Here is a 125177-nt window from a genome sequence, read left to right on the forward strand (position 1 = left end):
CTTACGAGATAAGGAATTATAATGTCAATGTTGTTTTTCTGTATATCCTTGTACTCAGCATAATATGGTGATGTTCTCAAACTGAGTACAAGTGTTTGCTGCACCAAGCATATTACTCATGGCCGCTTTATTTACACTGGATTATTGTAATTTAAGTTGGCTGCCATTATAGTTTGATGTTCAGCAGCTTGCAAACTTGTTTAGCCAATAGAAACGAAGAAGTTTGGAGTCAAAGAGGAGATTCTGGTTTCCAATATGTATGCAGTAGAGTGATTTGGTGTAGGGGTGTCAATCTGATTACTTCAATATCTGTTACCTGAATAGCTCAAAAAGAAATAGAGTCTGTTTCAGTCTTATCTTGTAGACTGTTATAAAACCAAATGAAATCATGTCTGTACACTGTCTTGAGCTTTTTGGTGGAAAATACATTATAACCAGTGTGTCTTCTTGTTATACATAATAACTTGTTGCTGGTAACGAGCTCAAAATTACTTTACATGGAATGTGATCTGGAAATTAATGTCAGTCTCCTTTGCACTTATTTTTGGAAGTGGCAAGTTTTCTAAAATAAGAAATGGAAATTTCCAGGGGCAAGTGTAGAAGATTATAATAAAGTTTTCCTTTATTTTAAAATTCTTCCCCAAAGTAAAGAAACAAAACCAACTCTGTGTGTTGGGGGAGGGGGTATAATTCTCATGAATAAACTGGATCCATTGATTTCAGGAACTATTCAATCCCTATATGATTGGGGAAGGGGAGGGTTACTGCTCTTCTCTTTGTGTGGTTTCTATTTCTGAACTACTTACTATGCTATATTCTTATCATACACATTGATACATACCCTGAGGTTCTTTCTACATTTGCAAAATGGACTGAGGAGCAAGCCACTACTGAAGATGATCTGAGTGACAGTAATGTGACAAAGGTGTTACAACTTTGTGACCATATCAGATCTTGGCACAGTGGGAATAGGCAGAGGCCAGTTCTGGGCCTCTGGCTCAGTCACTGGGATCCAAGGTCATCTGCGGCCATGGAGGCAATGTCATGAGCAGAAGCCTAATCGCCACGACTGATCAGGCAAGGCAGGCACGGGTAGCCCGACCAGAGCTCTTTGAGAGGCCACAGTCCAGGTGTGAGGCTGGGGTGGGAAATGGAAGAGTGACCAAGGACCTGGCATAGAGAGGCCTGTGTGGATTTAGCAGAACCTTCTGTGGCCATTTTAACTGACTTTTATGCCTACAGACTCAGGCAGAGGCTTTCACTGTGAGGCAACTCACAAGCACCTGATGAACTCTGGCCAGATATTTTGGGCAAACAAAAGCAATCGTACAGATTCGTATAGGAATTGTTCACTTTTTATGGCTGTATAAAGCCTGGGACCAGAACTTTGTTCAATAGAAATAAGATATTCCTTCCAGGATTTTCTGAATTTGTGTCTCAATCAATTTCATTAAAACAGAGCAAAGTCACTCAACAGGACAGATATGAGAAGTAACTGATATGAATGGAAAATCACCCAGAGTGCTGTCTGATGGATGTTGATAACACCAATCCAAGGTAGGCCAAAGGTCTGTGTGTCCAGGCGAGGTGAGGTCAGGTGCTCAACACAAGGTCAGAGGAGTGCAGGGCTTAGGGGAGCCTGGCCAGCCGGAAGGATCATTACTGTCCATTTCACAATTCGACCTTGGATCTAAAGGGTCTGGTGTGCATGGCCCTGAAGAAGTTTGCATCTCCTCTGCTTTTGGCCAAAGGTGGACTCCCTCATTTGAATCCTGAGATTGGAAAGAAAAATAAAAGACCTTAACAGTGCAGTTCAAAATATTTCACCTTGTAGAATAAATGAATTTGATTGAACCATGTGAAATTGTCATCTGTGACCTTAACAAATTCATATTGCTCAAACTAATATTCCTGTTAAGTGTTGTTTAATCATATTGGCATTGTTGATTTATTTATTGCATCAATGAAAGAAACAGAAACTAGTAAATGTAAACACATCAGTTAGAGGATGTTTCTGACTCAAGGGATTTATTAGTAGAATGACCTTAGAAGTTGTCATTTCAAGTCAGACAAAGCCGTATAAAGAATCCAAAATTCAATCGAAAATAATATTAAGTATTTTAAAGTGCTGTATGGTCCTAAAACAAAAGAATGAGAGAATCCATCAAGTTCCAACATCTTTAAAATGGCATTTCTTGTGATCCCATCAAGTTCAAGGTGTAGAGTTAGAAGGAGAACGACACTTATTTGTCTTCAGGATTTACCAACTTGAGTGAGAGCTGCGGGCTCCTAGTAGTTGACAGAAGAACAGTTCATGTGCTTAACTTGAATCCAGGGGAGGGGCAGGTGATCACTCCCCTCTTGAATTTAAGGTACCCTTGACAAAACATCCGTAAATAGGTTAAGCACCCCCCCTTGGAGTCCCAAGAGAATCCAAGCAGCTTCCCACCTAAATCTCTATAGTAGATATCATCAGTTGCAACAAAACTGGCCACTAGCAGCCTGAGGCCCTTCTGCGTATAATGACCAGATGAGGGCTACGTTTCAGAGGACTCTGGAGCTCAGCAGGAGGTTTCCATTCTCTTTCAGCTACTGTCTTCCAACACCTGGAGGGCACTTGCTGTCATCATCAGTGACCACTTCTCTTCTGGGTCTTTTCTATGCAAAAGGCCAACAATGGACCCTCACCAACATAGCCATACTGGCCAGGAGACAAGGCTACAAAGATGATTCTGGAAAAAGTCTGCCTTGGCCCCAACGAACTGAACCCTGTGAAATTCTCTCGACCATCCTCAAAGACACAAGCATTTCACTGTGAGCTGGCCCTATGTCACTTCCAGAGACACTTGGATAACAAGCCACAACCACATCCGATTTACCATTCAAACTACATGAGGCTAGTATCCCATAATATTCAAAAAACCAAACAATCTGGTCTTTGGTATAAATAGACTTATTTATTAGTCTTCAGCTGGGGAGGTAAACCCACCCACGTGCCACCATTAAGGGGCTGACAAACTCAATTAAAAATGTAATATATACTTAGAACATTTCTCAGTAATCTGTGAGGTCCATACCAAATGGATCTAGAATGTCCTGCACTTCAGATATTGACATTGAAATAGATGAAAAATAACTTTGTTAAGGATTTTTTCATTGTTCCCATAAGAAAAAAAAAGATGAGGGGATTCGTGCAAATTTTGGAGGCAATTTAAGACCTCAGAAAAGTCCTAGAGGACCTTCCACAGCCTTGTGGCAGCTTCAGACTAAGAGGTAAATGATTTAACCAAGACCACAACCAAGTTTTGAAGAACTGGATAAGGAGGCAGAAGACACAATCTCAGGGCTATTAGCATGAACCAGAAAATCACCAGGCTAATACCAATTGTAGGGTGCACAAGTTTTGCTTGCAGCTGTAGTTTGCTGTTCCCTGAGTAGAAGATCCTTCTTCCTTCTTCTCATCTTGACCATTTCCCTCAAGTGTCTCTTACAGTGATGATGAATAATCATAATCCTTGGAAAGGTATGGTCACAGCTTCATGACTATACAGATTTAAGTGTGGATTCGTACACCCAGGAGCAGGTTGACAAGGGAGACTAGCCCCTCCATCATCAAAATAACTTGATAACACATATCATATATTCTAAATGTTTAAAACATAGCTAACAAAAATATTCCTGATTTTTCACTCCCTCAAGGTCATAGTCCTTTTGTTCTTCAATAAATACTGTGACTCCCTTTCTTTTAAAATGGATACCTGAATCTCTCTTCAGATATATACCACACTTTGTTTATTACCCTTGCTTTCAAAATGTATGCTTGGATCTGGTTTCAAAACATGGGCTATGGGACTTCCCTGGTGGCGCAGTGGTTGAGAATCCGCCTGCCAATGCAGGGGACACTGGTTTGAGCCCTGGTCCGGGAAGATCCCACATACTACAGAGCTACTGAGCCTGCATGCCACAACTACTGAAGCCCGCGCGCCTAGAGCCTGAGTTCTGCAACAAGAGAAGCCACCACAATGAGAAGCCTGCGCACCGCAGTGAAGAGAAGCCCCCGCTCGGAGCAACTAGAGAAAGCCCGCGTGCAGCAACGAAGACCCAGCAACGAAGACCCAATGCAGCCAAAAATAAATAAATAAATAAATTTATTTTTAAAAAACCAAAAGCACGGGCTAGAGTTTATATTATATGTTTGGTAACTTGTGAGTACAAAGACCTAACTAACTTCCCTTGTGGACTGCAGAACAGTTTCCAGAAAGGTGGTAAGGAGGGAGGCTTAGGTTATAGTCAAAACAGAACATTTTTAAAAACAATGTGTGAAGAATTCAGATGAGGTCGTAACCTGACTCCTAGCTGGTGGATGCTCCTTCATTTCTTCTTGCATGCAGATTTTTTTAGGCAAAAGCCTTTTTTTAAAAAAAAATTCACTAGTAGAGGGAGCATTTGCTAACATAGATCTTTAAAAGACTTTAAAAGGTTATTTAATGTGTTCATAAATTTGAAGCATGAAAGTGTGAACAAAAGTGTCATGGAGACCTGATTCCAGGTACTGTTATATTTTCACCTCTTATGTTAACAATAGCCATCTGTGTTGTATTCATATTACAAATTGGAAGAAAGTTGGTATCAGACAGGCTGAAACAGTTTTTAAATAGCAAGAATGAGGGCAAAGGGCAAAGCCACTTAATGAATCAAGTTATGTTTTACAGCACTCATTCACTCATGCACTCAGCATTCATAGATTGCCTTCTGTGGGCCAGACCCCATGCCCAGCACCATAGTTATAAAGCTTAGTAGGGTGAGACAAAGAATAAAAGTACTAAATGACAAGCAGAACAGTGGAAAGATTGACAAGTTATAAGAGTAGGGCAGAGAAACGAGTGCTTAATTCTACTTGGGAGAAATCTCTCAGAGAAGATCTCTGGGTACTTGAACTGATTTGAAAGAATGAGAATTTTTTTCCATTGGGTTTTAGAGGGAAGGAAGGAAGAGATTCTAGGAGAGACAAGCACATGTTCAAGTGCATGATTCAGCATGGCACGTGTATGAAATTTCAACTATTTAATATTATTGGAGCAAAGTATGCAAAGGACAGAGCAGCAGTAGATAAGGCTGAATTTTAGTTAATATCCAATCTTAAGTCACTACTGTTCTCTGTCTCCTCTTTATTCTTTTTCCCAATTCAACAACTAGTTTCCTTTATTACCTTTCCATTTTCTCTGCAATTCCCTAAAAAAGGGAGTCAAGGCAAATGTTTTTAAGGGTCATTGAATTAAATTCCAGATATGCAAGGAAAGCGTTGCCACCTGCTAGACTCAGAAACCACCTCCTTGTGCGTCTGTGTGCCGTGCCATCAAATATTCCAGTAGGATTGCTAAGGTGATGGCAGTCTTCTTCGGGGAAGCAGTCAGAGTCCCTATCCCAGCTTCTCCCTCTGTGAGCTCTGTGCCCTGAGTAAATTACTGTAGCTGAACCCCAGTTTCCTCTTCTGTGAGATCTGGGCAGCTTCACAGGGTTGCTGTCTTAAATACCATGCAAAGCCCTCAGACAGAGCCGGGCATGGAGCAAGCACTCTGAAAGGTGGCTGTAGCATTGGGGTGGGGATTCATGCCCACACAGGCTTCAGAGCCCAAGCCCCACTCTGCAATCTTTTTAAGCAGCAAAGCAACACTGCTGCTCCCATGGGAGAGAAGGGAGAAAGCTGAACGTGGTCCCTCCCTTGTTGTACGGCAGGGTGTATTCATTTCCTGTGGCCTCTGTAACAAAACCCCACAAACTGAGTGGCATAAAACAACAGAAATTTATTCTCTCGCCATTCTGGAAGCTAGAAGTCTGAAATCGAGGTATTGTCAGGTTGGCTCCTACTAGAGGCTCTGAGAGAGAATCTGTTTCATGCTTCTCTCCTACCTTCTGGTGGCGGCTGACGTCCCTTGGTTTGTAGGTGCATCAATCCAATCTCTGTCTCCATCTTCACATGGCGTTCTCCCCTGTGTGTGCCTGTATCTCTGTTTTCTCTTCTTTTAAGGACACCAGTCATTGGATTAGGGCTCACCCCAATCCAGTATAAACTCAGTCTTTTTCCAAATAAGGTCACATTCACAGGTGCTGGGGATTAGGACTCCAATGTATCTTTTGGGGGACACCATTCAAACCATAATATAGGGTGGAAAAGAAACAACATTGTTTCTGTTTAGTGTTCCACTTCCTTCAGTGCCCTGGAATACCTTGTACCCTTTGTCCTGGCAAAGGGACAGCAGGGAAGAGAGAGCTTTTCCCACAGAAAACCTAAAATCATTCAATCTACACCAAGCAACACTTGGACCAGTCCATGGGAAAGCAGAGCAGTGCCTGGCAGGATTTTGGATGAGAGCTTATTTCTCTTTCTCGTTGATAGTTTCAGAGAGGAGGACCTAGGGTTGTCCACTGACCATTTCTACGTCTTCTTCCCTTGAGCCTCTGTCTTGACTGACAGCATGAAAATAAAAGAGCATGTTGAAATCCCTCCTGAGCTGAAGGATAGTGCAATGGACCCATAGAAGATTGTCCCTGTGAAATATGCTATCTCCTTCCAACTCCGCCCCATTCAGGTAGGAAGAGGTTCAAAATGTTCATCATATGGTATCTTTATTAAAACCTGCTCAACTATCTGAGTTAACACTCTAGCTTTAGATCAGAATGGATGAGACTTTTTGGTTATGCTTGTCAACACCCAAAGGTTGGTACAGGCATATCTTGTTTTATTGTACTTCACAGATACTGTGTTATATATATATATTTTTTTTTACGAAGTGAAGTTTTGTGTTAACCCCACATCCAGCAAGTCAATTGGCACCTTTTTTCCAACAGCATTTGCTCACTTCATGTCTCTGGGTCACATTTTAGTAATTCTCGAAATATTTCAAAATTTTTCATTACCATTATATTTTTTATGGTGATTGGTGATCTGTGATGTTTAATGTTACCATTGCAAAAAGATTACAACTCACTGAAGGCTTAGATGATGGTTAGCATTTTGTAGCAATAAAGTATTTTTGAATTAAGGTATGTACATTTTTTTAGACATAATGCTATTGCACACTTAACAGACTACAGTATAGTATAAACGTAACTTCTATATGCACTGGGAAACCAAAAACATTCATGTGACTTGCTTTATTGCAATATTCGCTTTATTGCAGTGGTCTGGAACCGAACCTGAAGTATCTCCGAGGCACGCCTGTAATACATTACCACACCTCAATTATTTTATTTTCTTCTTGGTCTGTTAAACTTTTCTATGTCTGTCATGAGAAATAACATTTGGAAAGAAGGACATACAGGGCATTAAAAATATCAAATTATTTGCATGCATGATTAAAACTTTTAAAAAATCATTTAAGATAAGAGAATTGCTTTGAAAAAAAGGTTTCAATCCTGAACTGTGAGTGCATTTCAAGATTTTGGGATGAAGACCAGGTGCCTGTAGCAGCTGTCTGAATTTTGTCATGATCAGCAATGACCCAAAATCCTGTAGTAGTAACCCTTGCTGATGTGTCTTAAAATATATGACAGTTAAGGGGACTCCTCCCCAAATTCATCTTGGGCACTATTTTAATTATTGTTAAATTGATTTTACCTTACAGATAATCAAAAAAAGTAGACCATGGAGTCTGCATTATTGGCTTATTGAATATAATTGTTCAGCCTTTCTTTGTAGTTATAAAAGAAGAATGAAAGGCATACAGCACAGAATTCTTTGGAAGCAGCAGTGCACTTCTATTTCCCATATGTATCTTATTGGGTCCTTTTAAATTGTTCAGAATCCTCAAGAGGGGCCACGTCCACATCAAATCACTTTGACCAAACGAAGGTGTAATTAATACTAATCTTTCAGCCCAGTTTGACAACAGTATCTGATCTAAAGTACAAGTGTGAAGTCAGCCTACAAAGGATTAAAGCTGCTACATGGTACAGCGGCAGGTCAATCTTGCTTCAAAGATGAGACAAAGTCCAACAAAAGACCAACAGGTGTTTAAAGCCTGGTAAGTTAAAGGTGTTACAGTAAATATAGTATTGAAAAAGTCATAGCCAAAGCTTTGGTTGAGACTTGTTAATTATGACAATAAGAGGAAAGAGCTGAGTTTTGATGTTGCTGTACTGTCTTAGTCTGTTCAGGGTGCTATAAGAAAAATACCATAGACTAGGTGGCTTATAAACTCAGAAATTTATTTCTCCCACTTCTGGAGGGTGGGAAGTCCAAGACCAAGTTGCTGGCAGATTCAGTGTCTGGTGAGGAGGGCCCACATCCTGATTCACGGGCATCTTTTCACTGTATCCTCACGTGGCAGAAGGCACAGGGATATCTCTGGGGTCTCTTTTATAGACATTAATCCCATTCATGAGGGTTCCAGCCTCATGACCTAAACAACTCCCAAAGGCCCCACCTCCTAATACCAACACATTGGGGGTTAATATTTCAAAATATGAATTTTGAGGGCACACAAACATTCAGCCCATAACATGTCCCAGGCATATTCCAAGAATTCCCTTAACTTAGTTTTTTCTAATGCTCAGAGATCTTTAAGATGACATCAATATGGCTGACACATAAAAGTAGTTACCTATGTGGGTTAGATCAAGCAAGGGCATTTTTATATCAGGAAATATACAAAGTATAACAAACATATGAATATATATAATATAACAAAATATATGAAAATATAACAATTTAAGCTTTCCTTAGATCATTAGATATATTGCTATGAGTTATGCCAAAATGAAATGTCCAAAGGAAGAAAATCAAATCCGTGTTTTATTAGTTATACTGGAAACCATGCTGTTGTTGTGTTTTTGTATAATAAAATTTACCCAAAAAATGGAAGCATGACTTTGATATGAAAAAATAATACAACATCTAAAAGCACAGACTATCTTGCTTTTTAAAAATGTCATTCTAAACTAGGATCCTGGAACTGTCGTCTTAAAACTGAACTGCTTCCTCTTTTAGTCTAACGTAGTACTGAAATGTACGGTTTTATCCTAAAGTAGAACTGACTAAAATGTAGCATGTAGAAAAAGTATAAAGATTTTTAAAATAAGCATGTAAAATCTAGGCACTGAGAAGTTTCTGAGTTAGATATTTTGTTATGGTTAGATAAACAGTAGCTAATGAGAGGAAAACATTCCAAGGTGAGTTTTAGATGATATCTTAGTTCCTCACTGGCTTTAAGCAAACTTGTGATGTATAAGGACAAATTTTTTCCATTCATTTTTTCACCATGAAAATATTTTCCATTGTAGTTCAGGGAAGGGTGGAAGAATATCTTTTTTTGGCAGGCGTAAAATGCCAAATAGTATTGGCAGTCAAAACTTGTTGTGGTACAAGTATACAGATCACACAGACATACTGTGTGGTTCCTTCTATTTTTATTTTCTGTATTGTTAATGGAAAATAACCGACTAGATGGTCATCTCTCTGGCCTCTACCCCCGCAGATGCTCTGCCAGATGTCTGAGAAACACATGGTAAATTTGTTACCTAGAGGATGGCATCTTTCTGATGTTCAGTATTTCCCTTTGCTTGTGGCCCTGGGTCTCTGAATCTGATGACATTGCAATCCTATTTCAACCAGCAGTTGCTGGGAATGTCCCAACTAGAGGTTTTGTGAATTGCCATACCAGATGGTGCATGTCTCAGTCTTCCACAACAAGGACTGAGTTTATCGCTGGCAAATTGAAAACAGTGATTGATGCCATAATCACTGACAAGGAGCTTTCCTCCTTATTCCAGCCACTGTTTATTCTAGCATCTGTAAACGTAAACTTCCTTAAGTAGATTGGTTATGGGTGGCAGCAGCAAAGAGAGAAGAACTTTGTTGAAACCTTTGGATCCTGGTAAGGAAATCCAATGAGAGAAAACTCTTATTGTGGCCTGAAAGTTGATTAGTGCTCACTCCTCCTGAAGAAGTGAAACTCTTCATTCCAATTTCTGTCTTACTGCTGCCCCTATAGGAACATCAAGTAAATGAAGTATTGGATTATAGCAATTATTTATTGGAAAGGTACCAGCCTGGGCTAATATGGGTAGGAGGAGGAATGGGATTGATCCTAACCTGAAACCAGAGGTTTGTTCTGAAATACACTGTGCCTGTGTAATTAAAGACTCATTTTCTCGTTTTGAAGGTAGAGCCAGGAATAGGTTTACCTTCTGCTAAGCTGCTAAGGTTGTGCTCAGAGAGTGGGCTTGTACTCACTGGATACAAGGGAAACACAAGAAAATGTGAATGCCACCGGCCATTAGATCCCTAGCAAGAAGAGGACAAGAGATTCTCTTTCTCTCTACTCTGTAGGGGGCCCTGAGCATGCAAGGGGGTGGGAGAGGGCAATATCCTCAGAGTCTGCAGGCACATCTCAGGCAACACGCAGCACACCTGCAACAGGTCTTGGCAGTGGCTCAGACTGGGTGACTGCTGTGTCACATCAGTCTGCCCCAGAGTGAGGGGACCACCATTTTCTCTCTCTTTATGGAGTCATCTGTCATGGAGAATCCCCAGGCACAAGCAATTAACCAGTCTTTAAGAATCTATTGCAATATACCACTGATATTCTTTAGGTTTTAATATAGCAGTTGCAACTAAATTTAAGCTGCCATCCTAAATTCAAGTTGCCTGGGCCAGCTGTATGTGTTAGGGTCACCAGCTTCAGCTAACTCAGGAAAGTCGGCCAGCCAAAGGAAGGAAGTCTGTTACAAAGCGGTTATTTGTTTGAGAAAAATACAGGCCACCCCCAAAGTCCCAGGATTCTTCTGCCAAAAATGCAGCATTTACATCAAAGTCATCTGAGTTTCAGTAGACATTTGGAGAGTACCAGTTTCCATGGCAAGTCCAAGGAAGATATAGTTTCCCCAACTGTTGATCTTTGAGTACAACCTAAAAATGGCATCACATAGGAAAGCCTGACACACTTCAGTTTGAGGCATAAGATCACTTTCTGATTAAAGCTGTATTAATTCAGAACCTCCTATGCTATTGTATACATAGTAGATAATTAATGCCTGAATTCCTTTTCATGGAGACTGAAGGAAGCAGTAGAATATCCTGGAGAAAATTCTAGGAGTGGAAGCCAAGTGTTCTTCTGCTGGCCCCAAAATTTGTTGTGTGATCTTAGGCAAATGACTTTAAATCTCTGGACCTAGCCTCCCAGTCTGCACAGTGCAAAATTTTGTCTGGGTCTCTTAAGATCAGACTCAGCGCTAAAACTCTAGCAACGTCTAGCTGTGCTATAGCCTAGAAAAACTGTTCAGCATTCATTTTCAAGTCTTATATCTAGAAATATACTTTCCAAGTTTCCTTGACTTGTTCAATTAATATTCGCATAGAACTTCCACAATAATATTTCAGAGATAGTTACTCTATGCAAAAATGCAGAACTCCTTAAGTGTTTCATCACGTTACATTTTTGTGTGTTTTTTGTTTGTTTGTTTGTTTATTTATGGCTGTGTTGGGTCTTCGTTTCTGTGCGAGGGCTTTCTCCAGTTGCGGCAAGCGGGGGCCACTCTTCATCGCGGTGCGCGGGCCTCTCACCATCGCGGCCCCTTTTGTTGCGGAGCACAGGCTCCAGACGCGCAGGCTCAGTAATTGTGGCCCACGGGCCTAGTTGCTCCGCGGCATGTGGGATCTTCCCAGACCAGGGCTCGAACCCGTGTCCCCTGCATTGGCAGGCAGATTCTCAACCACTGCACCACCAGGGAAGCCCTGCATTGTGTTTTTTACAAGACTGTTTCTTCTTCTTTTTACTCTTGAACATTAAAATATTGTTAATGATTATTAACACAACTGTGGATCAGGATTGAGTTTGCCTGCGTGAGAAAGGGTTAATGTTACCCTTCTAGAGTGTTTTACTCTCTCCTGTCATAAATTTTGGATTTTCTGACAAGATAGGAGTAAGTAAACATTTTTAACCAGTTGTGGGAAGTTAAAACACACACACACACACAAACACACACACACACATATGTATGTATGCACATAGGCATATAGGTCTATGTATATATGAAAACCATGCTAATTTTCATCAGATGTTAAAAGCTAATTACCAGGCTTCACTTACATAGTGCTCTAGAAATATCTATCAGGCAAAACATATAATATTTATAAAAAAGAGCTTTATTGGGCAAAGGTCCTAAACCACAAGATATCATATTCACATCAAGATTATAAGCCCATTTAAACTTCTACCTGTCTTAAATTTCTACCTGTTTCATTTCAGATCCCAGTAAACCAGCCTTACTTTCACTGGTCTTTACAACTTGGAAAATGATTTGGCTTAAGTTTCTTAGGAGATTCTGTCCTAAGAAATCTCTCCACGGTCTCACCATTACTGTGAAAGTCTCACATTTAAGAAGGCTGCTGTAAGCAAGTCTAGGTTTGGAGAACTAGAGATTCTCTTCCCCCAACCTTACACAACTCCAGATGGTTTTTTTTTTTTTTTTTTTTTGCTAGTTTCTGCTTTATAACAAAGTGAATCAGTTATACATATACATATGTTCCCATATCTCTTCCCTCTTGCGTCTCCCTCCCTCCCACCCTCCCTATCCCACCCCTCTAGGTGGTCACAAACCACCTAGCTGATCTCCCTGTGCTATGCAGCTGCTTCCCACTAGCTATCTATTTTACGTTTGGTAGTGTATATATGTCCATGCCACTCTCTCACTTTGTCACAGCTTACCCTTCCCCCTCCCCATATCCTCAAGTCCATGCTCTAGTAGGTCTGTGTCTTTATTCCCGTCTTACCCCTAGGTTCTTCATGACCTTTTTTTTTTTTTTTCTTAGATTCCATATATATATGTTAGCATACGGTATTTGTTTTTCTCTTTCTGACTTACTTCACTCTGTATGACAGACTCTAGGTCCATCCACCTCACTACAAATAACTCAATTTTGTTTCTTTTTATGGCTGAGTAATATTCCATTGTATATATGTGCCACATCTTCTTTATCCATTCATCTGTTGATGGACACTTAGGTTGCTTCCATGTCCTGGCTATTGTAAATAGAGCTGCAATGAACATTTTGGTACATGACTCTTTTTGAATTATGGTTTTCTCAGGGTATATGCCCAGTAGTGGGATTGCTGGGTCGTATGGTAGTTCTATTTGTAGTTTTTTAAGGAACCTCCATACTGTTCTCCATAGTGGCTGTATCAATTTACATTCCCACCAACAGTGCAAGAGAGTTCCCTTTTCTCCACACCCTCTCCAGCATTTATTGTTTCTAGATTTTTTGATGATGGACATTCTGACTGGTGTGAGATGATATCTCATTGTAGTTTTGATTTGCATTTCTCTAATGATTAATGATGTTGAGCATTCTTTCATGTGTTTGTTGGCAATCTGTATATCTTCTTTGGAGAAATGTCTATTTAGGTCTTCTGCCCATTTTTGGAATGGGTTGTTTGTTTTTTTGTTATTGAGCTGCATGAGCTGCTTGTAAATTTTGGAGATTAATCCTTTGTCAGTTGCTTCATTTGCAAATATTTTCTCCCATTCCAGACGGTTTTTAAGGGTGTGTGTGTGTGTGTGTGTGCACACGCACACGCGCTTGTGTGTTTGTGTGTGCACACACGTTTCCCCCTCTCCTTTTAGCTTGAGCAAACAAAAGCAATATATGCCAACTATTTATTTACAACTCCAACATACCTAAATAAGAGTCAATAAAAAATCTTTTAACCTGTTTTATCACAGTAGCTGTAATAACCAGTCTTCAAGTTGTATTCAGCATCTGTCACAAATTATCTCAAATAGGAGTTGAATTTTACTTACATGCCCATAAAATAGAACGATTTTATTAAATATTTATAGTAGTATCATTTATGCACTGTACAAATATTTATGTAGCTCTTCATCTGTGCTAGGTACTTTGCTAAGCACTGAGTACTCAAAAAGCAAAAATGCAAGAAAATAAAGATATTATACTAAAGGCTATCACAAGACACCCTCTTATAGACACTCGCTTCATCTAGAGCTTGCTTCTTCTCACTTCCTTCAGAAACAAATCGTAAAATGCATAGAATCCAAGCAACACACAAGGTTCTTACCATGTCTTCTTTCCATGCCAGGCTACTTTAAAAATATGCAAACTGTGTTGATGAGTATAAATAAGCTCACAATCTATTCAGTGGGATTCCAATGTGCAAAACAAGAAACTTTATTTTCTTTAATGGATCTTATCTTGCTCTTGAGCTCAAAAGTGCTCCGTTTTTGGTCCATTAAAAAGTGACAGATTATTGTAACATACTGTGCAGAAAGAGTAAATGTGGCAGGCCTGAGACTGCTGTCTTTAGAAAGGCCAGCTTGCAAGGTTGGCCCTTGGCTGGCGTCTGGGAATTTGGATTTGGGAAGGGTTCTCACCAGTCCCAGAACTGATAAGAATGATTCATGGTTCCTGGGCTGTCTATGCAAACAACGTGGTTTATGCTGCACACCTGCTTTGCTTTGGGGAGTCTGAGATTTTGGCACCTGCCAGGCAGAGGGTGCTTGTGTGTGTGACCAACTTGCAATACAAACCCTGGGCCCCGAGTCTCTAATGAAATTTCCTGGTAGACAGCATTGTGTATGTCCTGTCACAACTCACTGCTGGTTGAATTAAGGGTGTCCTATGTGACTCCACTGGGAGAAGACCCTGGGAAGCTTGTGTCTGGTTTCGCTGGACTTCATCCCCTGTGCCTTTTCTCCTGCTGAATGTGGCCTTTCTCTGTAAGCAGCCTTAGTTGTGAGCACGACTCTGTGATGACTACTGCCAGTCCTTCTAGAAAATCACCAGACCTGGGAGTGGCCTTGGGGGCCCCCGACACACACATAATTATTACCTCCTATGTGCCAAGCACTTTTCTAGCACCTGAGGATATAGCAGTGAGCAAAACAAAATACCTGCTCCAGGGAGCTTACATTCTATTTGGAGGGGGTAGAGAGAAGACAGGGAGAGGAGGAAGGCGTCAAGCAATAAACTATAAACAAGCAAATTATGGACTGTGCCTGATGGTAAGAGGTGCTATGCCAAACAAGAAAGCAGGAAAGAAGGTATGGAATGTAGTCATGAAAGGCTCTGAGTTAAGAGTGGAAGGAGGTAAGGAAGTGGGTCGTGGAAATACCCAGGGACAGAGCTTTCTAAGCAGAGGGAACAACTGGTGCAGAGGCCCTGAGGCACAAGCCTGTTCAATTCAGGAATAGCAAGGGGGCCAGTGTGGCTGCAGGGTAATGAGCAACCAGCAGGAGGGGTAGGAGGTGGGCTGGAGAATGAGGGGGACCAGACCACGTGGGCCATTACCAGTTTTCTGGCTTTTATTCTGAGTGAGACAAGAAGCCATTGGAGGGTTATGAGAAGAGGAGTGATTTGATTTTAAAGCATCACTGTGGCTATTTATGGAGGACACACTGTAGAGCGGCAAAAGCAGAAGTAGGGACATGAGTGTAATAGCCCAGGATTTGTGGATGGATTAGATGTAGGGTGTGTGTAAAAGAGAGGAGCCAAAGATTCTAGGGCTTTTCTCCTGAGCAGTTGGTGAGGTTGTCATTTATTGAGGTGGGGATACTGAGGAAGGAGCAGATTTGGCAGATGTGGAAGTAGGTTGGAATCAGAAATTTTGTTTTTGGGTGTGTTAAGTTTGAGATGCCTAATAGTCTAGCAAAGATGTACAATTATTTCCATTTTGTAGATGAGGAAACTGAAGCATAGAGAGCTTAAGTGACTTGCTCAAGGTCACACTTGCAATCATCAAAATTAAAGTGACTCTCCCATAGTGCAAGAATAAACACATTTTAATAATAAATACATAAACATTATTTAAATAATAGTATTATAATAAATACAATAAAAAACAAATATCATTGTCATTAATATGCTGCAGTTTATCAGTGTACGGTTGGTGGCTAAGTGATCTACCAAAGCCCAATTTTCCCCAGATAATTGTCCATTGGGAACAGAAATTCCAGGATTGTGCATTGCCATTTGATACTGGTTTCCAGCCTAGGATCAATGAATGATAGTTTGGGGATTGTTGAAATGTTTCTTCAACATTATTGTCATAATGATTTAACATTTTGATTTGCGTGCAGTTTACTTTTAGAACTTTTTAACTTTAATATGGCAAAGAAAACACAGAAATAATCTTACTATGCATTCCAATGCAGTCACTGCACAGATTATTTTAAGATAAGTAATAAATTGAATTATTCATTTAAAGGAGAGATGGCAATATCACTGAGATAAATATATAATCACTATTTGAATAAGTGGTATGCAATTGTTGTAATTAAAATTCAATACCTTTTATATGTCAAGTTCATGTTTGTAAATGTCTTACCTTGCTATATCTGGAGGCTGCATTGATAGTTTTATTTTTTTTTAATTAGAGATAATTACATTAACCTGATATACATTCCCTTAACCAAGGGATCAAGGGCAGCGATAAATCATGTTGATATTTTCTACCCCGACAGGGTGCAACGGGAATGGCACTTACAACTCTGCATCAAACTCAAATTGAGGGACATTCTACAAAATACCCAAGCTGTACTTTTCAAAACTGTCAAGGTTCTGAAAAATGAAGGACGTTTGAAAAACTGTCACAGATCAGGGGAGACTAAGGATACATGACAACTAAATGTAATGTGGTATCTTGAAGAGGATCCTGGAAGAGAAAAAGAGCATTAGTCGAAAAACTGGTGAAATCCAAAAAATGTCTATAGTTTTATTTAATGGTATTGTACCGATGTCAGTTCTTAGTTTTGACAAATGTATCACAGCAAGATATTAACATTAGGGGAAACTAAGTGAAGGGTGTATGGAAACCCCCAGGGTCTATCTTTGCAAATTATTCTAAAATAAAAAGTTTGTTTTAAAAATGACTCCCTTAATATATATCTACTCATAAGTTTGCTAAAATATAACTTGCTTTGAGAGCTGAACATTTATTAACTCAAAAACATTTCCATACCCCTACTATTTGTCAAATAGTTCAGAAAGGACTGGTTTAGCCTGCTGAATACATTATTAAGCAATGAGAACTCAGGTTATATTAGCCCAGATGACAACCCATTTTCTACTTTCAAGAGTAGAGGAGGAAAAGTTTTGAAAGCTTTGGTTGGAAGTGGAGGAAACCAGATAATGAAGCCACAGACATAAAATAACAATCTGTGCGGATTCTATTCAAACTAGGAGTTTTGAAGAATTTTAACTATTAATAAGTTGGATTGATGACCTGGAAAATAACTTCTGATTGAGGGGGAAAGGCCATGCTATTAGATTCTTTTTCATGAAGATAGAGGAAAGTAGATTTTTTTAACCACATATGAAGATCAAAAAGATAAAATGTTTTGCTCCCTCACACCTGTATAATTTTATATTGTATGTCAGCTCACCCTTTAGAAAACCGTATAATGTACAGTAAGTCATAACCAGGAAGGTAGAGACTAAAAAAGGAATGCCGTTCTTTTACTGAAACAAAAGGACAAAATAGGAGAAGAAAATTCCAGGATCAGCACAATTTTAAAGAATTCTATAATTTTAAAGCTCTGCATTTAATCTTAAGATCAGTATTGCTAGTTCAAAGAAACCATTTGGAATAAACTGTTTTGCTAATAGGTCCTTTTGTTTGTTTGTTTATAAGTTAAAAGTCTAGCTAAGCCAAATAATAATGAAACTACCAGCATAACAGTTTAGTGATTTTTTTAGTAGTGAAACAAAAGGCCACATAGAAATAACCCTGACTTAGAACTATAGTCCACACTTGATCATCTACACTTACCTAGATTATGCTACAGTCGCTACAGATGATCTAGAAGTGCTTTTCTGCCGTTCAACTATCATACCACCTACTTGGATTATATTGGTAAGCCATGACTATGCTGAATGAATTGTGGTCACCACAGAGGACAGTGTTGATAGATCTGCTTTCCAAGAGCCCAAGGCAAAAGGCTATTTAGGACAATGCGCCCAGTTCAATAAAATGATGAATCAAGTTCAACAACAACAAAATGTAGCCCAAGTTAAATATTTTCTCACATATTCAATAAAAAATGAAAGAAAATCATATAAATTGGAAACCAGTAGAATTAAACTCAAAATGAAATATAACTGGTAATTAGAATTTTGATAATGAAGTTTCAGAATATATACTCAACAGAAGTGATTTTTAATCATTTACCAAGTAAGTTCCACTAAGGAAGAACATATAAGAGGCAGGTTCTTTTTAGGTAGCAGCAGGAAATTCTGAAAATGATTTTGACGTAATCTAATCAACCACCTTCTTTTCCAAATGAGGAAACCTATGGAGTTGTAATAATGGCCAATAATTATTGTAGGCTTATTGAGTGCCAAGGACCCTGCATAATTTCATTTAGTCCTCACCAAAATCAAACAGGCGAGTAAACTCGTCAGAGATTATGAAACTTAGGCTAAGCAAGATGAGTAATTTACACATGATCTCATAGAAAGTGGCAGACTTACAACGGAAGGATCTTACAGTCAAGGAATAGGAAACATTGGAGGTTGGTAACAAATGACTTACTGTTTAACTTAGCTCCTAAGCTTTTAGAGAAAGCATCGCTTTATTTCTCTCTGGAAGTATCTCAGACATTGTCATATTAAAATATATACTTGGTGTGTGTATATATATATATGTAAAGACATCCTTCCGTATGAAAATCTCTTTAGTATGATACAACTTGTTCCTCCAGTTAAATTGGTTCCTTCCTTTATATCTGAAACTACATGTTGGTGTTACTGGAAGAACTGTCAAAAGGTTCTGCCTTAATATTTGTCCTGGGGCAATGAGATGATATTATTATAATTAACAAGATTCAAAGGACTTTCAGGTAATTAGAATGTATGGTATTTTAGAAAATAAGAAACATGGGCTTAGTAGAATTTAAAGACTACCAGAACCACTACTTTTCCAGTAACCTACTTGTCCAAGTATAAATACCTGCTAAATATTATTTGGGGAAATAACCTGAATAGTTAATTAGTATCTTGAATTGACAGAGTGGGTAGAATAATATTAATATTTATCCTTTGAAGTGTAACTAATGGAGTTTCAGTCTATTCATAGTGGAACTCCATATCAATGTTCTATTTCTTTGGTTAGTTTAAAATACCTCATTAATATTTCGAGTAATGCTAAGGAACTACAACAAGACTATTTTTAGTACTATTTTTTTAGATAGCAAAAGCAATGGCGACTCATTTAAATTTCTAAAATAAAGAAAATTAGGTGGTTTTTAAAAAAATTTCTTTTTATAAATTCCTGTTAACCAAAATAATCACAGCCAACATTTTTATGTATTTCCTTCCAGGTTAGTTCATTCATAGATTTGGTGTGTATTTTACATTCTATTAATAGTTATATTACCCCACTGGTTCTTAAACTTTAATCAACAGTGAAGTAAGGAGAGAGGGGTGATCCTAAAGGCGCTGCTACCCTGGCAGATTCTGTCCGCTCTCTGTTCTTCTCTTCTATTATTTTTGCTGGGTATGGGGGATGCTGAGCCCCCAGGGGCTGGTCACCCTCAGAGACCTACAGGAGAATCTTCCCCTGGGGTGGAATATGCAGACAGAGGCTGAGAGTACCCTGAAGGTGAGCACCTAAGGGTTAGACAGGGCTGAGGTATCTGATAAACCAACCACACAGGACTTGCCTGCTATGTGCCACTTGACACTTGCATACTTTTCCTGCTCCTTAGGTGGATGTGACACTCATTTTCCATTGCCACAACAAAGGGAAGGAGAGCTGACAAGAGGAGCACCAGCAGGAGAGCTGCGAGGCAGTGAAGCAATATCATCAAGTGACCAGAGTCTCGTTATTAGGGAAGGTAGGAAGGTTACTATAACTGGTAAGGTCAAGGGAACTGAATAGTCCCAGCGATGAGGGAGGGACTGGTGAACAGTGAACCCTTTTCATAGTTTGATTTCTTTTGATGAAAGCATCCAGTGAGGGCTTTGTAGCTTTGAAAAACCTGCAAATAAATGAAGGTTAGTCCAGTGAGGAATGGCCAAGCCCTCACAAAGCTGACTGTCAACCCGTCTAATTGGAATTTGATCGCAGCAATTAAGGGCAAGTGTCTTAGCCTTCTCTCCTTATGACCTCCAAATAAGATTTCAAGTTTGAAAGCCCCATCTATGACGACAATTGATTTCGGAAACTGCAAAAGTGTGTGAGGGACATTAAGGAGAAGGTCTGGCCTTTAATAAACCCTTTACATTTCTTTGGAATAGGTGTGTTACATTGTGTTATCTTTGCTTTTACTTTTAAAATGATTATTCTCAACCTGAGGCATATTCTACAAGATCTATACTCTTCAAAATATCAATGTCATAAAAGACAAAGAAAGACTGATGAAATGTTCCAGATCAAAGATGGATAAAGTGTGACAATTGAATGCAAAGCATAACCCAGAGTTTTTCTTTTGCTATAAAAGACACTAATGGAACAATTGGTGAGATATGAATAAGGTCTGGATATTAGATAATAGTATCACATCAAAGTTAATTTCCTGATTATGATAATTGCATGTGATTCTGTAAGATAATATCCTAATTTGGGGATATGTGGATATTCATGTCAATTAATACTTATCCTTGAAGTATTTAGGGTTAAAGGTAGCATCATGTCTGCAATTTACTCTCCAACAGTTCAGGAAAAGATTACATACATAAAGAGAAAGAAGGATAAAGCTAGAGTGATCAATATTTGAGGATTCTGGTGTAAAACTGCATGGAAATTCTCTGTACTATTCTCTCCTGTAAGTTGAATATTATGTCAAGTAAAAAAAATTTAAATAATAAAAGATGGCTTTTAGACCTTAAAAAATGTTTAACATGGTCTTATTAATATTATATAAATATTGCAAGGCACCACTGTAAATACTTAGGATAATTTTAATTATTGATAATGTGTTTTCCTTTTCATGACATATACTAAAATTAATGGCCAAACATGATTTTACATTTATAGTAAGGAATGATCTAACTGGTCTTACTATATATCACCAGAAGCAGCAAATCCCGCCAGTCATCCACCAGCAAGAATTGTCCCCTAGGAGAGCTGATTTACACAGCAGGACATCAAATGGATAATAAAGGCACAGAACACAGGTGAGCGATTTAAAGGAATACTACCATTTTGCACTGTACATTTGAATATCACTTTTTCTTTTCTAAGTATTTTTGCCCATATTATCTCATTTTATACCCTGCATTCATGTACCATCTAAGACTTGCTGTTTTTAAAGCAGGCATTTTCACAGCTAGATGAGGTTTTTTAAAAATCATATATTTGAAGCTGGTTAGAAACAACTACAATCTGAGAAAGACCTGTTAATGACTGGAGCTAGAAAAGGAAGGGGAGGATTTCATTATTCTCAAAGCACCTGGAAAATGTGAATGTTGCTTATTCTTAATCTATCACAATGCTGAAATCCAACACCTGCCTTGGGCTGTTTGTCTATGATAAATCAAAATAGGTTTTAGTCATGAGAAGAACAATGATATCAAACCAAATAGAATCTTGTTTCCATGAGTATATATTTGCCCTACTCTATTAAAATGAAGCTAATTAGAACTTTGTATTACAAGTTTTTCCATCTAAATTCAACCCCAAGATAAAGAGATTTGCTGTCTGAACATTGTTTTCCTTGCATTTACCACTGGTGGCCAGATTCTGAGAAATGGATGAAAAAAAAAAATGTTTAGGGTTGATGGAAAAGAAAAAAATAATAATGAATTTTAACTTTCAGTATTTTAAAGGAAAGGCAGGTTCAAATGTAAGGATTTTTAACAGAGATAATTTGTCAATTATTTACACATATAATTCTCTTGGACTTTATCTTCAAATATGAAGAAAATAAAATGCAGTCATTTTTAACAATGGATATAATTCAGATTCTGCTGTCACTCCTCTGCCTAATTTCCTCCTTACCTTCAAGCTCATACCCTGCCCCCAACTCCAAAGCTTTTCACTGGGGATTTCCTCTTCTGGGAAGGCTTTCCCCACAGATATTCATTCACAGGACTCCATCTATCCATGCCCTGCATCCTTTGGGTCTTGCTTCTGTAACTTTCTCCATGAGCCTTCTATGGCCAATTTATCCAAAACTGCAAATCATACCCCACCCCAACTCCCCATACTTCCTATCCCCCTTCCCTCAGTCATTTTTTGCTTAGCATTTACAGTTTACTTGCTTATCTTGTTTATGGTCTATTTACCTTCCTGGAATGTAAGATTCATGAGGGAATTTTTGTTATTTATTCCATCCCTAGTGTCTAACACTTTTTTAGCATATCTTTCATCTGTTGAATAAATGAATGAGTGAATGCTAAAGACCAAATAAATAATAGCAATAATAGCTTATCAATGAATAATAACAACAATAATAATAATAGCAGCGAGCGAATTTATGAACTGTGTACTGCCAAAGCTATCAGTTATAAGCATTTTGTTTGCTGGTTTGTGTCCTTACTTTTTTTTAATTTTTAAATTACTTTTAGTGTGGATAAATAAAAGAATATGTTCAAATTTCACAGTAGTAAGCAAATTCCACAGCAGACCCTCAGCTCAGTAAACACTCATGTCTCCTGTAAGCATGTGCTAGAAAGAGTTTTACTTTGGCTAACAAGTTACTATGTTGCTCAGTGAAAATGTGAACCAAACCTCAGTTGATGAGCTATTGATAATTCCTTCCTCAGGTCAATATGAATAGATATATATTTCAACTTATTCATTATATAGAAAATGTATTAAGATGGGAAATGTGTGTGGGAGTACATGGAATTGGTGCATTCCTAAATGCTGTGGACTAAATTGTGTCCCTCTCCACCCCCAATTCGTACGTTGAAGCCCTAACCCTCAATATGATGGTATTTAGAGGTGGGACCTTTGGAGGCAATTAGGATTAAATGAGGTCATGAGGGTGGGGCCCTCCTGATGGAATTAGTGCCCTTATGAAAAGAGACACCAGAGAGCTTGCTTCTTCACTCTCTCTTTCCACCATGTGAGGATACGGGGAGAAGGCAGCTGTCTAAAAGCCAGGAAGAGAGCCCTCACCAGAAACTCACCATGCTGGCACCTTGATCTTGGGCTTTCCAGCCTCCAGAACTGCAAAAGAAGACATTTCTATTGCTTAAGCCACCCAATTTATGGTATTTTGTTACAGCAGCCTGAGCTAACTAAAACACTGAACAAAATTAAAAACTAGATCCTCCAAGGTGGAAAATAAGAAGTAAACATTCCATATATGTAGGCAGGTGGACTTCTCACCTTTCTCTAGAATTACTCCTTGTAATTAATATTATTGCCTCCATACTGCCCCAAGAGTGGTTCTGTATAATTTGAAACTCAGATGCAAGGGAGAGCCTGAGGTCATTCCCACCATATTCTGTACAAAGCTAAGACAGGGCTGGGCTGTTTGGACAAGTTTTACAGGTGATTAAGGGATAACCAAGGGCAATTACATAAAAACTAAGGTCAGCACAAGACCTGGTTTGCTCTCTGGGCTTCACAGTGCCCATCTAGGCCTAACTCTTGGTGGGCACCAGATTCACACCAACCACTGGGGCACACGTGCTCAGACTCTTCTTCTCCTGGAAGTCTGGGCCTTAGGAAGGGCAGCATCTTTTGTTTGAGCCAACCTGAGAAATTCCCACAACCCCCACCTAATGACTGCTGTGTCCCTGGGCTCTGGTAGCTAAAGTGGCTCTGATGGAGGGCTAGGGTCTGAGGTTCAGATCCATCAAAGCACATAGGGAGAGACAAGGTTGCTTTCCCTCATCCATGGATGCAGATGGCTTCTTGTCCAACCTCTCCCAGGAAGTCTGAACCAGGGGAGAGAAGAGGGAGGAAAAAGCAATGGACAGAAGATGCTGGGTACTTATAGCTACTGAGAGATTGCCAGGGAGAAAGCAAACCTTTGTTTTCAAGTCATTTTCAAATCATCACAATCTCTAAAAGCACAGCAAGGACAAAATACTGAATAACTGAAGCAGGGGTAAGATTTGCATATCAAGTGCTATAATGTATGCAGATGTCAGGCACAGTAAGTAAGCTGGGGAGAGGTGGTGTGATTGAAGCTTAGTGAGAAGTTGCTTCACCCCGGAGCACTCAGTTTTCATTATCTTGTTTAATAAGAGCTTGTGGTTCTTCCAAAGTATGTAACTGATTTCATGTCCTTTTGCTATTTCTATAGCATTTCTAACAGTTGTCGTTTTATCCCTGGAAAGTTGGTACTACCTCATGAGCCACTGATTTTGGGAATGGCCACCCCCACTAAGTTCTGTGTCACAGCCCCCCACACAATATATCATGCTGACCCCTTTTTTACAGAAAGGTATGCTCAGACATGGTGTGAGAGGCAGGGAAGGGGGGTGTCATTACAGAGCAACTGGTTAGAACACCTACCAATTAGGACAGGTTTGTGAGTTTGAGCCTCGGGCACACTGGGTCTGTCCTCTGTTCCATGGATCCCAGCTGCATCCCTAGCATCTATCTACCCAACCTCATTCAAGATCAGAATGATTGTACACCTTGTTGTGGGTGGAATAGCATTTGCATATCACCAGACCTGAGAAGCAACTGCCTGAGCATTGATCATCTCCGTAAATAGAAGACAGGTATTACAGTATTACACAAAATATTTTTGTTGTTACACAAAACCTGCCAAATTGGAAATTATTTCCCAGATCTGAGCATCTCTCAACTAAATGATACATGCCAAAGAAGTAAACATGTCATAAAGTGTGACATAACAGGGCATACTAGGAGTAAGAAGGAAAACAAAGAGAAAATGGTAATATTTCAGAAAACTAAAAAAAAAAGAAGAAAGCTGAGAAACAGTAATAGTTGGAATTTTTTCATGGAGGTTGTTCTTTCTGTTTATAATTGTTTATAATTTTCCTAATATTCCTAACACTATGTTTAGATTTGGAACTCCCACAGCGAGTGTCTCTTGCTCTCTTGATATTTCTCCAGAAGTTCATATGCAGTATTTGATTATATCACAATCAAAATTTAGAGCACATTGCATGCGAAGTACAAAAGTAAAACATCAATACTAACTGGAAATGCCTGATAAAATACACGTACTTTGTTTTTCCCTTGTACTTTTCAATCTTTTCTAAGTAGATTACCATAACTCTCACAACTAGGAAAAAAACCATTTAAACTGCCTGCTATTTAAGACAATGCCATTTAATATGTTCCAGAGTTTGTAACACGGGCATTGCCTATTCTCTCTCCATTCCTTCTTTGACTCTTCAGACAGCCAGTTTTGGAAATGAGATGCTCTGCTTTGATGGTAGGCCAACATCAAATTAAACTACTCCTGAATTTCACAAGTCTAACATTTCAAATGAGAGATTTCAGCTCACTCCACGCAGTTTAACACACTTGTGCCCGATGAAGCATTGCTGATAGAATAATTAGCTTGAACAATGTGTGAAAGCCCAGGGACAGTTTTTTAGGCAGTCGCTAACTGTTCTTCCCTCTATGCTCTTACAAATGAACGTTCAAGAGGTAAAGAGGGAGAAGGGCCTTTCCTTTGACCCAGCACAGGATTTCTGCAGTGGCGTGTGCCGTGTTTAGAGAGGAATGCACATGGAGAGGTATGCAGCCAGCCAGATCAGACTTCGTTTGCAGCCAGATGACCATCACATCTTATCCTACAAATATTATCTGGTGCTCAGTCTTGAGCCCTCATATATGAGAGAGAAAAAGTGTGGAGTCTGGGTGTATTTGAACAGCCACTTAAGCTATGGTTTCTATTTTTAAAATCTACCTTCATGCAACTGATCCTTTTACTTTGCTGGTTAATTTTAATGCTATCTTTAAAAGGTGATAGCTAATCGAGAGCATAAGATAGCAGACACAAGTAACATGTAGCACCTCTGTGGCTAATCCGGAGCTGCCAGTCACAGCTCATTCCAATATAGTTACCACCCCCAGGCCTGGGTGTGCAGGCTTATTTTGGAGTTAGACCCAGCTGAGGCTTGAAACTGGCTCCAGGCGTTTCCTAGCATTACCAGACGGTGGGATCCTCTAGGAAGCAATTCTACTGTGGGCTTTCTATTCCTGAACCAGGTCTTTGAACATAATCTGCTTTCTCACCCAGTAACCAGCATACTCAGCCTTCTCATTCCTAACTAACCTGTCTCTCCATCTCTCTACTCAAGGAAGAAATTAGGAAAGAAAGAGAAAGACAAGGAAGAGAGAGGTAGATTAGGGTCTCCCATTTCCTGTATATGCTAAGAGAAGCCAGTACTCCTTTTCTTCTTGGTCATCATGATTTCTATCCCCTTCCCAAGTGCCGTTTTTCCTATTTTTAGCATTGTTTTGTTTTAAGAAATCCTTCTCCACTTCAGTCTTATCTGGTGATTCAATTTCAAAAACAACTGGAATCTTTACCAACCATCCCATAGCCAAAGCATAATCTGGGTTTGTATTAAGAAATATCCCTGGTAAAATCCCAAATATTTGGTGTTTGGTTGTTTTGTTTTTGGTTTTTGATTTTTGTTCTTGGCCAATCAATATGTCTCCCTTTCCATTCATTTTCATGCCTAGTCCCTGCTGATTCTGTGAGCTCCCCAAATTTGTGCACTAAATTCCCTTTTGCTTAAATTAGCCAACTTTTGGTTAGTCGGCGTTGGTTTAACCAGCTTAGTGGCTCAATAAACAAAAATGTTACCCAATACACTTGGCCTCCGTCTTGCCTCTCACCTCTTCTCCCGGATCAAAAATTTCTAGAGATTAAGCATAGATTAGATAACAATTATCCAAATGTTATCTCCCAGATAAATTTCCTGGATCAGTAAACTGAAATTAAGTGAATGAGGAACAAGAGCTGATACAAGACGGGACTATTTTCAGCAGCGCAATATCGTGAGGTGTATTCTTAAAAGACACAAAGAAAGATGTGAGTGCGCATGCCCGTCTGCAACACCGGTGGTCAGGACTTGCTTTCGTTTTAACCAGAGTCGGCTTTAGTGAAAGACTATTAGAGGATCCTAACCAGTAGTCTTCTGCTCTGATATCCTTCTTACTTCTTAAGAAATGAAGGCCACCAGGACAGAGATAATTGGAACTTCGGGAAAGGGATAAGGACAGAAGTCATAGGCAGGCAGTGACAGAGCTGACGTTATAGGTTTCCTTATATATATCGTGTACCGGGTCATTCAAGTGCTTTTATGACCATTATCTCTGCTGCTCTTCACAGCAATGCTGGGGAACGGCGGGGCAGAGATTGTGGTCTCCATCTGACTGCTGAAACACTGAGCTGCAGAGAGATGAAGTCAGTTTTCAACGGTCCAAAGCTGAAACCCACATCTCTGGCTTCTCCTATAAAGAAACCAGAGGTAGGCTGAGTAACGCGTTGACTAAGAGAAACAAGTGGTAAATGAGGGAAGACTTGTAGACCTTCAATTATTAATACCTTCTATTGAGATTCCGAGATAAGTCCGTTACTCTGAGGGTGGGGATAACACCTGGTTGCCTGAGAGAAGGGACTGGCATTGGAGCAGGTGCTCCATTAATGTTTAATGACAAATGAGCTAAGATGTGAGATAGCATGGACAACCTGAGAGAGGGCCTTAGTACCCGTACGGTGTTTTGATTAAGCACAACGGGTAAATAGAAGCCTTTGGAGAAGTTTCACAGAGAAAGCACTATATCAAGCTCCCTGGCTTATTGAACGACAGCAAAAACTTTTATACTCATATTTTGTTTTCTCAATGACGAGGTCTAAAATAAAGAACAAAAATTCCGCCTTCCTACAGCCCACTGAGGCAAACCCCAGGGAAATCATCATTTTCTTTTCAGGCTTCGGGGTTGCTCCCTTTGCTATCTGCTTTCACCACGACGACCACCACCTCGCCCCCCAAACGCGCTATTGGAGCGACCCAAGGCTTCTGAAGAACAGCGGTAGCTTGGAGGCGTTTAATCACTATAAATTCAAGCCCGACAGAAAGGCGACCCCACGTGGGAGCCCCGGGCGGTCGCTGGCTCGGAGCAGCGTCTCCCAGCGAGCAGAGGTAGCAAGCACGTCCGAGGCCCCCCTCCTTGCGCAGCGCTCAGCTCCCGCAAGCTACCACCTCCCCGGCGGCCGGGGGAACTCAGCCGGCTTTGGGAGGTCGGGCGGCGGCCGAGCGGCCGCTGCTATTGGCTGGTCGGGCGGCGGCGGAGGGGCGGGGCCTCCGTGATTGGCGGGGGCCCCAGCCGAAGGGGGCGGGGCCGCTATATCAGAGAAGTCCCCGCTGCGGCGCAGGCAGTCGGGTTGCTGGAGTGCGGCGCCGCCGCGGGAGCCGGAGAGCCAGCTGGCGGGCGGGCTGGAGAGGGGGTGGCGGGGAGGGCGAGGCGGCTGCGGGGCGCAGGGCGCAGGGCAGTGGTCTGCAGGGCTTCAGCCTCCCGAGGGCCAGCCTCGCCGAGCCCGGAGCTGGGTCTGAACCCCGCGCACACCAAAGACGAGGCGGCTGTGGCGGCAGCGGCGGCCCAAGCCATGCTGTGCTATGTGACGAGGCCGGACGCGGTGCTGATGGAGGTGGAGGTGGAGGCGAAAGCCAACGGCGAGGACTGCCTCAACCAGGTGAGGACCAGGGGCCAGGCGCGGAGTCCAGGCCGGTTCCCCGAGGCCGAGGGGCCTCGCTGTGGCGCCGGGACGCGCCGCTTGCCGGGGGCCGGCGGCGCGGCGGCGGCGGCGGGGTTAGTGCGCCCCAGGCGCCCGGCCTGCGCCCCCTCCTCCACGAGGCCGTGGGGCGCGCGGCCCCTTCGTGGCGCGCCGGGGGCGCGTGGTGGGGTGGGGGTGGAGGGCGCGGGGGACGCGCGGCGGGCCTGCCCCCCTGCCCCCCAGCCCGGGACTTTCCCGGAAGAAGGCGGCCCAGCACACCTGCCTCAGGTGTGTGAATGATGCCTCCTGTCGGGTCCCCGCGGGGCCTGGCAGCGCCACCTGCGTCCCGGGATGAGGTGGCTGGAGGCGGTCGCAGGTCCCTCGGGTTGCTCGGCAGACAAGCAGTGCCCTTATCTCTTGATGCTTCTCAAATGGAGAAGCATTTCCTATGCACCTCCTTGCATCTCCCGATTCGCGGGGGACGAGAGGACGGTAGGTTTGGGTCGTGGACTCCTCGGTTGTCTTTAAGCACGCGTTTCCTTAGGAGTGAGGAGGAACGGTTCCAAACAGTGCATAGTGGTGTGACAGAAAATTTGATCTCAAGTGAAACGCTGTGCCCTCCAACCCCCTCGACCTGAGATGTCTGGAAAACCTCCTGCAAAGCTTAGCTGACACTTGTGGCGTGTTTCCTCAGTGTGTTTGCTTTTTTGGAGTCCAGATGGTTAAAATTGTCCAGATAATAAGCTGCCAAATCAGCTGTGCAGATTGTGCTAGTGGAGGGAATTCAGTGATTGGAATAAGAAGGAAAATACCCCGTGGATTCCCGTCCTCAGCCTTTCTGGAAGGCTACATTTTGAGAACTCCTTTTGTGCCTCTATACTACATCTAGTGGTTTCGCATCACTGGAGCCTTAGAACTCTGTTGTTTTAGCTGACAACAGGAATTGTAACACCGTTGTTGAGCTTTGTTTTTAAAAAAAAAAAAAAAAAAAAAAAAGGCAGGAATCTTAGACTCAGATGGAGTGTGTGGGTTTGCTTTGACCACATGGACCACTTGCTCATCCACGCTGCATTCATTTTTGTTTTAGGTGTGCAGGCGATTGGGAATTATAGAAGTTGATTATTTTGGACTGCAGTTTACGGGTAGCAAAGGTGAAAATTTATGGCTAAATCTGAGAAATCGGATCTCCCAGCAGATGGATGGGCTAGCCCCTTACCGGCTTAAACTGAGAGTCAAGTTCTTCGTGGAGCCTCATCTCATCTTACAGGAGCAGACTAGGTAAAGTGACGCTAAAATAAACCAATGTCAAATAGACCTTTGACTCCATTTAGGAAGGGCCACTGTACCTTCCCAGAGATGTTCACAGGCAAGTTTGTTTTGATACAGAGTGAGTTGGTTATAACTTAGAAGTTTTCCATAGCACAGTTCTTTTGTTGAGGTGAAAAGAGAGCTGCATAGTTGGCCTGGGGTACATTTTCCAACTCTTCTGGTGTTTTTCTTATTTTTATAGACAATGGGAGAGCAAGGTTGAATTCTTACAAACACTTGAGATCAGTGCCACAACGCAAAAAAATTAAAAAATAATTTAAAAAAGAAAGAAAGAAAGAAAAAAAGACCTAACTGACTTCCTGATAGCGGCATCTACTGCCCGATAGTAACCTCTGTCTCAGCAGTGTTACTACAGGTCATTGCAGTCTGCTCTAACAGAAAGCAGGAAACAGTTCCTCTTGGGTTACTTAAACTTGGTCAACTTCTTCAGCCTAGTGTCAAGTTACAGTGTGTAGCAAAGAGCTCTGTCCGAATTTTAAAAGTTTTTCAGTTTCTTGAAAACTTAGTCAGAAAACTCTTTTAAGGCCAGCAGTAATCCATCGCTACCCCACAGATAGGTTATACATGATTGTTGAGTTCAGATTGTTAAATTTCTCTCTTCTAGAAAACCACCAGTAGTGGTAGACAATTGGAGCATGTGGTTTCCTTTTTCAAACAGAGGATGGATTCTCCCCTGGACTGGCTGTAATACTTTTCTCAAGGATGAGCCAGGCTAGGAAACTGGTGTTTAATATTTACTGCTGAAATGCAGGAGACCTAAATCTTAGAGTGGCATGTAAAAAAAAAAAAAGAAAAAGGAAAATGACTACTTTTAAACACGGTAAACTTTGGATCTTAGTTCTAATGTTTTTCATAATCCTTTGGATTGGAAATTTGCCATGCACATAAAAAATGTGAGTGTGAGAATTATGAGAAATGATGAGTGAGCCATATCCTTTAAGAGTTTTTTAACATGTCATTTTTTTGGTTGTTTACCAAAGGACGTATAGACACATATTTTGAAATACTATTTATTTGAATTTGAAATCTCTCCTTTGCCTTTTTATGGGGCTTTAAATGGTGAGAGAAGTGTTCAATTGTGTATCTGAGGGAAGCTAGTATATTGAATTCTTAGTGCTTCTGAAAATGTGTTGCAAAGTATTCAAGTGATTCCATGTTTAAGGATGTTTTAGCTGTCTATATGAATCAGGATAGGTTGGGTTTTTTATTTTTTTATTTTTTTTAACTTAAAGCGGATTTGTGAATGCTTCCACTTTGCACTTCAGTGTGATAACTTGCAGTTGAGTAAAAGAAAATAGTACATATATATATAAAACACAACATGTTGGAATTTTCATTGTGTAGCTTTATCATTATTTTGCAATTATTTCAGGGCCTCCAGATTCAAATCTGTTTTGATGACACGGATTTATTTTTTAAATCTGCAGAAGTTTGGAGGACCAAATACATCATTTAAACAATGATTAGGGGACTCCTCTGGCGGTCCAGTGGTTAAGACTTCGCCTTCCAATGCAGGGGGTGTGGGTTTGATCCCTGGTCGGGGAGCTAAGATCCCACATGCCTCGCGGCCAAAAAACCAAAACATAAAACAGAAGCAATATTGTAAAAACTTCAATAAAGACTTTTAAAAAATGGTCCATATCAAAAAAATCTTTAAAAAAAACCAATGGCTGCAGTCATAATATAATATGTACATCTGTATTATAAATGCTTACAGATTTTACAATTTGCTACTAGTCTTTACCTGTGCTTTCTTGTAATAGAGTTAATAACTATTATCAACTCCATTCTATTCATGCAAGAAATAGAGACATTTTATGAATTAGAATTGGAATCAAATTTCCTACTTTATTGACTCAATTGACTTTGACTCGAGAGTACTCAAAGATTGCACATACCTAGTTAGACTAGGTAATTTTAATTGATTTTCATTCCTTTTGAAATCATACTGAAAAATTCATGTGATTTTGACTTTTAAAATATTGGTGTATTTTACTTGTTTTTGTGCGGTTGTCTGAAATAAATACAGAATTTTAAGAAAATGCCACCTAAAGTTTATATAGCATTCTGCTTTAATAACTAGATAAAGTGAGTTGTAATTAGCATTGTACCTTTTCATTAGGATCAGTAGTTGTGCTGATCCTAATTAGCATTGTGTTTATGTGCATGATACTACAGAACAGAAATACTTATTTTCCCTAATATTATCAAGATAAAGCTGGTTGATAAACATTTTTGATATTTAATCATTTGTTATAAAATATTTATAGAAAATGCCATGAAAATAAAATAGATCTGTTTACATAATGAGTAAGCTCAGCTTTGCCAGTCCAGTTATGAGAGGTGATATTTTACCATCTCTTGGTCAAGTCATGAGGTCAAGTCATAAGTCATTTCCATTTAATATACAGAAAGTGTCTGGACAGTTTATTAAATGGTGCTGAAATATCCTAGCCAAGTTGTCTCTGTGGACAATTAAAGCTCACAGTAGAGCTGGCCTGACTGGGGGCAGTTAATATATTAGTTTGCATCAGATTAGGGAAGCTGCTGTGAGAATGACAGGCAGGAAGGCCCGTCTGTAAGAGGAGAGTTCTAGGGGCAAGGCAGAAGCCCCTGCGTTCTAGGTCCAGCTCAGCAGTCTACCACCAGCATGTACAGCCTTCCAAGACTTGAGCCCAACGGAAAACCCTGAAAGAGATTCTTTAAAATCCCTTCTAGCAGTAGATTTTTTTTTTCTTGGCTTCTGCTTCCTCCTCTCCATATTATTTTCCTAATGCTTTTTCTAAATACATTTCTCTGAAGAGAGAAAAAATATATCCAATGTCTGCTTAGATTGGTAGGTAGAGTTAGTCTGACCTCTGATGTGGCCTAATTTTAGATTTGATTCTTTACCTGGATTATTATGTTTGCTCTGGAATGGGGGATTCTGGAAAGTAACCAGAGAGTTTTGTTTAGACTCAGCTGGCACCTTTCAGAGATTGGCAACAGCAGGTGTTTTCAGCAGATGTTTGCCATGCTATGGATTAAAACGAAAAGTGAAATTAATGTATTCCGGAAGTAGATCTGAAATCATAATCGTCTTTGAAATTATTACCTTTCAAAGGCTTTCGGTTATTCACAGCAATTCAGACCAGATTTTGTCAACATTTTCAAAACCAGAGATTAGAGAATTATATGCTTCATCTTCAGGGATGGTAATTATACCATCCATTCCCAATAAAATCTTTCTGTTTCTCCTGACTGCCACATTTTAGCAGAGCTCTGTGTTCTTTGCTAGAGGCACCCTGCTTGGTTAAGACTCACCAACACCTGAATCCTCAATCCCAGAAACCAATCCCAATACAGGGGCTCCGTGAGTGCTGAACTACATGTTCACGGAAATGCTATAATCCTGAACGTTGCATCTCATTAGGATCTTAAAAGTTGCGAGCAGTGATGCGTTTGACTTCAGACCCCAGTTCACTCACCAGTTCACTCATCACTCCCCGGGGAAGGCTTCTCCAGGCGTGCTCAGGAGACTAAACTCTCCCAAGACATCGTGTAGCTTTCCTTTATAGCATTTAATGAGTGTGTAACACTCCATTTACTTATGTGACAATTTGCTTATTGTCAGCCGCTCTAATAATCTGAATTCCATTAAGCAAGGAGCTGATCAACCTTGTATACCCAGAATCTAGCAAGTGCTTGGTGTGTAAATATTTGTTGAATCAATGAATTAAGAACTTGGAAATAAAAAAAAAATGGGGTTAACTGATACTGTGATAATATAAATTTTCTTATAGGTATTGAAATGTTTGCCAGCTTGCTTCTATAACCTGAAAAGTTTGAGAATGTCTAAAAGAAATCTCACCACTAAACAATGTTTTGTAGTGATTTTTCTCAGTTAAGAATTTGCTCAGTGCTTGGCATTCTTTTGTTTGCTTGCTTCCTTCCTTCGCCCCCTCTACCTCATTCCAAGCCGTTTGTTCATTGTGGTTGTTAGTTCTTATCTCGAGTGAACTACCACGCTCCTGGACCTTTTATGAAGTTCAGATAGTTTTCAAGCCGCAGGCTCACTTTATCTAATTTCAACCAATTTGTAGGTCCTGGCTACTTATTAAACTCAATTTTTCCCTGTCTCTCAACAAATATTACTTAGACAAGTGAAAATCGAAGGAAGATGGCATCACTGAAACCCACAAAGCAAATGCCACATGCAAACTATAGGCAGGTGGAGGTGACAATCTCAAATCAGTACACAGCTGAATCACATTGACCCTAGCCAGTGCCTGTAATCACATTCAAAGTCTTATAAAACATCACGCAATGAGAAGCCCACGCATCGCAGTGAAGAGTAGCCCCCTCTCACCGCAACTAGAGAAAAGCCGGTGCGCAGCAACGAAGACCCAACGCAGCCAAAAATAAAATAAATAAATTTAAAACAAAAAACATTGTCACGATGGTGCAGGTTGGTTACAGAATTTACCTTTGTGTGATTCAGGATGGATAAATTCCATAGGATGCATTGCAGGAGTATTATGTTCTTCATATCAACTACATGCCTAAGAGTGGGATGACACATTCTCTTTTTTTTTTTTTTTTTTGGTATGCCCAAATACAACATAGGCCCCAGGAAAGTAAAAAATGGTAAAGACAGACGTGTATATTATTTCCAAAGAAAGTATTAATTACATTTCTGAATTCTTATTTATCTTTTAAGTTTTTTTTCTGTTCAGAGTACGGGATGTTTGTGGTGTTATATATGGTTACTTTAGCCACAGACCGCCCACCTGGGCCCCTTCAGTCTCTTTTTGAATTTCTGATACTTATATATGTGTATGAAATATCAGAGAACATTGAGAAATTGATTTTTATGTAACCAAAATGAACTGTGCATTTTGAATGTCATTATAAGTAAAATTTAAATATTTAGATGGCACAAAGGGCAGATTCAGGGTGACCAGTGGGGTCAGGTTCCGGGTTTATTTATTCTCTGAGTCGTGTACCCCTAAAGCCTGATCCCAGACCTCTTCTGGACCTGATAGCCCTCCACACTAATCTAAATTGTTGAGAAAGAGATTGTAGTTAATGCTCTTAAACTACAAGATTGCCCGGACTGTTGTTTGCCTAGGGACAGCTATCTACTGCGAGTAATCATATTTTTTAGAAGTCCAGATTTTATGCTTCCAAGTGTTTTTCTGCTGTGAGTTGTAACCACTTTTGAAATTAGGAATTTCCCTCACCTGTACCCTCCTTATCTTTTAACTGCTTTGGAGCCTGAGGAGAAAGCAAATTTATCAGTGATTCCCATTTTGCATTTTGGGCTTTGAGAAGGATTTCCTTTCACCTGAGTAGAGACCTGACTTGGTAATTATTGGCTGTGACAGGTTTCTCAATTGTAAGCCTTCCATGAAGTGCGGTAGATGTGATGGTTCATTTTAGGTGTGGCTCTTCATTTGAATTCTGAACCTTGACCCTAGGGATTTTCACTGGTGTTATTTTCTCAACCTCTTACTATGAAAAATTTCAAATGTACGGATAAGTTGAAAATTTTTACAGTGAACACCCAATACCTAGATTCTACTATTAACAGTTTAATATACTTGCTTTATCACATATTTATCCATTCATTGATCCCTCTCTCCATCCATCAGTCTATTTTTTGATGCTTTTCAAAATAAGTTGTGTGTGAGTACACATCCCCCTAAATACTTCAGTATGTGTTATCATTAACTAGAACTCAGTTTTTGCCTACAGTTCTTTTTTTTTCTTTTGATACAGAATTTATATATGATGAAATGCCTAAATCCTAATATACCACTTAATGAGTTTTGGCAAATGGATGTACCTGTTTAAACAAAACCCTTAATAAGTATTACCATCACTCCAGAAAGTTCTGTCATGCCGCTCTGCAGTCGTTCCCGCCCCCCCCTTCCCTACCGCCACCCCACAACCAGGTTGTATGTTTTTCCAGCATAGTTTAGTGATGCCTGTTCTACTTCATGTCAGTGGAATGGCACAGTATGTACTCTTTTGTGTCTGGCTCCTTTTGTTCATCATAAATTTTTCGAGACCCATCATCTTGTTGTATACATCAGCGGCTTGTTCCTGTTTATTGCTGGATAGTATTCCACTGTAGGAACGTACTGCTGTTTGTTTATGCATGCTCCTATTGATGAACACCTGTTTTCCAGCTATCGTGAATAAAGCTGCTATGAACATTCAAGCACAAGTCTTTTTTGTAGACATGTGTTTTCATTTCTCTTGAGTAAATAAGAATGGAAGAGCTGGGTCATGGAGGTAATTGTTTAGCTTATAAGTAACTGCCAGACCTTTTCCCGAAGCAATTGTACCATTCTGTACTCCTGTTGACAATGTACAGGGGACCAGTTCGTCCACATCCCTGCCAGGTTTCAGGTGGGTTTATAGTGGTAGCACATTGTGGTTTTAGTTTGTGGCTTTACATCTCTGTTGATTAATAACACTTTTCATGTGCTTATTGGCCTTTTGTACACCTTTTGCGAAGTATCTTTTCAAGTCACTGGCCCTTTTTTATTGAGCAGTTGTCTTTATTTTTGAGCTGCACAAATTCTTTATATATACGAGTCCTTTGTCAGATATATGTTTTATAAGTGTATTTTTTTTTCCTGTGGTTTGCCTGTGTTTTTGATGCCTTTTGATGAGTAGAAGTTTTTAACCTTGGTGAAGTCTCATTTATCCACTTTTTTCTTTTACGGTTTTTGCTGACTGCATCCTGAGGAACCTACCTCCAAGTCATGAAGATACTCTCCTATGTTTTGTTCTAAAAGGTTTACAGTTTTAGCTTTTATATTTAGGCCTGTGATCTATCTTGAACTGATTTTTGTTTCACTGGAATTTAAGATACAAAACAAACCTATAGCAATTCTGTTGTGACTTGATAATTTTTAAATATAACTTGGCAGTTAGAGCTTGTGGTTTAATGACTCATTGGACTGAGGCGGGCATACGGGTGATCTCAGTGGGTGTCTCGCTCTGTGAGGGAAAAACCAGCCGTTACAACGGAGGGCCAAGTTCAGTCAGTCTCTTGGAGAGAAATTCACTTCAGTTACTACGACTGGAGACTTTTTAAAAATAGCTACTTAGCCATTTTCGAGATGTTTTAGGTTAGTTACTTAATTTTGAGTTTAATAGTAAATGTGGAGATAGTTGTTTTTATATTTGTGTCATGAAAAGCTCTTCAAAATCATGTAACTGGGAAGATAACTGGAGGGCAGTCATTGAGAGTAACTGCGGTGAGCGGATCGACAACTCCCGATCGGGTCGCAGAGAGTTGTGCTTTGATTATTAGATGATTTCTTTTTTTTTTTTTTAAAGATAATGCCTATGCACTCTTTTTTTTTTTTATTTTTTTATGGCTGTGTTGGGTCTTCGTTTCTGTGCGAGGGCTTTCTCTAGTTGTGGCAAGTGAGGGCCACTCTTCATCGCGGTGCGCGGGCCTCTCACTATCGCGGCCTCTCTTGTTGCGGAGCACAGGCTCCAGACGCGCAGGCTCAGTAATTGTGGCTCACGGGCCTACTTGCTCCGTGGCATGTGGGATCTTCCCAGACCAGGGCTCGAACCCGTGTCCCCTGCATTAGCAGGCAGATTCTCAACCACTGCGCCACCAGGGAAGCCCCTAGATGATTTCTTTATGAGACAAGACAGGGTTTAGAGGAGAGGGCTCTGATTACAGTTCTCAGAAGATAAATGACCTGACTTTATTCCATAAAGCTATGGAAAGGAATTCATTTTAAACATAGAGGAAATCTGAAGTACATACTCTGAAACAAAAATATGTTAAGGATATGTGACTCTTTTTTTAAATTAAAATATGACATATCCTTATATTTATCCCCCCGCCCTTTTTTTTTAAGTCTTCCCTAATGCTGCAGCAAGTGTGAATTCATTAAATGCAAAGACAGGAGTTAGCTAGAATGTTTCACTTTGGGGTTCCAAACCCCATCCATATATTGAAAGTATCCGTTTTCTTAGTAACTGGGTAAAGCTTGAAGAATCATGAATTTCAAGGTGCAACCAAAAAATGTTTAGAAAATGAGCTTATGTCTGTTAGGACATATTCATAGACATTTGCTTAAGACAGAGAAATCATTTTTTCCAAAGGCTTTCTTTCTGTTTATGATTCTAGCTTGTAGCCTAAATTGAATTCGATAAGCCAACCACTTTTTTTTTTTTAAATCTGTATTTTAATCGCTACTCTTTTTTTTGTTGTTGTTAATTAATTAATTTATTTATTATTTATTTTTGGCTGTGTTGGGTCTTCGTTTCTGTGCGAGAGCTTTCTCTAGTTGCGGCGAGCGGGGGCCACTCTTCATCGCGGTGCGCGGGCCTCTCACTATCGCGGCCTCTCGTTGCAGAGCACAGGCTCCAGACGCGCAGGCTCAGTAATTGTGGCTCATGGGCCTACTTGCTCCGTGGCATGTGGGATCTTCCCAGACCAGGGCTCGAGCCCGTGTCCCCTGCATTGGCAGGCGGATTCTCAACCACTGCGCCACCAGGGAAGCCCCAAGCCGACCACTTTTGATCTTTACTTAAAAAAAAAAAAAATTCACTGCAGGCCTGAGTTCTTTGACCACATCTGCTTATTTTGATATTATTGGTAACTTTTAACCACTTTACAAAAAGGGAGGTGGGGGGGGGAGCAATCCATGAGCCAGACAGTTCCAGGCCAGATGGTTGGAGAGAAAATAACAGGAAAAAATACTTGACTGAAAACCACCCCTAATTATTGAGCCATCACTGGATTCCTTGTGGAAGTGTTTCTGCATGCCCTGCCATTCTCCCTCTTCGAAAGAGCACATGAAATAGGGTCTGCTGATGGCCTGCCGCCGCTGTGACCTTTGCTGTCACTGCTGCATGTGCTCTTCTCCTGGAGAGCATAACCTTATCACCCAAGAGCCAGTTTGTAGCCAGAGTTATTTTGATAGGATACATTCCTTCACACCAAGAGGCTGTACCTTCCATCGAAACAGGAGCCATCAGATATATTCACCCTGGGACCCCGGCATAGGGCTTGGCACAGTGGCCATGTGTGGCAAATTTGTTGACTTGAAATGAAAAGGTTGCTTTATAGCCATGAAACGGTAAAATGCAGGAAGGGCCCTACCAGAAAGTTTCTGTAAATGATAAGGAGGAGGAGTTTTGTACTTACAGGGTATCGACCGCAATGCAGCCTAGAATGTGGAGTATGTTGAAAAGGCTATTGTCCCCCAGCTCCTTTTTAAAAATTCTGACTCACACACCGAGAAAGGATCACATTACTCTCAGGCTGCTGACCACCTGTTAATATTTTGTTACTGCTTCTTCTTTGCCTTTGATTTTGGCAGCTGTCTGTCCAGAAGTCGTGGTGGATAGTTTGGAAAAGGAAATTGGATCAATTTTGAAACTCTTCTTTTGCAGGCTAAACTAGTCTCTAACTTAATACTTAGGAAATAAGTTAAAAGACACTTTCATATAAGCAGTAATTAAATTGAGAAGACTTAGTTTGGGTGAAAACCTTAAAATCTTTCAGCACATACTTTCTTCTTTAATGGAAGTATATATTTAGGTTTTTGGGTGATACCCTTAAAATCTTTCAGCACATGCTTTCTTCTTTAATGGAAGTATATATTTAGGTTTTTGTTCCCTACTAACATGTCCACTGATGAATGCAGAGACAGAGGTACATTAACCAAGATGACGTTTACCGAACAGTCCTCTAAAAAGCCTTCTGAGGGCTGAAGCAGTGTTGTAACATCAAGATTTTAAGGGAGGGCTAGACCTCAGTCCTCAGATAGTTATTTTAAAACAAGTTATTTTTGTAGTTATTTCTTTGCCCCAGTAAGGACCCCCTTCTCAGTTTAGCAGTATGTCAGAAATACTTTAAAGACAAGCAGATGTTTGGGTTAATAAAAACCATGCTTATCTTCTTCCAGTGCTGTTATGCATTCTTACTGTGATTTCTTCATAGGGGGCTTTGAATAAAGAAAAAACTGCAGTGTTTGGCAGAGTCTGATAATTTTAAACATTTCTTTATCATTATAGAAGGCACAAAACGTTGAATTTAAACATTTCTTAAAGGAGGATTAATGGCTCTTGTCAGCCTGAAGTTTTGAGACTCTCAACAGAGCCCCTCCTTTTATTTCTACCCTCAAGTTCCCTTGCCTCCTTTTTTTGCATTGTTCACGTTATCCCTTCTACCTGGATGTCAGACACAAGGTTAGCATATAAATAAAAGCATCTCGAGGACTGGAATAAGGGTATCCAGCTGAAGGGGGGAGCTGAATTTAGGAACCCTGTTCAGAGCTTTACAATGATGATCATAATTCATTTGTTAACAGAAGGAATAGCATGGCATTTCAGCATGATTGAGAGGCTGTATTGAGTCATCAAAGGAAGGTTATACATTTGCCAGAGACAAATTTCATAATCCAGGCCAGTCTGCCTATGACAGTTTAGATACTCTGTTTGGAATCTTAGGCAACGCGGATTGGCAGGCAACGATATCTGAAGTTTTCCAGGACTTCTAATTCTCACATACCTTTTGGTAAATGTAGAATACAGTGTTGTATACAATTAGGACAGGCTCATATGGAATGAAACTAGGATGGGGATATAAGCTAGTTGCAGACAGCGTGTAGTTTTATGTACATTTATAGAACTCTCTGATGTTAGAGGCACTTATGAAGTCAGCTTAGGCGCAGCTAAATGTACTAGAAGTTAGAACCTGTCAAATATTATAATAGAGGAAGAAATAGTTTGCATGTGATATAGACAAAAGGGTATCCAAATGAGGGGACAGGAGGAGTGGCCTTCAGGACAGAGGGAACAGCAACACCGAGACGTGGGGACGTGAATGTGCTTGGTTTTTCCAGAAGGAGGAATTGTCCCTTTCCTGGGGCATGGTGGCTGGAGGGAATGACAGGAGATGTAGCTGGAAATCTGGGGCTAGATGTGGAGAACCCTGGGCTCATGCTGACATGTGCTTCCTTGGCAAACAAGGGGGATCCCTTGAAGGATTCTGAGCAGAGAAATGGCAAGTTTATATCAGAAGCAAGCAGCTTGGAAGATGGATTCACGGAGTCTAGAAGAGAGATCAGCTTAGAGGATATTGTAAATTCTCTTGACAGTTGAGAGCTGCAAGTAGGATAGAGGAGGTAAAAATGGGAAAAACGGAACTGGATTTAAAGAGTTTTCAGAGACAGAAGGAAGATGAAGAGTCAAAAGTGAGTCTGTGGTAAAAATAACAAATCAGTCTCTGGTTTCCAATGGGAGAAAAAGTGGGTTTGGGGAGGAAGTTTGGCTTTGAAGAAGGTGAAATTGGGATACTGAAGACCATCCAGTGGAGAAGTCTGTTAGCACTTGGATATTTGAATATGATCCTTAGGAGAGCAGTTGGGGTTAAAACTAGAGATTTGAGGGTCATTTGAATAAAGGTGAGGATTTTAAGATAACAATTACACATCAAGATAAAGTTTTTCTGATTAAGATAATTTCTTTTAAATAGTATAATGCAGAAACATGTATATAATTATTTTGTAACTTGAATGTTACTGAACTTGTCATAGTTAGACTTGTTTTGTTCGGGTTAGACCTTTTGTTTCAGAGAAACTTAATCCTTAGACTTATTTTGCCTTACTACTCATGATAAAAAAAAGGTCTGTAACAGTAAGCGTTTTTAAGGCAGCTTTCTTCCTTGCTCTCTTTTCCTTACTTAAATGGGATTATGAAATTGCTAAGCAGTTGGGTCCGATACCAAGTTAGTCCCCCAGCATAACCTCACTCTCACATTGCTTTGCAGGCATATCTTTTTCTTGCATATCAAGGAGGCCCTCCTGGCAGGCCACCTCCAGTGTTCACCAGAGCAAGCGGTGGAACTCAGTGCCCTCCTGGCGCAGACCAAGTTTGGGGACTACAGCCAGAACACGGCCAAGTACAGCTCTGAGGGGCTGTGTGCCAAGGAGCTCTCCAGTGCCGCCTTGAGCAGGTGAGGCTGCAGTGCGGGCTCGTGTTTACCGTCCCACGTCTAGCAAATTTATAAGAGTTTCCAGAAGGAAGTCAAACTATGATAGATAACAGTTAACTTGTGAGGTTGAGACTAGACCATTGCCCAATATAACCCACTATTTTCAAAAGATTCTTAGCCTTTTCTTTGAGAAACTTATAAACACAAAATATAATCCACACAAATAAATGCCCTTATACAAAATACTATGTAACAGGAATTGTAAAATCTCTGACCTTTTAAGAATGCATATCTCTTAAAAAGTCTGTCATGTTTATCGGCATTTTCTTCGTCCCAGCAGGGATTAAACCAAGAGACCTAACAAAGATGTCTCAATTATCTCTTCCTGGGTAACAGGGTTGCCCCTCTAAACTTAGTGGCTTAAAACAACAAAATCATCTCACAGTTCTCTGGGTCAGGAATCTGGCCGTGGCCCGGTTGGGTTCTCTGGCTCCAGACCTCTCAGGAGGCTGCAGTCAAGCTGCTGGTGGGGTTCAGTCTCATCTGAAGGCTCAGCTGAGGGAGGGATCTGCTTCCAGTTTGGCTCAGATGGCTTGTTGGCTGGCCTGTGCCTTCACCACGGCGGCCTCTTCGGGGGGCTGTTTGATATCGTGGTGACTGTCTTCCCCAAGGATGAGCAATTGAGTCAGAGCAAGAACAAACACCCAAGATGGATTCAAAGTCTCTTTATAACTTAATCTCAGAAGTGAGTGACAGCACATCACTTTGGCCGTATTCTGTTCATTAGAAGCAAGTCATTACTCCAGTGTGCACTCAAGTGAAGGAAGTTACATGAGAGCATGGATACCAGGAGGTGGGGACCTTTAAGGACGGTATTGGAGGCTGTCCGCCCCAATAGATAAAATAGATCCTGCATTTTTCAGTTGCAAATGACCTAATCAATCCCATTTAATGCTATATTATAATGAAACTTAGAAAGCAAATCTAGACAAATGCATGAGACATTGCTATGTATAAATTTCTTACGTATTTTTGTTTGTTTGTTTGTTTTAATTTTATTATTTATTTATTTAATTTTTGGCTGTGTTGGGTCTCCGTTTCTGTGCGAGGGCTTTCTCTAGTTGAGGCAAGCGGGGGCCACTCTTCATCACGGTGCGTGGGCCTCTCACTATCACGGCCTCTCTTGTTGCAGAGCACAGGCTCCAGATGCGCAGGCTCAGTAGTTGTGGCTCACGGGCCTACTTGCTCCGCGGCATGTGGGATCTTCCCAGACCAGGGCTCGAACCCGTGTCCGCTGCATTGGCAGGCAGACCCTCAACCACTGTGCCACCAGGGAAGCCCCTCTTATGTATGTTTTTAGAGATTTTCCATAGTTCTTTTCATTCATCCCCTTCTGGCATCCCCAGTAGTTTTTTTTCCTAATTATTTAATAGTTGAGATCTTGAACAGTGTCTTAAAAGTATTTTACAATAAGTTTGCTAAATAAATGAAACATCAATAGTATATAGCTTTGAGTTTTTGTGATTCGTAGATGACAGTGTCAGTATAATTCACTAGTGAAAATGATACCGATTTATCTCTGAAGACTGCATCAGTTAATCTCTCTGTATGCTTCTCTGCCCTTTTGGTGTCTTGCAGCATTGTGGCAAAGCATAAGGAGTTGGAGGGGACCAGCCAGGCTTCGGCTGAATACCAAGTTTTGCAGATTGTGTCGGCAATGGAAAACTACGGCACAGAATGGCATTCTGTGAGGGACAGCGAAGGGCAGAAACTCCTCATTGGGGTTGGACCTGAAGGAATCTCAATTTGTAAAGATGACTTCAGCCCAATTAATAGGTAACCCAAGTCTTAAATTTTTGTTTAGACCTAAGTGTGTACGTACTTTTGTAGCTCTGATGGTAAAAATAGGAAATGGAGAGGGATTTACTATACAGTCATCCTTTAGGAACAATGTGTTTCATTTTGGGTAGGTACATTCATTTTATTCAGGCCTTGATAACCATTCCAGTATTTTTTTAAAATTTAGGCTCAAGTGTACTGATGTGACCGAGTTAATATTTTTCAAATGTCATCCACAGCTATAAAAATCTCATTTCACCTACACCTACACACACACACACACACACACACACACACACCCTCCAAAACGTGCTCCAGTGCGCCTCTCCACTTACCCCCAACTGCTTTTCAAAGAGCGTTTCTACCTAGGGAGCAGAGTGCTTATCTGATGGTCCCAGGCAGAGCGTCCAGCTTTATGGCTGGGCCCTGAGCACATGGGAACCCTGCAGGAGCACACACACGGTGACCCATCTCCCCTGGGCTTGCTCACTTTTCTCTTCCCACCTTTCAGGATCGCTTACCCTGTCGTGCAGATGGCTACCCAGTCAGGGAAGAACGTGTACCTCACCGTCACCAAGGAGTCTGGGAACAGCATCGTGCTCCTGTTCAAGATGATCAGCACCAGGGCAGCCAGCGGGCTCTACCGAGCCATCACCGAGACGCATGCTTTTTACAGGCACGTACCCCTGTGCACCCCGTAACCCCAGCGTCTGCCACAGTGCTGAGGTTTCCAGGTGACAGCAAGGCTCCTGTGGGTCCTGGTATCACTGTGTCAGTGAACCTTGTACAGAGCTTAAGAAATCGGCTGTTTTCGAACCCTTCATTTCTGCCGTAGCAGTGGGGTCCTTCTCAACATCATCCTGCTTTTCCCTCAGGGTGTGTGTGTGTGTGTGTGTGTGTGTGTGTGTGTGAGTGAGTGAGAGTGTGAGCTGCATGGATTCGCTCTACTGCTTATCTCTTAGCCTGTTTCCTCATAGCTCCCCCTCCCCCAGGTGACTGAGCGGTGGGGCCTGTTCAGCCGCTGCTTTTGCCCTCTTCCCGCAGGATGACCCAAGTCGTCTTTCCTTCCTGGGAGAGCTGCTACCCTGAATCCTCAGTGTGTAGTGAGGATGTCTCGATAACTGTATTGATAGCCTTATTTCCAAGGGTGCTTTAAAGTAGGCTTGCGATTTGACTCAAGTATTTGGAAAGTTTATTAAAAGCTAAGAAGTTTAATTGGCAGGCAACCAACCCTTTTTTTATGTTAGAGTAGACACACTCATTGTGGAGCAGAATGGAAAATTTGTAGAAATTTTTAACAGAAAGCCAAGACTACAAAGAAAAATGTCCTTTTTCTTGCCATAAGCTGCTTTGGACTGTAGTTCTGTCCCTGGAGGTGGAGGTGCCCTCTGGTTTACAGCTGCCTGATCAGGAGTCCTTCCTTTGGAGACACTTGAGAAGCACAGAGGTAGAATCATTGAAATACCTAACACCTGTGAAACTGGAAGAATTCATTTTCAAGCACACAAACAAGAATGTTTAATGTCTGCTCCCATGAGCATCCTTCTTCACAGCAGTGTTTAAGGTCTGGCTCGTGGGGATGCCCAGGCCTGTCCGTACTGAGGTGGGTGTTCCATCTCTGTCCGTAGGTGCGACACGGTGACCAGTGCCGTCATGATGCAGTACAGCCGAGACCTGAAGGGCCACTTGGCTTCTCTGTTTCTGAACGAAAACATCAACCTGGGCAAGAAGTATGTCTTCGATATTAAAAGAACCTCCAAGGAGGCGTATGACCACGCCAGGAGGGCTCTGTACAACGCGGGTGTGGTGGATCTCGTGCCGAGAAGCGACCCCAGCCCCCCAAACTCTCCCCTGAAGTCCTCGGAGAGCAGCATGAGCTGCGGCAGCTGCGAGGGCCTTGGCTGCCAGCAGACCCGGGCCCTCCAGGAGAAGCTGCGCAAGCTCAAGGAGGCCATGCTGTGCGTGCTGTGCTGCGAGGGTGAGATCAACTCAGCCTTCTGCCCCTGCGGCCACACTGTGTGCTGCGAGGGCTGCGCCACCCAGCTCCAGGTGAGGCTCTTCCCAGCTCCAGGTGAGGGGGCGTTTCCAGCTCCAGGTGAGGGGCCTCCTGGCTCCAGGTGAGGGTCCTTCCGCCTCCAGATGAGGGGATGTTTCCAGCTCCAGGTGAGGGGGCGTTTCTAGCTCCAGGTGAGGGTCCTCCCGGCTCCAGGTGAGGGTCCTCCCGGCTCCAGGTGAGGGTCCTCCTGGCTCCAGGTGAGGGTCCTTCCGCCTCCAGATGAGGGGATGTTTCCAGCTCCAGGTGAGGGGGCATTTCCAGCTCCAGGTGAGGGTCCTCCTGGCTCCAGGTGAGGGGGCATTTCCAGTTCCAGGTGAGGGTCCTCCTGGCTCCAGGTGAGGGGGCGTTTCCAGTTCCAGGTGAGGAGCCTCCCGGCTCCAGGTGAGGGTCCTCCCGGTTCAAGGTGAGGGTCCCCCCGGCTCCAGGTGAGGGGGCGTTTCCAGTTCCAGGTGAGGGTCCTCCCGGCTCCAGGTGAGGGTCCTCCTGGCTCCAGGTGAGGGGGCATTTCCAGTTCCACGTGAGGATCCTCCTGGCTCCAGGTGAGGGTCCTCCTGGCTCCAGGTGAGGGGGAGTTTCCAGCTCCAGGTGAGGGTCCTCCCAGCCCCAGGTGAGGGTCCTCCCAGCTCCAGGTGAGGGTCCTCCTGGCTCCAGGTGAGGGGGCATTTCCAGTTCCACGTGAGGATCCTCCTGGCTCCAGGTGAGGGTCCTCCTGGCTCCAGGTGAGGGGGAGTTTCCAGTTCCAGGTGAGGGTCCTCCCAGCCCCAGGTGAGGGTCCTCCCAGCTCCAGGTGAGGGGTCAGCCGGCTGGCATGGGCCAGGCGCTGACTTGTGGAGGCACAGATGGAGAATGTCCATCTCCATCCAGAGGGTCTTTGTATCTGTGACTTGGAAGGTGTTGCCCTTTGGAAACAGTTTAGATTAGCACACTCTTTCCAACAATGTAATTACTAAATCATGGGCTTCTTTCAAGTCCTGGATATGAGGTTCAGATTCACAAGGTACCACATCTAGTCAGTGGCTGAGCCGGGCACTGGAATCCAGGCCTCCTGGGGGCTGGTCACCTCCTTCTCTTCCCTTTCATGTTGTCTCTGCTTCTTGACACTTCGGAGGATGGTCTTTTTTACTTACTTGTATTATTTGGGAAAGAATTCTTAGAGTTTTGAGTGATAGTTAACTCTCAGTTATCCATGGGTGGGTTGTTGCCTAATTTTTTGTGATTCATTTCTTTTTAGTACTGCCTATGCCTCCTAGGTCCCCTTGGATTAGCTCTCACTTAGCAAGTCAAACTAATTTTAATATTAGTAAAAAAAAATAAAAGCACCTCTAACGTAGTATCTTTTTCTTTCTTGCACCTTGCATTTCCTTTTACAATAATATTTTCAATTTGTTTTCATTTCCCAGAACCGTTGGCTAACTGTCACTGTGATTTTATGTAAAATCAGCCCTAAATAACATCTAGTCCCTCAGAAGCTGCTAATTTCAGAACTATTTTTAGGGCTACATATGAGCCAAGAGGATGCCCAAGGATTTACTTGGTCCTTCCTTAGAGTAGATCACGCTCCTAAGACAAGTTATTTCCCCAGAAGTGGTCATGGATTTGCCTCTTTCATCCACATAGTCTGGTTGTCATGCCTAAGGCTCCCCATGTGGCTGAGGAAGGGACATGCTTGCTGAGAGGCCAGCCAGGGGTGTGGAGCTGTGACCTGTGACTAGGAGCAGCCATGCTCACTGGCCACGTGGCATCCACCCAGTGATGCACCCTGAGCCAGCTGAGCCAAGGACACAGTCTCCAGAAGGGTCTCCTGCATCCCTGCCTGAGACTTCATAATCAGCCCATGTAGGGACCACAGCCTCATTGCACAGCAAGAAGTCTTCAGTAATCACTTTACTCACGGTGCCTTGTTTAGAGTTTGACTGAAAACCTGATTAATTTCATTCATTTATACTTTTTCATAGTATTTATTTTTAATCCTTTGTCAAGTATAAAATGTCAGACTTGTTAGAAAGCAAAGATCTCTCCCAGTGGAAAGCTAGAAATAATTGTGACCACAACGTATTTAGAAAAAGCACTGTAATAGGTACCACGGGTGAACACTGAAGACACAGATCCTTGGAAGTGTCCTAACCCATACTGTCGGCTTCTCTTTTCCAGTCCTGTCCTGTCTGCAGGTCACGGGTGGACCACGTCCAGCACGTCTACCTGCCGACCCACACCAGTCTTCTCAACCTGACTGTGATCTGATCTGCTGTGTACTTACCGGACATGCCATGTCTCCATGAACTGCACTAGTATAAACTATAAACATGATAGATTGTGGAGAGAATAAATACTCCAACGCCCATCTGCCATGCAACGTTTAGGGGAAAAAAAAAAAAAAGAAGAATAGAAACAGTATGACTACTCCTCACCGCCAAAATGTACCATGCGTAGAATCAGCACCTCCGGGTTGGTGACCAGGAAGAGCTCTGGGACCCAGACACATTCCTTGGACTTTTCTTCTTTTTATGATCAAGTAAAGAAATAAGGAAGATCTTTGACGTCAGTTAAGTGGCAGCATAGCCCAAAAGTGAGTACCTTTTAGAAAATGATGTTTAAGTCTCCCTAACGTATCCCAAGGTAAGTTTCCTACTTGCAGCCAATTTTGTAAGAATTCATTTTAAGGATTTACTTGGTTGTTTTTGTACGGGTCACAGAGCTCTGGACATTTTTAATAGGAAAATTTTTCTTAAAGAGATAGTTGTCATTTTAATGTCATTTCTGTTTTTCTAACTTGTTCAAGAAAGATTGGGGGGCAAACATATTTAAAAATCGATTCGGGGACTTTTTTAGAGTAGACACAAAGTTGTCAGATTTAAACCAGTCTGACCAGTGGAAAACAGATCACTCCACCTGGATGGTGTCCTATTCTTTCCCCCTCCCCCTCTCCTTACCCTGTCCCCAAGCCTTTCAAATTATAAAATGCTACCAGTCTGGTTAGACGATTTCTGTGGAGTAGTCAGCACTCCTTGGGCCTCTTGAGTTGGTGGAATATTTTAAGATTGAAAAGGGAGCACATGTTCCTTGGAAGGAAGAGCATTGCTCGCTGAGATGAAGCTTCACCGTGTACAAAGTAGGGGTGGTTCGTGAGTTCTCCGACGCACCCTGCTCCAGCTTCAACCGGTGGGGTTGCTTTTGCTTGAGCCATCAAGCCTTTTACAGCCTTATCGTAGATATCCTAGATATTGTAAGCTTTTTTTTTGGTAGTAAATGCTTAAGTGTATTAACTTTTTGTTGTCCCTCTATATGTTTTAGAGGGGTTTCGGGGGTTTTTTGTTTCTGTATTCTTAATCATGTTTTCCACTCCCACTTGGGCATTTTGGAACCTGGTCAGCTTGTTGGTTTTCTAGGATGTCTGGAACCTGGATGACCTTATTGGGTGCAATACTAGCTAAGTTAAAGCTAGAAACCTACACTGTCACTTTACTGAGATTTCTGAGTATACTTTTCATATTGCCTTAATGTAGCAGTAATGTGTTTATGCATTTGTTTCTTTGCACAGACATTTTGTCAGATATTAAAACTCTACTTTTTTATGGCACATATTAGCATATAAGCCTTTATTCCAAGAGGTATTTATTTTTTCACTTGTAAAAAAGTAATGTTTCACATATAAAGAACTCTGTTATATCTTAAAGGATTTCTGTCTTTTATATTCAGGATAATAAAGATGTTAAAGCAAACACGGGTGTTTGTATCTTCACAGTTATTGTCATTTAAGCCAGTTTTTATTCATTTAATAGAGCATGGATGACGTCATGGTTGGTATCTAATGTGGTCCTTCGTGGAAAGTTTGAACACGTTTAAGGTATTGGCTCTAATCGAGGAGACTGTTTACCCAGTTACTCATTCATCTATGTTTTCTGGTTTATAGGATTGGAATGTAGGTGAAAATAGGGTAATATACGCAAGCAGACGAAAAGTAAAAATTGGGAAAAGGACTGTAAAGTATTGGAGAAGGAGGGGAATGGCGAAGTTGGAAGTTAAAACTGTAAACCCAGATGATGCCACTAGTGCGTTGCCTGGTCAGGACAGGTGAGTGCCGGGCTGGGTCCCAGCAGAGATGGCCTCAGCCTACGGACTCTAGGGCTGCATTCTATAGGATGGCTAGCCTGCTGCTGCTGGGACCTCGCTGCCCTGAGTGTGCCAGTGTGTGCTCAAAGGAAATACTTTGTGGAGTAGAGAACAGTGCACATAATATATGTAACTCAGAACTATCTGTAGCAGTCAAGTAATTTCAGCTGCTACAGAGGTTCAGTTCGGTACAAGTGCAATGATTTCAAGCAAACAACTTTTTAAAAATTGAGAAAAACAAGATTTGTTTTCCACTATTCCTATACCTAAGTCAACCTCCCATCAGTTTCTAGGAATTAACTTATTTGTTCAATCAACACATTTATTGAGCACCTGCTAAGTTACTATTGAGCACTGGAAATTTAATAATGATCAAGACACGAATGATACAGGATGCCCATGTCATGTACTTAAACCTGTAATTTACACTATTTTCTCTCTCTGTAGAAACTAAATAATATTCAAAATGATAGAATATTAACACTGGAGAGGATCTTAAATGTGGTAGTCTCAAAATGCTGACCAGAATAATGGATGGATGGATGACAGGCCAACAAATGGATAAGATATTGTTCACCCCACTACACCATGGACTCCTCAAGCTCAGTGACTAACATGAAAACTACTGTATTACAAGGTGACTTAAGAGAGCTAAAAGAAAAGCGCTGTGTAGGCACGGAAGGTGATGGTTAATTCTCCTTAAGAGCCAAGGGTAAGGGTGCTTCACAAAGACCCTTTGAGCTGAGCCTTAACATTCTAGTTGAATTTTATCAGGTGGAGAAGAAAGTATATGGTGCATACAGGGTTAGAATGCAGTTTGGCCCATCCCCCTGTGGTCAATGAAGTGGTAAGAAATGAAGTTCTGAAGGGAACGTGGTTAGAGTTACCGTGGTGAGCGACCTTGAATTCCAGGCTTCATTTGGACTTGGTTCTCCACTGCCTTCAGAACCAGGAACTTTTGGGATGGGAGAGTGGCAATCAGATCTGGTTTCTTGCACAGGGAACACAAGGAACCACAGAGGAAAGCATACACAAGAGCAGGAAGAGAGCAGAGGCAAGAACTCAGTTTTGATCATCTATCGACATGAAAATGAAACAGATCAAGAGCCTTCGGAAGTATGAGCAGTATTTAGTGAGGCAGAGAAGTCATACACCAATTCTGCTTATATCTTGGAACAAATAGTCGTTAACAGAGGGACAAACAGAGGGGAGCAAGCCATGGGGGTAGGAATGGAATCGAATCTGGTTTTGAACATGATGCATTTGAGATGCTTGATGACTGGCAAACCTGGGGTCTGTTGAAAACATGGGCTGGAACTTACAGAGGATGGAAAAGGTAAAGAGAGGCATTTAGTGGCCATTACATTTAATTGATATTTGAAGACATGACAATGACATGATATTTGAAGACATGACAAGAAGTCATCATAGGGAGAGCATTAAGGGGGGAAATGAATAAAGCTGAAGATGGAACCCTGAAATGACCTAGACCTAAGGTGGACGGTGAGACTAGGAAGGAGTCTGAGAAAGACAAAGGGACGAGGAAAAATCAAGGGACTGAAAGCCAAGCCCAGAGACAACTTCAAACGGGCGTGTCCACTACGTCCAAACAGGCAGGCCAGCAGAGTCAAGGAGCTGGAGGGCCAGAAATGGCCATACGAATGTGGCAATATCAGGTGGTCCCAAGTTCCGAGAAAGAGTGGGTGTATTTTGAGATTGAGGGCATACTCCAAGGTTGCCAGATTGTAGTGAGCTGAGTATGAAAGTGAGACAGGGACATGGAAGTGATAAAGGGGGGCCGACATGCATTGGTGACAAGGTGGAGTTAAGTCAAGATGGTACCGTAGGAGGAGGCGGGCTCAAGAGAAGCGTTTGCGTTTTGCATTTTAAATGGGAGGACTCAGTAGGCATAGAGGAGGGGGCCATGGAGAGGGTGAGCCAAAAGGTACAGCAGAGAGGAATCAGCGTTGGAACTCTGGAGAAACAGAAGGCTCAAGAGGCTGTTCTGCCAAAAGTCACGATCTATGAGATGTGAACAAAAGCATTCTTTCATCCTTTTATTAAGGGTTACAAAAATTAGCAGTGAAGCTAGAGACATTTCCCCCACCCTATATGTCTACTCTACGTTGATCCTGTTGCAGATGTGGAGCTCAAATGCAATGTGGGTACATTCTGGGGTTATCCCCTTAACCCTGCCATTGAACACTGAGGATCAGAAGCCCCACGGGTGACTACTCTTGGGCAAAGCATGAACTCTTCCAAGAGAAATGTGAGAAAGAAATGCCCTATAGCCCAGAAGTTTGAGCAGATTTCCAAACACAAGCCTTGGGAGAGTGCATGTATGAGTCACTGCAAGTAAGCCTGAAGCAGGATGGTGCAACGGATGCTTTGGCGCTGAGAGAGCTCAGAATAAACCAGGAAGCCAATGTTTTTAAGATAGTTTTACCAAGCAGTGGAAAAAGAAGCCTACGTGGAGTTTGAGCACAGTCAGAATTTAAGACCAAATGCAGCCATTTTTGCCTTTCTCATTGCTTATCATATTTAGTGCCTTCTCACAGAAATCCTATAACATTGCAAATTACTTTTATTCATATTTGCAGAATCTCCTTGAAATGAGTTTGTTTAAAAACTGCAAGATGCTAAAGAGCCCTATGCCTTTTAAAAACAAAACTATGTCAAGACCACACCAATTACACAGATTTAACACACCTGCCAGATGCTTATGGAAAAAAATACACTTCAAGCAAAAGCTAAACATCTGTTGTTCATAAACTTGTGCTAATGCTAAGGGGAAGAAAAATCTCAAAAGCATAAGCAAGCAAGCCTTCTATCAAGGAGCGATTCTTCTGGTTGAGAAGAAAACTCCTATACACTTGTGTGAAACAAAAAGATGATAATAGTTCTAAGACCAATAGTATTGCACATACATGTATGTATATACGTATATATGCAAATATATATGCTTATAATTTTTCGTAAATGTTTAAAGAATGTGAAGAAGTCCCTGTGGATTGGGTGCATTTGCGGAAGGCTTTTTGAAGTAGATAAGTTGTTCTTCGCCTTGCATTCAGTACAGAATTTGGATTGGCGGGAAGGAAAACAAAGCATGAGGATGTGGAAGAGCCTGCAGGTGAGGGACAAAGGGTGATAAAATAGGAAGAAAGTAGAACCAAGTCATAAAGAGACTTCTGGAATAAAGATCCTAAGTTTGGTGAGTGTGTGAAAGATACAGTAAGATCTTTCTTCATCTGTGGTTCATTCAGTTTGTATTCATTAACTTGGACATTGATTTATTAACTCAGCAAATATATATTAAGCACCTGGTATGTATCAGGCTCTCTGTTAGGGCTAGAGCAGCTGTAGTTCTCATCCAGGCTGATTTTCTCCCCAGGAGGCACTGGGCAGTGTCTGAAGATGGTTCTTTATCATCACACCGAGGATGGTGTGCTACTGGCATTGAGTGGGTAGAGACCAGAGATGATGCTAAACGTCCTACCGTGCACAGGACAGCCCTCACACCAAGACATTTTCTGGCCCAAAATGTCAATATTGCTGCTGTTGAGAAACACTGGGCTGGAGGGTTCAGATATCCCAGGTGAAGTCCTTGCCCTTCAGGATCACAGGGGGAACTGACACTGTAAACGAAGAATTCCGGTGCACCGCGCTCTGTAACGAAGCAGGTACCGGGTACTATGGAAGAGCAGAATAAGGTGCCACTAACTTTGCTTGGAGTTGAAAAGATTTCTGGAAGAAAGTCACATTGCAGATGACTCTTAAAAGATGAGTTGAAACTTGCCCAGGTAGGAAATGTGGGCAGGAGAGTGTTCAAACATGCAGCATATTTGGGACCAGTGGGCAGTTTGGTGTAACCGGAATATAGGGTATGTGGCTGGAGGGGATGGTGAGAGATGCGACTGGGAAGTTAGGTTGGGACTACATCCAAGAGGGTGCTGTGGGCCCCTATTCATCTCTATCCCAGCCACACTCGAGAAGAAGGGCAATGTCCACCAAGGCAACCTCGAAGTAGCTGGGTTCTGCTGTTCTGTTCATGGTACTCTTGTCTGTAGATTTCATTTCCTCATCTGGGCTCCGGGAAGCATGTGTCCTCTGTGTTTTGAGTAAAGGTAATAGCGAAATAAAACCCTTGCTGATAATTTGTCCTAAAGATAGAAGCTGTCAGATAATCATTCAGAATTTAAAAGCTCACGTCAGTATTCCTTCAGATGAAGAAAACGGTAGGATAAAAATATAGCAGGGCTTATTAGTAACATCTTACCTATTTTTTCCCTAAATGGTTAGAACACACTGCCTTTCTCTGCTCTTTACATCAACGTTTCTGTTATTAAAGCTGTCTATTTTTCAGTTCTAAATCCTGGGAGGATTTTCCCCATGAATTTAACATGACTGAGGAAACTTGCTCCAGGGTAGAACTTTGCTGCAAATTATCTAACTGAAACTAGGCTGCTTAATAAAGAGACTAAAAATGAATCACAGCCTTTTTGTAGCTTCAAATGGGGAGTTGCCTTTCTCCTTCACCCCCAATTTCATTATTATTCATAACAGAAAGAGGCCAGCTTTATACAATGATTTCATGGAACGAATGTCCTTTGTGTTCAAACCTGGAGGCTGCCGCTGATACGGGCCAGGAGAGTGTATGTGGAGAGAGTTAGGGGGTACTACCTAGTACTCCTAGTTAGGGGAGCTACCATTTCTAAGCTTCTTCAAAGGCCACCTCTGCCCGTGCCACACGATGCTTATCACTGGGGGGCGTGCATGACACTCCTAGGGTCAGGCAGTACCTTCTAAATGGCACTCAGGTTATCTGTTCAAGCCCAAGTCTCTGCATGTGTATCACCATGACTTTACTGGGTGTTAGATATTATGTAAGTTCTACCAAGAGCAGGTGTATACAAATAACCCATTATACTGGAAGAGGAAACTTAAAGCAGAATTACAAATCTTTCTCAGTGCCCCCTCTTCTGCTTTCTGACTCTTTGCAGGGGAAAGTGTAAGGGGTACCCTACACTCTAGTCTGTGGGAGCCATGAGCCCCGCCCTCATTTCAATAATTGATTCTGGAAAGCTTTTCCTCCTTCATAGCATCCTGATGTTTGAAAGTTCTTTTTCCTTTGGAGAAACCACCAAGCTTCCCCTCTCCCCTCTGGTATTTAACCTAAATTTATGCACAGTACTACTTAATACTCTTTGGTAGGGTCCCTTAGCATGGATGTTAACAGAGGTCCAGCACCAGAGGCTAGACCATTCTAACGACTTTACGGGAATCAACTCGTTTCATCCTCACAATGTGCCTGTGATGTAGGTACTCTTTTTGGCCTCATTTATAGATGAAAACTTGAGGCACGGAAAGATGAAGTGACTTCTAAAGGTCACGGAGCTAGAAAGACGGAGAGCCAGCAGTCAAGTTGTGATGTGATTCATAATAAAAATATATATTTGGTCTTTGTCACCATTTCTGGCACAGAACTCCTAAAACCCTTGGCATTTCCTTAGTGATGAGAGCAATAAATATGTCTTTGGTTATGTTAATGAGGTAACTTTTGGACCTCACCTTGCCAGGGTCCCCAACCATGAGATTAGAGGGTCAGAACTCTGAGTCCCATTCCCCCAGCCTCTGGGAAGGGGAGAGAGTCTGGAGCTTGAATCAATCACCAATAAGCAGTGAATTAATCAATCATGCTTATGTAATGAAGCCTCCATAAAACCCAAAAGGAGAGGGTTCAGAGAGCTTCTGGTTGGTGAACATGTGGAGACTTGGGGCGCCTAGAGAGGGCATGGAAGCTCGGTGCCCTTTCCCACACACCTTGCCCTAAGCATCTCTTCTATCTGGCTGCTCCTGGGATATATTTTTTTTTTTATAATGAACCGGTGATGTAGTAAGTGAATTGCCTCTCAGAGTTCTGTGAGCCGCTCTAGCAAATTAATCAAACCTGAGGAGGGGGCTGTGGGAGCCTCTGGTTTATAGCCAATCAGAAGCACAGGTGACAACCTGGGCTTTCGATTTACCTCAGAAGTTGGGGAGAGCAGTCTTGCGGGACTGAACCCTTACCCCGTGGAATCTGATGCTGTCTCCGCTTAGATGGTGTTAGAACTGAGTTGAATTCTCGACACCCTGCTGATATCTGAGAATTGCTTGGTGTAGTGTAGGACGCCCCCATCCCTGACACCCACACTGGGATTAATTCACAGATGCAGGCCAGTGGGGTTCTGAAGCCCCATCCAACATGGCGGCAAAGTCACACAGGGCCTCAGAGGGTCTCACCCAGAACGTCTGAAGGGACTTAATGGCAAATAAATGGTTTTGCTTCTTTGTTTTTTGTTTGTTTGTTTAATGAGCATGGCAGCCCAAATTTTCTCCACCCCCTTGAGATTGAGGGTAAGCTGTTGATTGCAAGAATCCTCACTATTCGTGGTTCTTATACTTCTGCTTTGAAACAGCCCAGTTCCACCGCATAAAGCAATTTTTTAAATCATCATGTGTTTTCTAGGGGGAAAAAAAGAACCTTAAACAAACAGAAGGTATACAGGTAGATTAGGGGATGGGATTAGCAGTCTGGGATGTCCAGCACTGTGTTTTTGACCGACTGAAAGGATTGTTGAAAACAACTGAAGGACTTACATCTTGGCTAGCTTGTGCACTTTCAAAGTATCATTGTTAATACCCATTTCTTCACCAGCCCAACTCAGCTGGCTTCATGTTACCACCAGTAATCCCTGAGGAAAGAACAAGAGCCTGGGCTGGTTAGGCCTTCGAGTTGGAGGGGAGAATGTGTGTGCACTGCGTCCTCTTTCTGTAACCAGCACGGTGGACTTTTGGAGGGCAGCCCCCGTTCCAGGCCCACACCCACCAGGAAAAAGGCCAGCATATTAGAGCCAACTCCACAAAGCATTCCTGAGAAATGGATACTTCGCTCAAGACGTTGAGGAAACATGGGAAAGGACTCACCTTATATACACAGTGTGGCAAAAATGTCTAAAACCCCCCATGCAAGCATCTCTGTTCTTCCTTTCCAGACACTGTAAGCAGCGACAAAGAGAGGAAACAAGAAAATGAGCCTAATAAATATAAGGAAGGAAAATACGGAGGAAGAAAGAACAAAGGAATGGAAAATATTTTTCTTTAAACTCAGGTGAACCAAATATCTTTGTTGGCTGAGTTAGCAAAGGAGAGTCAGCTGGGCGGGGGGGGTGATAGTGAAATAAACTCATGAAATGAAAGCATTTGTTCCTTCTCTTTAGGGCTGTTTATTACTTATGAACCATGAGGGTAAAGTGCAATGTCAGGAGAGTGAAGATGGTAGAATTCATTCCTTACTGTATGTCTCTGACCATCAACAGTTATCCCTCAGTATCCACAGGATTTGGCTCCAGGACCCTTCACAGATTCCAAAATCTGCAGATGCTCACGTTCCTTATATAAAATGGTGTGGTATTTGCATATAACCTAAGCGTGTCCTCCCATATACTTTAAATCATCTCTAGATTACTTGTAATACCTAATACAATGTAGCTGCCATGTAAATAGTTGTCAACATGCAACAAATTTCAGTTTTGCGTTTTGGAGCTTTTTGGAATTTTGTTTTTTCAAATATTTTTGATTCACGGTTGAATATTAGAATATGGAACCCACAGATACAGAGAGCTGACTGTATATGCAGTTTGTCAAGAGACGATGCAAGCCACATCTGTTAATGGAAGCCTTTACTGAGGCTTGGTGCAAGAAATCATTGGGTTATCAGTAGATCTCTGCTTTTCAGCTCACAAGTTGCTCAACTATACTGTAAAAGGAAGAAACTGAATCTGTCAGGGCCTCAGTTTACTGCCCTTGAACTTGAATATCAGTGGCTTAGGAATGAAGGAAAGATCATATTTGAATGTAAATGTCTAGCTTGTTATCCTGAATCATCTGAGTCATAAGATAATGCCCCTGTTTTTTAAGGAAAACCAAAGACTGCTTATCTCAATGCTACTGGATGTCAGCGACCAGGGCCAACACCACCTCGGGTATCTCCTGCACCTGGACAAGGCATCCAGCTGACATATTGCTGTTTGACACATTGCTGCCTATAAACACATCTGCTCAGGGCACTTGCCACTGCCAGCAGAGCTCAACCCATACTCCTTGAAAGTCAAAACCCTTCATCACTTAGCCTCTACATACCTTTCTAGACTGGGTTCTTGTTCCACCTGTTACCCCACCAGTGCCGAGACTGGAGTAAACTATTCAGCTCTTCTGAATGTGGTTTGCATCCCCTCTCTTCGCACTCCTGGACCTTTGCTGAAATGTTTCCTAATGCCTGGAGAGCTTTTTTTTCTTGCCTATTTGCATCATGGCTGTATTCACCTGACCTAAACTTTCTTCAGGTTCCAGCTTAAATCTCCTCACTTGCACAAATTCTTCCACAAATCTTCCCTCCTCTGTCAAAATGAATTTCTTCCATTATAACTGAGAGCACTGTGCACCAACACATAGCATCAGAGGGTTTTTGTTTGCATTTTAATGCATATGCCTGGATTACAATAGTTCCTCCTTTGTACTTACCATTGTGTAGCATACTATAGATTTACTTATTTATTTCTTTATTGTCTGTCTGCATAAACTACAGGGACTTTGTCTACTTTGTTTATTGCTGTATCCCCATCGCCTGAACAGTGCTTAACAGATAGTAGGTACTCAATAAACATTTTTTAAATTAATAAGTGAGTGACTCATGGGAGCCTAGAAATCCCAGATTGCCCTCATCTTTCCATCACCTCAGGGTGCCTGGCAAAGTGCTTTGCACATGATTCTCGAATCCAACTGGATTCAAGAGCCAGCCACCGGGATCTGGCTATGTATATTTCCTCTGCTTTGAAGAGGAGATGTGGATTTAACTGCAATTATACAGCTATAGTGCTGTGAGGCAGGCAGGCATGATGGAGGATGAGACTCTTACAGGAAAATTCTAGGTTAATGGGCAACCCTAATTGCTAAATCTAATTAGGAAATCAGTTAAATTAAGAATCCTTCATGTAAGAGAACCCAGTAAAAAGCCGTTGGGCAAAATTTTTCATTTCTCATTCACTTCAATCAGCTTCCTTAGAGAAGGCAGCAAGACAGCAGGACTTCAGCAAGAGTATTTTATTGGCCCAAAAGCTAAGCTCTCATGACTACAGAAACCAAGAGGAAAGGACAACCTGGTGTTTGGCTACTAGATTCTTCTTTGGCATGTGCTCGGGAGGAAGCTGCCATGTCTTCTAAGATTGAAAGGATTATCACTGCAAAAGCTCAGGCTCTCATGCTTGAGTCTTTGCCAGCATCCTTCCAATTTGGAGAGCTAATCCCCCTAATTGGGTACAATCAGACCCATCTCCACTGAAGCCAGCAACACAGAAGCCCCATGCAATTCACCTCTATTGCTGAAACAGTTACTTATCTTCAGTTATTTGCTCTGAAAAGATAAATCTTTTTTCCCCTTAATATTTGCAAGTTTAAAGTGTTTCCATCCTCATCTTCTGCAGCACCTTAAGAATCACAGGGTCCATTCCTTTTTTCTGAGAAATCCAACAAAATATATTAAAAATGAAGAGATACAATAATATGAATATAAGAATTACCAACATCAATTCCAACAGAGTTATTTTATGTAAATACATGTAGTCAGAGCTTGTACTCAGAAGCAGAGTGGTAACCTTAGTATCAGCTCCGTCAAGATTCTAGCTAAGCTCTGTCACGAACAGTGCGAATTAGGGCAAGCAATAACTCTGATGTCCTCATCTATAAAGTAGGGATAAAAATAACACCTATTCACAGTTATTTTGCAAAGGTTAAATGAGATAACGCTCATATAGCACTTAGCACTGCACCTGGAATATAGTAACCACTCCATAAGTGATGAATGAATAAATTAATAAACTGCCAGGTATCCTTCAAACCACTGATCCAGACCTGCTACATTTCTGAGACAACAGGACTTATTCTCATGCCCCAAACAAGTGGGTCCCAAGGCTACTGTTTACAGCTGTTCTGGTTGTAAACTAAGGGGCACCATTCACAGTTCATACCCCAAGGATTTGTATATTGACTATTATAATTTTACTGCATATTACAATGCTTTTCTAATAGATGGAAAAGTATCAAGAGGAAGGGAAGACTTTTTCTACTTTGCACAAAGGCACTGTATGGGCAAGTCCTGGCCCTGGGCAGTAAAGACAAGCATTGGCGCCAGCTCCCTGCATGAAAGCAAGCCGGGTTAGATGACTGGTTTTAGCCACAGTTGGGCTCATTCACGGGACTCTAAACACTATAAGTATTGTTGAATAGGGCTGAAAAGCTGCTCTCACTGGACAGTCATTTGGTTTGTAAATGTTAGCTACTGTGTTTGCTGTCCTTGCTATAATCATTATTTCATTTTACTGTATTATTTATTATGTTAGAATTCATCACAGAGGCCATGCTTGTCTCTGTGACGAGACAATAGTTTGTCAGCATCATCTACCTGCCATAATGAAGATCAAAAGGCGAACCAAGTTAGCATCATGCCCTCCTGAAGCCAGCCATCCCTCCCTGGAATTAGGCCCTCTGCAGAGCCAGCCTCCCTCTTTGGACTGAAAACAGGTCCTGAATCTGGACAGAGGACCTGAACTACCCCAGCTGGCTAACTGGGGGATGACAAGAAGGATGGGCAAAATAAAACAAGGTTTGTGAGTTCTGGAAAGCAAAGTTAACCATCATGACAACCACAGGGCAGCAATCAGAGATGGCCTTTTGAGTGGCTACCTGAACAAGGTGTCCTGGGAACCAGAAACAGTCACAAGGACAGGCTGTAGCTTCAGCATAGGAGTCTCTCCCTTCTTCAAGCCCCTATAACACACTATTTGTACCTTCCTATATCAGACTTATACATTGCCTGGTCATCTTCCTGGAAGTGTGTTCATAAAGGGCAAAGGATGTAAGAACCATGACTCCTCTCTTTCTTGCTTGTTTATACCGCAATAGCAAGTCCATGCTGGTTGATCCACCCACTTTCGTAATACACTTCTCTATATCTTAATCATCGTGGTGGTGGTTACACAACTCTATGCATTTCTGAAAACCCACAGAACTGTACACAACAAAAGAGTGACTGTTATTGTGTGTAAATGAGAGGTGATGGCAGACACCATTGTTGCCTACCCAATAGCCTTTCTCCCGTACCCTGCCTGCCAATTCCTCTTGTCATTGGTTGGTTTAAGAATGGCCTTTGAAAATGAAAACGCAATGTCAGAGACATTTGCATCTCCACATTCATTGCAGCGTTATTTATGATAGCTAAGACATGGAAACAACCTAAGTGTCCATCAGCAGATGAATGGATAAAGAAAATGTGAGATATATATGATAGAATAGTGTTAAGCCATAAAAAAGAAACAAATCCTGCTATTTGTGACAATGTGGATGGACCTTGAGGGCAATATGCGAAGTGAAATAAACCAGATAGAGAAAGAAAAATACTGCGACATTTGACATAATTCTTACCAATCAAAGATGTGAAGGTGTGGAAGCTTCTGCTTGAGTTCTGTTCTTTCTTTAAAAAGGGGTTTTAGGGGGGCTCATGTGCCCTCTTCTTTTGTGGCTTTTGGTGTTGTGTGAGGATGTGATGCCTGGAGCTGCTACTGCAATCTTGTGAAGATGAAGAGAGCTAGCACACATGCAAAGTATGGCAGATCAGACAGGTCATCCTGACAACATTGAGCAGCTGAATTCACTGATCCTGGAGACCCAGCCCACCCTAGCCCACTCCTACTACCTCCTGACTTAACTGCTATGGGAGGTAATACATTTTTTCTTATTATTAAAGCTGCTTTATTTGGTTTTCCTATTACCTACAGCCAGAAACATTGTGATTAATACACTGGTGCCATGCTGTTAGAAATGGGTCAGGAGTCCTCCTGTAGAGCTGTATCCAAGAACAAACACACGGCAGATGTCTGTTATGCCATCGCCAAGATACACTGTTTGTTTTGTTGCAACATTGTCTCTTGATTACCAGTTGGCTTTTGCTACCTATGGAGCCACTTGTACCTAATTCAACCAATAACATATTCTAGAAACTTAAGACAGCAGCACCTTTAAGGCTGTCAAAATTTGTCTTGGTTTCCATGATGATCCATTTCCTTTTCCTCCTCTCTTTTTGGGTCCTTTCCTGCTGGATGAATACTCCATTTTCAGCCCCTCACATGTATAGTCTCTTACTGAGACTTTCAGATAGGGCTTTCCGATGACTTCTCAATGGGGCTTTCCGATGACTTCTTTGTTGTCTTCATCTGTCTAAAGCTTCAACTTTCTTTAGCATTTATTTTCATCTGAAAACTCTATAGGGACTTCCCTGGCGGCACAGTGGTTAAGAATCCACCTGCCAATGCAGGGGACACGGGTTCAAGCCCTGGTCCGTGAAGATCCCACATGCCGCAGAGCGACTAAGCCCATGCGCCACAACTACTGAGCCTGCGCTCTAGAGCCCACGAGCCACAACTACTGAGCCCACGTGCCACAACTACTGAAGCCCGCACACCTACAGCCCACGCTCCACAACAAGAGAAGCCACTGCAATGAGAAGCCCGCGCACCGCAACGAAGAGTAGCCCCCACTCGCTGCAGCTAGAGAAAAGCCCGCGTGCAGCAACGAAGATCCAGCGCAGCCAAAAATAGATAAATAAATTCTTAAAAATGTTTTAAAAACTCTATATTCTTCCTTTCCTTCTTTTCTTGACTTTACATAAAATCAAGGTGGTCCACTGAAAGTTATGTTTAAGAATTAATGTGAAGAAAACAATCTTTAAATCCTTTTTGCCTTTTTTAAAACCGCTTTATTCATCACCTTATTGTTTTATTTTTGTTTTTTATATTTTTCCCTGATTGAAAATGTTTATCATCCAGGTCATTGGAAGCCTCTTTAGTCCTATTGAACTCTCTTTCAGATTCGACATCTTTGTCCTTTATTAACTCAGATTTGATGATCTCCTTATTAATCCAACAGAAAGGGCCCCTCCCCTATCCTTTCTGCTCCACAACTGCAAGAAAAAAAAATTATCCGCCACCGGCATCTTGCAGGCAGTGTGCCAAGCAAGCAATACATCAGGCAGCCAACATTTTTCATCAGAACTCAACCTATTTCATATATCTTTCCCTAAAGTGCCTAGCATAGTCATTTGTTGAGTAGATGCTCAATAACTTAAATTTTTTTGAATAAAATTAAATTGAATGTTTATAGTCAGTACTAGATGACAAGCAGCACACAAATTTTGGCTACTTTGGAACCAATGGAAAAGGACCTCAACGCTGGCAGCATCTTGAGATCCCAGTACAATTCACGCAACTCGGGACCATCAAGAGCTGAATATTTATGATGTGAGTTATCTACTTCTAGTCCATTGCTTCACCTTCTGCTTGCTGACACCTCTTGTTCTAATATCTAAAATATCATTATAAAATATCTCGTGTGTATAAATTAGTTAATTAGTTAAATGCCAGGAGTTTGACCCTAAGAGTAAAGGTTTGGGAATGTTAGGGGAATTGCAGTATCCAGGATCTTAGCCTTCATGAGGAAGGAGGCAGGATGGAATTTGTATGAAGATTCTCAAAATGTCCACTCAGTTTATTATTATTTTTGATTGCAGTATGATATCATACAGGCTTTCATATCTTATTTTTGCTCCTTCTATCACAAGTCCTTGGTTCTCACCTCTGGTGGCAGCCAGATTTCATTTCATTTATTCATTCATTCACTTCAACAGTTACTTATTGTGCATCACCTGGGGGCCCAAGCACACTTCTGGGTGCTGAGTATGTATAACAGGGAACAAAACAGACAGAACTCCTGCCCTCCTGGAGCTTACATTCTAGTGTGAGAGACCCTGGAATGTAATAAATCCATAAACTCAGGAAGAGCTTAGTTCTTTTTAGAAAAATAAAGCTGAGTAAGGAACTGTTGAGGGATGGCCTCTCTGAAGAGGTGCTGTTTGCACTAAGGCCTGATTTTAAGAGACTTCTTATTTTTGAACATTCTTTGCCTATTTCCTTCTTTTGTCTCTATTAGAGGTATCTTGCAGCAAGGAATAGAAAGACTGAAGTCTAGTGATGTGATGTTGGGAAAGTCCCTTTACTTCCCTGGTCCCACGTTCCATGATAGCAAAATAAGGAGGCTGGATCACCCAGAGGCTCTTTGCAGTTCTGAAATAATAACATTTTGTGTTAATAACACTTTATTCCTACAGAACACACACAAGAAATCCCTCTACTCACCATTTGACTTTTCTAACAGTTAACATCTTTTTTTTCAATATCAGGAATCTAAGTGGTCAACACTCTTAATGTTTGTCTATGGGATCACTTTGTTTTGTAAATTGTGTAAAGAGAAGTTGGTACAATCCTAGCATTTTCATGAAATAGGAAACATGATTCAGACATGTTGGTAAGATACACAATACTGGCGACATGTCTTCCATTGGGGTTTAGATTGTCAACAAATTAAACCAGAGAGATGTCTAAAGGGGTTCTGATCTTGTCTATTTCCACTTTCTCTCTCCTTTTTTTTTTAAGAGATGAAAAGTTCAGAAAACTCAGGTGAGAAATAAGTAAAGAAATAAATATTGAAATCTCTTAAGGCAGCTGTATCTGACCAGGAAAAACAACCACTAAAATGTTTGTCAGCTCAAGGGGGAAGGAGGTAAGAGTGTTGATATTTACAGACCTCTGGTGCTCATTTTACCTCGGGGAACTTTATGGACATAAGATGCCAGCCCTCTCAACAGTCAGGGCTGCCTGGTTAAAAGTCAGGTCTCATTATCTCCTGGTTAACAATTCACATTTTGAAACGGAAGACCTAGACTCAAATGTAATCCTGTCTTCAGGCTTGAAGAGAAGTAAAGTGCTATTTTAATCTAATACATAAGTAAAAGCAGGAAAATCCTCTCCGGACAGTAGAAGATGTTCATGGTTCTATTGTACTTCCTGACTGTAAATGTGTGAAAGAAAATTTCAGGAGAAAATATTCCCCAAAGTAACCTTTTTAAATGTTAAACCACTGCATTTTGGAAACCGAGATAAAGAGCTTTGTACTCCCAGCTATTTCTCTGTTTCTTTTCCCTGAACTAAACCTCCTGTGTTAATAGTTTCTTTGGTGTGCTTTGTTTTGAAGAGATGTTTCATGTTGCTGCAGTGCCTTGTGTCAGTAATCAGAGGCGCACGGAGTCAAACTTGGCCTTTGGAAAACAACCCGGATAATGACTGCCTGTAGTTATATAAATGTTTAAATAACAACGGGTTTTTAATTTAATTTAATGTAGGTAAAACTGAGCACATCCTTACCCAATGCCTCTCCTTGTAAGTGGCTACCGTGTCCTGTGGGTAACCTTAGGATAGAACCTGGTAGCACAATCAGAAACATAGTAGGTGCTTGAAAAATATTTAAAAGATGAATGAATGAATGAATGAGTGAATGCTTAATAAATGTGCTTGGTCTGATCCTAAAACAACTTTTTCTTCCCTTTAGAAATTTGGCCTTTTAGTCATCACTTTTTAACATGTTAATTTCAAAAGTATATGAACATTGAAGAGTAATTGACAATATGCCTTGTTTAACACTGTCCCTCCTTCCCAAATAAATTCATGCGTTATGACTCTCCAGAGATGGATAGAACAAAACCAGCTGAGATGGGAATATCTGATGGCTTTTTTTCCCCCCACAAACTATCTTGTATTCAGAGCAAAGCCACAGTTTCAATGGCCTCAGGGGTCTGCACTCCAGGCTCGCTGCAGAATCTTCCCTTACTGACCCTAGACTTGTTTAGCAGAGCCTAAAGGCACCAACCTTCGGGGTAAATCACCCTCCTCCCCACCCCTCAGCATTCCCAAAGGTTCATCTCAAATTCTGTTTGTCAAAATGGGAAGTGTGCTTGGTTTTACCACCTGAAGCCAAAAGTTTTAACTATATTTGCTTTTCCTCCAGAAACACACTCTTCTGCAGTTTCCCAGATCTTACTTTGAAGTGCTCTCTGGAGTTAGCCAAACAAATAGGAAAAGTCTAAGTGAACTATGCAAGAACATCAGCCAGTGGATAATTGGGTGAACCTAGCAATGCTGGAACTTGCCTGACCCAGGAGAGAGGGCAGCGCTGAGAGTGTAGTTTTCAGGTCAAAGCCCCGGGGTGCTGACCACCATGGTGGGGAGGTGTGTGTAAAGGAGGGTGCCTTAGGCACCCACTCAGGGAGTAGAGGGAAATGCTTAACCCCTGAGGTATCTCTTCCTTGTGTTTATTTATTCATTGACAACTTGGAGGACCCTTTAGCATTCCTAGAGAAGCTGCAGAGTATGAGAAAGTATGCAATGGAATGGGGGTGTGGGAGTGCCCCCTTCTCCCCAGACACCCTGTCCTTTTCTCTCCACTTCTCACTGATACAGAATGTCCAGGCACTAAATCTACTGGTGATCTCTGTGACCAGACACAAGCAGCTTCCCCAGAGGGCAATGTGATCTCAGTATTACACAGTCATGTTTTTTTTTTTTTTTTAATAAACGGCTATTATTTAACTTATGGAAAAATCTTAACAAACAAAAGGAACAAAAAATAACAAGCAAAAACCTATGCCCACCACCAGGAGCAAGCAGATGTGAATATTTTGCTTATTCACTTTAGTTCTTTTTTCTTTAAGAAATAAGATTTTATAGCACCCTCCCTCAAATTAAGTATCTCCACAGCTATTCTCATCATGGTTTCTTTTACAAATTGCTTTGATTTTAATTATGAGCAATTCAAAAGTGCAAAAAAAGAATAGGAAATGATGACTGACTATCGTTATACCCACCATCAAGATTATTTATTTTGCCTTATTTGTTTTAAATCTTGCTCTAACTTTCTATTCTAGAAACTTTCAGGCATATACAAAAGTAGGAAGAATAGTATAATGAGTCCATGTACCCATCAACAAGCTTCAACGATTATCAACTCATGGCCTTGTTTTATCTATAATATAGATATAGAGGATATAGATTCTATACGTCTAGTCACTTCTACCCATCACATTAGTTATCTATGAATATTTCAGTATATGTCTCTTAAAGATAACTTAAAAAACATATCTGTAATGCCATTATCATACTTGAATATAATAATTTACTAATATTAGCCAATATCCAGTCAGTGTTCAAATTTTCAAATGTCTTATAAAAATTTTTTATAATTTTTATGCTTGAATCAGGATTCAGATAAGATGTACCCATTGCCATTGATTTGATACAACTTTTAAATCTCTTTTAATCTTTAAGTGTGTCCTCTTCTTTATTCTCTCCCCCAATCCCTGTCCCTTGTAATTTACTTACTAAGAAACTAGGTCTTCATTTTTCCTGTAGAATTTTGTACAATGTGGATTTTTCACCCCCGTTGTGTTGTTTAACATGTTCTTGTGTCTTCCGTATTTCCTAGAAATTGGTTATTGGGTCTAGAGGCTGCTTCAGATTCTGGTTATTTCTGCAGGGCTAGATGACTTCATGGGGGGCAGGGGTGCTCTTCCAACAGGAAGCAGATAAAGTCCGGTTGTCTCTTTCTGTGATATAAGCAGCCTTGCTGCTCAATGCCTAGATTCGTTCACTCATCGGGTGTTGCAAGTTGATTCATTTCAATTCTATCATTCCTTCATACTTATAGCAAGAATATTTCTATGAAGAGAAAATTCCCTGTATCTCCTATTTGACTATCAATTGCATGGTTCCTTGGGAATGGCTGGATTAATGCTTAACCAGTTTACAAAATAAGATATTTGTTTTCTAGAATCTTCCAGTGATGATCAATTAGGTTATTGTTTGTTTGTTATTATTATAAACTTACAGATTTAACGTATTTGATGTGTTTCAACCCAGTGCTGTTGTTTCTGGTTTTGATGGTTAAATTGTCCCATCTTTGGCCAGTGGGAGCCTCTTTAATTGGCTCCTGCATCATTTGATGTGACTCTTTGATACCTTCCTTGCTATCTGGTATGACAAGATGTTTCTGGCTCCTCTGATACATTTCCTGCCCCACACCAACAATCAGTGCACTCTAGGAGATGCTATTAGAAACATTAATCTGGGCTCTAAGGCTGCTCATTGGTAGTAGGTAGTCATTATTTCTAGGCTATTTTGGTAAACAAAGTTGGAATATATATACTTTTCTTAAGATGAAATATATCATGAGTTTATGCTGATAATTCCAATTCAGATTCTGGTCTAACCTCTTTGATCTTCATCTGGACCTCCTTTTTCCCACATGGAGAATCTTGAATCTCAAAACAACAGAAAGGCTAGAATTCAAAATAACAAAATTACTCATTTGCTGTCTCCCACAAAACACGCCCAACAGTTTCAGAATAATAATATCAGACCTGTCCCTAACAATGGGATTCTTGAACACAGTTTAAGAGAGTTTTGTCTGTGTGTTTTGGAAGATCTTATATTTTCTTAGAGTGTCTTCTGTCAAGGACATATTGTCAAACTCTTGTGTGTTAAATCACTTAGAATAATTTTCACTGTGTGATTTTTGCCACCTGAATATATATTCAGGTTCATTGCTTTTATTTTTAATTTTTAGATTTTATTACTTTCAATTTAAAATTGTTCAATTAATTCCAGGTTTTGTAATTAGGTGTAAAATATTTACATGGTTCCAAAGTCAAACAAACAAGACAGTGTTTATTCAGAGAAATCTAACTTATATACCTTTACCCTTCCCTAATAAAATTGCCATTTCTTAATGTTTAGCCTTCCATTGCTTGTTTGTTTTTAAATAAAAGCAGAATATATGTATGTGTGCATGTGTGTATGTGTGTGTGTGTCCCATTTCTTAGCTAAACAGTGTCATGCCGTACATATTCTTCTCTACTTGTTTTTTTTCTTTTTCAGTCTACAAATGTTTCCTAGAATATTTCAGTATGTGTCTCTTAAAGATAACTTAAAAAACATATCTGTAATGCCATTATCATACTTGAATATAATAATTTACTAATATTAGCCACACCATACTGGCACAGAGAGATGTTTCCTGGAAGTCACACCATACTGGCACAGAGAGATGTTTCTTAGTACTTTTTCAGCTGCATAGTACTCCATTATGTGGGTGTACCTTAGTTTATTTAACTAGTTTCCTAATGATCAACATTTGTTTCCAGTCTTTAGCTATTGAAAGTAGTCCAGTTATGACAAGCCTTGTACATATGTCTTTTTATGTTTTCCCAGGAATCTTTGGTGGGACTCTCTGAGGTTGCTGGGTCAAAGAGTAAATGCACATGTAATTTTGTTAGATATTGCCAAATTCCCTTCTGTAAGGGTTGTACCATTTTGCATCCCCACCAGCAGTGTATAAAGAAGCTCGTACAATATAGCTTTACCCACAGCTTTACCGATATAGTACCTTGTCAAACTTAGATTTTTGTTAATCTTTTAGAGAGAAATGGATCCCAGTGGAGTTTTGATGTGCATCTCTATTTAAATGAGTTTGAGTAACATTTCATATGATTTAAAGACATTTTCATTTCTTTTTTGGTGAACTGTCAATTTCTCTAATACCTTTTTCCACAGCAGTGCTCTTTAATATAATTCCAGTGATAGAAACATTCTATACCTGCACTATCTAATATAGTAGCCGCTAATCACATGTGCTGTTGAATATTTGAAATGGGGCTGGTGTAACTGAGGAATTAAAGTTTTTATTTAATTTAATTTTAATTAATTTAAATTTAAATAATCACATGTGACTAGTGGCAACTGTTTTAGATTGCTCAGGTGTATCAGGTTTTTAGTCTAGTCTCTCTTTTTAGAAACTCTTTATATATTAGGGGTACCACATGAGAAAGAGAAGCAGTCCCTGACATTTGAGAGGTGGCCTGCCTCAGCTGGACCTCAATGCTGCCAGGAGATTGCTAGGTACAGACGGCTAGATGGGTGTCCCCCGTTGGATATAAAAATCTGGTAGAGCACCAGTATGATTCAGACAAGGTCACTCTGCAACCATGATAGCAAAGCAAAACAAAACAAAACACCATTTGAGATTCTTTTCTAAGCACAGACAAAAACAAGGTTACTGTGTAAACCACAGAAAACAAAACAAAAAACAAACACACACGCATCTTCCTATACTGGCTAACATGGGCGACTGCTGCTTCTCTACCAATTGTGGCTTTAGCTTTGATTCATTTCTCCCACCCTAGAGATAAGGTTTAATAAGATATTCAATAATAGATTTGCTTACTGTTTCCTGACAGCATCCAATCCAGAGCCAAGCCCTACTTCCTTGAACCCTCTCCAGGGTTGCCTAACCAAACCCCAACTCCTGTAAAAAGTCATTTTCAAGACTGCCTTCCTGAATCCCACTGTGGTACCCCGTGGTGGACAGTCTCCTTTGCTACAAGGGGCTTAAATCCTAACTTGTTCATCCGCAGGTGTGTGCTTGGTGGTCTTTGGCTGGAGGGCGTTGACTACACTTTGTGATTCCAGTTGCTGTTATTCTCCCCAGTTTGTCATTTTCCATTTTACTTTACTAAAGTCGTCTTTTTTACTATGCAAATTTGTATTTTTAAGAAATAAAAAATAATTTTAATTGCTCTGGATTCCAAATCATAGCAAAGGAAAATTTCCCCACCCCCAAGCTATAAAGGAATTTATTCATATTTGCTTCTAGCACCTGTATGGTTTCATTTTTATATTTACATTTACCTGGAATATATCCAGGTATATGGTGTGAAAAAGACATTAACTTTTTCTAAATGGTCATTCAATTATCCCAGTACCACCAATAAAAATCCAGCTTTTCCTCTCTATTTTGAGATGCCACCTTCACTGCATTCTACATTTCTGTACTTAATTAGGTCTATTTCTGTATTTTCTATTCTCTTCCATGGGTCTATCTGTCCATTCATGTGCAATATCACACTGCTTTAATATAGAGGCTTCATAATATGTTACTTATGGAAGGGCTAGCCCCCTGTCCCTGCTCTGCATTTTGGGGTTTTCCTACTATTCTTGGGGATTTTCTTGCCCTTCTAGATGAATTTATGATCTAGTTGTCTTGTTCTAGGCAAAAGCCTTAATGTTAACTTTATTGGGATTACATTAAATTTATAAACTAACTTAGTGAGAACTAGCATGTTATGGCTGTTGAGTCTTCCTACCCAAAACCATGGTGTGACTTTCCAGTTTTTCAGGTCTTCTTTTGTATCCTCAGCAGTGTTTTAGAGATGACCTCACATAAGTTCTGAGTGTTTAGGTTCATGCCTGGGTTTTTTTGTTTTTGTCTTTTTACTGTTGAAAACAGTGTCCTCTCTTCTGTTGTATCTTATATTGGATTTTAATTAGTGTATGAGAAGGTTATTGATTTTATATGTTAATTTTATAATCTGAAACTCTATTTTTATTGTTTAAGGTGGTTTTTCACTGGTTCTTTGGAATTTGCATATATGTAAAATTATGTCGCCTACAGATAGTTTTGCCTTTTCCTTTCCAATTTTTATCCTTCTAATTGCTTTTTCTTGTCTAATTGTATTGGCTAGTACTTTCATCCCAGTGTAAAATAGTAGTAAAGATAATGCATCCTTGTCTTGTTAATCATGTTATTGAAAAGTTTTTAATGTTACTACATGAACTAAAATTTTGGCTTTTGATCATTAAAAGGAAGTAGTCATCAATTTCTAGTCTATTGAATACTTTTAACATGAGTGAAAGTTCATGTTATCAAATGCCTTATCTACCTCTGTGGAGATGATTATATGATCTTTCTCTCTAGCTCTCTTAATATAAAGGATTATATTATTGAATTTTCTAGTAAGGAATCACCCCTGCTTTCTCAGAATAAATCCCATTTGCTTGTTATATATTTTTAATGAGGTGATCTATTGTGTGTTTTAATATTTCATTTAAGACTTTTTCCTATGATATTCATAAGTGATATTGGTCTGGAGTCTTCTTTTTGATGCAATCTAGTGTACTTTTTAGTATAGTCTTTCCAAACCTGGATGGTACAAAAACAGCACTGGGAAACAGAATTAAAGATGAACCTAATTCCTATAGCAACTAAAATTAAAAATGGAAAATGACACGAATGATTTCAGAAAAAAAAATCCAGATCCCCTATTTGACAGGAAAAGAGAATTTATATACCATTCATGTCTGTGAGTAAAATAATCCATTGCTACTTTAATTTTTTAACTCTCCCTGCACAGCAACTATAATTAGAAGTGAGTTCTTTACACACCTTTTTTTGCAGCAGCTATTGCCAAGCACATCCCCAATTTCTAAAAATGCTTTTATTCTTTAGCAGAGTAAACAGCAAAAGGTGCTTGAAGGCAAATAACAATAAACGTGCAGGGCACAGGAGCAACACATGCCCAGGGTAAATTTCTTGATGCCTAAAACCATTTGGCTTTGAAGAGAGCTAAAGAAACAACCATCTGATGTTCAGAAGTTAAGATGAAAAAGTTAAAGAGCTACCTTCCAAAAACCCATAACCCCAATCTAATCATGAGTAAAACATCAGTTGAATCCTAACTGAGGGACATTCTACAAAATTCCTGACCATCACTCCTCAAAACTGTCAAGGTCATCAAAAACATGGAAAGTCTGAGAAATTCTCATAGCCAAGTGGTGCCTAAGGAGTACTGAAGACTAAATGTAATATGGTGACCTAGATGGGTTACTGGAACAGAAAAAGGACTTTAGGTAAAAACTGAGAAAACATGCATAAATCATGGGCTCTATTTAATAACAATATTATTGGTTCACTAATTGTGACAAATGTGCCATACAAATGTAAGATGTTAGTAATAGAGGAAAATGGGTATGATGTACATGGCGACTCTCTGTACTATCTTCACAATTTTTCTGTAAATCTAAAACTATGCTAAAATTAAAAGTGTATTTTTAAAAAGTTAAAGGAGCTTAAAATATAATACAGGTGCACCTTTTCTCCAGATGCCAAAAAATATAGAATTAGACCAACACATACCTGCAGAGGTGCTCAACATCACTAATCAGGGAAATGCAAATCAAAGCAACAGTGAGGTGTCACCTCACACCTGTTAGAATGGCCATCATCAAAAAGACAAGTGATAAATGTTGGTGAGTATGTGGAGAAAAGGGATGCAAATTAGTAATAACCACTATGGACAACATTATGGAGGTTCCTCCAAAAATTAAAAATAGAACTACCATATGATCCAGCAATTCCACTTCTGGTTATGTATCCAAAAGAAATTAAAACAGAATCTCAAAGAGGTATCTGCACTCACATGTTCATTGCAGCATTATTTTTAATAGCCAAGATACAGAAACAACCTAAGTGTCCATCAATGGACGAATGGATGAAGAAGATGTGGTATACATATATATATAGAATAGAATATTATTCAGCCATGACAAAGAAGGAAATCCTGCCATTTGCAACAACATGGATGGACCTTGAGAGCAATATGCTAAGTGAAATAAGCCAGACAGAGAAAGGCAAAATACATGGCATCACTTGCATGTGGAATCTTAAAAAAAAAAAAAAACTCGTTGAAACAGAGAACAGATTGGTGGTTGCCAGAGGAGGGGACTGGGGTGGGAGAAATGGGTGAAGGTGGTCAAAAGATACAAACTTCCAGTTATAAGATAAATACGTTCTGGGGGTATAATGTACAGCATGGTGACAACAGTTAATAATACTGTATTGTATATTTGAAAGTTACTGAGAGAATAGATCTTAAAAGTTCTCATCACAAGAAAAGAAAATTGGCAACTATGTGCGGTGATGGATGTTAACTAACTTCGCTGTGGTGATCATTTTGCAGTATACACAGGTATCAAATCGTCATGTTGTATGCCTTAAACTGATACAAGCTTGTATGTTCATTATACCACAAAAAAACTGGAAAAAATGTAGAACTGTATTCTTGAATTCCCTATCAGTTTTTTCAAACTACCCACGAGTGTCAACTCAATTTGCAGTTTGCTTTTTCACTCAGAAGTATATTTAGGCTTGTTTTGGTGAAGACGAATGGTGGGTGGAGTGAAATGGGGAAGTGTTTTGGAAGAAAATCAAGATGCAGAATCAGAGTCCCAGGAGGGACAGACCCACTACCTTCCTTTCACGAGCATTTGCTGGTGGACAGTCTTCTTTTCTTTTCTCTGATCCTTTTCTGTCTCTCCTTTCTTTTTTTTATTTTGAGGACTTGGTGGGTCAAGCCTTCAAAGGAAAACAGAAACAATACCACCTTGAGGCCTCTCTAGCTCCTGGTGGTGAAAACGTGGGAGGCTGCCTTGTGGTCAGTCTGGTGGCTCCAGACTTTTTGGGTTCCTGTTTATTATTGGCTCTTTCTTGTTGTCCACAGTCTGTCCCAGAAAACGTCTCAGCTCAATTCTTAACCCTGGTCTCTGGGTCAGTATTTTCCAAGAGGCTTAGCTTTGATTGCCCAACATAGAGATAAAGCTCTCTTGTTCTTTTGGAAGCAGCCTGGAGTCACCACCCAGAAGATGTAACTGAATCTTCCTCAAGATGTCTATAAAGAGGAACCAGGCCCAATTCCTCAGATGCATTTTAAAGACACGCAGTTCATTTTTGCTCTGTTCTATGAGCCGTTTAAGGATGTGGTGCTCGTTCAGGAAACCTGGGACAAAATCCATTGCAAAAGAGTTCATTATTTCATCCAGGAAGCAAACTATTCTGAGTTTTGTGACATATCAATGTACACGAGTCAAAAGACACAAACATGAGGCAGACCTAGATGTCACCAATGGCGGCTGTTGTCCAAACAGCTGTGGGGACTGGGGCATGGCCGGCTGCCCGGGACAGCTGTACGTTTCAGTGCACTGGGGATCTGAACCTTGGCCTTAGAGTGTCCTTACTGCAGTGAGTTCCCTTTCCATTGTGTTCAGATTCTCTTCAGTTCCTTCGTATATTTTCTATGAGTAGAATGAAAAAAGGACTGTTTGTGGTTTGATTCTGGTGCAGGACAGGGAACTTGTTTGAATTAACACACAAATGATTTTAAAAGGAGGATATTCTCCTAGTCTTTTGGGGATACTTACCCAACGCTGTCAGGCTTTTAGAGAGGGCAGCTCTGTTGTTCAAAAGATCACAGCAACTTATAATGAGTTTTTGCCTTTAACATTTTATTATGGAATATTGCAAATATATACAAAAGTAGAGACAACTGTACATATAAAGAATCCCCAACCTCAACAATTATCCCCTTGAGGCCAATCTCATTGGACATATACGTCCAATCACTCCCTGAACACATTCCTCCCTCCACCTGCCCCAGTATTTTGAAGCAAATCCAAGACTTTAATCTCCTCTAGAAAGATTCACACCTCTGAAAGAGTAGGACTCGTTTTCAAAACATAACCACTATTCTGTTATCACATCTCACAGATGGACAGTAATTCCTTAATACGTTCAAATAGCCACGCAGTGTTCACATTTGCCCATTGCCTCATAAATATTTTTTGAATGATTTACTCATCTATTTTCTTTCTTTTATTTTATTTATTTTTTTATACAGTAGGTCCTTATTAGTCATCAATTTTATACACATCAGTGTATACATGTCAATCCCAATCGCCCAATTCATCACACCACCACCCCAACCCCTGCCACTTTCCCCCCTTGGTGTCCATACGTTTGCTCTCTACATCTGTGTCTCAATTTCTGCCCTGCAAACCAGTTCATCTGTACCATTTTCTAGGTTCCACATATATGCGTTAATATACAATATTTGTTTTTCTCTTTCTGACTTACTGCACTCTGTATGACAGTCTCTAGATGCATCCACGTCTCTACAAATGACCCAATTTCATTCCTTTTTATGGCTGAGTAATATTCCATTGTATATATGTACCACATCTTCTTTATCCATTCGTCGGTCAATGGGCATTTAGGTTGCTTCCATGACCTGGCTATTGTAAATAGTGCTGCAATGAACACTGGGGTGCATGTGTCTTTTGAATTATGGTGTTCTCTGGGTATATGCCCAGTAGTGGGATTGCTAGGTCATACGGTAATTCTATTTTTAGTTTTTTAAGGAACCTCCATACTGTTCTCCATAGTGGTTGTAACAATTTACATTCCACCAACAGTGCAAGAGGGTTCCCTTTTCTCCACACCCTCTCCAGCATTTATTGTTTGTAGATTTTCTGACAATCCCCATTCTAACTGGTGTGAGGTGATACCTCATTGTAGTTTTGATTTGTATTTCTCTAATAATTAGTGATGTTGAGCAGCTTTTCATGTGACTCTTGGCCATTGCTATGTCTTCTTTGGAGAAATGTCTATTTAGGTCTTCTGCCCATTTGTGGATTGGGTTGTTTGTTTTTTTAATATTGAGCTGTTTAATATTGAGCTGTTTATATATTTTGGAGATTAATCCTTTGTCCATTGATTCGTTTGCAAATATTTTCTCCCATTCTGAGGGTTTTCTTTTCGTCTTGTTTATGGTTTCCTTTGCTGTGCAAAAGTTTTGAAGTTTCATCAGGTCCCATTTGTTTATTTTTGTTTTTATTTCCATTACTCTAGGAGGTGGATCAAAAAAGATCTTGCTGTGATTTATGTCAAAGAGTGTTCTTCCTATGTTTTCCTCTAAGAGTTTTATAGTGTCCAGTCTTACATTTATGTCTCTAATCCATTTTGAGTTTATTTTTGTGTATGGTGTTAGGGAGTGTTCTAATTTCATTCTTTTACATGTAGCTCTCCAGTTTTCCCAGCACCACTTATTGAAGAGACTGTCTTTTCTCCACTGTATATCCTTGCCTCCTTTGTCATAGATTAGTTGACCATAGGTGCGTGGGTTTATCTCTGGGCTTTCTATCTTGTTCCATTGATCTATGTTTCTATTTTTGTGCCAGTACCATATTGTCTTGATTACTGTAGCTTTGTAGTATAGTCTGAAGTCAGGGAGTCTGATTCCTCCAGCTCTGTTTTTTCCCCTCAAGACTGCTTTGGCTATTCGAGGTCTTTTGTGTCTCCATACAAATTTTAAGATTCTTTGTTCTAGTTCTGTAAAAAATGCCATTGGTAATTTGATAGGGATTGCATTGAATCTGTAGATTGCTTTGGGTAGTATAGTCATTTTCACAATATTGATTCTTCCAATTCAAGAACATGGTATATCTCTCCATCTGTTGGTATCATCTTTAATTCCTTTCATCAGTGTCTTATAGTTTTCTGCATACAGGTCTTTTGTCTCCCTAGGTAGGTTTATTCCTAGGTATTTTATTCTTTTTGTTGCAGTGGTAAATGGGAGTGTTTCCTTAATTTCTCTTTCAGATTTTTCATCATTAGTGTATAGGAATGCAAGAGATTTCTGTGCATTAATTTTGTGTCCTGCAACTTTACCAAATTCATTGATTAGCTCTAGTAGTTTTCTGGTGGCATCTTTAGGATTCTCTATGTATAGTATCATGTCATTTGCAAACAGTGACACTTTTACTTCTTCTTTTCCAATTTGTATTCCTTTTATTTCTTTTTCTTCTCTGATTGCCGTGACTAGGACTTCCAAAACTATGTTGAATAATAGTGGTGAGAGTGGACATCCTTGTGTTGTTCCTCATCTTAGAGGAAATGCTTTCAGTGTTTCACCATTGAGAATGATGTTTGCTGTGGGTTTGTCGTATATGGCCTTTATTATGTTGAAGTAGGTTCCCTCTATGCCCACTTTCTGGAGAGTTTTTATCAGAAATGGGTGTTGAATTTTGTCAAAAGCTTTTTCTGCATCTATTGAGATGATCATATGGTTTTTATCCTTCAATTTGTTAATATGGTGTATCACATTGACTGATTTGTGTATATTAAAGAATCCTTGCATTCCTGGAATAAATCCCACTTGATCAAGGTGTATGATCCTTTTAATATGTTTTTGGATTCTGTTTGCTAGTATTTTGTTGAGGATTTTTGCATCTATATTCATCAGTGATATTGGTCTGTAATTTTCTTTTTTTGTAGTATCTTTGTCTGGTTTTGGTATCAGGGTGATGATGGCCTCATAGAATGAGTTTGGGAGTTTTCCTTCCTCTGCAATTTTTTGGAAGAGTTTGAGAAGGATGGGTGTTAGCTCTTCTCTAAATGTTTGATAGAATTCACCTGTGAAGCCATCTGGTCCTGGACTTTTGTTTGTTGGAAGATTTTTAATCACAGTTTTAATTTCATTGCTTGTGATTGCTCTGTTCATATTTTCTATTTCTTCCTGGTTCAGTCTTGGAAGGTAATACCTTTCTAAGAATTTGTCCATTTCTTCCAGGTTCTCCATTTTATTGACATAGAGTTGCTTGTAGTAGTCTCTTAGGATGCTTTGTATTTCTGCAGTGTCTGTTATAACTTCTCCTTTTTCATTTCTAATTTTATTGATTTGAGTCCTCTCTCTCTTTTTCTTGAGGAGTCTGGCTAATGATTTATCAATTTTGTTTATCTTCTCAAAGAACCAGCTTTTAGTTTTATTGATCTTTGCTATTGTTTTCTTTGTTTCTATTTCATTTATTTCTGCTCTGATCTTGATGATTTCTTTCCTTCTGCTAACTTTGGGTTTTGTTTGTTCTTCTTTCTCTAGTTCCTTTAGGTATAAGGTTAGATTGTTTACTTGAGATTTTTCTTGTTTCTTGAGGTAGGCTTGTATAGCTATAAACTTCCCTCTTAGAACTGCTTTTGCTGCATCCCGTAGGTTTTGGATCATCGTGTTTTAATTGTCATTTGTCTCTAGGTATTTTTTGATTTCCTCTTTGATTTCTTCAGTGATCTCTTGATTATTTAGTAACGTATTGTTTACCTTCCATGTGTTTGTGTTTTTTACGTTTTTTTCCCTGTAATTGATTTCTAATCTCATAGTGTTGTGGTCAAAAAAGATGCTTGATGTGATTTCAATCTTCTTAAATTTACTGAGGCTTGATTTGTGACCCAAGATGTGATCTATCCTGGAGAATGTTCCGTGCACACTTGAGAAGAAAGTGTAATCTGCTGTTTTTGGATGGAATCTCCTATAAATATCAATTAAATCTATCTGGTCTATTGTGTCATTTAAAGCTTCTCTTTCCTTATTAATTTTCTGTTTGGATGATCTGTGCATTGGTGTAAGTGAGGTGTTAAAGTCCCCCACTATTATTGTGTTACTGTCGTATTCCTCTTTTATAGCTGTTAGCAGTTGCCTTATGTATTAAGGTGCTCCTATGTTGGATGCATATATATTTATAATTGTTATTTCTTCTTCTTGGATTGATCCCTTGATCATATGTAGTGTCCTTCCTTGTCTCTTGTAACAGTCTTTATTTTAAGGTCTATTTTATCTGATATGAGTATTGCTACTCCAGCTTTCTTTTGATTTCCATTTGCATGGAGTATCTTTTTCCATCCTCTCACTTTCAGTTTGTATGTGTCCCTAGGTCTGAAGTGGGTCTCTTGTAGACAGTGTATATATGGGTCTTGTTTTTGTATCCATTCATTAATCCTGTGTCTTTTGCCTGGAGCATTTAATTCATTCACGTTTAAGGTAGTTATCGATATGTATGTTCCTATTACCATTTTCTTAATTGTTTTGGGTTTGTTTTTGTAGGTCCTTTTCTTGTCTTGTGTTTCCCACTTAGAGAAATTCCTTTAGCGTTTGTTGTAGAGCTGGTTTGGTCGTGCTGAATTCTCTTAGCTTTTGCTTGTCTGTAAAGTTTTTGATTTCTCCATCTAATCTGAATGAGATCCTTGCTGGGTAGAGTAATCTTGGTTGTAGTTTCTTCCCTTTCATCACTTTAAGTATATCATGCCACTCCCTTCTGGCTTGTAGAGTTTCTGCTGAGAAATCAGCTGTTAACCTTATGGGAGTTCCCTTGTATGTTATTTGTCATTTTTCCCTTGCTGCTTTCAGTAATTTTTCTTTGTCTTTAATTTTTGCCAATTTGCTTACTATGTGTCTCGGCATGTTTCTCCTTGGGTTTATCCTGTATGGGACTCTCTGTGCTTCCTGGACTTGGGTGGCTATTTCCTTTCCCGTGTTAGGGAAGTTTTCGACTTTAATGTCTTCAAATATTTTCTCTGTTCCTTTCTCTCTCTCTTCTCCTTCTGGGACCCCTATAATGTGAATGTTGTTGCATTTAATGTTGTCCCAGAGGTCTCTTAGGCTGTCTTCATTTCTTTTCATTCTTTTTTCTTTATTCTGTTCCACAGCAGTGAATTCTACCATTCTGTCTTCCAGGTCACGTATCCGTTCTTCTGCCTCAGTTATTCTGCTATTGATTCCTTCTAGTGTATTTTTCATTTCAGTTATTGTATTGTTCATCTCAGTTTGTTTGTTCTTTAATTCTTCTAGATCTTTGTTAAACATTTCTTGCATCTTCTCGGTCTTTGCCTCCATTCTTTTTCCAAGGACCTGAATCATCCTCACTATCATTATTCTGAATTCTTTTTCTGGAAGGTTGCCTATCTCCACTTCATTTAGGTGTTTTTCTGGGGTTTTATTTTGTTCCTTCATCTGGTGCATACCCCTCTGCCTTTTCATGTTGTCTATCTTTCTGTGAATGTGGTTTTTGTTACACAGGCTGCAGGATTGTAGTTATTCTTTTTCTGCTGTCTGCCCTCTGGTGGATGAAGGTATCTAAGAGGCTTGTGGACGTTTTCTGTTTCCCTGCTAGTGTTGGAGGGTCTCCTGCAGAGGTGGGGGGTGGCTCTCTACTCATTTATTTTCATATTTTGTTTTAATCTGGATCAAAATAAGATCCATACATTGCAATTGTTTGACATGTCTCTTAAGTCCCTTTGATGTATAAAATTCTCTCTTTGTACCTCTCTTGCATGGGCACAACTTTTTTCTAAGAGAAACCTGGTCATCGCTTCACAATCTGGACTAGCCAGAATTTTTCTACAGTCTAGATTTTGCTGTCTATATCCTCTTGGCATTGTTTAACATTTTACTCCATCCCCTCATAGATCCCCCACTCCCTCCCCACCACACCTGTTTTTTCTTTTTTAACTTGGATTTGGTGAAGTAAGGCTCTTGAGCTGAAACTCAGGGACAACAGATGGCACTGAATACGTTCTCCTTTTGAGAAGGTGACTGTCTCTGGTGTTGGGAGGTGTTTCACTTTTTTCCCACAGACCCCAGCAGTCCACCAGGTCACCCCCTAATTTGCCTGGAGGGTTGAAAGGATAGCAGTAAATCCCAGAACACAAGCAAACCTGCCTATTTATTTTCTAGAGTTTTAAATAAAAGCACCCAAGTCCTGAGTTTCAGGCAAGCAGCATTTGTCTACACAAAGTGTACTCTTCTTTACAGCAGCATTTGGTTTCTTTTAAATAACCTATTTTTACTCACTTACCCCACCCCACTCCTGCATGCCATCTGTCTAGCCACAAGGGGGAAAAAAAGGAGAGAAGAAAAGTTGAAATATTTAGTGTGTTGCCACCTGAGTCCATTTAGGTTACTTCACACAAACTTAACACAAACAACCTGTAATGTTGATCCTAAAACGGCACAACAGACTCCTTCAAAACTCTATGCCCCTCTTTTCCTTTCCCTTCCTGCCCCACCTCCCCCTCAATCCCCAAATGGTTTCATGAAAGAGCAATGGACCAGCATTGTTGAGAAGGAAATGCTGAGCTCTCTCCCAACTTGAGATTTGATTCAGATCCTTGGTCCACACTCCCTGACCTGTTAGAACACTGACCTCAGAAATTAAGGACTGCTGTCCAAACACTCAAGGTTTCCTTCCCATCACAGAACTGATTATCAGTTCAGTTCTCTAAATCTCTAGAGAGTTCATTTTTTCTTCCTTCTTAAGCAAGGTCTGGCTGGAAAAGGAGCTTTTCTAGAACACTTGGCAGAGCCTTTGGTTATGCTCACTGCAAAACAGGCTTAACTAAGTCCTCTCCAAGGGGGCCTTCTGTGCCCCCCCAGGGGACTTTGCTCTTACTCCCCACCTTCCTCAACACCCAGCGTCTCTACTCTGCCTCCCCGGTGGGTTAAAGATTCTTGGTTAGTCAAAGGAAAAGAGTAGTTGGTCAAGGAACCTGCCCCCACGGTATTACTTCTAAAACAAAGGGCATTTCTTGAGTTAGAATGGGAGACATAAAAGAAATGGGTTTCTACTAAGATCTGCTAGTTCAGGGGAGTTGGTTCAATGAGGGGTGTGATTCCCCACCCCAGCCTGCCTTTGTGCTGAGGATTCCATGACCTTTGTGGTCAAAGCCGTGACTCCAGGAAAAATGTAAATGCCTTAGATAGTACAGTGGTGAATGGTGGACATGATCTGGAATCTTAAAAACCTGGAATAAAATTCTACCTCTGTCATTTATGACCCTTCCTACTTTGGGCAACTTTACCTCTCAAAGCATCAGATTTCTCATCTGTCAATCAGGAAATTGAAATATAGACTTCATAGGGTTGTTGTCAGGATAAAAATGAGATAGCATCTCAAACCTACATCAATAATATTAGATCCCGAACTTTCCTCCCTTCCCCCACCCCCAAGGGGTAATAGAGTAAGCCATTTACGAGTCAATAAGATGAATTAGTCTGCCGTAGCTTTTCCAACTATAGCAAAGCTGAAATGAAATAAATAACAGGTTTTGTCAAGGGAAAAGGCTGCGGAGACGGAACTACAGGATAGGCACTCCCTGTATTTATAGAAAATTTTTAAATGGTAGATGACAAGAAGAAACTAGAAAATGTAAGAGCAGAGAGAAGTGCATCAAAGGGGAGACAGGTGAACCCCAAAGGTACATGTCCTCTGTGTTGACAGATTTGTCCCTTGCTAGTTCTGATTTCATACCACATGTCTACTTTTTTGGAGACTTTAAAAATTACACACAAGCCGGAAAGAAAAAATACTCTGGTTGATATATTGCTGCCATAAAGACAATTTAAAATAGAGGTTTAAAGATTTCAGCTAATTTTCCTAGGCAAATGAATCTTTCATATAACAAATGGCACCATCAAAATCTTATAGGTTGAATTGGAATATCTATACATGGTTTTCTCCAGGGAAAACAAGTTATCTCTTCCACAGGACCCAGTCAAACATCTTTGAGAAGGAGTCATCCCATCCCTGAAGATATGTAAAGTTGCACCCCTCAGGCAGCTAGGAGAGAAGGAAATTAACCTAAATTTATTTTCATGAAAGTAGAAACATGCTGGAATCCAGTTTTACTGAAATGGTTGAAATGTACCATTTAGTTTATGTAGTCTCATTAGAGCTGTAGACTGGTTTTATAAAACATACATATGGAGCCTATAACACATTCTCTATTTTCTTCATCAGCAAAAGGAAGTAAGAACAAAATTGAATGCCTCTTAGGAACTCGATTCTTCATACAACAGTATGGAGTTGGATTGTTGTAAGAATCCCGTTTTTCAGCCAAGGAATCTTATGTCCAAGAGTTACTTGCCTGAGGTCAGTAAGTTAGTACAGATTAACCAGGAGTCCAACTTTAGTCTGCCAGTTCCAAAGTCCATGCTCTTTTTGTTGCCACACTCTGCTTTGCTCTGACAACAAATGAACAGCATACAAGAAAGTTCTTAGTAGGCACTTAGTAAATGTTAACTTCTCTAAATCCTCCCTTTCCTTCTTCAAAACTTGTATGCAGCTCATCGTATTAGTGACTGGTCCCTACCAAAATTTAAGGACCAAAGGACTTCCCTGGTGGTCCAGTGGTTAGGACTCTGGGACTCTGTGCTTTCATTGCTGAGGGTGCGAGTTCAATCCCTGGTTGGGGAGCTAAGATCCCGCAAGCCACAAGGCCCAGCCAAAAAAAGAATTAAGGACCAGGAGTTCTAAGAGCTTCCCCCTGCAGGGGTACAGAGTAAAAGAGGATCAAGGCAGTTTCTGCCTTGACACACTGACAGACACACACAGACACAAATACACAAACAAAAAATACACAGACACACCGACAGACACACACACACAAATACACAAACAAAAAATAGAACACACACAGAATTCAGGATTAAAGGCTAAATGGAAATAAGCTACATCTAATAGGTCTATATTAAAGGGGGGGTAAGTATTATAGACGCCCCCCCCCCAATAGTAAGTAGATGTAGTTAGAGAACTGAAATTATGGAGGCAGATGATTGTTTGGGAGGAACAGAGAAAATCTAGAAGAGTTGTGATTTTTGTAAGCACGGCAGCCTGGCCAGCAAATCCCAGCAGAGGGCTTTGGATATAGTAGTGCTCAAAAAAACATATGTTGAATGACTCATTGAATTTGGCCATTCTATTAGCAGTTATAGCTTGCCATGCATACAATTAATTTGGCTACAGCTATGGTTTTCTAGAATGAAGGTGGCTGAAATTAATACATAGAGCTGTGGTCTAGTTAACAAATAAGTTTAGCAGGTGAATCCTGGTACTCAGTGTAGAATGTTCATGTCCTAATTCCTGAGGGGAACAGGAGTCTATCAAAAGCCCTGGGTCAGGTCCTTCCCAGCACATAGCTTAAGACTCACTGAGACGTGCTATTCAGAGCCTGGCCACCAGAGTAAGAGATGAATGTGAAAGATGGTCTGTAGATCTTCACAACATATCTAGGGCTGTGTCTTGCAATTGGTGTCCTGGGACAGGCTGAGCCCTAGAAGGACCAGGTTGGTTATGTCTAGTCCTTTCATAAAATAAAGCTGAAGAACAAACGGGGACACAAGTGTCTGCAAACTACTATTGTCAAGTGTTCTTTGCAGTACTTATTTTTTGAGCTCAAGATATGCTTCTTAAGCATGTTTTTCTTCCTAAATTTTAAAAAAGTATATTCTGTAAGAAATGGAGCCTATACGCTTGTTTCCTGTACTCATCAAACTGATGCCCAGTTAATGGGAGTTGATGACCAAATATCTTTCCATTAAAAACAGGAAAATATCTTTCGTTCACTGTAAACAGATTAAAACTAGAAGACGTTTGAATCTGGTTTGAAATGTGTTTCCATAAAGCTTCAAGTGAGATCTCTAAACTAAAAAAAAGCATTTTCTAAGCCTTGCTCTCATTTTCATGCTTGGCTTTCAGAGCTCCTTGATATGCACAATACACATTCTGCTTAGAATCAGGGAGGAAAAAGGTAATACTGAAACCACAAGACAACAGTCAACCTCATCCAAGTCCTGTCAATTAACTCTTTAAGACCCTACAGAGCAATTCGATGACTAGCTATTCAATCTGGTCATAAAAAATGGTTGGAACCTTTACCACCACCTAGAGGTCATTGAACTGAACTGCAAAAACAAGGGGAAAATATTATTGAAGTGACTGTAAAGTCCCATGCATATTATGGTGTTTCCATTACCGTATTGAACTGACATAATATTAGATCCCTGAGAGAAACAGATGATCCTCAGAAAAGAGATAGTTTCCAGCGTCCTGAACATAAAGTAGGTCAAGGAATGGGGAAGACCATCTGGAAAAAGAGGTTGTTCCAAAAATATTCCTGACTTAGTTTAAGTTGCCACTTCCTGTACCAGCAATTATATTTTGAAGAACATATGTTCAACACGTGCTCCAGAGTGGCAGCCATTAATACCATCATCTTGCTTCCTGGAGAAGGATGGCGTAAGGGGCAAACAGAAATGAATATGTTGGAATCCAGCCTTTTTGTGGCTGTAGAATCCTACCATACTGTTCTTTATATCCTAGAACCTAGACTCCTTGTTCATTCTTGATTTATTTAGGCAAGATCAGAAGAAGCAAATTTAATATGTATCCCATGATTTTATTCCCTTGAAAAAAGAATCATTTTCTTTTAATGTTTACGGAACAGATCAAAAACGTCCCATCTGAGACACTTGAGAGAAGGAAAAGGAAAAAGAAAAAGAATAAGAAAGGGTCTCTTTTTCCTCCGCATACTACTTTAAAAGAAATATGTCTTCTATGACTCAGATTTTGCCTCTCAGTAAGGGTCTCAATCCATTTTGTATCTATACAACCAGGTTGCTGGTGACTCTGAAACCACCTTAGGTCTACTCTGGATTTGGGTGGACTTCTTCTCTGTGGAACACCAGCAGAAAGTTTGGATGTGAGCTATTGGATACCAAGACCCTTCCAGCAACCAAACAGACCTTCTGGTGGAGGTTCTGGAATTGGCTATTTCTATATTGGGTTTTAGAACCTGTGGCCAATGGAGCAGATTGTTACTTCGTCTGTAGGGAATTTCACCAATGCATAACTACTTAATAAATGACCACCAGGATCCTCCCTGGAGACCAGGGAAGCCTGTGGATACCTCCCCTGCCCTCTCCCTCTTGCCCTTTCCAAGTCATCAGTATCTCCCTGGAAGGAGTTTGTACAAATGTCTGGTGCCCCAGGTTTTGTGGCTGCTGCCCAAGGAATGGGCCCTTGTATTGCCTGGCTCTGATAGCCAAAATGGCTTGCATTTATAAATCCCACAGGACTACAGAAAACAAAGAAGCAGTTCTTAACAGGCACAGGAGCACTACACCATATGGCTATCCACCTGGATGAAGCCCAGAAAGAGCAAGCAAAAATGCCCATCTCCCAGTTTCTCCCTAGAAGATACTTAAGTACATGCTTTCCCAGCTGCTCTCTGAAAGTCTGAGTTCCAGTCAACCTGCATCTAGGTGCTGACTGCCATTCTCCCCTTTGGGACAGTCACAGATCTTGGCATACACTAAACTACTGGGAGGCACCAAGAATAAAGAAGGCAGCTTGGACAATCACAAAGATTTGAGAGAAAACCAAGAGCTTGGGCCAAGTTGATTGATGAGGTTCACCTTCTATACAAAACCACTCTGTCAAGGCTGGGAGAGGTAGCTTTTATCTAATGCACAGAAGCCAACATAGAGAATTGAGGAAAATAAACAGAGGAATATGTTCCAAACAAAAGAACAAGATAAAACTCCAGAAGCAGACCTTAATGAAACAGAGATCATTGACTTACCTGAAAGTTCAAAATAATGGTCATAAAGATGCTCACCATGGTCAGGAAAATAATGCATGAACAAGAAAAGAATTTCAACAAAGAGACAAAATATTAAAAAGTACCAAACGGAAATCACAGAGCTGACAGATAAAATCGTTGAACTGGAAAATTCAATAGAGGGGTTCAATAGCAAACTAGATCAAGAAGAAAGGATCAGTAAAGTTGAAGACAGGGCAGTGGAATTCATCCAGTCAGAGAAGCAAAAAGTAAAAAGAATTAAAAAGGGAAGAAAGCTTAAGGGACTTATGGGACACCATCAAGCAGACCAATATATACACTATAGATGTCCCAGAGGAGAAGAAAGAGAGAAAGGGGCAGAAAGCTTATTCAAAGGAGTAATGGCTGAAAACTTCCCTACCTGGTGAAAGAAGTAGGCATCCAGATCCAGGAAACCCAGAGAGTTTCATACACGATGAATCCTAACAGACCCACACCTAGACATATTATAATTAAATTGTCAAAAGTTAAAGACAAGGAAAGAATTTTAAAAGCAGAAAGAAAAAAGCAACTTATTACATACATGGGAACCCTCATAAGACTATCAGCAGATTTTTCATCAGCAACTTTACAGGCCAGAAGGAAGTGGTACGATATATTCAAAGTGCTGAAGGAAAAAACCCTGCCAACCGAGAATATACTATCAGACAAGGCTGTCCTTCAGAATTGAGGGAGTGATAAAGAGTTTTCCAGACAAGCAAAAGCTAAAGACAAGTTCATCACCATTAGACTGGCCTTAAAAGAAATTGTTAAAGGGAGTTCTTCAAGCTGAAACAAAGATGCTAATTAGTTACAGGAAAACATATCAAAGTATATAACTCATCAGTAGAGATAAATATATAGTTAAGTCCTGAATACTCTAATGTCATAATGGTGGTAAGTAGATCACTTATAACCCTAGAATGAAGGTTAAAAGACAAAAGTATTAAAAATAATTAGAACTACAATATAATTTGTTAATGGACATACAGTGTAAAAAAAGATGTAAATTGTGACATCAAAATCATAAAATGGGGGCAGTATATATATGTAAAACTTTGTATATGTTTGAAATTAAGTTGTTATCAGCTTAAAGAGACTATTATTAATATAAGATGTTTTATTTTTAAAATACAATAAAATGCTTGAGCATCAGAGGGCCACATCAATAAAGTACCACCTAGTGGTCCAGCCTCTTGCCCCAAGCATCCTACTGTGAGTACAGCTGAATGGAGCTATGCCTATAGATGGGCTACTTAGAGCATGAAGAAGGGGAGGGCATGCAGACTGCCTTGTGTCTTCTGGTTGCTGTATGTGGTATAATGAATGACTGTTTGACATCCAAAGTGATTTGAGGTTAGTGAGCAAAATTAATAAGTAGACTTCAAAAATAAGTTTTCTTCCCAATTGGATGATGTCAAAATGAACTGCCTGCAGATGGTTTTCATTGCATGTAACAGGAAAATGTGTGCTTTTGCCAGGTTTGCCTGCTTTTGCGTCTGGGACTGTGGTGGGGTATCAAATGGTCTTCTGTGGTTAGAAGCTATCTCCTTTTATGGTGATGCCAGAGGCAGGGTTGGCTCCAGGGATCTCAGAGCATTCATCTTTCCACTCAAGAAAATTGCCTTCCACCCAATGTGCTTCTTTGAAACACAAGGACAATAGAGTTCACTGAGACTCTCTGCTGGTAATTAACTGCCTTGGGGCCCAGGATTCTCAGATGGGAGCTCAGCATCCTTCTTTCATTACAGGGAAACCATTCAGACCTCCTTAGATGAAAGCAACCAGAGTTGGCCGTGGAAAGAATTAGTATACTTTAGAAACAAGCAATTTAGAAAAGCAACAGACAGTAGGTTTGAGGCATCTCTTTAATCAAAATGGGAATGGTAAGGAAAATGCCACAAGAGAGGTTTGGACATGTTAGATGTTTGTGACAAATCCAGGATAACAGGGAAAAAAGTTTCACATGGCTGTCAGACAGTGTCCAGTGAAATCTCAGTTGGGTGAGAATGGCATTGACTGAGTTGGAACCACGTGAAGGTGGGGAGTCTCTTGAGTTACACTTGGTGGTTCTAAGCCTAGACTAAGGCAATAACAGAAAGACCAGTGCTATGCAAAGAGAGATTCTCAGAGAGGTCTCCTCAACCATGGATAAGCCAAGGCATGCTCTGAAAGTCATGAATTGGGCTGAGGGCAGGTAGTTTTGTTGAAAGGGAAACTTTGCAACCTATAGCGGAAGCTAGAAGGGAAAAGGTAGGAGAGAGTTGGGGCCCAAAGCATCCAGTGCCCCGGTGCCGGTTCCGGTTTCAAGATACACATCCTTACTAGAATAACTCTTTTTCATCCTTTAAGCACTCTCCAGGCTGTGTGTTTTTAATTAAGAAAACTACAACTCAGAATCTATTTAAATTACACGGTGAAAGTTGAGGCCCTTGAACTAAAACTTATAGAGGCTTAGGTCTAGTAAAGTGGTTCCAAACAGAAATGCCTGAGAAATTTGATTCTTTTTTTTTTTTTTTTTTTTGGAAGGCTTGAGGGTAGGAGGAAGCAGAAGTAAGAACTCTTGAAAAGTACCTGGGACTTTGTTATATGAAGATCTAGCATTCCTCTAGGGTTTCAAATGGAGTGTTTGCTCTTCTGTGATGATGGTGATTGGTGATCAGGATTATTACAGCTAATTATAACCATTTTGGGGGACTACTAGGCACAACATGAAGTATCAGATTCATGGGCTCTGTGGTATACCCAGCTTCAGGAATTTGGTTTTTTCATCTTATGCTCTCATAGTACTTCAAACTGCACCAGTCCCCAGACAGCCCTTGAAAACGTGCAATCAGAACCACTGTTTATACGTGCAGAAACAAAGACACACATTGTTAAGGGAGAGATTCAGGGGAGTCCAGGGTGTCATATGACTGGGGACATTGCTTCTGACTCTTGTCCTGTTACAACCACCATTGAATACAGCTCTTTCCCAACCCTCTCGCTTCCTGTGCTTCTGTGTCAGTGAGGTCTAGCTTTCCTGTGGAATTTTAATTATGCTCATTTGGGCCTATGCTAACCTCCTGTTTGTGCGATGTCCTGGTCTTGAACATATAGAAGCCAGTAATGTCATGGGGCAGGGGGCGATGTGCCTGGATAGACTGCCATCCATGTCCACATGTTCCTACATCACTGAAAAGACTGGATTCCCTGATGGTTTTTCCATCTTAGCATTTAACTGTCCTTTCTAGAAGATCAGTCTCCCTTTTCACCTCCACACCACAGAAACCACAAAGAGTTATAAATTCTTTAAGTTAAAAAATTGACAAGAAAGGACAAGTCCTTGCTTTAGAATTAAGCATTCTCAGCTTGAAGGCTGTCCTATCTTTCCTGTAGCTCGAAGTCTATATGCTTGACCAGTAATAGTGACTCAAGGCTGCTCCTCTGGCAGAACCTTCCCAACAGGTCAGGACCCCTGTGGAGTCAAAGAAAAGTATGGTCACCCTGTCCAGTTTCCCATTCTTTAACTGGTTTATAAAAATTAAAATTGAGTTGAGTTGAATTGAATTGAAATGTTTAGAATAATGGCTGATTCATTCTTGGGGAATAAACATTTATTCATTCATTTATTCATGCAGCAAAATTCTGCCATTCTGAAGCTCATAGCCGAACAAATAACTTTCAGAAAGATGCCCAAGGGTACAATGAGGATGGAGAAAACATTTGAAAATCCAAAAATGTAGAGCCCAAACTTGCCAAATAAGAATGACAGGGTCTACCTTAACATAGCAATAAGAGAGATTGGAAACAATGAAAAATTATGTCTAAAATTTCACAACTTGAAAATTTTTTCAATTTTCTTTATGGAGGCTTATGTTTCTACACAACCAAAGGATTTCAAAAATGGGCTACATCAGAGGGATCTTGGGGAAATGCTTTAAAATAATGAGGCTTTTGAAAGCAAAGTGTGTGTTGCAGAGTAGGCTGTTCATTTTGCTTTGGGGTGGAATCATTTCCAGAAACACAGACCATCTGAGTTCGTAAAACAAAAGCTTGAGTTCCAATAGTATGGACTTTGAGCAGATTTCACTACTCAGTTTGAAACATAAACTTGCAAGGAAACAAACAAGGCTTGAGGCCCAAATTCAAGCTTTCCAAGGACAGGCCATTGGTGCTCAGAGATCCGGGGTAGGAAAATGGGATTCTCTAGGTGGAAGTACCAAGTGTGCTGTAACCTCTCCCTGCAGAGGAATGAGCTAACCCTCTAACCTCAACACGCCAGCTTGATTTGGGGCCTTTGGCAACATTTACTGAATCCTGGCACCATCAAAAAGCCCAAAGGAACAACTGCTCATTTGGTGCAGATGGCAGAAAGAGAGCTCGGATGGGAGATCTGCTTTGATACGCTGATGATTTTCTCCAGCTGAACTTCCACAGCACTTAAGACAACATGATTTCCTTTCGCTTGGTGGAAGCAATGTCAGTTTCTGTGGGCTTGAGATACTTGTATATTTTGAGAAGAGAGAAGGTGTCCCTACACTAATAATCTTTGAATATCTGGAAACTCAAGAACAGAGATAAATGAAGCCCCAAAGGCCTAGGGCATTTAGTTAGAGTATAGCAATCACTCTGGCTCTTTATATAAACTGTGAACTGCAGTTAATACACTGTTCGCTATATAAGTTATATAAGTTAAGAACATTCAGACTCAATAAATAAATTCAATAAATATTTGATGAATGAATAAATGGTGAACTTCATGTGGTAGAAACCAGTCAATACTATAAGTCCTCAGTGGGTGTTTCAGGGGGTGTTTTGATCCATTCGCCTCTTCAAGCTCCATAGGTAACAAATCTAAGCTGAACTGAAGCTTAACTTGAAGGACATGGGTGAAATGAACTGAAGATAAAAGCACTACGTCTAGGTCAGTCGCAGAGTGAATAATAAGTGCAGCCACTATTATGTGTTGGCCACAGTTTGGCAACCAGCGTGGTTAGGCTCTTTTGAGAAATAGGAGCCTAAAACGGTTAGACTCCTGAGGTCAAGAACCAGAAGAAGAAAGCTATGGTCCTGCTCTGCCCAACAGACTTTCACTGCTTTCTCCCCGAAACACATGCCTCTTCTCATCCTCATCTCTTTACTTTCACTGTCCCAGACACTTGAAATGCCCTCACTTAAACCCTCTACCTGTTGAAAGTATACTCATGCTTCCTTGTCCCACTTACTCAAAAGCTGCCTCTTTTAGGAGTCCTTTCCAGCCTGCAGTTACTTCTTCTTTTGAGACTTTGTAGTATCTTTGTAACTCGGGGTACTTAGATATTTCCTTGCACTGATATTATTAGTGAGCTTCTCTTATCTATCCTACGAATTTGTAAATTCCTGGAGAAAAAAATAGGGGTGTGTGTGTGTGTGTGTGTGTGTGTGTGTACAAATATCTTATCAATATATATTAATAATAACATGACTTGGGAACACGATGGATGCCAAGATGGCAATGGATGTTAATTCAATAAACTAAGCCTCATGCCTGGCACAGGGAAAGACCCAGCTATAGAAGGGCTCATTCAACTTTCCTCTAAGAATGTAATTTCTTAGACCCACTCATGTAACCAAGATGTCAGCAGAGTCTCCCTGCCCCCTGGTATCAGAGATCTGATAACCTCGTTGAAACCCTACTTCTATGGCCTGAGATAATGCAAAGCCCTCCTCATAATTTCTGCAAATTCTTGCACCTTGTTTCCTCCTGTCTCTCAGCCTCAATGCTCTCATCTCCAGGCCTGCTGACTCCTAAACAGCCTGCCAAGCTGTCTTTTCTTGTTTCAGCAAGAAGTTCAACCACAGCAAGCAGCCCTGATTGTTTTGTAGACGTCATTCAGTTGCAGCACAGGGACATTCCACAAGTTCAGGCTCCTCTACACTCCCTCTTCTCCCCTCACCATTCTGGAGTTATAAATAAATCCCTCCTCCCTTCCCTTATACGGGCAACTATGCCTATACCACGTCCCTTGGGGTTCTCATCTACTCCCTCAAAGGACTTATTAGAGAATTTCTTCCAGACCTATACGGTGGTCTTACAAGAAGAATTCTGGAGAATATTTTCTCCATTCATTGCCTGACAATATGCCATCATATTGGACCATGATATAAGGAGCTTGTTTGGGGTCTTCTGGTTTTCCATATTCTTAGAACCAGATCAATCAGTATTGTGTGCTTTTTTATTTGCTTTTTCACTCAGTCTTCCTTATTTCCAATTCTTAGCTCCTAGTTCTGATTTCTTTCATTCATTCATTCATTTATTTATCTGAGATACATTTATTGAGAACTTACTATGTGCCAAGCACTTATTCTATAGAAACAAATAAGACCAATTCCCTGTCTCTGGGAACTTGGTTAAAACTGAGCCTGACTTACCTATTTGTTCACCTAGTCAAAGGAAAATAGTTCTAGGTATTTCCTCTTACAGGACCCAAAACTCTGACCAAGTACCAACTGCCTACGCTTTTAGTAGATACTTGGGCAAGCTTGGTTTAGTAGAAGAAATTAGTAATAAAATTAAGCTTAAGACTAACTGAATATTAGACCTAAAGAAATATCTGAAACCCAAAACAACTAGTTGAAAGTTAAAGAATGGGCTTACTTACTCAATCCTTTTGGAACAGATGAGGATACTGTGAAAAGAGCCTTCCTCTTATGACCTTTAAAATGTTCCTATGAAGACCAAATATTTCTCTTTCTTGAATACAAATACTTTCCTTTAAATATCCTTGAACTGTTTGATCAACATCTAGAGCTAAAACACTATGTACCTTCATTAGCTATCAAAGAAGGAGCCAAATATTTTGAAATGCTTGTAATCTTTTTAAACTGCTGTATCAAGATCAAACTTACTTTCTGACTTACTGAATTGTAGAAAGAAGAGCATAAACTGTATTAAAAATAGGGTAACTTTTGCTGGCACTGTAAGGGAAAGAATGGAAGGGAAATAATACTTATTAAGTATTTCTTCCATGCTGAGTGCTGTGCTATGCACTTTATATGTTATTTTCTTTAATCCTGAGGGGAAATCTCCTTAAAGTAGAAACTGCTGTATTGTTGTCCCCGCTATAGAGATACGGAGAAGGTGAGAATGAGTCTGACCCGTGACTCCAAAGCTCATTCTCTTTAATGGTGATTCCGTTTAAACAGGGGATTTGTCTCCTTATCGAATGAACTTCTGAGAGTTAATTCATGAGCCCCCACTCAACACTCAACTGCAGAATTCCAAAGATACTTTGTCCACAAATTATTAAGCTGTAACTCATAATTTCATGGGTATTTTTGTTTGCATGAGGATTATAGTTGACACATTCATTTGTAGGAGGAAAATATATTTCTTGTATTTCCTTAGAATGGTACAGAGGGGGTAGGAACTGCAGGTGGGGTTGTTTATAGTCCTTTAGTATCTGACTCATGACATTTTGTGTTAAATAACATTGATAACATAGCAGCTGATAAAATCGATCATTTTGAAATTCAAAGAGAGAGGTGGTCTAGTCCAGTGTTTCCTCAAATGTTGGTCTGTACACAGGTTAATCAGAATCACTTGGTTAGTGTTACAAAAATACAGATTCCTGGGGCTCTCCTAGGCCTTCTTCAGCAAAGTCTTCAAGGCAGGTATTAGGAATCTGCATTTTAAAGTTTCTAAATTGATTCTCAGTCACGGCCTGCCTTTGGAACCACTTAGCCAAGTCTATCTTCAGCTCAATAGAAGAATCCCCCCAACACATCTCTGACTTGTAAGCAGGCAGCCTCATCGTGGACACATGCAGAGGTAGAGAATTTACAACTTCACAGAGAGGTTTTGTGTGTGGGGGGGTGTTTTTTTCAACGGGATAACACTGTTAGTTTCTTAATTTAACTTAAAATATGTCATCTTAAAACTTGCATTCATTGGTCCCAAATCTGCCCTCAAAAGATTCACAGGATACATGAAATCCCTTACAATATGAGCCTTCAAATAATCAAAGACAACTAATACAGTTTGCCTTAGATGTTTTCTTCTCTGAGCAAAGACATTCCTTTAATCCTTTCTTATTGGTCACATATTCAATAACCTTCCCTCTATCAAAAAGACAGTCCATAGAAGATCAAATCCAGTAGCCAAAAATATAAAAATTAATAGTATGGAGTGCAATTTAAAATAACATTTTATTTTATTTTGTACTCATCAGAATGGCAAAAATTAAAAAGAGCAATAATATTTATTGTTGGCAGAGATGTAGGGAGAAGAGTATTCTTTTATGTGCCTGGTGAAAATGTTCAGTTATACAGACTTTTTGGAAAACCATCTGGCCACATCTGTTAAAGTTAAAACACATGCACACTTTGACTCAATAATCCCACTTCTCACAATCTATCCCTCAGAAATAAAACAACTTACGTACAATAAAAATGCCACATTTTGGCAAGAGTAGGGAACAATCAAAACTATCATACACTCCAGGTAGAAGTGTAAATTGATACAACCACCTTGAAAACCTGTTTGTCCGTGTCTTCTAAATCTGAACATATGCATGCCTTGTGATGCAGCTGTACCACTCTTGGTATATGCCCACCGGAAATGTGTACATACCTTCACCAGAAGAAATGTAGAAGAATGTTGACCACAGCACCATTCATACTGGAAACTACCCAAACATTCATGAAGATTAGAATGGACAAATTAATTGTCGTATCCATTTATTGGTATACTGTACAGGAATAAGAATGAACACATTATAACTCCAAACATCAATATGGGTGAATCTCACAAAAGAAGCCAGGCATGACAGAGTCCAAATGCATGATTCCATTTATACAGTTTAAAAACAAAATTCAGAGAAATCAAGAGGGTAGCTGTTAATGACAGAAGGAGGCATAATGAATGCTTCTAGGGACCTGGTAATGTTCTGCTTCTTGACCTGAGTACTGATTATATGAATATGATTAGTTTTTAAACATTTATTGAGCTGTATACCTCCAATTTGTGCACCTAGTTGTTGTTTCCCCAAAATAATTACATGCGTAGGATTTTTAATGCATTGTTCTTAGTGAAAAATTGTAAAAAAAGCAAATGCTGATCAGGAGAATGAGATGGCCAATAAATTATTGTATATCCACATTATGGATATTATACAGCCATTAAAATGAATGAATTGACACTATACCAAATGATTTTCTTGAGATATTGTTAAGAAAAGGGAAATAAAATTATATATTATTCCCATTTTGGTAAAACAAACAGTAACCAAAGCAAGAACAAAAAGTGCATTGTATATGTTAAACCTTTAATCCTCATAACAACCCTATGATAGTGTAGGGTTATTATTCCCATTTACAGATAAAAAAACAGAGGCAAGAAAGACTGACTCACCCAAAGTCACAATGCCGGTATATGGTGGAACTTCTAGAAGTCAGAGAAAGTGAAATGGTAGAAATTTCAATGTCAATATAGAACACCACATAGAGAACTCTCTTTATCAATATTTAGCCATTAACCAAAACTCTTTGGAAATGGATGTTCTATAAGGTGCAAAGCCAGCTAATAATATTACCATCCAGTCAATGTATAAACGTCTTTGCATAAGACTAGTAATAAGCTAATGTTTGTGGAGCACTTACCAGGAGTCTAAGCCCTTTACCTACCTTTCCATTAAACAACCCAACTACACAGGAACAAGTACTGCTGATCATCTGCATCCTGTAGATCGAAACAAAATTCCAGGGCTCATCTTATTTAGCCAGTCCCGTTGCTCCCTAAGGGTGCCCATGCACTTTACCTATGACTTAATGGAAATCACATGGGCTCTAAAGTTGGCCAATCTGGGTCTGTATGAAGCCCCAGCTTTTTACCAGCTGTAGGACCTTGAACAAGTTATTTAGCTTCCATGTGAAATTCTATAACAAGAACTTCATGGAATTGTTAGGAATTAGTGAGATAAGGAGTATGAATCAGGAGCATACCACCTGGCACACTGCAGGCCACCTGTACAGGCTGATGTCCTTTGGAACATGGAATACCCTTCCATTGCCATATTCCATCCTTGATTTTTAAAAATTTTTATTCTATATTGGACTATAGTTGATTTACAATGTTGTGTTAGTTTCAGGTGTACAGCAAAGTGATTCAGTTATACATATATACATATCTATTCTTTTTCAAATTCTTTTCCCATTTAGGTTATTACAGAATATTGAGTAGAGTTCCCTGTGCTATACAGTAGGTCCTTGTTGGTTATCTATTTTAAATATAGGAGTGTGTACATGTCAATCCCAAACTCCCAATTTATCCCTCTCCCCCCCTTTCCCCTTTGGTAACCATAAGTTTGTTTTCTATGTCTGTGAGTCTGTTTCTGTTTTGTAAATAAGTTCATTTGTATCATTTTTTTTTTTTTAGATTCTGCATATAAGCGATATCATATATTTGTCTTTCTCTGTCTGACTTACTTCACTTAGTAAGATAATCTCTAAGTCCATCCATGTTTCTGCAAATGGCATTATTTCATTCTTTTTAATGGCTGAGTAATATTCATTGTATATATGTACCAGATCTTCTTTATCCATTCATCTGTCGATGGACATTTAGGTTGTTTTCATGCCTTGGCTATTGTAAACAGCAATGCAATGAACATTGGGACACATGTATCCTCTCAAACCATGGTTTTCTCCAGATATATGCCCAGGAGTGGGATTGCTGGATCATATGGTAGCTCTATTTTTAGTTTTAAAGTCCATCCTGGTGGAAAAAATACCATTCCATTTAATTTTGAAACCTGAAGTAGTACAGCTTTGTAGCACAAAGATGAGTATCCAAGTTGTGCAGATTTAATATGAATACCATTTATTGAGTACTACTGTGTGATGGACACTGAGCTCTGTACTTGATATACATTATCTCGTTTAATCCTCCCCACTCTAAAAGGCAGTAAATACTCATATTGGCATTCAACATTCACTCCAACTTCCTGCTGGTATGCTTTTCTCTACTTTAGAGGCCGGAAAGCTAAAAACTACATTTCCCAGACTGCCCTGTATCTGAGGTTATTGTCTTGAGATTTCGGTTTTCCAAGTTGGATGAGATTTGGAGGGTGGAAATGAGAAGGAGGCTTTGCTCCTGCTGTTTCGCCCTGCTGTTTCGCTTGGTCATAGGATAGTGGGGGCATGTACTTTTCCCCCATCATCATCAGAGGCTCCCGTGTCCAGTCATAGCTACACGGTGTTATGAGGCATGGCATGGGGCATTCATTTTACTGGTACTAGTTGTAGCGAGCAGCCTTCTAACCACAGTGGCTTCCTAATTGTAAGGGCTCCTGAGTCACAAGGGTGGTGTCCTCAGGAGCTCATGGCTTCCTGACCTGAGAAGAGGCAGCAGCTCACTTTGATTTGGTTCTGAAGTGCAGCTTTTGTGAGTCTGCTCCTTCTGGCCTCTCAATGAATCTGAAAATCACTTACTATTTCTTCCTGTGTAGATTAGCTAGCACGGATTTTTTCTCTGCAACTCAGCCCTAACCTATACCGGTAGGTATTGTTATGGTTATTTTACAAGGAGGGAAAATGAGGCCCAGAAAGGCTAGGTAACTTGCTCAACTGATCTTCAGCCTGGGTGGATATATTTATACTCTCTGAAGCAGGAATCATGACACAGCACCATCTTTCATGAGGCCTCTTCATAGAACTGAACTCCAAGAGGACTCCACTCTCCTGGGTCTGGTTGTTTGAGGCATGTAACCTCCTCACTCTGAACTTCATTCTCACTAGGAACATGTAGGAAAAAATGGCCTCAATGGCAGAAATGATACTTAGTACATGCATGTTTCAGATGTATTTCAGTAGTATTTTCCTTCTCAGGACTTGTATATCTTATAGCTAAGACATGGAGATTGATCTGTTGGTAAATAATTGTGCCTGTATTAGCACTCTTGGTTCAGACTTCAGATATATCAGATAAACAAATACTAATTATATTGATTTTTTTTTCATTTCATCCAGCTCAAGCTCAGATCTTATCTGCTCACTCTTTCTTTCTTCCTTCTCTCCCTCCCTCTATCTTCCTTCCTTCCTTCCTTCCTCCTTCCTTCCTTCCTTTCTTTCTTTTCTTTCTTTTTCTTTCTTTCTTTCTTTCATTCATTCATTCTTTCTTTCTTCCTTCCTTCCTTCCTTTCTTTCTTTCTTTCTTTCTTTTCTCTCTCTCTCTCTCTCTCTCCTCTCTCTCTCTCTCTCTCTGTCTCTCTCTGTCTCTCTGTCTCTGTCTCTCTCTCTCTCTTTCTTTCTTTTCTTTCCTTCTTCTCATGAGCCTACAATATGCCAGAGTTGTCCAGGTAATACAAAGATAAGTCACATTATGTACCTTCTAGGAACTCAGTCTTCTGAGAAGTTTAGCTATACCAACAAACATACAAAATGAAGTGTTCTATAATACGGTTACTCCCTAAGTTAGAAGAAGAGGAAACAACCAGCTCTGCCTGGAGGAATCAGAGAAGGAAGACTTTCCAGCCTGTATGGTCAGGCCATTCAAGACGGCTATTCTCTATACATCCCCTGTTCGACTAGTCCCTGCTTCACTCACATGACTATCCAATTCCCTTAATTATAGGGCTTAATCAGGCACTGCCTACGTGCTTGCCCCCGCCCTAGCTGCTGGTTTCCCTGGTAACTGATGAGCGAACCTGACGTCAATTCCCCCTATAAATGGCAGCCAACTTCTCCCCTGAGTAGTGATGGTTGTTGCTGTGTCCCGTTTGCTGTCTACAGTGAGGTGTTGCTCCAGGACCTTTTGCTGCAAATGTGTAAGCTCCCCCTATCCAATAAACCAAAGATGTCTCTGTCACTCTTTCCCAGCTCTTTCTTTGGTCTCGAGGCTGGGCAACTACAAGGCTTGCAGGCCTGTGGGGTGCAGCCCAACACAGCCTTAACAGGAGTTCACTCAGCAGCCATGGAAACTGCATGGGCCTAAATGCAAGAACCACTAAAGAGGATAGTGCTCTCTGCTACATTAGAGAGAGGGGAACATCTGGGGAAAAGCTTGGGTGGTATCATGTTGTTGTTTTTTTAAAATATATGTATAATGCAAAGCAAATTTATTTGCAAGCCCAGTGATGATGATTGGGATACTAGATAAAAAGGAAGCAGTCTTCTGACAAATGGAGAAGATCAAGACTCTTAAGTAGCTGGTTTTGGGACTCACTGTAATGGGAAGACTTGTTGTGTTGCCTTCAAAAGTTAAATCTCTTCACCTGAGGCTGCAGCAGGCTTTTCAAACAGGGTTTCCCAGTGGGCTAGCTCTTCTAATTCCTTCCAGCAGCCAAGATGGTATTCCAGAGAGGCTATGTCCTTCATCTGTTTATCCAGGAACTCTCCCACACAGGCTGAGAGAGCAGCTTCATTATTCTCAGAAGCCAAGGTCTTCAGGTCTTGCAGGACCTTGCTTAACATGATCTCCAGCTGCAGAGCTGACCTTAGAGCTTGTGAGCCACTTCCCCAGTTATCTCTATCAGGCCTCTTCATCAACAGAAGACAGATGCTACCCTCACATTTTCTTAGCTATCTTAGGTCTCAGGATTGTTGAATTTAAGTTGCCTGTGGGATCGTCTTGGAAGAACTGTATGGTGAGCAATTTGTAAATATGGTACTGGTATCAGGAGAGCATCAAGGCTTGCATTGTTGGTTTTTCTTAATGTTTAGCTCAAATCATTACCTTCACATGTTCGTGCTTAACCCACTTCTCTATAGGTTGATTATTAATTTGACTTTTGAATAACTGCTCATGTTCTTACTTAACCTTTTTGGCCTGGGCTTTTGATTTCATTTATAGAATTTTTTAACGAATTAATTTTTTTTTTTAATTTATTCATTTATTTATTTTTGGCTGTGCTGGGTCATCGTTGGTGCGTGTAGGCTTTTCTCTAGTTGTGGTGAGCGGGGGTTACTCTTCATTGTGGTGTGCAGGCTTCTCATTGTGACTTCTCTTGTTGCAGAGCATGGGCCCTAGAGCGCGTGGGCTTCAGTAGTTGTGGCATGTGGGCTCAGTAGTTGTGGCGCACGGGCTTAGTTGCTCCACGGCATGTGGGATCTTCCCGGACCAGGGCTCGAACCCATATCCCCTGCCTTGGCAGGCGGATTCTTAACCACTGTGCCACCAGGGAAGTCCCTAACAAATTAATTTTAAAAAAAACATTTTATTTTGAAATAATTTTAAACTTACAGACGAATTTTAAGAACGATATCAAGAACTTCCCTATACCCTTCACCCAAATTCAGCAGTTTTTACCAGTTTTTAACATGTGTCACATTTGAGTGCTGTGTGTGCATGCACTCTCTCTCTGCACACACACACACACACACACACATTAATTTTCTTTGAACCATTTGAGAGTGCTCTGCAGACATCATGTCTCTGTACTCTTTACTAGTTCAGTGTGTATTGTCTAAGACCAAAGCAGTTATCAAATTCAGGAAATTTAATATTGATGTAATATTTTAATTTACAATATTATGCCAGTTTCACCAATTGTCCTAATAACATCCCTGCAAAGCAATTTTTGATACATTATCCAGTCCAACAACACATTGATATTCTTTAGTATAACTAACAAGTCCATATTATTTTGAAAACACTTTGTTGTCATGAATTTATTTTTAATGTGGGCTTTTCATAAGGTTTATTCAAAGATCAACAAACCCATTCCCCTTAAAGAGATCAGTCCAGTCTTGAAAGGACCAAGTTTGTGAAGATAAATTCACTTACTTATTCACTGAAGCATCAAGGCAAAAAATAAAAAATTTAGAGGGAAAGATTTGGAACTATCTGTTTGCTGTGTGCCAGCGGCCTAAGAGGTGAAGGAAAACAAAACTGTTTCTCACTTCTCTGTCAAAATCCTGGCATGCAGTGGACCCTCTGTTTTCACAATTAACTGCAGAATCTTGACTGATGAATGGGCATTTTTTAACCTGTGCTGACCATTTGAAATTTAAAATTAGCACCGTAATTCTATTTACGGGGCCACTGATTGAAGGGAAATTGCACTCAGCTGATGAATTTCCATGCTGTGAAATGGGTCATGGCAGCAGATGGCCTTCCAAGAAGCAAAAAATAACTCTGGAGTTGCTTGCTCTTTCTCCTGGCTTCCTTAATTGAACCCTGCTGCCTGGGAATGTGACTGCTCAAACTACGTTAGGGGAACTTGGGGTGTCATATCATCAAAGGGAACTGTGAGTTGTTAAAGAATAATAATTTGATCTTAAAATAAATCACCATATATTGAAATCTGAGTATAAAACTAATGCTAGGTGTCAAATCATAATTAATGTTTATTAAGTACTCACTATCACTGGTACTATTCTAACTACTGCACATGTGTTGACTTGTTTAATCTGTAAACTATGAGTAAGGATTATAGTCTGCATTTTACAAATGAGAAAACAGATTTGGAGAGTAAATTGGTCAAGTTCACAATAAATGTTTTTCTCCTTTGTCATATGAAACATTTAACTGAAGCCCCAGGAGATTTTATCTATATTAAACTCTAAAAGATCATATTCATACTGTGTTTTCTAAATACATTTCCCAGTTAAAAAAAACAAACAAAACAAAACAAAACCAAGGCACCTGGAAGAAATAACTCATTCCAGGTCTGGTGCTAGAAATGTGCAAGAAGAACCTGGTACATCTTGCCCTACCAAAACACCAGAAATCGATCAAAAGCTATGTGGATTGTGTCAAAAGGACTCAGGAGCATTGGGCAAAAGGGACAAATCTGAACATCAATAAGTGTGATAATTAAAAAGGATTTAAACACATAGAATATGTTTATTTAAACACATAGAATATGTCTAAATTTAATGGTTCATAATAATAACAGAACAGTAACACACTGATAATTCTTTACCAGCTCAAGGGAACCAATGCACTATTTTGAAAACTTATCAGTAGAAAGAATCAAACTTTTTTTTCTTGCCCTTTCTATAGGAATTGTATCTCAATGTAACCAAGTATTTAACAAGAGGAAGTTTATTTTTACAGAAGTAATCTAGCTAATAAATGAAGAAGGAATGATAGAAACATCACTATTTGTAATGCCTAATGAATTAGTGTTTTTAGGCAATGATCAACCATGGCTGATAACATCAAAAAAGGGACACTGTATGTCTCTCAGTGGAAGTATTCCACCCACCTATATAATAGTCTTGCCAAAGAAACCAAACCAGAATTTGTTTATCTTACAGGAAATACAGAGGACAGAGGAACATGCTGAGAGACACCATGGGGATGTAATCTGGACTAGGGGAAACTCAGGACAAAGGGCCCAGTTTAAAAAAAACAAAAACAAAAAAACGAGCAGAAGTATAAAGAGGGAGAATCTTTTCATTAAAATAGGCTTAAATTATTAACCAGTGGTAATATATGGACCTTTTTGGATCTTATTTCAAACTATAAAAACAAAACACAACAAAAAAACTAAAATTAGAACATTTATGGACAATCAGGAAAATAAGAACACTGATATTAGGCTTATAGTTGCAGTTTTCAGGATATGATGATATTGAAGTTATGTTTAAAAAAAAAAAAGAAAGCCCTTGTCTTTAGAGATACATACTGAAATGTCTTCAGATGAAATCATATGTCTAGGATTTGCTTCAAAATAATCATGAGTGGTTGGGAAAATGGGTGGTGGTACAAAGAGAAAAGATAACTAATGACAATTGCTGAGTTAGGTGACATGTACATGGAATTCATTATACTAGTCTCTCTACTTTTGCATATGGTTGAAATACTCCATGTTAAAAGCATGTTTTTAAGGTAGCTCATACATCTAAAATTGAAAGTTTGTTGTTTATTTGGCTATATGATATAATGCAATGTTTCGTAAAGTACGTTCTTTGGAACATTAGTTCTGAGGATGTTAATAGATGTCTTTCACATAACAGGTTCTGCTATTAGATTAGAAAATACCAAATTAAACAGGTTTCTTCACTACTCAGAATCTTAAAGATGTTGATATAATTCTCCAAGAGGATATAACATGTAAAGTTTCCCCTTACTTGGTCCATAGAATTTTTTAATATCCTTTTATGGGCCTAGTGTTCCACAGAAGGTATCTTAGTAAACACTGATGTGATGGACTGAGCCGCATATGAGAAGTCCTCAGAACTTGATCCTTGTTCTGACTCTGATAAATTGGGTTATCTTAATGTCATCTTTCTGGCCTTCCTTGCCACCCAGCAAAAAGGAATAGGAACAGGTCAGCAGTTTTTTGGGATTTTTTTCGATGTTTTTATTCATTGAAACTTTGTGCAAATGACTTTTTTTTTTCTGAAGCTCAACATATAAAGTAGATCAAGGCAGATTAGAAGGTAGTTGAAGGAAGATTAGAATCCTAGAGCTCTTCCCACTGGGCTTTTTTTCTCCCTCTCATTCCACCCCGCCAGCCAAGGCTCTAAAGAGTCTCCAAGGAGAACAGTTTGGAAATTCTGAGTGAGCGGGTGTCTAATGTTTCTTATATGTTGGGGGGAGGGGATCGCTGCTTATGCAGTGCAAAATTCAGAGAAGTTTCTGAACTTTCAGCAGTTGAGAAGGTGTTTCTCAGCAACACCTCAAAAAGTCAAGATGCTCCTCTTGGTGCGAGTAGGACTCTGGAAATGAGCTGTTAGAAATGGACTGAGCACTGAAGTTCTGGAACGAACACTCAAGACATGGGTCAATTTTAGAATCAGAATAGGAATACAGCTTCTGGTTGCCATGACAATACTTGTGCTGGCAATTGTGCCTGTGGTCCCACTCCAGGCAAGCGAAAAAAGCTTGCAGTACAACGGCATGTTTCTCCTATCAATATCACCTTTGAAAGGAAAAATGGTGCCCCTGAGTGCTGTTTGGGGCTGTGAGAGTCGACCGCTCCAAGGTTTGCCTCTCAAGCCGAGATGCATGCAAAGCTCAATTTCTCACTCTCCTCGGAGATTCCTCACTGTCCTGCCTTCAGGAATGACTAAAACAGTTTAATGAAGCCTTATGTAAAGTGTCATGTAATTGTATTTAAAATTGATATTGCCTTTCGTTCCTATTTCTGGGGTTTTGTAGGTCTATATCTGGGGTGTTTGGGAGTCATATGCCCACAGGAGGTGCAATGGACTTCCACAGCACCCAATCCAATCCTCATCCACAGCAACATGCTTAGAAATTGACCCAACTCCAGACATCTAAGTTAATTCCAGCAAACCCATTTCTTATATTCAAGTCTGGGATGGGTACAGGGTCCAGAGTTGGCAAGTGATCCAATTTGGCTTTATCAGACCACAGGGAAGGCCCTTTACTCCATGATGACAAAGAGCCTCCTTTTCCCCCAGTGGATATGAATTATGAAGGTTGAGCCCCAAATACTGCTGACAGCCCTCCTCCCACAAAAGGGGCCCAGCTAGAGGGCAAAGCTAATGCTGGAACAGCATTAAGGACAAGGGGAGTAACAAGGTCCTTGTTTACATTTTTGAACCGCTGAAGTCACCAATAACTAAGCCCCCACAAGCACCTCTGAACTTCCTATTAAGTAAGGTAAGAGATTTCCTTGTTGTTGAAACTATTGGAAACATCGTTATTTGTCAGATGGTGCCAAAGGCATCCTCACAGTTAAAAGTAGCAAAAGCTAGAGTGGAGTTTTTTGGTAAATTACTCTTCCTATGAAATACTCTTGATAATTAGGTGAAGGAACCATATCCATAACCATTCTATGTGCCATCACATAGAATTATAAGAATTTTTAATTTTTGTCCATCTATTCTAATTTACATTTCCCTGATTATCAGGGAGACTTAAATTCCTTTCTGTATGTGTATTAGCCAATTGGATGTCCCCTTCAGTGAACTGCTTAATTATATCCTTTGCCTATTTTTCAACTGGATAGTTTATCTTTTTCATATTGAGTTTTTTAAAGTTATAAATACATTATTTATATAATTCTTGTTATTCACTTGTATTCACTGGAAATACCTTCTCCCATTCTAACTTTGTTTTGATCTTTGCTCTTGGTCTTTTACTGTGTAGAAATTTTAATTTTAATATACTTGAACTTATTTTTTCTCTATTGTTTGTGCTTTTCTGATACATTGCTTAAAAATTATTTCATACTTATAGAACATAAAGATGTTCTCTTATTTTTTTAATAAAAATAAAATTTTCCTTATTTACCATTAGATATTTACTGCACCAGGGATCTATTTTATATTTAACGTTGGATGGGGCCCCAAGTGTTTTTTCTGTATGGATTGCCCATTTTTCCAGAACCATTTATTTAATAGGCAATCTTTTTCCTCACTGATATGTAATGTTAACCCTGGCAAATACCATTTTCCACATAGGATCACCTTTGTTTCTAGGTCTCTAGTCTGTTTTATTGGACTATTTGTATATACCTATACCTGTATTACACAGTCATCATTAAATAGCCATATAGTAAACATCTGTATCTTGGTCCCTTACTTTTCTATACACATTTCAGTATCAGTTTGTCAAAACCATCCTGTTGGGATTTTGGTTGATATAGAGACTAATTTTAAGAGAATAACTTTAAGACATTTAGCCTTATCATCCATGACATGGTATAATTATTTCTCCATTATTAAAGTTTTACATACTTTGGTGAGGAGATAAAACCCTTCAATAATCTATAACACTTTATCACATATTCTAAAAGATAAAACAATCAAGTAACAAAAATACGCTTAATTTTTTACTCCCTTGAAGAGATCATCAATATCAAAGTCTCCTTCATTATGTTGAACAAATACTCTCACTCTCTTTTTACAATGTATTTTTTAAAAATCTCTTTTCAAATGTAGTAGCTGTAAGATCTGAGGTATGTTAGTCCCTGGCTCTGGCCTCATTTCTTCCTGGATGCAGATCTCTGGTAAAAGACAAACCTATATTTAAAATTTTGAATTCATGGGATGTTTTTCTCCATAGTTCCTTCAATGATGTTTTCTAAATTTTCTCCAAAACAGAATTTCTCATCTTTTATTGAGTTTGTTCCTTGGTTTCTGTTGCTGATATGGAAGATTTCCTATTTTCTATTATATTTTTAAGTTAGATATTGCTGGAGTAATAGTAACATTCAATTTGTATGATAATTTTATATTAAAATTGTAGATATATACACACAGTTTTCTTGAAAAAAAAGTTGAACATGCCAACATTGCTGGTGGGAATGTAAAGTGGTATAGACGCTTTGGCCAATAGTCTGGCAGTTCCTCAGTATTAAACACAGAGTTACCATATGACCCAGTAAGTCCACTCCTAGGTATATAGTCAGGAAAAATGAAAACAAATGTGCACACAAGACCTAGTATGAGAATGTCCATAGCGATATTATTAAAAGTACCCAGAAAAGTAGAAACAGCCCAAATGTTCCTCAACTAATGAATGGATAAAAATGTGGTATATCCATGTGATGGAATATTATTCAGCAAAGAAAAGGAATGAAGTACTGATACAGGACACAATATGTTTCAACCTTGAAAACACTATGCTAAGTGAAAGAAGCCATTCATAAACAATGACATATTATATGTTTCCATTTATATGAGATGTCCAGAATAGGCAAATCCATAGAAACAGAATGGGCTGGGGGTGAGAGGCAGGAATGGGGAATGACTGCTATTGGGTATGGGATTTCTTTTGGGAATGATGAAATATTTTACACTGATTGTTGTGATGGATGTACAACCCTGTGAATATACTAAATATAATTGAATTGTACATTTCAGTGGGTGAATTGTATGGTGTGTGAATATCTCAAAGCTTTTTTATGCAATTTTTAAATTAATTTTTATTGGAGTATAGTTGCTTTACAATGTTGTGTTAGTTTCTGATGTACAGCAAAGTGAATCAGCTATATGTATACATATATACCCTCTTTTTTTTTAAAAAAAATTATTTATTTATTTATTTATTTTTGGCTGTGTTGCGTCTTCGTTTCTGTGCAAGGGCTTTCTCTAGTTGTGGCAAGTGGGGGCCACTCTTCATCGCGGTGCATGGGCTTCTCACTGTCACGGCCTCTCTTGTTGCGGAGCACAAGCTCCAGACACGCAGGCTCAGCAGTTGTGGCTCACGGGCCTAGTTGCTCCGGGGCATGTGGAATCTTCCCAGACCAGGGCTCAAACCCGTGTCCCCTGCATTGGCAGGCAGATTCTCAACCACTGCGCCACCAGGGAAGCCCTATCCCCTCTTTTTTAGACTTCCTTCCCATTTAGGTCACCACAGAGCACTGAGTAGAGTTCCCTGTGCTATACAATAGTTTCTCATTAGTTATCTATTTTATACGTAGTAGTGTATATATGTCTATCTCAATCTCCCAATTCATCCTATCCCCCCTTCCCCCCTTGGTATCCATAAGTTTGTTCTCTACATTTGTGTCTCTATTTCTCTTTGCAAATAAGTTCATCTGTACCATTTTTCTAGATTCCACATGTAAGCAATATTATATGATATTTGTTTTTCTCTTTCTGACTTATTTCACTCTGTATGACAGTCTCTAGGTCTATCCATATCTATGCAAATGGCACTATTTTGTTCCTTTTTATGGCTGAGTAATATTCCATTGTACATATGTGCCACATCTTCTTTATCCATTCATCTGTTGATGGACACTTACGTTGCTTCCATGTACTGGCTTTGTAAATAGAGCTGCAATGAACATTGTGGTACATGACTCTTTTTGAATTATGGTTTTCTCAGTGTATATGCCCAGTAGTGGGATTGCTGGGTCATATGGTAGTTCTAATTTTAGTTTTTTAAGGAACCTCCATACTGTTCTCCATAGTGGCTGTACCAATTTACATTCCCACCAACTGTGTAGGAAGGTTCCCTTTTCTCCACACCCTCTCCAGCATTTATTGTTTGTAGACTTTCTGATGATGGCCATTCTGATAGTTGTGAGGTGATACCTCATTGTAGTTTTGATTTGCATTTCTCTATTAATTAGTGATGTTGAGCATCTTTTCATGTGTTTGTTGGCCATCTGTATGCCTTCTTTGGAGAAATGTCTATTTAGATCTTCCCCCCATTTTTCGATTGGGTTATTTGTGTTTTTGATATTGAGCTGCACGAGCTGTTTGTATATTTTGGAGATTAATCCCTTGTTTGTTGCTTTGTTTGCAAATATTTTCTCCCATTCTGAGGGTTGTATAAAGTGCTTTTTTTTTTTTTTAAGTTTAACCTGAAGAGTCTAGAGATAACTTCCATTTACAAGAAGTATGAGGGGATAAAGGAACATATTAAATGATACCAGGAAGTAAACATGTAAATCCAGAATAGAAAATATTCTACAAGACAACTGACCCAGTTTCTTCAGGAAAGGAAAAGGGAGGGTAGAGTACTCTGGTTTGTAGGAGACTCAGGAGACAAAACAATCAAATGTGTTGTGTGACCTTGCTTGAATCCTGATTAGGCCAAAGCAAGTGTAAAAAGAATTTTTTGAGATTATTGGGCAACTGTGGTTATGGACATGGAATTGGGTGATACAAAAAAAGTTATTGTAAATTTTGTTGTGATTGATAATGACATTGAGGTCTTTAAGGAAATATCTATATTTTTAGAGAGCTATATTGAAGTGTACAGGGTGTTAAGCTCTCTGGGATTTGTTTTGAAAATATTTTAGTAAATAAAGAAAGGGAGGAAAGAAACAGATAAACAAAAGGACAAAAAATTTTAATTTTTATTGTTGAATCTGAGTGATGGATATTCTATTCTTTCTTGTATATGATTGAAAATTTCTCCTAAAAAAGATAGGAGGAGGAAGGAGAAGATAAATTATTTGTATAAATTTGACATTTTATGTATTGAAGACATTTTTTAAAACAAGTTTTTCAGTACTTTTAATTTAATATATTTCTGAAGAGTTATTTAAGTACTTGAGGCAGTTTTGTTTGTTAATTCTAACAATGTACTTGGAAAGAAATCACAATATACTTATAAATGTTGGACTATTGGAGTGGTATACTCTATAGGAAAGGTGTTTTAAGTTTGTAGAAGAAAACAAGTATTACAAAGTTCTCTAAAATGTTATTAGAAAAATCAGTTAGACATACAAATAAAATGATAGCATTTCTAAAGTACACTAGAATTTAAAAATCATGTTAATAATTGAATATTAATTCTTAAGGAACAAATAAACATAAATCATTATTTCTGCATACAAAAGCCATCCGGGAGGACACTAAAAATTCACATCAATGGTACAGTTTAAAGAATAACAATAAGATAAACAACAGTGCACCCATCCTCCCTCAGATTTATATATTGCTGAATTGAATCTTCATAATTTTATTACTTTGGATGTATCGTTATATGTGTGAAATGTACAAAGGCCAAAAGAACAGTGGCTTAACCATGATAGGAATGTATTTTCTCTCTCCTAACAGTTTAAGCATTCCAGGTGGATCCAGAGGCTTCATGGTGTCGGGAACCAGAGTCCATCTCATCCTACCATCCTCAATTCATGGCTTCCATCCCACACTCTCAGATGGTGTATCCAGGTCTCATCATCACTTCCACATTCCAGCCAGCAAAATGAAGAATGAAATACACTCCTTTTGTTTAAATGGTATCACATGCTGGTAAAAAAAAACATCATTTCCCCTCACATCCTCTCCTTATTTCCTTTCTTCTGCTAACTTCAGGTTTACTCTGTTATTGTGTTCCTAGCCTCTAGAGTTAAATCTTATTTCTTTTCAGTCTTCCTTGGTTTTTAATTAGTATATTTGTGTCTACCACTTAAATTGCATCCTCAGTCCTTAGTATGCAGTAATTTCACTTTTTGTAAACTTCCAATATTTTAAAATTTTCAATGATAATTTTTGTTTAAATTAATATTTTTTATTTCTAAAATTTTAATTGATTCTTTTTTTTAAATTTATTTATTATTTATTTTTGGCTGTGTTGGGTCTTCGTTTCTGTGCGAGGGCTTTCTCTAGTTGCGGCAAGCGGGGTCCCCTCTTCATCGCGATGCGCGGGCCTCTCACTATCGCGGCCTCTCTCGTTGCGGAGCACAGGCTCCAGACGCGCAGGCTTAGTAGTTGTGGCTCACGGGCCTAGTTGCTCCGCGGCATGTGGGATCTTCCCAGACCAGGGCTCGAACCTGTGTCACCTGCATTAGCAGGCAGATTCTCAACCACTGTGCCACCAGGGAAGCCCCCTTGATTCTTTTTTATATCTTCCTGTCTTATTTATGCTTGGCTGATTTTTAGAAATATAATCTCCTGTTCTACTTCATGGATATAATTTCCTTATCTCGCTGAGTATTCCAGGCATAACTATTTTTAGGTCTTTTTCAGAATGTCCTTTACAAGTTTATCCAGAATCAATTTATTTCCTGATTGTTAATTTTGGAAGCTGTTTTTGTCATCATTCTGTTTTTTGTTTGTTTGCTTAGTGTTATATTCCTTGATATGTTTTGGAATTGGGATCTGTAGGATAATATTGTCTTTGACTTTTTTCCCAAATCATTCTTTCTATTCTGACCCCTCCCTGTCTACAGGGTTTGCAATTGCCTCTGTCATTACAGTTGCCTCTATTCATTACAAAGTCTGAATGGACCTCTCTGGCCCTTTGATGATAACAGTGAAATCACAGATATAATGGAAGCTTGCCTCAGTTTCTGATTAAGAGGCTGTGTCTATGCCCATCTACCTCCCCAGATATGCAGTATTTTATACATGGTTCCATCAAGCAGCATTTTTCAATATATTTTTTTCTTGAGTCAGAGACTCCAGCAGTGAACCTATCCCAGCCTCTCAATTTATGGGAATCACTGTTAGCACTATTCATTTTCCGGGAGCTGAATCTTTTTGCTACTCTTTATGCTTGCATTGCTGCAGTGTAGTGGCCAATTACTTTACTTCCTGCTTATTGTTTTGTGTTTTTGTTCTGCCATTGTTCTATGGAGACATGTACCCCATGGAGATGTTTGGACCACAAGGATGTCTTACTCTGTAGGCAGACATTTTTGTGTTTAATAAAATCTGTTTCTTCTATTTTCACAGCACAAAACTAGCCTACATTTATAACCTCCTTTGCAATTTGGTATGGCCATATGACTAAGTTATGGCTAAGGAATGTGGGCAGAAGTGATACATGACATTTCTAGACCTGTCTCAAAAAAAAACCTCTGCCACATCATGTCCCATGCTCTCTGTTTCTCTTAGTCATTGGCTGGAAGTGAGGTACTCTTCAGAGATGGAAGAATTACAGAATTGAAGGAGCATGGGTCCCTGAGTCACTGCATGGAAGGCAGCCCCTGGACATCTGATTGAACTTTACGTGAGTGAGAAATAAACTCTTCTTGTACTTTACCCCTGAGATTTCAGAGATTGTTAACAGTAGCTAACAGTAATGACGCACAATGTCTTTCTAATTTTGTTTTTATATTTACATATCCTTTACTGTTTGCCTATTTTATATATTATTGCTATGTGTTTGGGGGCGAAGGGAGGTCTCAGGGAATAAATCTATAAGGCTATTTTGGCCAGATTTCTGACCAGACGTTCTGAATAATCTCCACATAGCATTTTCTATTCCTGATCAAGACAATATCAGTTGCATAGAAATGTGAAATAATGCTGTCATTGAAAACTCATAACAATGTTTCTGTGAATTTTATCTCTACCACTACAGCAACACACTGTACTTAGAGCAAAGCATAACTCTTAGGAGCTCTTGATTTATTTGTTGCTATTTGAGGAAGCATCCAGTAACAGACTCCTCAACACAAACCCATCAGTTTCAAATTGCTTGGTTAGACATGTTTTTGCCAAACCCCTTAAATATAGGTTAATACTAGACCAGTGGCTAGCTCTGCGGTACAGTTTGCCTAAAGACAGTCGGCACTCCTGATGCATCTTCAATCAACTTGTAGTTAACCAAGCCATCCCATAGCAGGAGAGAGCTGCCTTCTTTTATTAGGAATAGGAACGAAGGTCTGAGTCATCTCCACCACTCAGGGCAGGTTTTCCCTTGTGGCTTGACCATATGCCTGCTCTTCCTTTGACACACGGTGGATTCTCAAGAGCATACTAAATATGTCGCCTGAGATTTCTGTTTTGAGATGACAGCAGAAGTACATGCCTCCGCCTGTCAAGTCGGATTCTGTCACAGGGCATCTCCTGCTGGGGTCTTTTGAATTCAGACTTTCTCCTCCCAGCCGTCCTCTCACATGCTTGTTTCAAGTTGTTGTCAGCATCGTTGCATTGCTTCCGAAAAACAATTTTGCAGATCATTTTACTCTGGGGTCCTCCCTTCCCTGGGTGCCGCTGAGATTAAGACAGAATAAACTCCCATGTAGTGTTACCACAAGAGGTTTCCCATAATCTTCTCTTTGCATTTTTTGTATGAGTTTACTTATTTTCATTTTTTACACCTCTGTTTCCTTTGAGTTCCCCCACTGCATTCCTTTCCTAATTTTTTGGCAATCCTTCATTTCTTTATGTTGATTATAAAGAAAAAGTTTCTAAATCCTCCTTAAAGCTCATCTCCCATGGATGCAGCTGTAGAACCGCAGTTTTGCTTCAGGAGACTCTAACCAGAGTAGAATAGCTTTAAGGAATCCGTGTTTTTGTGTTCATGTGGACTTTTCTGGGAAGAAAATCCATAAATTTTATTAGAATCTCAAAGTCAACTGGGACTAAAGAAGTTTAAGGACTATTATTCTTGTCAAACTAGTTTTTTCCTGCAACATCCTAGCAGTGAGGGGTGGAGAAAGCTTTTAGGATCGGTTTTTCTAGTTTATAACACACCTTGTCTTTGGTGGGAGCTTCTGTCAACCTCACCAGTAAAAATAATAGATATTTGAACCCAAAGCCCTGAATGTTCTTAAACTTGATAACAACAGGAAAAAAATCAAGAGCAAGGTTAAAGACTTAAGACTGAAATATAATTCCTGTTCTGTTTCAATTGCAATAAAAACTTTCATTTTGAATTAAGTGGTGAGATTAGAGGAAAGGACAAGAGTGACGGAGCAGGGAAGAACTCTTTGAAAAGCTCTATGTGAATTATTTAAAAATCCTAATTACAAATTTAAAGTATAATTGCAATCATTTTATTAAATGTATCATATAAATTAAAAAATATAAATGGTCACTAATAAAGGAAAGTGAGAGAGGTTAATGAAGAGATTACAATTCAAAGTAATGACATTAATCAGTTCTTAGCCTTCAGTATATTAACATAAAAGAGTTAGTTCCTTCTAAGAAATCTTTATTAAAGGAAGATATTTTTTAAGTCATATGATTCTTCTGCCATTAATTTTATGAAAGGTCATCCCACTTTCCTTCCCAATGGTTAATGCAAGTTCTCCTGTGGAAATGAATATCTTCATTATCCATTTCCATGACTTTCTTGGGGTTTGTCTTCACCAGATGTCCTCACAGATCTGTACTTTTGCTTCTGGCCTCTGGGCATTTGCTACTGACCCCCCTCAAGTCATCGTTACCAAGTGTCTGATCATTTGGTGTCTAGGAGCTTGATGGAGCTTGAATCCTTCTGATGACACATAAGCAGCTGTAGACCAAGTGTAGTCAGAGCCCAAATGTTTCTTCAGGGTCCATTGCCTTGCTTGACTCTCTGCAGTCAACATTCCTTACTGTGAGCCCAGCTGGCTGCTCTCCTCATCTTCACTTCATGAGCATTGCCTTCCAGAGCTTTCCCCAGCAAATCTGCTACGGAGTCCCAACAGCAGTAGGGGCTCAAGACACCACATACAGAGAGCAGAGAAAGAAATCCCCCCAACAAGCCCCAGATTCTTTTTTTTTTTTAATTTATATTTATTTTTGACTGTGTTGGGTCTTCGTTTCTGTGCGAGGGCTTTCTCTAGTTGCAGTGAGCGGGGGCCACTCTTCATCGCGGTGCGCGGGCCTCTCTTGTTGCAGAGCACAAACTCCAGACGCGCAGGCTCAGTAGTTGTGGCTCACGGGCCTAGTTGCTCTGCAGCATGTGGGATCTTCCCAGACCAGAGCTCGAACCCGTGTCCCCTGCATTAGCAGGCAGATTCTCAACCACTGCACCACCAGGGAAGCCCCAGATTCTGTTTTAATGACACAGTTTGCTCCCTTTTCATGATCAAATCCTTTATAGGAATTGCTCATATACGGTAAAAATATTTTTAGTCTCTTTTCATTCTTTCTACTATTTGGCATCAGCTGAGTAACAGCATCCCCAAAAGTCAGGAAACCCTTAAAAAGGAGGAGAGGCCCAAGGCCAGTGAGTCCATGAAATGGATAATCAGCCCCTGAATAATCAGGATCTGACTGTACAGTAAACAACCTCCTCCCCGCTTTCTGGGAGCCAAAGGCAAAGCACAGCCAAAAACTCTCTGGAGGAGATCCGAGAGATTTCCTTCTGCACACACCCTGCCCCCAACCCTACCGTGCAGTCAGGACCATAAACAATTCCCCTTCAGCTCAGACATATCTTTCTACACATGAGTAAATTTTCTGGACTTGAACATGAATGCAGCTGACTGGCTTAGAGTTTGCATAAGCACTGCTTTGTGTCTCTCTGAGTTTTCCCCAGTACACAGATTTTTACATCTGCTGGCAAAGCCAGGCAGTGGCACTCAGAGGGGCATTTGAAACCACATTTTTTGGCTCATTAAATCTATTCTACCGATGTTGCTCCCCATGTCATTCAACCTATTTTCAAGCCGTTTTCTCAATGGGGCACTTCAAGGAGGTTGGGCATGGATTTTGCTAAAAACTGGATTGTGTCCATAAGCCTCATCAAAGCCAGTTTATTCTCGGGCTCTGGCAACCTTTGAATAGCTCTTCCACCTTTGCAGGGCTGCCCCACAAAGCCTGCTCTGCACAGTTTGCCCGCAAACCAAGACGTTTATTTCATCTTGTTGCTGAAGTCACGGAGGCCGTGATGTTACCTCCAGTGAGGGAGAAGGGTCTGTTTCCACCTCACAGCAAACAGCCGCCCCAAGTATGTACAATCTCAGAAGTCTCTTTGGATACCTTCCAGAGCCCAGCCAATCAGGGAAGTGCTAGAAGCACAGAATGCTTGAAAACATTAGAAAAACATGCCTGACTTGGAGCTTTCCTCATTAATTAGGATGGCCTACAGAATTTGTTGACTCCAAGTCTGAGAAGAAAAGAGCTTACTTGGTTAGTAGCCTGAAAAAGCAGTGATTTCCTTTTCTGTTTCGACCTGCAGTGGGCAGTGCGGATGGCAGGCAGGAGCCGGGAGGTTTGTCCAGGTCATGGCTGCAGTTCTGTCTGCGTGAGCCCCAATCTCTTCCTCTGCGAGCTCCTCCATTTCCCTCTCTGGCTGCAGCCCTAAGGGTGTTAGCCCTCACAGAAAGGGTTCTACATCCAAAGCTGTTCCTCTTCTCTTTCTTTCCTGTTGTCCCAACTCCCTACCTGGGAACACTGTAGTAAACTGAGCAAGCACATGCCTGATTAGTGCCAGAGACTTGTTTTGCTCTATTGAAATATACCCTGGGGAGCATGTATCTCTCAATTTGCGGGTAGGTTGAATATTAAGCATTAGCTGCCTGGCTGAAGGAGCTGGAGCACCTCTGTGATGTCGTCCTTCTGTGATGACTGATAACAGAAATTCAGCTCCTTAGACAGCTGAGATACAAAAGGCCTTAGCCAGGGCAATTAGGCAAGAATGAAATAAAGGAATCCAGGTTAGAGAGGAAGAAGTTAAACTATATTTTCAGATGACTTAATCTTGGTTATAGAAAATCCTGAGGAATCCACTAAAGAACTGTTAGGATTAATAAATGAGTTCATCAAGGTTATGCAAAAATCAATTGTATTTCTATGCAGGAGCAATGAGCAAAACAAAAATGAAATTAAGAACAAATTTCACTTATAATAGCATTAAAGTAATAAAATACTTAGGAATAAATTTAACCCCCCAAAAACGTTAGAGCCACTACACTCTGAAAACTACACACATTGTTGAAACAAATTAAATAAGACCTAAAAATGTGGAAAGATACCGCAGGTTCAGGGATCAAAAGCTTTAGTATTATTAAGATGACCATACTACCCAAATTGATCTATAGATTCAGTGCAATCTCTATCAAAATCCCAGCTGACTTCTTTTCAGAAATTCACAAGCTAACCCCAAATTCATATTGAAATTGAATTTGAAGGGATCCAGAACAACCAAAATAATCTTGAAAAAAAGAACAAAGTTGGAGGAGTCATACTTCCCAACTTCAACACTTATTACAAAGCTACAGTAATCAAAACAGTGTGGTACTGGCATAAGGACAGACATATAGATCAATAAAATAGATTTGAGAGTCCAGAAATAAACTCTCACATTTAGAGTCAATTGCCTTTCAACCAAGATGCCAAGACCTTTCAATGGGGAAAGAATAGTCTTTCAACATATGGTGCTGGGACAATGGATAGACATGCAAAAATAAATTTAAAACAAGAATTTGGACCCTATCAAACACCATATACAAATCAGAATGGATCAAAACCTATGCAATAGCTAAAACTAAAACTCTTAGAGGAAAACATAGGTGTAAATTTTTGTGACCTTGGGGTAGGCAGTGGTTTCTTGGATATGATACTAAAAGCATAAGCAAATAAAGAAGAGATAAACTGGGCATAATTAAATTTTGAAACTTTTGTGTTCCAGAGGATATCATCAAGAAAGTGAAAACAAACCCACAGAATGAGAGAAAATTTTTTATAAATCGTATATATGATAAGGGACTCATATCTATAATATATAAAGAACTATTGCAACTCAACAACAAAAAGACAACCCATTTAAAAAATGGACAAAATATCTGAATAGACATTTCTTCAAAGAAGATATGTAAATGGCCAACAAGCAGATGATGCTCTACATAATTTGCAATCAGGAAATGCAAATCAAAACTATAGTTAGATACCAATTAACACCCACTAAGATGGCTGTAATTTAAAAAAAAACAGAAAATAACAAGTGTTGGCAAGAATGTAGAGAAAATTGGAACCTCATATATTACTGGTTGGAACATAAAATAGTACGACTGCTTTGAGAAACTGTTAGTTCCTCAAATGGTTAAACAGAGTTATCATATGACCCAGCAGCTCCACTCCCACATATACCCCCAAGAGAAATGAAAACGAAAATGTATGTCCACATAAATATTTATACACTAATATTCAAAGCAACATTGTTCATAATAGTTAAAAGTGAAAACAACCCAAATGCCCATTGGTAGATGTATTAGTAAATGTTCTAAAGAGAACAGAACCAATGGGATATATATATATTGTTCTGGATATATATATATATATATATATATATATATATATTTATATACACATACATATATATATATATATATATATATATACACACACACACACACACATATATAGATATATATATATATGATGAAATTTATTATAGGAATTTGTTCACATGGTTATGGAGGCCAAAAAGTCCTACGGTCTGCCATCTGCAGACTGGAGAACGAGGAAAGCTGATAGTTAATTCAGCCTGGGGCCAAAGGCCTGAGAACAAGGGGGCCACTGGCATAAGTCCCAGAGTCTGAAGGCTTGAGAACCAGGAGCTCTGATGTCCAAGGGCAGGAGAGGATGTATATCTTAGTTCAAGAAGAGAGAGACATAAAATGTGTCCTTCCTTTGCCTTTTTGTTCTATTTGGCCCTTCAATGGATTCGATGAGACCTGCCCACACTGGTGTGGATGAGTCTTCTTTACTCAGTGGCAGCCAGGTCATATTTGAATATTCTTATTCTCCTCGATGCCTCGAAAATCCTCCTGGTTTGTAGAGAGAGTGGTCTCATTTTTAGCTTATAAAAGCCAAAGTTGACATTTTCTGTTGTTGTGTTTTGTTTTCAAGGCTCAGACTAGCAAGCAACAAAGGCTTGAGGGACCTCACTTCCTGTCTGGCTCCCCATCTCCCTGGAGACTTGAATCTCAAATAAATGTTTCTGTCAGGAGGCTGAGCTCCCAGCTGTGTAAATTGGTCACAGATGTAATTGCATTTGCCCTCTGCCCTGGAGGAACACAGGCCTGTGGTTGGGGGTTTAGACGTCTCAGAATGAAAGACATTACTCCTGACTCTGATTAATAGCCGTGAAGCCCGAAATCAGCTGCCACAGACAGACCAAAGTGTGGCCAGATGTACAGGGCTGTTGCTAACCAGGCTCCAGGCCTGCACAGCCAGTTACCCAAACGGGACCATTTCATTGGCCAGTCGGGCACAGTCAAGACCCAAGCTTTTCCATTGGCTCCTCTTACTTCCAAACATGACTCCAACCACACCCTTCACCCCCCTCCCTCCCTAATGCCCACAGGACCTCTGCCAACAGCTCCAATCCTCATTTTCTTGAATAGTAGGCAACGGCAGCCCCAGCACATCAACACTGCCCGTGATATAACTGCTAGAATCCGAAGAAAATAAACAGAGAAATATGCTGCTGACCCCCATCCAGTACCTTGAGATCCTAACACAGGGTTGACTTAACCACACAGCATTTCAGTGGTGCCTGGCATAGAAATTGAAGCCTATAGACCAGACCTCAGCAGGGGGCGATGAGGCTGAGTTAGACCAACTCTTTGGGCATTTGAAACCCTGGATATAGGACATACGAGGCTGTCCAGGACGGAGAGTCAGAGCCAGTATGTACTTTGCTGGGATGGAAAGGGTGAAAAACACTGCCTGACAATCCCTGAAAATACTGTGAAAGGACCTTACATCGTGGCAATTCCTCCAGCTAGCTTTCTAAAGATCACCAACCAGGCAGCTGGGTCTTTTGTTCAGGAGCTGCTGGGTAGCAGATCTCCAGGAGACTGAAGATGCATTGAATGAACTTTTAAACAATGTTTATGGAACGTTCCTATTTCTGGGGTTTTCGCTCTCATTAGAGAACTGGCCGATAAATATGTGCTCCAAGTACTGGGACAGAATTGGACTTTCTTGCACCACCTACTGTGACGAGTCGTGGCTAGGGGTGCAGGCTCTGGGTGCAGGCTCTGCCTGGCTTTGAATTCACGCTCTACCATCTATTAAACTTGTGACTTGGAGAGTCAATCTCCTCCTCAATTTCCTCATTTGTAAAATGGGAATAATAAAAGGCCATACTTTATAGAGTTGCTAGGAGACTACATAAAATAATTCATGTAACATGCTTTGGAGAGAACCCGGCATATGAGAAAGAGAGAGGGGGTGGTGGAGGGAGAGAGAAAGGAGGAGGGGAGGAGGGGCAGGGCCAGGGATCATCATGTGATTCTTAGTATGCAATTCTGAGTTCAAAAACTGCGTGATTTGCAAGAACAAAAGTATACCAATTCTCATCCAACGATTTATATGAGCTAGTTGTTCAGTGTTTACACTTAGTTATAAAAGCAAGAATAGGAATCGAATTAATGTTTAATTGTGTCTGAGAGCTCTAGAAGTAATATTCATTCATAGATATATGAACTCAATGGAGGAAACACACATCTCATTAATAGATGAATTTCCAATAAAAGTTTACTTTTTACATGTAGTTATCCTTTTCAAAGTATACGAAATATATAGGTTGTTTTGATCAATTGTGTAGGAATAATAAATTAATAATAACTCAATCCAGATTAATGTTTAACACTTTAACCTTTAGTCACAGGAATTTTTTAAAAACTAATTTTATTCTTTTTGTTGAAGAAAAATATGATAGGGTGATCAGTAAATGACTCTGAAGTATAAAATGTATTATTACAACAGGATATAATTCTGTGGGGAAGTGGAATTGAGATACAAGTTCGAGGAGAAAAAGGAGAAATTTAAAATTTATGTTCATTAAAAAAAGAACTTGTATTTTTTAAACGGTGATGATTAAATGAGTAATGTTCACAGTTTTATTTTAAAATTTCAATATTTGCCATACCTCAAATCAGACATTTAATCTTTTGCAATAACTTAAAACTTATGATAAAACCTTTTAGGTGACAGTCTTAAAAATACAAGGAATTGGGGACTTCCCTGGTGGCGCAGTGGTTAAGACTCCACACTCCCAATGCAGGGGGCCCAGGTTCGATCCCTGGTCAGGGAACTAGATCCCACATGCATGCCACAACTAAGGAGCCAGCGAGCTGCAACTAACGAGCCTGCCGGCCACAACTAAGACCTGGCACAACCAAATAAACAAATGAATTAATTAAATAAATATTTAAAAAATGCAAGGAATTGGATAGCATTACTATTACTATTGTATAGCATTGCTATTGTATAGCATTACTATTACTATCAAAATTACTATGGTATATGTGAAAAATGTTTGAAGATGACCTATTCTATGTTTGTGTGTACATGTAATTATTCCCTTGAGACAACTTTTTACCTTCCTTAAGTCCATGGAAATATAGAGTCAAGTATATGTTCTAGATCTTTTTTTTTCTATGGCAGGGATCCCCAGTCTTTTCCTGGTGTTATGGACTGAATTGTGTTCCCCCTCAAATGCATATGTTGAAACCCTAAGCCCCAATGTGATAGTATTTGGAGATAGGGCTTTTAAGGAGGCAGTTAAGTTTAAATGGGGTCATAAAGATGAGATCCTAACCTGATTGGACTGATGTCTTATAAGAAGAGGAAGAGATACCAGAGATCTCTCTCCTCTCTCTCTCTCTCTCCCTGCACACTCACAGAAGAAAGGCCATGTGAGGACATGGCAAGAAGGTGGCCATCTGCAAGACAGAAAGAGACCTCACGAAAAACCAACCCTGACAGCACCTTGATCTGGGACATTCAGCCTCCAGAATTGTGAGAAAATAGGTATCTGTTGTTTAAGCCACTCAGTTTATAGTGTTTGGTTTTAGCAGCCCTAGCAGACTGTTACACCTGGTGATGATCCTTTAAATGATCACTTGAAAAGAAATATTGATAATGAAAGCTGCTGTCAGTTACAGCTGAGGCAGGGTTATGAATTAGGCTGCAAGACCAAGATTATCTGGCAGCTGGTGATCAGGCTACTGGCAAATATATGATGACTTCCGTATGGTGAAATTTCCTTAATAATGCAGTAAGAGAAGACTTACTGTGGGCAGGATCACTGGGGAATATTTCATAGAGGACATGAGGTGGGCAATGAAAAATGGGAGGTTCTAGGGGTGGCATTTAGGATGGAAAGATAGTATAACCAATGGCTCCGAGGAGAAGAGGCCATGACTGTGCCAACTGTGAGTATACCTGAGGCAAACTTTACCCACAGAGGAGTGATGGGCTCTGTCCCTACCCTGAGATTCACCAGCACAGTTACATGGAAGGGGTCCCCAGTTGCTTTGTGCATGAACGCACTTTGCTCCCCAGTTTGATTTAAACTCTATTAGGCTAAGGACTCCTTGACTGACTTCTTCCACCTGCTGGGACCTTCTGCTCTTCTGCATTTCCATCTTGGTATGGAGGGATCAGACCCTCCCAGGACTTCCATTATCACCTCTACACACTCTCCTTTATTTCTGTATCCTTCAGGACATCACATGGCTGCCCGCTCCCTCAAACTCCACCCTGCACACTCTTCATTCATCAACTCCCTCAGTACCTTCATGGACCTCATACAACCTGTGAATATCCTAAAAACCATTGAATTGTACACTTTAAAATGGTGATTTTTATGGTATATGAATTATATCTCAATTTTTAAAGTTAGACTACTATATTGAAAAAAATCATCCCTATAAAAATACAACTAAGAAACAGATTGAAGTACAGAATAATTATTGTTCTGCTAAGATTAAATGTTGGTGTTCGATAATCAGTATAAAATTTTATGATATTTGTTCTAATTTTTTTTAAACCCATCGGTAAATAATTGAACAAAGATAGTGGAAGCATGGGAGAAATGAATAGAGTGAAGGGCATTTCTGTAGGAATGAGTCTGGGTAAAGAGAAGAAGGAGGGAGGCAATGAGAGACTGGTGGGAGATCTATCTGGGATGAGAATAAATGCTGGCTGAATGAATAGAGTTTCACATTTTTTGTATTAAGGTAAACAGGAAATTAACAGCAATCACTTGCATTAACATTTGAACAAGTTTTAACACTGCTGTACATGCCAATGGAGCCAGTTTCAGACTAAACCATCTTGTATGGGACGTGAGCTTGCAAATGGAAAGATGAAGCATTCTGAAAACATATGCTGGTGTCAGTTTTTACAGGCAGTGTTTGAATTTGCATTTTAATGTTATGAGAAATGTCTTTAGTGAATAAAGCCTGTGCTTCTGGGTGAAGGATATTTTACCCTCTACCAGGGGTTCTCAGCTCTTTGACTCTCCACCTCATTTGGGAGTTCCTGGACCTTCCACATTCTAAAGCGGGGTTCCTCCCAAAGCAATCACCATCTCATAAAATGTACAATGGGCTGGGCTTTTTATTGAAGGAAACAGCGATACCATCTCAAGAACTTTGCTTTGTTTCTCCCCATCCAAGCAGAAAGCATGTGGCGGTGAGTAGGTACAATATAAAGTTGGAACTAGAAAACATGTTTATGGCATAATGATTACAGGGCCCCAGTAAACACGAAAAAAAAGCAAATGAGGATTTAATATATCATGAATAACATAATTTACTGAGCTTAAAAGATCTTGAGAGAACATTATAGACCAACGTTCTCATTTAAAATATGGGAAAACTGAACTCCTCTTCTGAGAAGATGGAGAAGTACTTTTCACTATCCCTTCTGCTAACGCGACTGAAACCTCTGGATGTTATATATAAGATAAAGGTAAGAAAACTCTGAAAGGTGGAGTAAAGAAGGCAGACTAGCAAGGGAATCTCAGGACCAAAGGACCAATTCTACACAATCTCTTCCAGAAAAGAGAAGAGGAAAGATCATTTCCCAATTCATGGTTATGAAAGAAGTCTTACCCTGATAACAAAAGCAAAGACAGTACCAAAAGCTACAAAAAGCTACGGCTAACATTATACCTAATGTTGAAAGACTGATTTCTCCCTAAGACTGGCAACAAGAGAAGGATCTCTGATTTTATTACTTATATTCAACATAGCACTGAGTTAAAAATACAAAATTAAAAATACAGTACTGTCTATAATCAGTCAAAAAATGGAAATACCTTTTCAACAAATGGTGCTGGAGCAATTGGACATCCATGGACAAATTGAACCTTGACCTAAGTCTCACACCTTATACAAAAATTAACTCAAAATGGATCGTGGACTTAAATGTAAAACATCAAACTATAAAACTTTTAGATAAACAGCATCAGAGAAAGTCTTCAGGATCTAGGGCTAGGCAGTGTGTTAGACTTGACACCAAAAGCATGATTCATAAAAGAAAGAAATTAATAAATTGAACTTCATCAAAATTAAAAACTTCTGTCAGTGAAAGACCCTGTTAAGGGGATGAAAAGGCAAGCTAGAGACTGGGAGAAAATATTTGCAAAGCACATCTTTGACAAGGAGTTATATCTAAACGATATAAAGAACTCTACAGTTTCAATGGTTAAAAAAAATCAGGGCTTCCCACTGGTGGCGAAGTGGTTTAGAATCTGCCTGCCAATGCAGGGAACATGGGTTCGAGCCCTGGTCCGGGAAGATCCCACATGCGGCGGAGCAACTAAGGCCGTGCACCACAGCTACTGAGGCTGCACTCTAGAGCCCACGAACCACAACTACTGAAGCCCGCGCGTCTAGAGCCCGTGCTCCGTGACAACAGAAGCCACGGCAATGAGAAGCCCGCCCACCGCAATGAAGAGTAGCCCCCACTCGCCGCAACTAGACAAAGCCCGCTCGCAGTAGCAAAGACCCAACGCAGCCAAAAATAAATAAATAAATGGCCCTTTAAAAAAAGGAATCAACCCAATTAGAAGACTAATCCAAAATTCATAGACAGACATTTCACTGAAGAAGACATACAGATGGCAAATAAGCACATGAATATATGTTCGACATCATTAGGGAAACGCAAACTAAAACCACAGGGAGATCACTACACACCCAACAGAATAAAGTAAAAGACAGTGACTCCAGGAAATGCTGCCGAGGATGCAGAGAAACTAGATCACTCATCGATTGCTGGTGGGAATGTAAAATGGTACTCTGGAAAACAGTTGGGCAGCTTCTTAAAAAACTAAACACAGGTCTACCATATGACCCAGCAACTGCACTCCTGGATATTTATCCAGAGAAAGGAAAATGTGTATTTATGCAAAAACCTATACACAAATGTTTTTAGTAGTTTTATTTAAACATCTCATAAAAGAAATTTTAAAGGTTGATAGGATCCTAATAGTCATTGAGCATTCAACATTAACTGTCTAATAGAAGGGTAGACCAGATGACCATTAAGTTCTACTTCAAATCTGAAATGTTGATTTTATGCAAAAACCCTCTGCTAGGTTTATGA

The 125177-nt window shown here is 40.0% G+C and overlaps 1 protein-coding gene across 3 annotated transcripts; it reads left to right on the forward strand.

Moving 5' to 3' along the window:
- The first annotated feature begins 28344 nt into the window (after positions 1-28344).
- On the forward strand, positions 28345-121577 carry MYLIP (myosin regulatory light chain interacting protein). Of its 3 annotated transcripts, XR_009505660.1 has the most exons (10): positions 28345-28602; positions 29711-29901; positions 41750-41935; positions 43553-43750; positions 44265-44429; positions 45382-45802; positions 47961-48375; positions 110220-110401; positions 112002-112116; positions 121463-121577. XR_009505660.1 is itself a non-coding variant. In XM_059937991.1 (7 exons), exons 1-7 carry the CDS (start codon positions 28516-28518, stop codon positions 48048-48050), a joined length of 1338 nt encoding a protein of 445 aa, XP_059793974.1. In that variant the 5' UTR covers positions 28345-28515; the 3' UTR covers positions 48051-49485. The 3 variants fall into 3 exon arrangements, 1 of the variants encoding a protein (XP_059793974.1); XR_009505661.1 differs by lacking the exons at positions 110220-110401; positions 112002-112116; positions 121463-121577 and adding exons at positions 56951-57066; positions 57876-58426; XM_059937991.1 differs by lacking the exons at positions 110220-110401; positions 112002-112116; positions 121463-121577 and having other exon boundaries at positions 47961-49485.
- The last annotated feature ends 3600 nt before the right edge of the window (positions 121578-125177 follow it).

This window comes from Balaenoptera ricei, chromosome 11, assembly GCF_028023285.1.
Source record: "Balaenoptera ricei isolate mBalRic1 chromosome 11, mBalRic1.hap2, whole genome shotgun sequence".
NCBI classification, from domain to species: domain Eukaryota; kingdom Metazoa; phylum Chordata; class Mammalia; order Artiodactyla; family Balaenopteridae; genus Balaenoptera; species Balaenoptera ricei.

Excerpts from the sequence above, each read along its gene's own strand:
- MYLIP (XM_059937991.1), top strand. The coding sequence starts at position 28,516 with ATGCTGTGCTATGTGACGAGGCCGGACGCGGTGCTGATGGAGGTGGAG. Across the intron at positions 41,936-43,552 it reads TCCAGTGCCGCCTTGAGCAG|CATTGTGGCAAAGCATAAGG; the intron begins GTGAGGCTGCAG and ends GGTGTCTTGCAG. Across the intron at positions 43,751-44,264 it reads GACTTCAGCCCAATTAATAG|GATCGCTTACCCTGTCGTGC; the intron begins GTAACCCAAGTC and ends CCCACCTTTCAG.